General features: G+C 37.4%; 2 protein-coding genes and 1 pseudogene across 3 annotated transcripts; all 3 read right to left on the bottom strand.

The window, feature by feature from the left end:
* Positions 1–56,042: 56,042 nt before the first annotated feature.
* On the bottom strand, positions 56,043–89,373 carry LOC311176048 (tetratricopeptide repeat protein 6-like; the record flags this gene model as incomplete). Its single annotated transcript, XM_084241359.1, has 11 exons — positions 56,043–56,252; positions 56,697–56,922; positions 61,682–61,852; positions 62,655–62,807; positions 66,807–67,017; positions 72,070–72,140; positions 77,114–77,233; positions 80,141–80,254; positions 85,100–85,234; positions 88,741–88,901; positions 89,313–89,373. The coding sequence occupies 11 exons, from the start codon at positions 89,371–89,373 to the stop codon at positions 56,113–56,115; spliced, it is 1,563 nt and encodes a 520-aa protein (XP_084097485.1). The 3' UTR covers positions 56,043–56,112.
* Positions 89,374–95,045: 5,672 nt separating this feature from the next.
* LOC311175384 (uncharacterized protein) lies at positions 95,046–126,645 on the bottom strand (the record flags this gene model as incomplete). The annotated part of the gene is made up of 9 exons (XM_084240263.1): positions 95,046–95,280; positions 97,967–98,136; positions 102,713–102,849; positions 104,471–104,643; positions 105,353–105,482; positions 105,792–106,251; positions 115,118–115,497; positions 122,854–122,946; positions 126,526–126,645. The coding sequence occupies 9 exons, from the start codon at positions 126,643–126,645 to the stop codon at positions 95,117–95,119; spliced, it is 1,827 nt and encodes a 608-aa protein (XP_084096389.1). The 3' UTR covers positions 95,046–95,116.
* On the bottom strand, positions 101,960–102,406 carry LOC311176049 (calmodulin-like; annotated as a pseudogene). Its single transcript has one exon. The product of its transcript is annotated as a calmodulin-like (transcript).
* Positions 126,646–144,179: the final 17,534 nt, after the last annotated feature.

Raw genomic sequence — 144,179 nt, 5'->3', positions numbered from 1 at the left:
TTAGTTCTCACTTTGTCTCTGCCTGTAATTAGTAAGAAGACTTGTCTTCCTTCAAACCAACCAGGACACCAGGCCGCAAGCCAATGTTTCCTGGACCAGAGGAGAAAAAGTAAAAGTTAACACAGAACACCCAGATTATCTAAAGTTCTGTCTGTTAACAGCATAGTCGTCCACTCACATTTTCAAGTACTACAAAAAAGGAAAAACTCTTTCATTTTTTTCACTGCTTTTGTGACAATATGGGTGGACCTTGAGGCAATTATATTAAGTAAAATAAGTCAGAGAGTAAAAGACAGATGATCAAATGATTTCACTCATCTGTGGAATGTAAATAACAAAAAAACCTACACAGGCAAAACACAGCAGGAATAAATCTTGGACTTAGTGAAATAATTGAATGGTTACCAGAGGTAATGGGGGAGTGCGGGCCAGGGGTAGAGAAGCAGAGGGGGTGTTAGCACAGGTGTTTTAGTGGAGGGTGAGTGGAACAAGTGCCCATATGGAAGAGAAAAATGTAAAATCAAAGTTAAAATAAAAATTTTAGAATTTTAAAAAGAAAAGAAAGACAAAAATAATCTCATTTACTCATGTGATTCTAATTGGGCACACTTCATTTTAGCTTTCAGCTCAGGTTTTGTTGTTTTAGCTAACACAACTTTGAATTATAGTCCCATTTAGATACAAGTTGGTGGCTAGAATTCATTTTCCTAAATGGCATTAATTTAATGCCTTGTATCGAATATCCTTGTGTCATCACATAATTAGGTACAAGAAAAAGGCTGACGAAAAGCAAGCATACATTGCTTTCAACATCAAGGGTTAGTTTTCCCTCTATGCATCCTCAGAAAGTACACATATGCACAAATGTTTACTCAAATATCTTAACTTGACTTCTGCTAAGTTTATTTTATATAACAGTTAAAATATATTTTCAAAATTTTCATTGTCTACTCTGCCTATACTGTAACCTCCGAGAAGATATGAAAAGTCAGGATGTTCAAATATACAAGGACTATTCCAGAACATGTGGCCTGCCCACTGACTGACAATGCACAGGGACATGTTATTGTTGCATCTGGAGTGATTCCATCAGCATAATCAGGGTCTGTGGGACCCAACTGCCTTCCCCAGCCCCCGAGGAAGGGAGCTAATGTGTGTAGGTGTGGAAAAAGAATCAAAGACTGAACAAATAGAATACACTGTCACCTTGTATCCTATACCAAGGCAGTGACCTACCTAATCAGTCCAAAAAATCTACTGAATCTGGATATGGCCTTAAAATCTTTCTCAGCAGAATGGTCTAGGCAGCCTCATTATATTTAATCACAAACATAATTGGCACCACGCATTAAGCTCATCTGCCCAGCCCATGTAAATGATGTCACAGTAAGCCATGTGCCCTTTTCCTCAGGACACTGACCTTCCTACCACATCGCAATGCTATACTTTTGTTCAAATGTCAGGCTTCACATTTCTCCAGCAAAAATTGCATCTTGACTTCAGTTTTCATTAAAATATCTAATCATGTTTTTTGTCTTTTAACTTTTTTTCTTGAACAACTAATACATTTACAGGATTTATAAATCAAAGCAATATAAAGTCTTACTCAGAGAAGGCATGCTCCCAACCTCTACCCCATCCATGACTTCCCTCTGCTTTTATTAGTTTCTTATTTATCTTTCCAGGGTTTCTTTGTGCAAATACAAGCAAATCAAATATATGTTCTCGCTTTCTGCCTTGCTTATACACAAAAGGTAGTCCACCCAGTTTTTGCACTTGCCTTTTTTAAATTTGACAATACATTTTGAGAATTGATCTTCCACATTTCTCAAGGAGATATATAATGGTATTATCTGTGACATTTAGCTTATTCAAATAAGATTCCAATCTGAAAGATATGTCTTCTTGAGCCCTGTTTTTGCTCTCCCTGAGACTTGATGCCAGATTAGAAGACTCCTGTTTTTTCATGTCCTGCCCGACTGTAAGGATTGTTTGAATTTTTAATTCATGTTATTCTTATAGTACCTGACTAGTTCCTTCATGTATTTTCCCCAGAACTTCTTCAGAAAACTGATACCGTTTGGTTGATATTTACATAGTCACTTCAGCTGCTTAATTTATTGGTAATAATTTATTTTGAAGATAATTTATAAAGCTACATGTTATGTAGTTCATGTTTTGTGTGTGTTTGAAGTGAAGATCTGTGAGGATTCCCTTTGCAGGACCAGGTTGACATGGTTACACTAAAGGTGTATGTTATAAGAACTCTTCTGATGATGGCATTTTAAAGATTTTTTAAAAAGGCAACTATTTGAACAGTTGTTGGCATCTAATGGCCCTTTTTGCATAAGTTTACTCTTCTCCTCAGAACACAGGGGAAATTTTTCTACTGTCCAGTCAGTGATACAGTCGCACTTTTACTTAAAAATAAACTTTATTAGAACCACCATTCTTTAAAGAAATATTTTTAAAAGCAACACGATAAAACATCACAATGGCAGGGATAACAGTTCAGTATTTTGGAATTGCTGTAACAGGGTGGTCCCCAGGAAAGGGGGAGGTTCCCTGCCCCACCCAAGGGAGGGTGGAGCTGAGCAGGGAGAGGAGAAGCTGCAGAAGAGACTGAGGAAGGAAGCAGGATGGAGCCAGGAGACCTGGAGGAGGCGCATGGAGCCTAGAGACACGTGAAGAAACTGCGCTTGTCTTTTGGTCGTGGACTGGGTGACACAGATGTGGGTGAGACCCGTGGGGAGGTGACCATGGCAGCTTTTATCTTGATGTTGATTTTGCTCTTTTCCTTCCGGGCTTGTTTGGTTGTTTGTGATCCTTTTCTGTGGGTCCCCACTGGAAGATGCTTTAGACTCGTGGCAGGCCTTGGGGCCTTGCTCTGGGCCAATCCCATATGGATGGACTTTTACCCACAAGGGGACGGGTAACTTTGGGTGCTTCATTTAGAAACTAGACTCTTTGCCTTACCTGTATTGTTTCCTAGTTTTATTAAAGATCCTTCCCATTAAAGTCTCATATGTTTTGTGTTGATGCGGCGGATGGCAGAACCCATTTAGAATAGGCAGGTTTGAGGGGTTTGGGCTGCCCCTCTCCCTGTCCTATAACATTGCCAACTATAAACCTGGAGGCTTCAGAATTAATTTTATGAACCGAGTCTTGTTTATCAGTGGAGACACATCTGTCTGCTCCTGAAACTGCTGTCAGTTACATTGTGAAAGCCTGACTCTGCTCTGGCTCTTCGGGTCTTCATAAAACTACCCCTTTGACTCTGGGGCTGTCCCAGGATGGGCAGAGTGGATGGGACTCTAGTAGGGGGACTTCAAAGTGTTGGCCCATGTTCATCTGTCAATTGCCTTGAGGGAGTGGGCCTGATGCATCAGAGTGAAGTGTAGAATCTTTTGGTCCAGACAGCAGCCTTGCAATTTCTGAACTTTATTGCTTTCCATGTAAGTACTAATCAGCTTTGCAACGTTTAGTTTCTTTAAACTATCTTAGTAATAAGGCTTGCATCCCTGTGGGAAAATAAATACCAGGAACCTTATACAAAGAAAAAGGTAAAGAATTAAGGATACAACAGCATCATTTCCTTCACAGTACTTCTTTGGACAGGCAGTTGCACTGAACGAGGGATAAAAAATAAAACAACATAGGCACAGTGTGGATGGAACTAAAGAATAGGAAGACCTTGTAGTGTGGAATATTGATGCCAAAGAGGTGAAGATAGTCTCTATAGAGACTCTTTTTTTCTCTTTCCGACAAGTGCTCTCTGGAGAGAGACAATCCGGGAGCCTGGTGAGGAGCTCACAGCAGGCAGCATCACCCTCATAGCAACCTGCAGGGCCCCAGGACAGGGCTGGAGCCAGTCAGTCAGTCTAAATGCTAGACAAGAACATTAGCCTTAACAGCACTAATTAGTCATTTATTTCTTCCTCATGTAGCTGAGCACTTAATGATCCAAATCTTGGGAGGAAGCTGAGTAATAGTTCACTGATGGATGACCCATCTTAACTTTCAAAGTTGCTATTGTGTCTACATACCCTCAAGTAATCATTCGGTTGTGGGTAAAACCAATTTTCTTAATCATCCCCAAGCTCCCCAAACCTTTTTCCCCCGAATGGTATCAGCAGCAGCCTGTTCAAATCGGGCATCTGAGATTTAGTTGAATTAGTAACACCTCGATCGTTTATGACTGTAGCAATCAGCCTCCAATTTCATCTAATTAGAGAGCAAGATTATTTCCCTAAATCCTCACTATTATTTCTAGTTGACAAACAATGAAGTCATCCTGATAAGGAGAAAAAATGAGATTCATAAAAACATCACTTTTTCTGCTCCCTCTTCAATGATCTGACCACTGTGCACCGTGTGCAAATTTAAGTGTCAAGAACACGCTACAGAACATCTGTCACAACAGACATTAGCCAAGGAGCTGCAGACAACTGTCCCGAATCTTCAGGAGCATTTCCGCGGTAGGACCACTGACCTCCCAGAGCACTGAGGAGCCAAGGGCTGACATTTTTCAACACTCAGGGACAGAGACAAATCTTGCATGGCCCCTCATCATGAAAGCACTTAAGTATTCACTGAGGCTAATTTCTCCCAATAAATTACAGCTCACTCCCAAAGATGTTATTTCTCAAAGATGCTGTGAAGCATTTGAAAAGAAGAACCCATAGGATTTTATGGGGAACTGGCAACCTGAGCCTGCTCTGCTTTGGGAAGTGACAACTTTTTTTCCATCTGAGACAACATGTGTAGGTTTACCTACTGAGAGCATACTGAAGGGATTTAAAAAGAAATGTAAAATTGTGGACACGATGATGGCAAGTTTGCTCCAAAGGTCCCAAGATGGGGAACAATACAGGAAATGCACAGAATGGGGAAAGAGAAAGGGTAAGAACTGAATGAAAGGAAGAGGTGGAAATGAATGAAAAGAACAAGGTTAAAAAGTGAGAGAAGAGAAACCTTCCTGAGTTTGGCTTGACCAATGGTGTGTGACCACTCACAACCCACGACAGATGCAGTGGGTCAGGACTTGGGGTGAATGACTGAGTCCTGTGAATACATCTGACTTTGTCCTGAACTCTCAATGTAATGACTCTGCCGGGGTCATTCTATGCCACGACTTACTTGGCAACATTATTATGAAAGGAAAAGGGAGAAGCTGTTTGGGGGAAACAATAAGCAAAGGGGTGTTCAGTGGAATATTGGAAAGTCTGGGTTCCCTCTCCCTTAACAGAGAAGTTCAGGCAAGGTCCCTTGCCATGTGTTCTGGGCAAAATTAAATGTCACCCATTCCTGTCGTTTGCAAGGAAAGGAATACAATGGGTTGAGTTTCAAGTTGCTTTCTGGAAACAGAAAAATGTCTAGTAATTTAAAGTTAGTTACTCACTTTGAGATGTGTAAGCTTACATTCCTAGAAATCTAGGAAAACAATTCAACCCCTTGATTTTCTGAGGACCAATAGTTCAGGTTATTAAGGCAAATGTCAGCCAAGCAAAGAGGGCCTGTCTGTTATTTTCCCTTTCCCTATGCGTGCAAATAGCACCCCCGTTGGAGACTGGAGACCTGTTTATTTTTCACCTAACAAAGGCGAAGGCTATTAAGTACTGGATCAGATCTGAGCTCCATTGTCTGGACACTGTTGCTGCATCCCCTGAACGCTAAACCACACATCAGTCACTCCTTTGTATTCTGATTAATTACCAAAAGTATATTTTCCAAACTTCACAGAATATTTGAGAAGTGCCAAGACTCTAAAGAGCATGTCAAGGGATCTCACCTGCTCCTGCTGGGCTGTCCGCTGGTGGGAAGCCATCCCCAGCTTGGGGGACCAAACTGAGGACCCTTCTCCTATAACAGCTCACAGTTATTCGTGGACCCTTTTAATAGCCTACATCATTCATGAGTCAGTGGTTTGCATACTACATGCCAATCAACTCATGTATTGCTCGCAACTGCTCTGAGAAGTAGGTATCCCATTTTACTGATGAAAGAGGTTCCATGACCCAAGGCATGAGATTGTGGGAGATTCCTGAGTGTGAGCTGTGGCTCCTGAGCGTCCTTCCCTCTGGGACACCAGGGGACTGGTTCTCTGTCCCCTCTCTATTTTTTTTTTAATTTATTAATTTATGCATGCAAGAACTGGGGTACAGGCCAGAGGTGTGGGGGGTGAGAGGATTCACCAGAGACAGAGCGGGGAGAAGAACAGGCAGACTGACTGAAATACACTGCTGAGGGGAGCAGCAGGGAGAGTCAGGAGAGGCCTGCTGCGTCCTGTGGGTTGCAACCTGGCTGGCCGGGAATTGAATTCATGCTGCGGTGGCTACAGACAGCTTCATAGGTTGTGTCTTAACCCCTTGTGCCACCAGGGCGGCCCCACCCTTCTCTCCTTTTTTAAGTCCAGTGATTCTCCTCTTAAATGAAGGCCCCAAAATGCTTGGTTAAAAAGAATTTTTGCAACAAGAATAATCTCTATGAAAAATTCACTGATGAGGAAGGGAGGTGAGGAGAGAGAGAGCGAGGGCAGGGAAGGGGATTGGGTTGTGGTATTGGAGAGTTGGTGGAGGGTGAGGCATGTGCACTTATGGAGGAGTGAAGATGTACCCACAAATATTATATTAGGTAGACTAGTGGCAAATCAATAAAACTGGAGAAAAAATATTTCAATATGTTTTATCATACTTCTACTAATTTCACAGATTTTCCAAATGCAATTGTGTCTTTCCAGTATTTTATTTGCTGTCTACTTTTTTAAAATATTAAATTATATATTATATCATTTCCTCCATCCTGTCACACCCTACAAGATCAAACTTAACACCAGAGATAACCAAGATTAAGTGTCTGGGGTGACTACATGCATAGCCATGTATTTATTGCATTGTATCTATGTACTATATGTATTAATTTGAACACACACACACATCTTTTTAATATAATGAAATTCTACCCAAGGTGTGTTTTTGCAACTTGCCGTTTTCTATAAACAGTAGGTCTTAAAAATGTCACCTTATCAGAAGCTGTCCCTGACCATCTTCTATAAAATAACATCTATGAGGGCAAGACCTCTCCTTAACACACTGCTGGCACCTGCAAGGCATTCAGACTTATTTGGTTAATAAATGACAGTTTTATCAATCTTTTTTACATCCTGACAGCAGATATGTGTCCATCAACCCACACCCTTGCCAACACTAGATATTATAAAACTTTTGCATTTTTGTTGATCCAAGAGCTCTTGTTAATGTATATTTCCTGAGAATTTCTTGAGTGAAATACCCATCTGGATACTTTCCTCTGCAGTAATTGAAGTTTTATTTCTTCTCACCTATACACAGGATCTCCTTCTGCATGCTGACATTGATCCTTTGTTTCTAACATGCTAAAAACATGTCCTGTTCTGGTGCTGGTGTGCCAAGGTTTGGTCCTGCAGGTTGGGCTTGCTCCTCTGTGAGCCCCTCTCCTGGGCAGAGACTAGTAGTATTATAGACTTAACATGACCACCAACTGGCTTGTTCCATTCACCAAATCCTACCCTACATGGGAAAAATTCCCAGGATTGGACCCCTTCAAGGCCTTGCAAAAGAGCGCAGAATAGAGTTAGCTGCTATCATGCTCTCATCAAGACAGAACATTTAACCAATATTGTTGGAGGGGGCCTCCCTGGTGGCACAAGGGGTTAAGATGCAACCTATGAAGCAGTCTGCAGCTTTTGCAGCACGAGTTCGATCCCTGGCGGCTAGGGAGCAACCCACATGGAGCAGCAGACCTCTCTGCCCGCTGCTCCCATCAGCAGTGTATTTCAGTCAGTCTGCCTGTTCTGTTCCCCACTCTGTCTCTAGTGAATCCTCTCACTCCCCTCCACACCTCTGGCCTGTGCCCCAGTTCTTGTATGCATACACAAATAAATATTTAAAAAAATATATTGTTGGAGGACACACTGCCATTCCAGGCCCTTCTATACTGTATAAGCATATTTATCTGAGAGCTGCATGGTTGGCCTCTTGTAGTCATGCTCACTGACTTCACTTATCCAGCTTGCAGGTTAACAGATGTTTCCCATTCCCTCTGAAAATGCACCAAGGAAACCCGATGGCCAGCTGATCCCAGCAGTTCCCAGCTCTGAGTATTACTGTCTCCCCAGTTATTCACTTGCTTGCCAAGACTCGATTTCTTTCCCCAAAACTGTTTATACTAATTAATTTTGTTAGCATAAATTTCATAATTTTGTTAAGTATTATATAAAGTGATCAAAATACAGAAAAATATTGTTGCTGTGAAAATTTAATTGATTTGTTTGGATGCTACTCAGTAAATTAGGTGCCAAAATTTGCTTTCACACTAGATTTATATTAGAGAAGTATAAAAATGGGGGTTAAAACATTGAAATTTAGATTGCACTGAAAGATAAGACCCTGAATCTACAGCAAAATATAGTAAAATGAATGCACCTTCAGTTACAACAAAATGAACATAATATGCATCATTTGCATGTGTGTGATATCTGCATTAATAGAGTTTTACAGTAGCTGACTTTGCAACCTAACTGGTACACTGCAGAGAGCAGCAAGAACAACAGTGATAGAAATACCAGCTCACCCTAGACCCACTGACTGGGAATCTGCATTTTAACACGGTCCTCGGGTGACTGTGCACACTCACTTTAAAAAGCACCAATCTGTAGAGTATTTTCCCTCTGATTTATGAGGGACCCTAAAATAAATCTGTGCAGTTAAGTAATTTTCCACATTTTACTTAACCTATTTCAAAGGTTTCTTTTAAATTTGATGCTAGAGGGCCTCCCAGGTGGTGCAGCAAGTTGAGCACAATGCTGTAGAGCTGTCCACAGCTTCTGCAGGGCGGGTTCTATTCCCAGCCAGCCAGGGAGATTCCCACATGGCACGGCAGACCTCTCCTCTCCCGGCCCGCTGCTCCCCTCAGCAGTGTATTTCGGTCTTTCTGCCTGTTCTGTTCCCTGCTCTGTCTCTGGTGAATCCTCTCACCCACTCCTGCACCTCTGGCCTGTACCCCAGCTATTGTATAAATAAAAAATAAATATAGAGGGGGCGGAGCAACATGGCGGCGAGGAGACGCTGCGAGTAAGATCTCCCATTAAAAAAAGTTAATAGGGAGGAAAAGCGGCAGGTCCCAGTGAGAACTGGGACACGGAAGATAAACGGACGACTCCAGCAAACTGCCCGAAGAAGAAAGTTGCCATAAAAGAGGACGAGAAGGGAGGGAAGCGCAGAACCCTGCTCCCCTCCCCCGCCCACAGAGGCGGCACTCTCCGACCGGCAGAGACCAGGGAAACAACAAACCAAAACGCCCAACAAGAAAAACGGATGCAGCAAGCGGGACTGTGAGTGGAAAGGAACTATTTCAGCCACCACACCCCGTGAACGGGAGCTGAGGCGAACCCTGCAGGATCCGCCGCGGAGGTGAGCTCCACGCGCCATTAAAAAGAGAGCCCCGCCCACCAGGAGGAGACCAGCACCAGCACACAGCCCCGGCCGCCCGGTAAGCTTGCGCGAAAGCGGCGCTCGGATTGCAGCTGCCCAGGCCCCTGTGCCTGCGACCTAGGCTTGCGGGGAGACGGCGGAGGCCCTCCCTGAGTGAGCAGGAACAAGGTGCCCAGGCAGGGGAGCGGGATTCAAAAGGTGCCATTCCCGCGCCACAGATCTGGGCTACAGCCCGCGTCCTGGAACTGAGGGCTTTGGAACTGAGACCCGGGCGAGGCCCTCCCTGAGTGAGCAGGAACAAGGCGCCCAGGCAGGGGAGCGGGATTCAAAAGGTGCCATTCCCGCGCCACAGATCTGGGCTACAGCCCACGTCCTGGAACTGAGGGCTTTGGAACTGAGACCCGGGCGAGGCCCTCCCTGAGTGAGCAGGAACAAGGCGCCCAGGCAGGGGAGCGGGATTCAAAAGGCGCCATTCCCGCGCCACAGATCTGGGCTACAGCCCACGTCCTGGAACTGAGGGCTTTGGAACTGAGACCCGGGCGAGGCCCTCCCTGAGTGAGCAGGAACAAGGCGCCCAGGCAGGGGAGCGGGATTCAAAAGGCGCCATTCCCGCGCCACTGATCTGGGCTACAGCCCGCGTCCTGGAACTGAGGGCTTTGGAACTGAGACCCGGGCGAGGCCCTCCCTGAGTGAGCAGGAACAAGGCGCCCAGGCAGGGGAGCGGGATTCAAAAGGCGCCATTCCCGCGCCACTGATCTGGGCTACAGCCCGCGTCCTGGAACTGAGGGCTTTGGAACTGAGACCCGGGCGAGGCCCTCCCTGAGTGAGCAGGAACAAGGCGCCCAGGCAGGGGAGCGGGATTCAAAAGGCGCCATTCCCGCGCCACTGATCTGGGCTACAGCCCGCGTCCTGGAACTGAGGGCTTTGGAACTGAGACCCGGGGCACGAAATTAGGGGCGTGGGTTCCCCACGACGGTGGGGCACAAGGCAGACACAGCACCCCAAAGCTGTTGAGGTGTACCCTACCATCCCCGCTCTGCTCCCTGTCCCACGGGGTGGAAAATCAGCTCCCCAAGGGCTCTAGGAGAGATCTCTGGTGCCACCTAGAGACTTGACCCCAGCACAGGCTACTGAAGGAGCTAGTGGCCAGCTGGGGAGTTAGCCCACACCGGGCCCCTTCTGAACAAGTAGTCTGAGCCCACAGGGAGAGCGAGCACCCACAGCCGGGGCAGACCAGGCGCGCAGAAGAGTGTGCCTGAGACCAGAAGCGCAGGGAGTGTGTCCCACATCACCATTTTAGAACAGGGACATTTCTTCAGTAAAGACTACCTGCAGAAGGCTTCCTCAGGAGCCAGAGGTGAGCGGGGGAAGTTCGCCCACGCCAGACCCCCTCTGGCCTGCAGTCCAAGCCCAGAGGGAAGCAGGAACCCACCGCCGGGGCAGACCAGGCGCACAGGGGAGTGTGTCCCCACATCGGCATTTTAGAACAGGGACCTTTCTCCAGTAAAGGCTGCTTGAAACTGACAGATGACTCCTGGAAGAACCAGAGGGGAACAGAGAAGCCCACCCAAGATGCCGGCAAGTCCCAACACCACAGTGTCCCAACGCATACGGCAAATTAGAAAACAGACAGTAGGGAGGAGAAGAACCACACGCAACCTAGCAACTCTCCAGAGAAAAAGCACACCACAAAAAGAAAGCCAGCCCCCAGATTGCAACGACAATAACTTGGAAGAATTTCTGAGCCTTCCAGAAAGAGAATTTAAAATTGCCGTGATTAAAAAACTGACAGAAGTCATAAAGGAAAACAATGATAAGGGAAAAATAATCAACGATCAGAAGAATGCAATTGAGTCCCTAGAGAGGGAAAACAATGGTCAGAAGAAAGAAATTGAGTCCCTAAAGAGGGAAGTAAAAGAAATGCAGGAGATCAAAGAATTAATGGAAGAACTAAAGAATTCTGGGAAAAGCAATGAAAGCAGAATAGATGAAATGGAAGAACGAATAAGTAATCTTGAAGACACAGAAATAAAAAGAACCAAAACAGAGAAGGAAAGAGAAGTACGAAGGAAAAAGAACGAAGAAAGACTTCGGGAACTATCTGACTCCATGAGGAAAGGAAATATAAGAGTTATAGGAATACCAGAAGGAGAGGAGAGAGATGTAGGAACAGAGAAAATATTCAAAGAGATAATTGAAGAGAACTTCCCAAATGTGAAGAAGGAGCTGAAAATTGATATACAAGAAGCAAGAAGAACACCAAACTTCCACGACGAAAGGAAAAATACAGCAAGACACATAATAGTAAAGCTCCCAAGAATCCAGGACAAGGAAAAAATAATGAAGCTGGCAAGAGGGAAGAAACAGATAACATTCAAAGGAAAACCAATCAGGCTGACATCAGACTTCTCCGAAGAAACACTACGGGCAAGGAGAGAGTGGAGGGACATAGTCAACAGACTCCAAGAAAACAGATGCCAACCAAGAATACTCTATCCCGCAAAGCTCTCCTTCCTCTTTGAAGAAAGAATATGGACCTTCCCAGACAAACAGAAACTCCGGAATTTCATTGCAACTAAACCCCCACTCCAAAAAATACTACAAGGAGTCCTAAAGCCAGAACCTCAGAGCGACGAATAACAATGAAAGAAGGCCAAAAAAAAAAAAAAGTTATTAAAAGAATAAATAAATAAAATCAAAGGAAAGACAAACACAATGGCAAATACAGATGTTAACATATCAATATTAACTCTAAATGTAAATGGACTAAACTCTTCAATAAAAAGACACAGAGTTGCAGCCTGGATTAAGAAACAAAACCCAACCTTTTGCTGTCTCCAGGAAACACATTTAGCTACAAAAGATAAAAATAGGCTCAAAGTTAAAGGATGGAAAACAATCCTACAAGCAAATGGACCAAAAAAGAAAGCAGGAACAGCTATACTTATATCAGATAAAACAGATTTCAAACTCAAAAAGATAAAAAGAGACCCCAATGGTCACTACATTATGATCAAGGGGACAATACTTCAAGAAGAAATAACACTCATTAACATATACTCACCAAACGAAGGAGCACCAAAATATATCAGACAACTGTTGTCCTCTCTGAAAACAGACATCAGAGAAAACACATACGTAGTGGGAGACTTCAACACACCACTATCAACAATGGATAGATCAACAAGACAAAAAATAAGTAAAGAAACCAAAGCTCTAAATAAAGACCTAGAGCAATTGGGCTTAACAGACATCTATAGAACACTAAACCCCAAAAAAATGGAGTACACATTTTTCTCAAGCGCACACGGATCATTCTCCAGGATCGATCACATACTGGGGCACAAGACAAACATCAACAGATACACCAAGATTGAAATCATATCAACCATCTTTTCTGACCATGAAGGCATCAAACTAGAAATAAACCATAAAAAGAAGGCAAGGAACTTTCCTACCTCATGGAGATTAAAAACCACACTACTGGAAGACCATTGGACTAATGAGGAGATCAAAGAAGAAATTAAAAAATTTTTTGAATTGAACGACAAGGAGGACACCAATATCCTAAATGTATGGGATGCAGCAAAAGCAGTAATAAGAGGAAAATATATAGCAATAGAAGCTCACATCAAGAAACAAGAAAGAACGCAAAGAAACAACCTAATCTCGAAGCTCAAAGATCTAGAAAAAGAACAACAAGAAAACCCCAAAACCAGTAGAAGAAAAGAAATAATAAAAACCAAAGCAGAAATAAATGAAATTGAAACTAAAAAAACAATCCAAAAGATCAATGAAACCAAGAGCTGGTTCTTTGAAAAAATCAATAAAATAGACAAACCCCTAGCCAGGCTCACAAAGGAAAAAAGGGAGAAAGCACAAATAAACAGGATCATCAATGAAAGAGGAGAAATCACAACGGACACAGCAGAAATCAAAAGAATAATCAGTAACTACTATGAACAGTTATATGGAAACAAGTTTAACAATCTAGAGGAGATGGACAAATTCCTACAACTCTACAATCACCCAAAGCTAGATAAAGAAGAAATAGAACACCTAAACAGACCAATTACAATTAGCGAAATTGAAATGGTAATCAAAAACCTCCCCAAAAACAAAAGCCCAGGACCTGATGGATTTACAAATGAATTCTACCAAACATTCAGAGAGGAATTAGTGCCTATCCTTCACAAACTCTTCCAAAAAATTGAGAAGGAAGGGACAATACCAAACACGTTCTATGAAGCCAACATTACACTAATACCAAAACCGAACAAGGACAACACAAAAAAGGAAAACTACAGGCCAATCTCCCTAATGAACACTGATGCAAAAATCCTCAATAAAATTTTAGCTATCAGAATCCAACAATGTATCCATAAGATAATTCACCACGACCAAGTTGGATTCATTCCAGGGGCACAAGGATGGTTTAACATCCGAAAATCAATCAACGTTATCCAACACATCAACAAAAAGAAATATAAAAACCATATGATAATATCAATAGATGCTGAGAAAGCTTTCGACAAAGTGCAACACCCATTCATGATAAAAGCCCTTGAAATTCTTGGGATACAAGGAACATACCTCAACATCATAAAGGCCATCTATGACAAGCCAACAGCCAGTATCATTCTCAATGGTGAAAAGCTGAAAGCAATTCCATTAAGATCTGGAACAAGACAAGGATGTCCACTCTCACCATTGCTTTTCAATATAATACTGGAAGTCCTAGCCAGGGCAATAAGACAAGAGAAAGACATCCAAGGAATCCAAATAGGAAAAGAAGAAGTCAAACTATCACTATTTGCAGACGATATGATATTATACATAGAGAACCCCAAAAACTCCACAGAAAAGCTAATTCAACTCATCAATCAGTTCAGTAAAGTGGCAGGATACAAAATCAACACGCAAAAGTCAGTAGCCTTCCTATACACAAACAATAAATCTGAAGAAGAAGAAATCAAAAAGACCATCCCTTTTGTTATTGAAACAAAAAAAATCAAATATTTGGGAATAAATCTAACAAAAGAGGTAAAGGACCTATACAAAGAAAACTATAAAACACTGTTAAAAGAAATAGAAGAAGACACAAAGAAATGGAGAGACATCCCCTGCTCATGGATTGGAAGAATAAACATTATTAAAATGGCCATCCTTCCAAAAGCAATATACAGATTCAATGCTATTCCAATCAAAATTTCAATGTCATTCTTCAAAGAAATAGAACAATTATTGATGAAATTCATATGGAATCACAAAAAACCCCGAATAGCCAAAGCTCTCCTGAAAAAAAAAGAAGGGAATGGAGGCATCAGACTCCCAGACTTCAAACTATACTACAAAGCCATAATCATCAAAACCGCATGGTATTGGAACAAGAACAGACATACAGACCAATGGAATCGAATAGAAAATCCAGAAATAAACCCACAGGTTTATGGTCAACTAATCTTTGACAAAGGAGCAAAGACTATGCATTGGAGCAAAGAAAGTTTGTTCAATAAATGGTGCTGGGAAAACTGGGTCGCTACATGCAAAAGAATGAAGCTTGACCACCACCTCACACCATACACAAAAATCAACTCAAAATGGATTAAAGAACTAGACATAAGACCTGAAACCATAAAATATATAGAAGGAAATATAGGCGAAACACTACGTGATTTGCACATCAAAGACATCTTTACAGACACATCACCCAAAGCTGTGATAGTGAAGGCAAAGATAAACAGCTGGGACTATATCAAATTAAAGAGCTTTTGCACAGCAAAAGAGACAATAACAAAAACAAAGAGAAACCCCACCAACTGGGAGAACATTTTTGCACCCAACACTAATGATAAAGGACTGATCACAAAAATCTGCAAAGAGCTGATGAGACTCAACAACAACAAAGAAAATAATCCAGTCAAAAAATGGGCAGAAGAGCTTAAAAGAAACTTCTCTGAAGAGGAAATGCAAATGGCCAACAGGCATATGAAAAAATGTTCAACATCACTTGTCATCAGGGAAATGCAAATCAAAACTACCATGAGATACCATCTTACACCAGTGAGAATGGCACATATTAAAAAAACTAGCAACAACAAATGTTGGCGAGGGTGTGGAGAAAAAGGAACTCTTCTGCACTGTTGGTGGGAGTGCAAACTGGTCCAACCACTGTGGAAAGCTGTGTGGAGATTTCTGGACCTACTAAACATAGAGCTTCCATATGACCCAGCAATTCCACTCCTAGGTATTTACCCAAAGGACACAGAAACATCAATTCCAAAGAACACCTGCACCCCTATGTTTATAGCAGCACTGTTTACAATAGCTAAGCTTTGGAAACAACCCAAATGCCCAAAAATAGATGACTGGATCAAGAAGATGTGGTACATATATACCATGGAATATTACTCAGCATTCAAAAAAGATAAACACATGCAATTTGCTGCAACATGGATGGCGCTGGAAGGGATCATGCTCAGCGAAATAAGCCAAAAAGAAAAAGAAAAATACCGGATGGTCTCACTCATAGCAGGAATTTAGAAAACTTAAATAAGGGACCAGGAAAATGAATAACTATAAGAAAGTGAAAATCAAAATCAACAAAAAACTATGAACCAGAGACACTTTTAGGGGGGCGGGGGCGGGAGGGGAGGGATTGGGGTCAGAATGGGGGGCTGCAATTGTATGGGGAATATAACAATAAAATTTATAAAAAAAAAAAAAAAAAAAAAAAAAAAATAAAAAAAGGATAAGACTTTTTCTAAAAAAAAAAAAAAAAAAAAAAAAAAAAAATAAATATAAATCTAAAAAAAATTTTTGATGGTAGGAAAGCTTTGCTTTTTAGAACTGGTGTGTGTGGTTTTTTTTTTTTTCCCTCGTGCACAATAATCATTATATGTCTCACTTTCCTTTTAGCTTTGGCCACAAGGAAACTCATAAGCAGTTTTTTTTTATGCCACTATGTTATCTGTCCTTCCTATTTTAATTTATATTTCCCGTAGTGAGAGAGTTTTTATTTGTTTGTTATTTCACTTATGGAACCATTCAGGACAGGATTCTTTCTTTTTAGATTGATGTTGTTAACTGGTAATTATTAAACATCTTCTAAATCCTCCTCTTCAATTTCCCAGCCTCACCTTTTCTTTATTTCATTTGTGGTTGCCATTGACCACATTTCAGGAAGAACCAGCCTCTGAAGAATGAGGAAATTCCATAGACCCAACATATCAAATGGGTAGATGAGAAGATACGGGTGGTGGGGAAAAATTCTTTCCATTTAGTAAAATCCAGAGTAATATTTCCATAACGATGATTACTTCCTACACATGTTATTTTTTCCCTTTGGAAATTTTTACACTGACACACATTTTCCAAAACACTTATAAATGTTGTTGGCCAGGTTTAGAACAAGTTTCACCACATGGCTTCTTGAGGTCAAAAGCAGTAAAGTGTGACTCTTACAAAGGCCTCCTCTCTCCTCATGCTATTTGGCACAGGTCACAGTTTTGTACCCCTGCAGCCTCATAGGAGAAAGCCAAGATAAACTCCCCACTCACTCTCTGCAGTGCTTTATTAGCTATACTTACTACAATATCTGCATTTCAGAATTGCCCTGGGTTTTGGCAAGCTCCTATCTCTCAGGAGATCTGGAATTAGTAGAGGAAGATAGCACTTAAAACAGTGGCTTTAGGGCCTTCCTGGTGGCACAGGGGTTAAAGACAGCACTGTCCAGCTATCGCCAGCCACTGCAGCACAAGTTCAATCCCCAGCCAGCCAGAGAGCAACCCACATTGCACAGCAGACCTCTCCTGTCTCACCCGCTGCTCCCCTCAGCAGTGTATTTCAGTCAGTCTGCCTGTTCTGTTCCCCGCTCTGTCTCTGGTGAATCCTCTCACCCCCTCCCACTGCACTTCTGGCCTACACCCCAGTTCTTATATTCACAAATAAATAAATCTTAAAAAATAAAAAACAGGGCCTCCCCGGTGGCGCAGTGGTTGAGCGCTGGGTTGCGAAGCTGCGCGCGGCCTCTGCGGCGCCGGTTCGATCCCCGGCTGCTCCCCGGCCACCAGAGGAGGGTCCCACATGGCGTGCAGACCTCTCCTGCCGCCCGCTGCTCCCCTCAGCAGTGTACTTCGGCCCTTCTGCCTGCTCTGCTCCCCGCTCTGGCTCTGGTGAATTCTCTCACCCTCCCGCGCTTCTGACTGTACCCAGTGCATGTATAAACAAAACAAACAAACAAACCAGCAAACAAATAAATAAAGCATGCCTCTATTAAAAAATAAATAAATAAATAAATAAAATAAAATAAAATAAAAAACAGTGTCTTTAAACCTTTCCTTTATACCTTGACCCACAGAACAAAGTAGCTTTTACATATGACCCTGCACACACATATATAATAGACAAACCAACAATATATGTAAATTAAGAGAACCATGAAACAATGCTTTATTACTCCTGATGCACTCTGAGCCTTCCACTCTACCCCTATTTCATTTAAAAAATTAAAAAAGCAAACTTGCTGCTCTTCCCATTATTGACCACTGCCTGTTAATGAATCATACCTGTTTGAGGAACACAAGCCTAACAGGGGTGAGCACCCTTCCCAAGTGGCTACCACAACATATTTATTTGCAAGGTTTTCCATAATCTGGTCCCATATCCCTGTCCTATATGAGCTCTCATTTCTCCTAATACAGCTTTTAAAATTATATAATAGCTTCCTTTTATTGGGCCCCTATTGTGTGACAGCTTCTGTGCGATATCCTATGTGCGTGGTGTCTTTGCTACTCACAAGCTGTGATGAGAGTATCAATCTCCTTCCAATAGGCAGATGGAGAAACTGAGTCCCAGGGAAGTTAATGGAACAAGTAAGTGATGGAGCTAGAACTTGAACTAAAATAAGTATAAACTTGGAGCCTATTCTCTTTCTACTGGGACACACTGCTCTCCATATGGGTGTGTCTCTTTATTGACCCTGCACTTTCCCTTCCTGGAGTCCACCCTTGTTCAGGCTGCTTCCCGTGCTTGCTGATGGTCTTCTGCGACTCTCTTCTCTTCTGCAAATGGAGATAATAATTACCGCTACTCGGTAAGATTGCTGGCAGGATAAATGAGTAATTTAGTATTTAGTACAGAAACTGGTACATAGTAGGTGCTTAGTAAATGTGTTGTTCCACTGTACACAGTGATATTTCTTATATTCTGTCCTATGCCTTAATTATTTACTCAATATGTGTGTATCCTCTTTCTCTGGCAAGAATATAAGGTCTTCCAAGGACAGGCCTTATCACTGTACCCTGGAGGTACAGAGTATCAGGCATACCATGTGCCTTGAGCAAAGATCGGATGTGGTCATTACAAAACTGGCGAGGGCCAGATGAAGAAACTTTATTTTTAAACAAAGTGGGGACCCATCAGCCTTTACCTTTCTGAAGGCAAGCACCGGTTGCCTCTAGAGATGATTTTGTTTGGACAAGGTCTCTAGGGTGGTGTCCAAGTTCCACACATGGATCTGGGGACACTGTGGTGCAGAGGCTTCTCCATGCTCTGTGCTGAGATTGGGGTGTGCAAAATCTTACACTTTGATTTTTCCAAAACTGGTATTTTAGCTCTTACGCCTTTATTTCCTCTTAATTAAGATACACTGTCCCTTCAACTTAAAAGCCACTGGTCTAAATATGGTTCTCTCTCTCCCCACTTCCCTTCCACCTTTTTCCCAGAAAAGTCTAAGTCTCTAGACTGGGCAAGCATGGAGTAAGAAACAGGCCAATAAATTCTAGATGTTTTTCTCAGCTCAGAGTTTTATTTATTTTTTTATATTTATTTTTTTTATTTTATTTTTTTTTAAATAATAAATTTTATTTTTATATTCCCCCATACAATTGCAAACGCCCCATTCTGACCCCAATCCTTCCCCTCCCACCCCCCACCCCCCAAAAAGTGTCTCTGGTTCATAGTTTTTTGTTGATTTTGATTTTCACTTTCTTATATTCATTTTCCTGGTCCCTTATTTAAGTTTTCTAGATTCCTGCTATGAGTGAGACCATCCGGTATTTTTCTTTTTCTTTTTGGCTTATTTCGCTGCAGCTCAGAGTTTTAAATGAGTGTGTGAACACAGCTTTCAAAGGTTAGTTGGTTTTATGGGCCTCTGCGGAAAACAGGACATTTTAGACTTACTCAATACGGCCACTTTCTCTGTCCCCAGTTTACTTTTTAACCTCACCCAGTTTTATCCATTCTACAGAACTCTGACCCCCACAGTGAGTGTCTTACTGTAAAGAAGTGACTGTTTGCAGCAAACACAAGCACCTCCAGCCTAGCTGACCTGCCAGTGACTATAACAGAAACATTTTTTCCATTACACAGAACACAAAGCAGCAGACACACATTAAAGACACAAAGAGGAATCTCACAGGAATAAGCATCCAGAATATCTGAAGAAAATCACATATTAGACTGCATTTATTACCTTTTCCAAGAAGTGAAAATGTGAGTGCCCTTGGATATCTGCCTGCAGGGAAAATGTTTTCGTTCCGCTAGAAAAACCCTCATTGATTTCGATGGCACCTAAACACTGGTCTCGTGTCTAGAAGTTCACCAGTTAAACGGTGATTGTCAGAAAGTGGCTCTTGCTCCCATAGTCACTGTTCTGGTTCAAGGAAGACTGAGGGGTAAAAAAGAAATGTGAAGAGAAACGGCGCTTCCTGAAGCAGGAAAGTGATGTAAAGAGGCTTCTGCTTAGGCATAAATCATCCTCAGACCCTTCCTGCTCTACTGATGGTTCACAAGTATTCTAGAAAACCCTGGACACTCAGGGCCTCCCTGGTAGCGCAGGCGCTTGAGCGCAGCGCTGTGCAGCTGTCCGCAGCCTCTGCACTGCCGGTTCGATCCCTGCCGGCCACAGAGCAACCACATGTTACGGCAGACCTCTCCTGTCTCGCCTGCGGCTCTCCTCAGAAGCGTGTTTCAGTCATTCTGCCTGCTCAGTTCCCCGCTCTGTCTCTGGTGCATCCTCTCACCCTCCCGCACATCTGGCCTGTACCCTGGTTCTTGTATAAATAAATTTTTAAAAAAGAAAAAAAGAAAACCCTGGACACTCCCTTGGACACTCCCTGATTGCTCAGAATTTTTGGAATTACAATCTGTCACTGTGTCTTCACTCCAGACGCCCCTACTATGTCCTAGTACATGTGCTTATGTATACATAAATAAAAATGCATAAATCAAAGTACAATCAGCCAGGTCTGAGAATTTTACAGCATCCTATAATATACAGAATATATATACATTCACATCCATGCCTTGATGTACCTCTCAGAGCCTTCTTAGAGCGTTCCTTCTCCACCTTTGCGCTATAGCCTCATGCCCCTGCTCTTCTCAGGACCCTGCTCTACCTAAAACGTTCTTTTTATTTTTAAAGATTTATTTTATTTATTTATGCATATAAGAGCTGGGGTACAGGCCAGAGGTGTGGGAGGGTAAGAGAATTCACCAGAGACGGAGTGAGGAGCAGAACAGGCAGACACCTGAAAACACTGCCGAGAGTAGCAGCAGGTGAGACAGAAGAGGTCTGCTGCACCATGTGGGTAGCTCCCTGGGTGGAGATTGAACTCGTGCTGCAGTGGCTGCTGATAGCTTCATAGAGTGAGACTTGACCCCTTGACTACCAGGGAGGCCCCTCTACCTGAACTGTTCTTTCCCTCCAGCCCTCACCAACTCTAGTGTCTTTCAGTGCTATTTTTACATGGAGATCAACCCGGTCTGCCATCTTACCATAGTTTCACTTTAAGCACTTGAAATCGCTGTTATTAAATCATAATGTGTTCAATGGCTATCTGCATTAAACTGGAAGATGAGCGAAAGCTAGGGCCACATCTCCCTGAATCCCCAGCCCCACACAGTGCCTGGCTCATACTGAGCTGCAGTGACTCTCTGCTGCCTGAGCATTTGAAAATGAATGAGGCTTTGCATGTGAGCATGCAGGACACTTCAGCTGGTAACATCCTCCATCACTACCTTTCGGAAGAAAGCCCAGTCAGTGTTTCCTAGGTACCTGCTGCAGTTATATGGAGAGATTTTGTAAACTATCAACAAAATACACCTCTTAGAAGTATAATAAATAATTTTAATCTATCCTCAAAACCAAAATATATTCCATCTAATAGTGGCAGACAAAGGGGGAAATATGCAGAAGGCTCAAAAAACCATCACAAGCTAACATGCCTTTTAATTTAATGAATGAAGTTCATTATAATTCAGTGAATTTTTTAATTTTAGTATCCCGGGCATGCTACTTTCTGCTCTCTGTTGTTGTAGCCAGCAGATCTGGCAGAAATGGAGTAGAAAAAACACCTGGCCCAGAATCTGTCATTACCAGGTGACAGATCCGGAACAGGTATGAGAGTGATTAGAGACCACTGACAAGCAGATAAGATTAATCTTGAGTCTTTCCTGAAGAGTAGCTAAGTTTGCTATAGAACAGTGCTTTTCAGACTTTCATGTGCATATGAATCGCTGAGGTGTCTAGTTAAACTGCAGAATCTGCATTTCAAACAAGCTCTGGGATAATGGCTAGACTGTTGTTTCAAGGATCAGAGTTTAAGTAGCAAACAAGGGACTAAAACAGACAGGATGGGTCAACACATTAGCGCAAGGTCAGAGGGTAAAATCAAGTCCTGAAGCAACAGATTTTCTTTACTGAGAGGTAATGCCAGAAGGAACAGATTCTAGTGACTGGTGGGGCCAGGACAAGGGTGAACAGCAAATACCATGTTTGACCAGCAGAGGGCAGCAGAGGGAAGGGTAAATTGCACAGGACACACCCCAAGACTGCCAAAAAAATTCAATTCAAAATAGAATAGGTAGAACAGGACAGTTGGAGAAGCAGGACCTTGAAAGCAGCATGTAGGGAGATAGTCATATGCGCCAAAAGAAAGAAGACTTTGTAGCACTGGAAAATATACCAATTACAGGGTCAGGAGACATAAGGTCCAATCCAGACTTTGAAACGACTAAGCAGGGCCTTTGGCCAGCCACTCAAACTATAGCCACGATTCCCTCATAAGTAAAACAAGAGCAAGTGCAAAGGGTGACTTGTAATGGGTTTTTCCAACTTTCACATTCTTTCTGTTCAAACTTTGAACAGAAAGGGTGCAAGGAGAGACTGCTGCCTAGGAAAAAGCTCAGCAGGATACGTGGATGGCTGTGAGCCACTTTGGCCTGAATGTTCAGTGTCAGTTGGGGTTTCAGATTTTTTTATTATTGCTTTTGAGTTGTTAATTTTATTTGTTATCAAAGATTACATGCAAATCGGTCTAAAAGTGAGATAGAACTTTACGACATAATTTAAACAAGTTCCTGGCCCCCTCCGTATCTTCCTTTTCCTTTTCCTCAGAGGCAATGTCTTTAAACTATTTCTGTTGTTTCTTCTCCATATCTGAGTCCCTATTTCCAAAGACTGTGTACAATATAGCACTAGGATTTGATTTACTAGTCAATGACTTTTTCCTGTGGTAAATTACGATATTAATTCAATCACACCATATTTGCCCCCTTCATTATTTTCTCAACACAATTTATCTTATTTTGGGGATCATATCTATAGTCACTGTTTCCATAATTATAACTACATAAATATTAGTCAAGTTAATATACTATGGTCAAGTAATATTAAGCTGATTATATTGAACTGCTTGTATAACTTTGTTTATCCTAGAATTCATACTGGTCTTACATTTTTATTGATTAGCTTCCTTTGACTCTCTCCCTAAAGGCCCCATATTCTCTACCATGTCTGTAAAAGGTCTCTTCCAAAGACAGTTTTCCCCATAAGGGTATTTGTCTGATTATCCTGATTCATGGTTTTTTGTGTTGGAGCCCATGTTTCCCCCATCCAGACTTTCTCCTTGTTTTTTCTCATTCTAGTGGCACATACACTTATGTCAATACCTCTCTGTCATTGTGGTCGTTTAAGACGCATTTTCTAGTAGATTCCTTAGAAAGAACTCCCAGGACCAATGCTTCCTAAGTTTTGGCACAGTTGTAATATTGGTTCTGAACTCTTTATAATTGAAGGCAAATTTTGCTTGATAATAATGCCTTCCTTTCTATTTTCTCTCTTTGAGTATCTCACTTTTATTATTCCATTGTTCTTTGGTATAATACATTGCTCTTCCTTTCCCTAACACATAAATTGCTTTTTAGTTTCGATACCCCAGGATTTTTTTCCACATCTCTTTCAAATGTGTATTGGCCTTTTGGGGGTTGCTTTTCCCAAGTAGTTTCCCTTTTAATCTGAGGCTTGAGATATGTTAACTTCAGGGAAATTTTCTTGAATTATAGATATTGGTATTCATTTTATTTCATTTATTTTATGCTTTTTGATTTCTGATCGTTCTCATGTAAAGCTTCCCTTTCTTCAATTATTTCATTTGTAACTTCAAATTCTGATATCTGTTTTTCTTTCATAATTTCTATCAATTTTTAAAATCTTTTAGTTTGCTGTGAAATATCAGTTTTGACTGTCAACTACTTTATGAGTATATTTTTCTGGATTCTTTCACTGAATGGGGACATTATTCTACTTCTATTTCTCCTTTTTAAAATAACTTAGTGCTCATTTATCAGACAAAGGAGTCTTGCTGTACTTTTAGGAAGAAAGGGTGAATGGATAGGTTTTCTAGTTTCATAGCTTGAGAATTTGCGCCTCTATTGTTTTGGGTTGGGTTTTTTGTTTGTTTGTTTTATTTTGTTTGCTTTTATTATGTTAAGCATGAGTCCTGGAAGAGAAATAAAAGGAACAGGTAGAGGGGGTTAATCTGATAGTAGTGGAGTACTAGAACTTCAATGGTAGGTGTATTCCGGGAATATACATTTAAGAAATGTGAAGCTATGCTCCCAAAATACATGTAGTATTGTAAATCAATGGTAAATTATTAAAAAAAAATAAAGTTGATGCCTTAGCAACAAATTACAGCTGATCATGAGTTTAGTTTATTTTTTAAATAATTTTTATTAAGGTAATATTTTTATATCCCTGTGTATAATTCAGAAATATAAAATATAAAATATTTTTTCAGGTGCATTGTCACATCACACCCACCACCAAGACACTCATAGTCCTCCACCATAATCCACTGTGCTCCCTCTCCCCCTTTTCTACCCTCTCGCTCTCTCTCTGGTACCCTTAGTTTTACATCAGATTTCTAGGGTTTGTGTTTTGTTTGTTTGTGGTGTGTTGGTTTTCAATCCCGGAGCTTCCTGTGATTGTGCTTCCTCTGTTGCCCTCTCCCATTTTCAGTGGAACATCTCACTTCCTTGCCATTATTTCTGTTCTCAATTTGGATTCTACTCCCAGAAATTTCTTCTTGGTGCAGAACTTTGCCTCTGAAGGGAGCTTTGGGTTTTTAATTTCTAGAGTTCATAGAGCCTAGACTACTCTCCCTTTAATTGTAGCTGATCAAGTCACAGATATCACTCAGTCAGGCCTGGGACTCTCCACCACATCCCACCACAAGCAGAAGGTGGCGGATTCACACTGCTGAGGTCACATACCACTCCCGGGGTTTCCTGAATGTGTCATTTTTTAAAAGATTTGTTTATTTATGCATAGAAGAACTGGGGTGTAGGCCAGAGGTGTGTGTGTGGTGGGGGGGTGAGAGGATTCACCAGAGACAGAGTGGGGAACAGAACAGGCAGATCTACTGAAATACACTGCCGAGGGGAGCAGCGGGCGCAACAGGAGAGGTCGGCTGTGCCATGTGGGTCAGCTCCCTGGCCAGGATCTAACTCATGCTGCAGTGGCTGGTGGCAGCTTGACAGTGCTGTGTCTTTAACCCCTGTGCCACCAGGGAAGCCCTGAATGTGTCATTTTTAAGAGCCAGAGTCTGAAAGGACTCAAGGAAAGTGACAACAGTACAATTTATGCATCTCCCTTCACATAAAAATTGAAACAGAGCAACTATCAACTTGAGTTTGTAAGTTCTTGCCAGTATTATTTCAAAGATTTGTGACTCATTGGATCCATGTTTTTTGGTGTTGCTGTCTGTTCTGAGTTCAGAGTACCTGAGTGTGTGATCCTGGGCTTTCATGATCTAATATTTCACCACTGTAAATGAGATAAAAAATAATTCCCACAGAGTTATTGACAAGGTAGATAAGTTGATACATACGACATGTTGAAACATATGAAATTGCCTGTGCTTTAATCTTACATGTGAAAATTATTCGTAAACTATAAAATGATATACCATGATTAGTTATTTCAAAATAGATTCATGAAATATGCAAAAACCTATGACATTTTATGTTTAGCTGCATTGTTTTCAGCTCATATGCTGTTTTTCCCCCTGACTTTTCCCATCAGAATATAAAAGTCAAAGATTTGTGTCTGTTTCATTCAATGCCATATTTACACTGTCTACTACAGTGCCTGGCACATTGGAGGCAATGGACAAACACTTGATGACTATATTAATTACTTGTGCTAACTTTGCTGGAAAGCACCCTATGCAAAGGACAAAAAGGTCAAAAAATAAATTATTATTAGGCCATTGTTGAATCAGTCCTGGGTAACAATCTCTGCCAATCTTTTTCTTTCAGCATTTTGCTGAAGGTTTGCTTTACATTCTTGCCTAAAAATAACATTGGCTCCCTGCTGTTGAGTAGGGAATCAGGACACCCAGAACCGAGAGCCAGAAACCACTAGTGCCCACAATGTGGCAACATCACACTCCAAGTCTTCATCCTCCAGTCCAAGATATAAAACAGTGTGCAGATCAGGGCCGAGGACAAGGAACGGCACTGTCTTTCTCCCTCTGTTGTTTATACAAGTTTGGCAGTCAGTTTTTAAGTCAACAGCCTTGCTTTGATGGAGCGATCTGTCCAAATAAGCAGGGCTGTTGTGGGGGCCAGGACGGCAGGAGTGGGGGCGGTGGGCTGGCAAGGTGAGGCAAAGCTTCCCTCTCCCTCAGGAGCTGTTAATTTGAAGAGCATGACAAACCAGAGCAAGGCAGAAGCCAGCGATAATGATGCTCTAAGCAAGAAAAATGACAGCTTATGGCTTAGCACAGTCTCGTCTTAACGTTTAGGGGTTTTGTGTGTTTAAATAGCCAGCCCTTTCCATTTATCTCAAACACACAGAGAAGCAGACAAAGGCAGAACCATTACCAGGTGGCTTGTAGTTAGTGGGTTTTGTGAAAAAAGAGGTGATACAGCCAACAGATTAGCGAGCAAAAGTTTAGTCTCTACAGGTTTTTGCCCTCCTTACTAATGGAGGAGTGACCAAACCACTAATTCGCTTCATCACCACACAGTACTTGAGGAATGAGTAAGAGATTTACATGCTGAGCTGCAAGGGGAGGGGCGCGGGGTGCAGAGGACCTGAGGGTGGGGGGAGGGGGCTGGATATTTCCAAATACTCTCAGGAAGACTCCTGTTTGGACTTTACTCACAATATTCACTGCTTGTGAAATGACACAATGAAAGGGCCAGGTGTAGTTTAACCCTTTTAGTTTGTGCCAGAACCTTGAATTCTTTGGAAAGAAGAAAAGGATTTAAGGTGAACTGCAAACGCTTTAATCAAGTGGCTTTCTTCACATACCATGAAAGCATTTTGAAACATTCAAGTAAAAAAAAAAATCCTTATTTTCTGAAAATATAACCTCTTAAACATCAAGGACGCTGCCAGACCAAGTCCCATCAAGTAACAAGGCACAATGAGAAGCTTACAAAGGGTGCGGATTAAGTTACGTTTGTATAGAATAAGCTCATTTTTGTTGTTCAGGTCTCAATCCTTAAATGATCCTATCTCGTGCATGGACGGTATCTCCTCATTAAATTATACATTAATATCCTCAGTGTGGGTCCCTATGGGACCCAGAATGTCCCCAGGGCTCTCCAACCTTTGGAGTCAAACGATTACATCGACAGCAAAAATTCAAAAATTACTCACCCATTGTCCTCACCTGCAGGGTTCTCCCCTCACCCCAACCAGGTGCTTCTGTGACTCCTGAACTCCTAAGTGTGGATGAGAATTCTGCACCTGCTCGCTTCACATGAACACAGGCACTGCCCAATTTCTAGCATCTTCTGAGGGATGTCATTCCCAAATGCCAGTGTTGCTAAGGTTTAACCCCAGGCACCCAAATCTGCAAAACACACTAACTGCCAGAAGATGTGCATCCCCTTAAGGTCCCATAGGTCCTAGTTCCACTGATTCTGCCATGCAAAGATGAGAGAACTACATCTTTTATAATCCACACACTAGTATAGTCTCTTCCATATTAATCTGGACTGGATTGTTTTAAGTGCTAGAAATGATGTAGGATTTCCATTGCTGGGGGAGTCACATCACAGGATTCATGTTGCTTCCACCTGGGTTTCTTGAAACCCATTTTTACCCTATTGCCATGTCCTGAGAACTCCAAGATTCACGACTATGTCATAAATAGATGCTCTGGTTGAGAGGTCCAGCTGTGCTCCCAACCAGCAGCAAGCAACAAACACTGGGCGGACCAGTGAGCCCAGAACAGCTTTCAGATGATATCAGCCTCCATCTGAATCCAGCCTTTACAAGGAAAATCCTTGACATATTTTTATTCTCTCTATTCTAACTTAGCCATTTACCTATAAGCCCCATCAGTACAGACTTTGACTATCTTGTTGTCAGGGGCAGGAATGACACAGAGCAGGTTTTCTGATGCAGCAGACCAGGTAAAGGAGGAGTCAGAGTCCTCAGTGGCTTTTGTCTTTTATTTAGATGACCAGGTACACAGCAGGCAGGGGTGCTGGGGGGCCGGGAGGCTGGCAGGCCTCCCAGCCCCCAACAAATCCTCACTCTATCTGGGCTCTCTCTGGCGTTCTCTTTGCTTCTCTTCTTCTTCTCTCGGCTTCTGCTCATTCTTGGCTTCTGCTGGCGTCCCCGTGACGCCGCCCTTATAAACTCAGTCTCTCAGCCCAGGTGTACCCACTTCAGGTGCCCGCCATCGGGCATGCATTCAGGACTTCAGGCTTCCCTCATCTATCCTAATGGCGGGAGGGCAGAAAAGTCTGATACTTTTACCTTACCCTACACTTGTTTATCTCCTATCTCCAACAAATTTGCTTGCACATAATACTTACTCAACAAATATTTTGCGACTCAATTACTGAATGGCTGGATTATTGCTGGACTATGAAATTTCTTTTTTTTTTAAAGATTTATTTTTATTTATACAAGAACTTGGGTACAGGCCAGATGTGTGGGAGGGTGAGAGGATTCACCAGAGACAGAGTGGGGAGCAGAACAGGCAGACGGACCGAAAACATTGCTGCTGAGGGGAGCAGTGGGTGAGATAGGAGAGGTCTGCTGTGCCATGTGGGTCTCTCCCTGGTGGGGATCAAACTTGCTCTGCAGAGGCTGTGGACAACTTCACAGCACCGCGTTCAACCCGCTGCACCACTGGGGAGACCCTGAAATTTATTTCATAAAAAGAGCTACTGTATTTTGCACAATTTTTTTTAAGATTTATTTATTTATGCATACAAGGGCTGGGGTATAGGCAAGAGGTGCGGGGTGGGGATGGGGGATGGGGGTGGGGTGGTGATACGATTCACCAGAGAGAGTGGGGAACAGAACAGGTGGTTGACTGAAACACGCTGCTGAGGGAAGCAGCAGGCGAGACAGGAGAGGTCTGTTGCGCCATGTGGGTCAGCTCCCTGGCTGGGGATCGAACTCAGGCTGCAGAGTCTGCGGATTGCTTCATAGTGCTGATGCTTAACCCCCTGTGCCACCAGGGAGTCCCCCCACCCCCACAATGGTTTTCATTGCCAGCTCAACTACATTAAAGAAATCACATATTGAGTTCATTGGTGCTGGTGCTATATGTATAATCATTTTCACTCTTACAATAATCCTATGAGCCTATGGACATCCTTATCCATTTTTTTTAAAAGATTTATTTTTATTTATACAAGAACTGGGGTACAGGTTAGAGGCATGGGAGGATGAGAGAATTCACCAGAGACAGAACGAGGAGAAGAATAGGCAGATGGACCAAAGACACTGCTGAGGGGAGCGGTGGGTGAGACAGGAGAGGTCTGCCATGCCATGTGGGTTTCTCCCTGGCCAGTGGAGAATCAAACCGGCGTTGAAGAGGCTGTGGACAGCTTCACAGCGCAGTGCTCAACCCACTGCGCCACCGGGGAGGCCCATCCTTATCCATTTTTTACAAAAACAGAGTAAAACAAGGTTGAGTGACTACTCAAATTCCCTGTCCAGCATCACAATGTTTTCAAGCTTAAGAGCCAGAACTCTTAACCCAGGTTCTAAATACTTCCTATTTTATTTCATTCAGTAGTTGCTTCTTCCTTGTAAATTCTTTAGAGAGCCCATTCCTATATTTTTTTATATTTCCATGGTGATGAGCTAGCACTGATTTTTTTTTTGTTTTTGTTTTTAAAAATATGAAGTTTCAAACCAAAGGTCAAGGTAAATTGTCCTTTCGCCTACTGTCTGCCAAAATAAAAAACAGACCAGAAAATCTGGAAAGGGTGTGTACTACAATTGCTTTATCCCTCTGCTCTGCAGCCACCTAGTCACAGAATAATGTTCTTTGACCCTGCCTGTACATTAGAATCACCTGAGACCTTTTCAGATGATTTCCCACCAGACCTGTGAACCATCCCAGGGCAACTGAAAGGAGTTCTGGGGGTGGGCACAGATCTGGGTCCTTTTTAAATCCCTTCAGTGATCTAAAGTGTAGCCAGCCTTGCTCCACTGCTGCAGGAGTCGCTGGGGCCACATAGCGATGTGTCATCCATCAGAAGATCCATGTGCTCAGATGCAGCCAACAAGCATCATTTTAAGCAGTATAATCAGCTTGCATGAAAATGCACACAAGCTTTTTATGGTTGATGGTGGCTGAGAGGCTGTGGTCAGACCTCAAACCTCAGCCTCAAAGCCAGGAAGCAGTGTCTGTAAAAGAAGCCAACCTCAGAGAGATTCCAAAGTTTCTAAAGACCCTTCAAATTGTATGATGTCAACAATTTAGATGTAAAACATAATGTAATGCAGTTAAATTTATAATTTTTTGTTGTCAGTGATCCATGGTAAGAAGTGAATAGTGTTGACCATGGAAATAGCAGCGATAGTAGGAATTAAATATATAAGGCAGGAGGTGGGAAGAGTGGAAGATGCCAAAAGCATCTCTGTTCAATTTTCTTCCTTATGAACTGGAAACTCTGTATGGTAAAAATGCCATTTCTACCCACAGAGATACAGGAGCCCACTGCCATTTCCAAATAAAAATGTACATGCATTTTGAGTAAATGCACAAGTTAATTCTAAAATGGTTTCTAATGGCCCCAGCATAGGCAACATGCTGTTGAAAGTGAACAAGGTGGGAGGAGGTCTCTGCAGGCCGTATTGATGGAATGAGAATCTAGAAAGACTCTCATGCAAATTGGCACGTTGATGAGTGGCCGGGGTGACCCAGAAGAGCCATTTCAATAAATGCGATGGGTCAGATAGATGTCTCCATTGGGGGTAGCAGTCCCATTTGCCCATGGCATTCAGAATCATTCACCAGCCCACAATGCCCTTCTTTGCCTGAGAAGCTGTTGTTTGGGGGTTTCTCTATAGTCTATGGACCTTCTGCTTGCTCAAACCTGATGATCACTTTAGGTTTGATAATGTCATGCCAGAGATCCCAGATACTGTAGGTCTCCAGCACCATGTCCTTGTACAGGGTCCTCTGGGCATCATCCAGGTCCTGCCACTCCTCCCAGGTGAAGTTTCCAGTTACATCGTCAAATGAGGCCATCCCCAGAGATGTATTCATTATCTGCTGCTCTTGGAAATGCATAGAGGACTCTGGAAGAAGAGCTGGGAAAGATGGCAAATGAAATAGAGTTGTGAAAACATGGCTTGCTCATAGATGCTAGATGATCTGCCCAGAGCTCTCTCTACCGAGCCACCTCAGCCCAGCTCAGGTCTTCTCAAAGTGGAGTCAAACTTCCAATATCCCAGCTTTTGACAGCTTAGAATCACCCATAACTATCTCGTTCACTCTGCATAGGAGCATCAATAACTGCTGGCCATGCAAAACTATGGCCTCTTCCTTTCTGACTCTTCTGCTCTGCAGTGGCAAAAGGTTCAGGAGGGACTCCTTGTCCTAGGGCGGTGCTGCCCCTTCACACTTCCGAGCAGCTTCTTTCAGGGACACAGTCCCCAGTGGCGGGAGAGCGGTGGGCTCGCTGTCCGTTCTTCTGACTGGTTAGTAGTCAGATGCTGTCACATGCATCTAACTTGGTTTCTGCCTACAGATGGTAACACTTGTGCTATTCACTCTCTGCTCTTCGCTGGAGAACAGATGAGACCCTATGTGATGAAAATGGGAGTATATTTGGAGATGGAAGAAAATTAAGAAACTGGATTCAAAAGTAAATATGAAATAAATGAAATAAATAAATGAAATAAATATTTCATTTAAAATATGAAAAAAAATTATCAGAATTCCTAACCCCCATCAGCAATTGTGAAGGAATTTCCAATTTCCTCTCCTCTCCTCCACCCTGGATTTCTTCAGGTGCCCAGATCTCACGGGACAACCACTGCTCTGAAAGTCTCAAGAAGCCCGAAGGGTAAGGCTGCGCTCTCCCGCCATGCCCAGCCTCTCGGTGGAGATGCCTCCCCGTCCTGTGTGCAGAGAGAGGAGCTGGCTCAGCCCATCCTTTTGAACAGACACAAATCTCACTCCTCGTTCCGCTGTTGACAGCACGGAACGGTGTAAACTAAAGGCTCCTTCACATTTATTCATTCAGCTCAGCTCCTGCCCCATTGACATTCCTAAGCAAATGTGCAAGTGCCCAAAGACAATTAAATTATGATTCATACTCCAGGACGCCTGCTAAGGCAGGCTGCCTGGCTGTGAGTGAAAACATATTTTAGCGGTAGCTGATCTTTCCCTTTGGTTGAGGACCAAGTCAGACTAAGCATGGCTTTGAAGTTATTTCTGTCTCGGTGGATTAGAGGTATCAAAAGAAGCAGCTCCACAAACCTTTTAACAAATATTTACAATACTGCACTAAACAACTTCTACCGTACCTTAACCTTTACTGTCTTGTGAAATGCTTGCCAATCTCCCTGCCAAACGCATGCACTTGCCAGTGTAGGAAAGAGGGCAGCAGCTCAAAGGAAATGAAGTGCAGTGCGGAAAGGCAGCCACTCTCTTTGCCAGAGCGAGGCCTTTCTGTGCTCACCTAGGTCTGTGCCCACCTGCTGTTCCCACCCTCCCAGAAGGGGACTCCTCCACCGTTGAGTGATATTTCATTTTCTCAACTGGGGAGTGGGAGGGACACGTTCTATTTTCCCGCAGTGAAGTTGGGGGGCTGCCCCTAAAGGCAACATTTCGAAATATGCCGAAGGGCGGCCCTAACCGTGCAGGAAAGACACAAAGCCGGGGTACTGCAAAGGAGTAGGTTATGAGGCTGCTGGTGTTTTTGTGAGTTGGAGGAGCAACCTTTTGCGCCATGTGTAGTAAGTAAGCTTCCCTGTGGGAGGTTTTAAATAAGACTGCTTCTTACAAGATTCTGCGGTCCCGACTAAAATGCTTTAGGGATTAGTTAATTCGGTAACACCAAGGTTGTTTTTGTTTTAAAGACTCTTCACTGTGTGTGAGCAGAAAAATCTCACAGCAAAAATAGATGGAGAATAAAAGGACAAAGGAAGGAAGCATGCAGGTGGGGTGCTGTGTTGATGCAACCCTGGGTCCTCTCTATCCTGGCTCCCTGGGACCATCATGCCTTTACCCAGGGAGTCAGCCCCGGGGTGAGATGCATGAAGGAGATTCGCAGCAAGGCTCAGCATTGGCAACAGCAGCCCCAGATCAAGACGGTTCTGAAGGAAGGCAGAGATTTAGAGGGACAGATGGAGTTGCTGACATAGACACCCCTGAGGTTTGCTCACGGACCCCTAGGCCACGGCACGCTGGGGGACCCAGACCTTATTGTGAGACTCGCAGGGAACCTGTGTTGGAGGCAGGAGTCAAACAGATAGACCACATTAGCAGACCACCAGCGGTTTCCTCTGGCTGGTGCGGCCCACAAACACAAATCAGAAATAGATGACCTCCAAGATTTGGTAGCCAGGGTGTGGGTAGGCATTTCATTCATTCACGTATTCATTCCAATAAACGTTTATATTCAAGACATTGTTTTAAGAACTTCGCAAAATAAAAATAAATGAAGCACAGGTCTTGCCACCTAAAAACTTACACTAAACACTAATCTAAGTACACAAAATACCTGTTATACAGCTTACAAATGGGTCTTTCTATAGTCACAGAAAATGTTTGTGTTGATTCAGGTGGTGGGGAAATACGATGATCTCTGTATTGGGAGAACTTGGAAGGATTTTATGTAGAATTAGGGGTCAGAGTAAAATTAATGCCGGCAAAGTTAGTCTGGTAGTGATGAAATTGAGAAGGGAAAGACTGGACATGCTTAAAATTAAGGGCAGATGGCTCTACTTGACTGAGCAGTGGTGGACAGGAAAGGAAATAGTGAGAAAGACGGTGGGAAAAAAGTAGAAAATTTGGGAAATGGAAATGCCAGTTCCAGGAATCTGATTTTTGGTTTACACAGTAATGGGGAGTCATTACAGATTACTTAGCAGGAGAGTGACTTGATAAGATGGTTTCTTGGGGAAGATTGATCTCTGTTTAATAGCCAATAAAATGCTTGCATACAGTACCAGGTTCAAAGTCTGCAGTAACTCCTGTTACTATAATATTCAGGATTTTGAGTCTGAGCAAGCAAGACAATCATTGGTTTTCTGTTTTCCTAGTGCTCTGTATATTCTCTTGGACAACCAACTTTTAGGTGTGCTCAGGGAGTGAGAATTCATGTGGGAACGCCTATGCCAATCCTAACTAGGAAGGCCTGCCCAGCAGAGGGAGGAGCAAGGCAGAAAACTCTGAATGGCTAATTATTACCTATAAAATAATTCTCACTCACGCTTACCAACAAGGGACGCATGCTTCAGGAAACTTTTCTGGCTCCTCAGAGAGATGTGGGGAACCTTTCATGTATTCTTAACTCATTCAAATAACTTACAAAGTCATAAATGTACAGCCTCATTTGTGCAAATATCTATTTAGACAGGTGTAATTTGTCAATTATATAGTAATTACAGAAAAAGTATAGAGACATTGTGAGTCTTATTTTGAGGCATTAAATATATTATTTGTGTGTATTCTACTTCACACATTTTAAGAACTTGAAATGGGAACAAAGGTTATCACTACATGAAATCTAGCAATACCTGATACTGATACTCAGATGTGATAATCAGCATTATGGAGGATGACTTCTACAGAATTTCATGAATAATTGCTTTCAACTTCAGAATTGCCTCACAATTATAAAATAAAAAAAAAAAGAAATGTAAAGTCTTTAACCTTTTCAAAAATATAGAAAATACTTCTTTTTTCTAGCAAATTTAGAAAAAATATATAAAATGAAGAAAAATCTTTAATCCCTTCATCCCATTCAAAAATAATGATCATTTATATAATATCATAAGTATAGTACAATATCATATGTATAAATCTATAAATACGAGTGTGCTTGCATATCTTTCTATGGAAAAAATATTTGTTATGATAAACTGCTTTGTACTAGAGAGATAACATTTCACTGTACAAACATATTATAATTTATTTAACCTATATATACAAAAAATATATAAATGTTGTTCCCAATTTTTTTTTCATTTTAAAGGTAATACTTTTATGAACATGATATCTAAACCTTTGCTTACATTTGCAAAAGCTTCCTTAGGACAAATTTAGAGAGTTCTAATTTTTAGGACAAACTGATAAACATATTTTAAAGGGTTTTGATGAATATTGACAAAACTTGCAAAAACCTTAGACCAATTTAATTTCCCACCTGCAATGAATCAAAGTGGACTTTTTCTTGAATAGTAAACAGAATATTTTGCTTACATTTCATTAACTGCTTATTTGAATACCTTATAAAGCATAATATTGAGGTGATTTCTTCTTCCGTGAATTATGTCTTTTGCTCAATTTGTAATTTGTATACTTGGGCTTTTTCATCCATATGTTTTAACAGTTCTTTATATATATTTAAGTTATATATATATACAGTTGTATACATATAGTTCTTTATATATACACATATATGTATATATATGCATGCATACACATGCATGTACATGTATATGTGTATGTGCATCTACATTCGTATTGCAAATATATTTTCATTCTTGCAAATATATTTTAATTCTTGTTTCATTTTCTATTTTTGTACTATTTTTAATACAGTATCAACCAAATCTATCCATCTTTCTCTTTTTTTTTTTAAGATTTATTTATTTATGTATACAAGAGCTGGGATACAGGCCAGAGATGCAGGGGGTGAGAGGATTCACCAGAGACAGAGTGGGGAACAGAACAGGCAGACTGACTGAAATATACTGCTGAGGGGAGCAGCGAGGGAGACAGGAGAGGTCTGCTGCGCCATGTGGGTTTCTCTCTGGCCGGCCGGGGATCGAACTCATGCTGTAGAGGCTGTGGAGTGCTTCATAGTCTGGTGCTTAACTCCTTACGCCACTGGGGAGGCCCTATCCACCTTTCTCTTTTATAATTTTTGGATTTGTGTGAGATTTAGAAACCCTAACACATTCTACCTGATATAATATTTATCAAAATTTTTCATACTAGTCTTCAAAACTTTGGGCATGTACAATTTTTGATCCGTTTGAAATTTGTTATGTGGTGGCAAAGCAATGGTTTGTCCATATATGTTTTACAATTAACTATCCAGCTGTTCCAACACTATTTGGTAAAAATTCTCCTCCTTGAAAAAGGAACTCTCCTGCACTGTTGGTGGGAGTGCACACTGGTCCAATCACTATGGAAAGCTGTGTGGAGATTCCTCAACCTACTAAAGATGGAGCTTCCATATGATCCAGCAATTCTACTCCTAGGTATTTACCCAAAGGACACAGAAACATTAATTCAAAAGGGCACCTGTACCCCTATATTTATAGCAGCACTATTTGCAATAGCTAAGCTCTGGAAACAAACCAAATGCCCAAAAATAGATGACTGGATCAAGAAGATGTGGTACATATACACAATGGAATATTACTTAGCAATTAAAAAAAAGATAAACTCATGCAGTTTGCAGCAACATGGATGGAGCTGGAAGGGATCATGCTCAGCAAAATAAGCTAGAAAGAAAAAGAAAAATATCAGATGGTCTCACTCATAGCAGGAATTTAGAAAACCTAAATAAGGGACCAGGAAAAAGACTAATTATAATAAAGTGAAAATCAAAATCAACAAGCAACTATAAACCAGAGACACACTAGGGAGGGGGGAGGGGGGAGGGGGGAATGGGTTAGGGTCAAAAAAAGGGGGGTGGGAATTGTATGGGGCCTATAACCAAGATGAAAATGCACACATTGTGCAAAAATGAAAAATGATGTAAAAATATATATATTAAATTTAATTTAAAAAATTCCCCTCCTTTTCATAGTTTTCCTCATTAATTACACACCAATTTTTTATAGATGAATAGACCAGTGTGAGAGTTTTCTATTTTTCTTGTTAATTGTAAATTAATTGTTAATTTTTTACAATTTTTTTACAATTTACAATTTACAAAAATTAATTTTACAATTAATTAATTGTAAAACATATATGGTTTTCCATTCTTCAGTCAATACTATGCTCTGTAATTTATTTTAGCTTTATAGCACCTTGTAATATCTGGTGCGGTATGGTGAGGTCATTATGAATGGTTTGTCCCAATAGAAATTATACATCTCACCCACTTATATTTTGACGTTTTTCAATGTTATGAAATTTTTCTACCACTTGAAAAGGACTATAGAATAATCAAGTGAACACCCATGTGGCACCATGCATATTAAGGCTCTTTGAGTTTATTTATATCCTTATGTATGTCAAAAGAAACACCTGCTGAGTATTAGTGGTGTTCAATATTATGTTTGTGAAGTTTGTGCAATTGATATATGTATATAGCTTTAGTCCTGCATTTTCATCCCTTCATTAACTCATTGTATAAAGGGAATGCATCATTTAAATCATCTATCTACTGTGTTATAAATGAAATTATACAAAGTTTCTCCTGCTGTGAACATTCTTGCCTCTGTTCTGTTTTTGTTTCTATATGGGTATCAGGAACATCTTGAAGAGATAGGAGTTGCAGAGTTGTGAAGTAGGCACCTCCTCAACTTCATACTAGAGAGTGTCCTGTTGCTTCCAGAGTGGTTGTGTGCTGCCTTTGCTACCCAGTGTATAAAGTTTTCATCCCTCCACAGCCTCACCAGAGTTAGTTTTTCAAACTTTTAGACTGTTGCCAATCTGCTCAATTGTTCCTCCAGATGAACTTTGGGAATATTTTGTCAAGTTCTAAAAAGCATAACTCAATGAGATTTTTAATAGAATTTGTAATGGTATATATTTACTCGGAGAATTAATGTTTATATATATGTAGATAGCTTTAGTCCTGCATTCTCGTTGCTTCATTGAGAGTTCATATATTAGGAACTCTTCTTATTTCAGAACTTTTCTTTCCAATATTGTCTTTCACCTCTTTGTGAAGTTTTGCACTCCTTCAGTCTTAAACATCGTTTAAGTTAATTCATATGCATTGCATAGTTTGTTGCTATTGTGAATGAATTCTTTTTTTAAAAGGGTGATTTTTTAAAGCCAAAAATTTACTTTATTCTCTTATTGACTTTGACTTTAAGTAGATTAGTGCCCCCCAAAAGATGGAAAATATGTTAAGAACAAATAACTGAGCACATCCATAGCATTATCTAAAATGTCAAATAAAAGGTCAGCATTGAAATTAAATTCAGTACCATTATAAACATTGCTGGTCCCCTTCATTTGATCAGGCCTCCTCTCCAGAAGCCCTATTTTTCTTTAAAAAAGTCATTTTCAATGGTTCCTCTTAATGGACCGGTAAACTTGAGGTGAGCTAGAATTCATTATATGAAAAAGTGGACAATAACTTTGCTATCCCCTTCCCCAGGGCACTTTGCACCATCTTGCAATACCTTGGCAAGCTTCACAGTTGTAAGGACAGTGCTTAGTCCTCTAGCTTTAACCATAAGCTCAAAACTCAAGAACACAGGAGAAGGTAGACTCACCCCCCCACATAAGAATGGGGGTTCCTAACTCAATGCTCCTCCTTTTTCTACTCAACATCCACCTCTTTATCACCAGAGTCATTACCCTATTATGGAGGAAGGGCTGGGTCCAATGCTGTTAGGCTAAGGGAGAGATGAACAGAACTTAAGACAGGTCCTGTCTTCAAGAAACCAGTGGTTTTATTGACAAGAGGACCAATGTGCATGAAGAATCAGAACAATTCAGTACCTCTAAAGAGTCATAGCCAAATTATGGAGAGAGGGGAGAGAAACAGCGATAGAGACAGAGAAACATACGAACATAACTAGATAGATGAAATGGAGACAGACATTGAAAATAGTTGGGGTCCTTTAGTTTCTGTGTCACTTTGTGGACTGCAAAATGGAAAATACTCTTTTGATACCACAACTAGAGAGAGAAATTAATTTAATACAGCTATGTCTGGGCCTCCCTGGTGGCGCAAGGGGTTAAGCACAGCACTGTGAAGCTATCTGCAGCCTCTGCAGCAAGAGTTCAATCCCTGGCCGGCCAGGGAGCTACCCACATGGCACAGCAGACCTCTCCTGTCTCACCCGCTGCTCCCCTCAGCAGTGTTTTTCAGTTAGTCTGCCTGTTCTGTTCCCCACTCTGTCACTGGTGAATCCTCTCACCCCCCACACCTCTGGCCTGTATCCAGGTTCCTGTATGCATAAAATAAATCTTTTTTAAAAAATAGAGCTATGTCTCAAGAGTCTCAAAAAGACAGCCACATACAAAAATTGCCATCTTTTTCTGTGGGCTTTGAGTGTGTCCTTCCTAAAATCACCACTCATTGCACCTCCTCCCCCCTTTGTGGGTTTGTCTGGACCACAACACTTTCTCCCCCAAAAAGTATTCTAGTGAGTCCCCAGCTCTGTTTAAGCAATCTCTGATGTGAAACAGTAGACTAACTGCTTCTCAGAACTTTGAAAGGAGTAGAAAAAAAGTCCAGAACCCTGTGTACCTGGGATTAATTTTACCTCCGTTTTCAAAAAAAGAAAAAGAAAATAGTTCCTCCCTACAGTGCATTGCTTTAGAATGACACTTGGAGTAACATCTAGTGAGAGAGAGATTAGTCTGTTCATTTGTCTTGCATTATGGTGTACATCATTAAAGACCTAAATACAATAGATATATACACAGTCTTGAAGATTAAAAGTAAATTGCAAGCTATTTTGATTCTTCAGAGGGAATTAATAGTATCACATTCCTTAATCTTTTGTAGAGGATTTACAAAGTAGTTTCATAAATATGATCTCCTTTAATTCCCACCAACAACCCTGTCGGGTAGGCTAAGCGGGTAATACTATTCCCACCAAATCCATAGATCTTAAGGCTAGAAGGGACTTGAAGACCTATTCTGCATTTAAGAAAACAGGTTCAGAGCAGTAAAATGACACAATTGGTAGAGGTGGAGCTAGAAAGCCCAGTTCTGACACCTACACAGTTTGCCTTCCTACCACAGAGGATGCCTTGTCTACTTCAAGGAGGGGAGCTCAAAGTGCTCATTAGTTTGCAGATGACAACAAGGGAAGGAAAAAGGTGTTTGAGGGGTTTAATAGTAGAGTTTCTGCTTTATGAGCACATCAATTGAGCCCCTCCACCCCGATATTCTAGATTATGAGAGCATGAAGTATGAAACCCCTTAAAGCTCCTGTGTTTTGTGCAGCAGTGTTAGAGCTGACAGATCAGTGAAAAGTCTCTCCTCCAGCCTCTCTAACTCCAAGGGATCTTGGTCCCAGTCAAGGCTTCCCATCTGAATTTTGCAGGGAATGCCTAGTTTTAGAATGCTGAGAAGGTCATTTCTAGGACTGGCTGTGAAGCATTGGACCCATACATTGGACTTTATCCAAATTCTACTGGAATGGAACCTGAGTTTATAGTTTTCCCCAAGAATCAAATCCACGAAATAACTTCAGAGCAAGGATAAAGGTCCAGTCCCTGTATCCATGGACTAACCCTTGTCTGAGCCCGTAGATGTAATGACCACAGCAGCCTAGGTGAGATCCAAGCTAGGAAGAGAATGTGGGGTCATTAATTTTTTTCGGGAGACCTCTCTCTGTCTTCGTATTGAACAACTGACATGGGAACTGCAAAGGTGACGCAGGTAACCCAAGGACTGCACCACAACCTCCACCTGGTGAGGCAGGGGAATGTGTGACTGCCTAGCTAAGCTCTTTATTTGGCAAGCCACCAGGCACTTGGGACAGACAACTGGGTCACCATGCCCCTGTGACATCAACGTTGTTCAGACACCCAAGCGAGTAAGACAGGAATTTGATCCAAAGATTGGTTTTGGAGAACCACACTCAGACTGGAAGGCTGAGCCCCTGAAAAAGATCTGTCTCGCCAGCTGGCCAAAATAAATACGTGCAAAAATAAAAGAAAAGGGGAGTAAAGCAGATTATGAATAGTTTTTCCAGACATGCAATTCTAAACCTAAGTCCAGATATGCACTTTAGAAAAAAAAATGCCCTAGTCTTTTGAACTATTTCTTCTCTGGGAACAACCTTATTTTACTTTAAATTTGCTTTTATTAAAAAAAAAAAAACCTGACATTAGTGAGATCAAGGAACTTATATGCATTTATGTAGAAATTATCCTGAACATTAAAGCACATTAATACAAGACTGAAATGCATGTCAATTGATTATTATCCACATAAAACATACAGGACTACTTTTTATATCCTGGCAACAGAAATTGACTTTTTGTTGTGAATTGCTATAATTCAGGTCCCTATTTTGCATTGTTTCTTTTTGAGAGGTCAAAATTTCCTCCCAAATATTGTTTGCTTATTTCAACAAACATGTACCAAATGCCCACTGTGTACAGTGCAATCCATTACTAACTCCATTACTGACTCATTTTTATTTTGAGGAGAGGAAGAAGAGAAAGAAAATGAAATTCTCCCTGGCGAAATAAAGCTTATAAGAGATTTGGCTGTTTACAATGCTGAACTTCTTGTAATGTAGAAAAGCGAATATCGAATTTGGAGAAGTTTTAATATTCCCATCAAGAAGAGATGGGTCCTCTTCTCTCCCCCTCACCCCCCGTAGTGTATTTCTGGTTTATAGTTGCTTGTTGATTTTGATTTTTACTTCAGGATCAAAACAAGGTGGGTGGGAATGGTATGGGGACTATAACCAAGATGAAAATGCATACATTATACAAAAATGAAAAAAGGTAAAAAATGTAGAAAATAAAAAATTAATTAATTAATTAAAAAAATTGAAATTCAACAAAAAGAAGTGATGTGTCTTATTTTATCTCTGCTCATAATGAACATCTTCTAGTATTTAGAAATGATAGCATTCCTTGGTTGTTCTCAATCCCACAGTCTCAAATAAGATACTATCTATGAAACAAAATTATTATGAATAATATATTAATTATTATATCCTGGAGGCTTAATAGCAGTGATATAACTAGTAAATAGACTATGGAAAGTAAACACTTTTTTGAACAGTAAAGAAATCATTCACCTAAAAACTATAATATTATGTAATGTGGAAAAAGGATATTCCTATAATTAACTGCTATATCCCCTTGTTCTAAAACTTGCAGGCAGAGGAGAGCAGAATTTTTATAACTGGCATTGCCATCCATATCCCAAATAGCTTTTTAATGATGTTGTTCTTCTTTGGTTAAATTATGTCACAAAAAACCTCCTAGAGAAATGAAAAAGAACACAGTAATGAATAAGACATACAAAGTTCCCAACTCCTTGGTGGCCATCCTGATCTGCTCATCCATTACTGAATGTGTTTTCAAAGCAGTCATCCTCACCTTTCTAGTGAGTACTTTTGCCAATCACAACTGTCATAAAAGGAAGCAGGACTTATTAGCCCAAAAAGTTCATATCCCACATAAGCCTTACACATTAAATATTGCATAATCTAATTCACTAAGGAGCAGGAAAATCAATATCCTAAATACAATAATCCCAAAAAAGCTTAAATGAATGTTTTTAAATTTGGATGATAATGACATACTTTGAATCCTAAATTATGAGTAAGCATTTTAGTACAAAGCACACAAACACTTTCCCTTATTTTCGACAATTTTCTAAAACTGCTAATTATGCCTTTGATGTGTATGGTATATTATAAATGAAAGTCAAGGAGAAGATGCTTTTATTTAGGTACCATGTAGCATAGCTAATTTTCCATATCAAAGGATAATTATTCTTCTTTATTCAAATTGAGATTGATTGGGAATCTATGAAATCAGTCTTTAAAAAACCTTTCCAGGTACCCAATTTCTGTAGCTAAACAGATAAAACTACTTTGTTTTGAGAACTCTCAAATCAAAGAAAATGGATTAGAGGGGATGAATAATAATAAAAACTTTCAAAAACAAATCCACTCATGCTGTATTTATGTTGCATCTATATGCTTCATGTTTAATTATGTCTTAATATGTGCTAACCCACATCAATAACATCTGGTTTTGTGGTAAGGTTCAGATTTATTTCACTTCTTTCATAGTGTCTAGCACAATAGGATGCCCATTTAATAAGAACCTTTGATGACAGTTATAAACCCCCAGTAAAACTCCCAGTTACCACAAGGGTATCTGGTTTAAAAAAAAAAAAAAAAACACATCACTTAACAAACTTATAATCACAAATAGCAAAGCTTCCAGCACTGACTTGTCACTATTTTTAAGTACTCTTTTCAATGATAAGTATACTCTTCTGAGAAAGGCAGTGCCCCTTAAACTTGAAACACAGGCAAAGTGCCTACAGATCCTGGTTTTGATTCTGGGGTGGGGCCCTAAATTCTTTTTTTTTTTTTTTAGATTTATTTATTTATTTATACAAGCACTGGGTACAGTCAGAAGCACGGGAGGGTGAGAGAATTCACCAGAGCCAGAGCGGGGAGCAGAGCAGGCAGAAGGACCGAGGTACACTGCTGAAGGGAGCAGCGGGCGGCAGGAGAGGTCTGCGCGCCATGTGGGACCCTCCTCCGTGGCGGGGGAGCAGCCGGGGATCCAACTGGCGCTGCAGAGGCTGCGGGCAGCTTCGCAGCCCAGCGCTCAACCGCTGCGCCACCGGGAAGGCCTGGGGCCCCAAATTCTGTGTGGGTTTTTTTTTTTTTGAAATTGATTTTTTTTTTAATGTATTTATTTATTTATACAAGTACCGGGGTACAGGCCAGATTCGCGGGAGGGTGAGAGGACTCACCAGAGACAGAGCTGGGAACAGAACAGGAAGACTGACGAAATACACTGTTGAGGGGAGCAGCAGGCGCAGCAGGAGAGGTCTGCAGCGCCCTGTGGGACCCTAGTTCGCCAGCTGGGATCAAACCAGTGCTGCAAATGCTGCGGATAGCTTCACAGCGCAGCACTCAACCGCCTGCTGCACCATCAGGGGAGGCCCCCAAATTCTGTTTCTAACATGCTCCCAGCACCAGCCTCCTCGGCTAAATTACAGTGACCATCTTTGCTGTGAAGACAGATCCCTCCTTAGGAAGATACAAAGCATGAACAGGCTAGCTCTAATTGAAAGGGATTAAATTTATCCTTCTCCCATGGAAACTTCAGTCCTTGATCAAACATCTGTTGAGCATCAACTGAGTGTCACTGTCAGGCAAGACATAATAATAAAGGACATGGACCTTATCTTTAAGGCACTGGCACTATGATAGGAAACATGAAATCTCTTCCCCACAACACAAATCACTGTGCCCTCATGTAGAAAGCGGTCAGTGTCCTGGCACTAGTGGGAAGTTGGGGGACAGGGAGGAACTGAGGAGAGACTTGACTCAGTGTGTGAACTGAGACATCGTGAGAGGGAAGGAAGTCACCGCCAGGGTGGACTGGGTTCTGCAGGTAGAAGTAGAGTGTGACGCACATTCCATGCAGAGGTCCAGATGGAATCATCAGTGTTTTTTTGTTACCATTTTTATTTCTGCAATCAAAATGTTTAACTTTTAACTTTCTGGGGCATGTTTCCTTGTAAGGCTTTTCGGGACCTCAAAGATTAGACTCAGAGCTTCTCAAAGCTCTAGAGTTTTCAAAGAGGAGTTTCCAAACCAACAGAATGAACTCCATAGAAATGCAAGTTCTCAGTCCCCACCCTCGTCCTATTGAATCAGAAAGTCTGGACAAGGCCTAGAATGTGTCGTAACAAGCCTTGTGCAGTTAAGTTAGGAAACCACCGGACTCTGCTTTACTGTGGATAGTGATCCCTGAGGGACCTTACTGATATGCAGGGTCCTCAGCTCCACCCCCAGAGATTCTGATTTAATACAACTGAGGTAAAACCTACATATGCATTTTGAATAAGCATCCCAGACTATTCTCACCCACTTAGGAAAACACTGAGTGGAAGCATAGCCTCAGAATAGGGCATAGAAGAACAAAAGGATATGAAGCAAGCTGATAAAAACAAGTAGGAAAGGAAGAAAAACAAAATAGCTCTAAGTTTATTAGTATTCAGCCAGACAATAAGGAAAGGGTTTGATTCTGAATGCTCTGGAAAGAAAATTAGATCCAGAAAGCTGATACCTAAGTAACTCACACATTTCATAAACTTTGATGGACAGTGCTGTGAGGATTTGTCAATAGCCATGAACAATTCCTCTTTTATAACAGAGGTCTCTGAGTATGACTCCTCTTGACATTACAAGTGTAGAGAAATTGCTCCAGTTCTTTGCTACTTGATGCCCAAGAATTCGATAAGCCATTGTCATTTTTAAAAGACTGTCATTTATTGCTTGTGGGTCACAGGAGAGCTTAATGGCAGAAATTACTCTTAAGCCTCGTCCTGTTTAGAGACCTAGGTCAGCATTAGCCATTTCCTCTCAGAAGTTCCTTTCTTTTTCCTATAAACTTGCAGGGATAAATTTCAGACAGTCTAAGTATCTAGAAAATAAAGTTCTGGCACAGTAGAAGTTATAACCCTACAGCTTAGTGAGGTTAATTACTAGGTTTTAAGGTTGAATTTTATATACTCTAATCTTCCTTGTCTTAAATCAAAATTGAATTTCCCAGTTTGGGTCTAGGTTATGCCAAACAGAGGATAAAAAAGTTCCTAAGTTCTCAAGGAGCCATGTAATTTCTGGGGCTCCAAAGATAGTTTCCAGGATGCACATCTCCCCACCATCTGAAGGCTGCTCACAGGTAAATGTACAGGACAAGGTTTTGGTGTCTGTATGAAGAGCAAAGGTCCTAAAAATCAGATTGCTCCACCCCTTAATTGATGTGTGATGTTTTGCAAATCACCTAACTCTCTCTGTTTTAGTTTTCTCATCTATAAATGGGCATGTTGATCATAATAACTCCATAGGCTGGTTGTGGTGATTAAAGAGACAGTACATAGAAAGCATTTAGAAAAGGTCTTGACACTTAGTACTTAAATGTTTTTATTAGTCTACCTATTTTGTACAGCACAGAGTGGATCTAAGTAGACATGATGATGACACTTAAAATATTCAATATTTTATTGAATATTTCTCAATATTCATTGAGAAATGAATTATTCTACATCTAGTCAAGACCGTATTAGATCAGAATAAAAAAAAAAAAAACCTCAAGGGGGGATGGCAGTGTTTTTAACCTGATTTATTAGTTTTTCCATTGCAAAGTATCCTTGAAATGGCATTTCTCAATTTTCTCAGGTTGCCTGCGTTCTACTGATATGGTTCCTTTCGTATGTGCTGGACTTGATAGGTCCTCTAACTTTTGAACTCAAGTTTCCCCGTATGTAAAATGGGCTCATAAGTACCTGCTGTGGTGGTGGAGGCTGTTGCCTTCTGGGAGCCCTAGCAACTAAAGAGTGTGAATACCGAACTCTGTGGGTTCATGGCACATTCCAGAGAAGACACCCCAAAGGGAGAAATTGCTCTGTAGTCTTGCATTTTACAATTAAGATTCATATGAATGAGGGCCTTCCCGATGGCGCAGTGGGTTGAGCGCAGCGCTGTGAGGCTGTCCGCAGCCTCTGCAGTGCGGGTTGGATTCCTGGCCGGCCAGGGAGATTCCCACATGGCGCGCAGACCTCTCCTGCCGCCCGCTGCTCCCCTTAGCAGTGTACTTCGGTCCTTCTGCCTGTTCTGTTCCCGGCTCTGTCTCTGGTGAATTCTCTCACCCTCCACGCCTCTGACCTGTACCCCAGTGCTTGTATAAATAAATATTTTTAAAAAATTTTTTAAAGAAGATTCATATGAATGACTGGAATTCTAGTCCATCATATATATATAAAGAAGTGGGGAATAGTCCATAGTCGTGGAGGGTGAGAAGATTCACCAGAGAGAGTGGGGAGCAGAACAGGCAGATGTACCGAAATACACTGCTGAGGGGAGCAGCAGCCAAGGCAGGAGAGGTCCGCTGTTCCATGTGGGTTGCTTCCCATCTGGCCGGGGATTGAACTCGTGCCATAAAGGCCACGGACAGCTTCACAGTGCTGCGCTCAACCCCCAGTGCTACCAGGGAGGCTCCCATAACTATATTTTTTGTGCAAAAAATATTTTAAGTTGCTTTTCAGTTAAATTTCTTCCTCCTCAGTCCCTCTAATACTCCTAAAGTAAATTTGATACTCCTTTTATTTCCCTAGTAGTTAAATATATCCCAGTTTCAGAAACCCTACAGGAAAGTTTTCTGCAAAAGCCACATTTTCACAACCAAGCTACAATGATAAGTGTAGTATATGAAATTATTTCCTGAATTGCCAAGGATTTTCAATTCTCAAACATTCTCCCCACACCTTGTCTATTCACCATCAAAGAAAGACCCAATGCAGTCCCCATCCAGCACAGGAATTCAAAGTGGGAGATGAAATACTAGGGAGGCCAGCATTCTTTGGAGATGAGGATGCTCTGCAGAGCTATCATGCAGCTCATATATTACTCACAGCAAATTACACTCAGAAAAATTGTGCTAAGATATCACCCACATTTCAAAGACAGAGTTATACTATAGATTTTGTGGATTTTCTGACAAGATCTTCAAGACTTTTTAATAAAATAATTTTTTTCTATCATATTTAAGGAAAGAACTCATCTTTAGTTTTTGAGTAATAAAACACTTTAACACCGACACTAAGATCCTTATTTTGGTCTTCAAAATCAAAAGAGAGATTTGCTCCTAGCTAATATAGCAAATATACCTAAACGGTGCTCTTCCAGTATAGTGAATTCAGAAAGCTGTGCCCTACAACAAGTTTAAACAACAACAACTTACCACCATGTAACATCATATTGCCATAAAATATTTAGTTAAAATACCAATTCTTGGGCCTCCCCGATAGCATAGCATGTTGAGTGCCACGCTGTGAAGCTGTCCACAGCGCAGGTTCGATTCCTGGCTGGCCACAGAGATCCCCACATGGCTCAGGACCTCTCCTGTCTCGTTCGCTGCTCCCCTCAGCAGTGTCTTCGGTCTGTCTGCCTGTTCTGCTCCCTGCTCTGTCTCTGGTGAATCCTCTCACCCTCCCACACCTCTGGCCTGCACCCCCATACTTGTATAAATAAATAAATCTTTAAAAAATAAAATAAAATCCCAATTCTTTTATTTTTTTGTCTTTAAACACAAGTCAAACTGTACATAATCACAGACATAAATTAAGAAAATCATAACACTGATTTCCTCTAAAGCTGGAGTTTCCTAGGAGAAACAGTCTAAGGATTTCCTGAGTGACCAAGAAACTTTTCACTATATATCTTTTCCATCTTTTGATTGTATTTTATGAATGTGTAACATTTTTTAGAAATAAATCAATACAAAGTATATAGAATATTCATGACACACAGTTAAGTATGAGAAGCATATTAGCATCCATTTAAAACTTAAACTTCATGGTAGTTGATTATCTCCTACTAACAAAGATTCTAGAGAATTTTCTAAATAATAGTAAAATAAATACAAGTTAAGTTATTTTGATTTACAGACTTACATAGGTTTCCTATGGGAAAGCATAGAAAAAAATAAATGCTTCCTACAACAATTAGTGATCTATTCCTTGGGCCTTAGAGCTTCATGAGTTAAAATCATACATTAAATTGTCCAAAAATAACCTATATATTATAACAATAAATAATTATCTAACCTACTAAGCAGTTGAAGATTAGGAGCATTTTTATATTTGGAATGTGATACTTTTCCACTTAGTGATTTGTTTCTTTTAAGTAATGGTTATAAAATTACATGTGTCTTCAGAATAAGACGGTCTTTTAAGATTCCTTTCTCTCTTAGAATTTGTGTGATGAAATTTTATCTATATTAAGACAAAGTTTTCAGTGATAAATTTTTTTATTTTCATCAGAAGCTTTGGAGATCTTTACACTTCCAAAGAAGAGCTCTAAAGTAAAATCACCATGTGAGTACATGCAAGATAAAGTCTCCTTTTAAATGTAAGCTAAAATTGTACTCTTGGGAAGATAAAATATCACAATTGACTCACAAGTTTTGAAAACAAATTATATTTTACCTGGAAATTTAACTGACCACAATCATTTTAGAAAAATAGTTTTTTTTTTTTTTAAAGATTTATTTATTTATTTATACAAACACTGGGTACAGTCAGAAGCGCAGGAGGGTGAGAGAATTCACCAGAGCCAGAGTGGGGAGCAGAGCAGGCAGAAGGACCAAAGTACACTGCTGAGGGGAGCAGCGGGCGGCAGGAGAGGTCTGCGTGCCATGTGGGACCCTCCTCCGGTGGCCGGGGAGCAGCTGGGGATCAAACCGGCGCTGCGGAGGCTGCGGGCAGCTTCGCAACCCAGCGCTCAACCGCTGCGCCACCGGGGAGGCCCTAGAAAAATAGGTTTTTAAGGCTAAGTTTTCCAAAGAGATAGTCATGGATGATATAAACCTGTGATACTTTGTGGGCAGGATCTGCCCAAACCAGTCAGAATTCTAAAGGGCCCTGCCTGCCAGCTCATATTCAGAGTCCATTGTGGGCCCCCAAGAGAAAGGCAGTCTTTTATAGTTTGAAATGTTGCGTCAAACTATTTAATTCAGGGGATGAGGAGGTAATTTTATAGTTTTTCTATTTCAAAACCAAAATGTGCTCAATAATCAAAAATAAATCAGGAAAGTGTCATGAGTGAAAAATTAAACTGGGTTTTCTTAACCCTCCCACACACCACACACTGTCTAGCAAAACCCTTCACCAGCAATACTATCCCACAGGTGCTCACTATTAAAGGCTGGTGTATAAAAATCATTTAAGACTTTTTAAAAAAGATTTATTTATTTTTTTGTTTGTTTGTTTATTTATTTATACAAGAACTGGGATACAGGTCAGAAGCACGGGGGGGGGGGGGTGAGAGAATTCACCAGAGCCAGAGTGGGGAGCAGAACAGGCAGACGGCCCAAAGACCCTACTGAGGGGAGCAGCGGGCGAGGCAGAAGAGGTCTGCTGCGCCACATGGGTTTGTCCCTGGCCGGCGGGGAATCGAACCAGTGCTACAGAGGCTGCAGACAGCTTTTCAGCATGGCGCTCAACCTCTGCACCACCGGGGAAGCCCCCATTTAAGACTTTTTATGAAAATATGATAGGTACATTCTGAATATGTATACTTTTATTTTATATTAAAGTGAAATTATACTCTACTCTTCCACCCATTTGCATGGAAATCCAAATCATCACTAGAAGTGTTCTTGGCTAGAATAGAATCAGAAAGAGAAGCAATTGAAGTGCCTTAATGACTTAGTAGATTAAGCTAACACAATGGTGTGCTAAATTTACTCCATGGGAATTTATCAACTAATAAAAATGTTCCCTTCCACTATTTAGAGCACCTGTTTCACCAGAGCAGAAACATGTGTCTACACTTTGACTATTACCTCCCCCCATTCTAGGTTCAGTACACACATGACCCTTCAATCCTGCAACTTTACTTAAGAAAGGATAGTCATTAAAAATTTGTTGTAATCCCCTGTACAATCACATCAAAATGAATTAAATACCTAGGAGTAAACTTTACAAAGAAAATAAAGAACTTATACAGTTAAAATTATGACATTGCTAAAAAGAAAAAGAAGATACAAAGAATATAAAGACATCCTCTGCTCATGGATTAGAAGAATTAACATTGTTAAAATGGCCATCTTACCCAAAGCAGTATACATTTTCAATGTAATCCTTATCAAAGCTTCAATGACATTCTTCAAAGAAATAGAACAAACATTACTGAAATACATATGGAACCAGAAAAGAACCCACATAACCAAGGCAATTTTGACAAAAAGGAAGAAAAACGAAGATATCACTTTCTCAGACTTCAAACTGTATTGCAACACTGTAGTAATCAAAACAGTATGGCATTTGAAATAAAAAATAGACACATAGACCAATGGAATGGAATAGAATTGAGAGCCTTGAGAGCCCAGAAATAATAACCTATGACAAAGGAGTCAAGAATATACATTGGAGAAAGGACAGTCTCTTCAGCAAATGGTGTGGGAAAACTGGACAGCCACATGCAAAAGAATGGAACTATACCACCACGTATATATCAGCATATACAGAAATTAATGTGTAATATAAAGAAACCAAACAAAGGTCAGACAAAGACAAACATTAAAACCAACCTTTGTGAAAGTTGACCATAAATCTGAGGCATTGGGGGTGTGTGTGGAGTAGGGGGGGAAAGGGCTATATGGAGAGAGGGGAAGAGCACAATGGAACATGGTAGAGGGTTATTCATCCTTTTGTGGTGAGAGAGGAGAGAAATCATATATTGTCAAAATGTTAACAAGGATGTAAAGCAATGCTACTTCATTATTTAAAAATTTAATATTCTAAAAAACAAAGATTAAATCAAAATGGATTAAAGACATGGATGTAAGACCTATAGCCATAAAATTTATTGGGAAAAAAACTCAGGGAAAACACTCCAAGACACTGGATTCAGTGATGTTTTTGTGTACTAAATACCAACAGCAAGAGAAACAAAAATGAAAACAAATGAGACTACATCAAACTAAAAAACTTCTCCATAGTGAAATAAATTATAATTAAAATGAAAAGACACATTAATGAATAGGAGAAAATATTTGCACATCATACATCCGACAAGGGACTAATATCCAAGCAGCAGAACGAATACATACAACTCAACAAAAAGAAAACAAGAAACCCAATTAAAAAATGGGCAGAAGAGCTAAACAGACACTTTTCCAAAGAAGACATACAGATGGCCAATAGGCACAGAAAAAATGCTTATCATCAGGAAAATGCAAACAAAACACAATGAGATACTATCTCACATATGTGAGAATGTTTCTGGTCAAAAAGACCAGAAACAAGTGTTGGCTATGATATGGAGAAAAAAGGGACTCCCTTACACTGATGGTGAGAATGTAGACTGGTCCAAACAGTCTAGAAAATAGTATGGAGGTTTCTCAAAATATTGAATACAGATCTAACATACAGTCCAGCACTTCTACTCCTAGGAATCTACCCAAACTATGCTAAAACACATGCTTAAAATACATATACACTAGAACATAAATATAAATATACTAGAATACTACACAGCCATAAAAAGTGAACTCTTGTCTTTTGCTACAACATGAGGTGGAACTGGAGGTGATAAAGCTAAGCAAAATAAGCCAGAAGGAGAAAGACAATACCTGATGGTATCACTTACTTGTGGGGTAAAGGGAAACAAAACAAAGGGTCAAACAAAACAAAGCCAAAAAACAAACCCTAGAAATCTGAATGCAAAATTGAGGTTACCAGGTAGGAGGAGGGAGGATAGAGACCAAATGGGCTACAGTTGAGGACTGTGAGTGCCTCGGTAGTGGGTATGGTATGGTAATATATTCTGAATAGGTATGACCTTTTACCTCTGAATCATATACAGTATTGTAAACCAATGTTACCTCAATGAAAATTATAATAAGTAATAAAATAATTTGTCATAGTCTCTTATTCACTATATTTGATTGGTTTGCAACTTGATTATGTCATAGTGTCATCCAATTATACAAATTACAATGGTTAACTTGAGAGGTTGATACATCATGGTTACAGACATTTCATCCTCATCACTTTGACAAGAGATTTTTTTTTTCCAATATCTCTTTCTTGACTAATCCTTAGGATAATTTTTACAAAAGATTGATTGAGTCCATTACATCTTGATTTTTTCTAATTTCATTTCCTAAGATAATACATCATTGTGAGAGCTGTGTGGATGCTAAGGACCTCTCTACTCACAGGTAATGTTAAATAAGAGCAGCACTGAGGATCCATGCCGCCACTGCTTTGACCTTTGAAAATTCTGAGCTCACCTAGAATCTCACAGGATTCTCATTGTATCATAGAAATAAACAATAAAGCATACCTGTAATATATTAGACTAAAATGTATTATGAGTCTAGGACTGCATTTTATCTAAGTAATTCATCAAAATGTGTGAGGCAGCTTGTTAGGTGTCAGGAACTATGATAAGCATTGAAGATACAGTGGTGGATCTAAATGACCAGAGTGGATCTAAGTCTTGCCCTCGAATAGTTTCTAATCTAGCGGGAAAGACAAGCATTAAACAAGGATACACAAACATGAACAAAGGAGTAGATAGCAGTGCTGTGGAAGGGTAGAGCAAAAAGATCTGAGCTTCTCTCCAGGAGTGAGGAAAGAGTCTCTTTCTGAGAATAAATTATCCAAGAAAAGAGGAGAGGAAGAATGTTGAACACTGGCATCTCATAGTAGATGGTCATAAAGTTATTTCTTTTCAGGAATCAATGGCACAAAAACATTGACTGATAAAACATTTTATGTCATTGGGGAATCTCTGGGAATAAAATTTTATTGCAACAATATGCTAAGAATATAGCCCGAAACTCTCAAAGCACAAGACTACTGCTTTCACAAGACTTTCTGCCTACGTAGGCACCCATCAACTTCTGCTTCTTATTCATTCTTTTCTCTCACCCATCTCAACAGTCATTAAATGTCCTTCCCTCCCTCTCTCTATTGCCCTTCCAGCTGTACCAATCTAGTAATAGTACTGTCAGGTTAATGTTTCCCAAAATGTACTTTGAGTAATGCTGGCATAAAAATAGATATTTTAGGTAGAATAAGAACAAATTTTTAATAGTTATGAAATTATATTTATAAATGCCTTCTTTTTAAAATAAATTCAATTAATATTAGTCAGTAAAGAAATATGCTGAATACAAGTAAAACATACTTTGGGTAACATCATTATACTAGAGGTGCTCTAAACTGATGATTTAACCTTTCTGTGCCTCATATTTTACTTCTGCAAATGAAAATAATTAAACCTGGTTCACTGATAATGGTGAAATGAAAATATCCTTAAGCGATAGCTGAGTTTTAACAAGAGATGATTACTTTTCCCCCCCTTTCTTACTGCTTACAGGTTGAACTTTCTGCTTTAAATTTCTATCTGGTCTTTATTATTAAAAATAAAATGTAAGAGGGCCTCCCCGGTGGCGCACTGGCGGTTGAGCACTGGGTTGCGAAGGCCTCTGCGGCGCCAGTTCGATCCCCAGCTTCTCCCCGGCCACCGGACGAGGCTCCCACATGGCACGCAGACTTCTCCTGCCGCCCGCTGCTCCCCTCAGCAGTGTACTTCGGTCCTTCTGCCTGCTCTGCTCCCCGCTCTGGCTCTGGTGAATTCTCTCACCCTCCCACGCTTCTGACTGTACCCAGTGCATGTATAAACAAAAAACAAATAAATAAATAAAAACATGCCTCTATAAAAAAAACTATTAAAAAAATAAAATGTAAGATATTGCACATTGTATTTCAAATTAAAAGTTTCGGGTATTATGCATGGATGGACGGATGGATGGATAGATATGTGACGGATAGACATAGACAACGATATACACAGATACATACCAATACAAAAAGAAATGTTACAATGTTGGCAGGAATATAAGTTGGTGCAGCCACTACTAGAAAACAGTATGGGGATTTCTTTTAAAATTATTATAAATGTCATATGATCCAGCTGTTCCACTTTTGAGTATTTTTCTGAAAAACATAAAAACACTAACTCAAAAAGTTATGCACCCCTATGTTCATTGCAGCGCTGTTCACAATAGCCAAGATATGGAAACAACCTAAGTGCCTATCAACAGATGAACAGATAAGATTTGGTATATACATATACACACAATAAAATGCTTTTCAGCTATTAAAAAAACACCAAAAATGAAATCTTGCCATTTACAACAACATGAATTATACTCAAGGTTGTTATGCTAAGTGAAATAAGTCAGAGAAAACAGTTACCGTATGAATTCACTCATATATGGAATATTAAAAAAAAAAAAGAGCAAACAAAACAAAAACCAAGTCTTAGATACACAGACTGGCAGTTACCAGGAGGGGCTGGGGGTGGGGAGTGGGTGAAAGGGTGAGGGAAGTTAGCTGTAAGGTGGGAGATGGGAACTGAAATATAATGAATTATAATGCTGCATGCCACAAAGTCATATAATGTAAATGAATGTTACCTCAATGAAAATTTATTTTTTTAAACAAAACAAAGTGTCAAAGACTGGAGATCCATTTTCTGCATTGTTACTCACTAGGCAAATCCAGAGCTTTAACATTATAAAGCTTATTTGATAGACTCTCAGTTTATCTGGTTTTATTTCTAGGTGAAAAGGATCAGGAAAAGCAGAGTCTTTGAAACTTGAATGCAGGTTACCTCTCCATTCCTCCATGTACTGGCTGTGTGACCTTCATCATGTAACTCAGTCTTTCCAGACCTTGGTTCCTCATCTAGAGATACCTCCTACCTCAAGAGGTTGTTGAGAAAGCAATGTCTATGAAGCATGCAACAGCGTATCTTGCTTAAAGTAAGTGAAAAAACATGATTATTACAGTCATAACTTTCAAGTTTAATTATCTGCTACCCATAGCCACAAGGCATAGACCAAATGGGATGTGCAAAATTTTTATGGGTGCTGTCCTGGAGAGAAGGCATTGCATAAAAGAGAAACGTGTTTATATGTTGGAAGATAATAAGCACCAGGAAGAACACAGGTTTGTATATACAAGGTTTTAAAAAGACAGGAAATATACTGGACTTAAACTTCTTTATAGTCATCAACTCCATATTTATTGTGTTAAATCTGGACACTGTGCATACATTATGTATAGATATTGATGAAAAGATCAGACACTTTTCTGCAATTATTATCAGCAGCATCATTTCAAATGCTATCATTTGACTTTAAAGAAAGTTTTGTGTTAATATCTTTTAAGAAATATTCCATTAAATTCAGCATCCCATTAAGAAATGCAAATATTAGTTATTCCAAATAAGCAGAAAAGGATCTAAAAGTTTTATAACTCATATATAACTCAAATATGTTGTTAAAATGCATTAGAAGGTTATTAAAGATAAAACAATGAATACAATAATGAAGATAGTGCAAACTTTTAAACAACAATGCATTTCAATTTCTGGAAGGTGTGTAAACCACACTGGAAACTACAGTCCATGTGAGGCAAATTCTTGAAGGTCAAGTGCTTGGTTATAGTCAGTCACGGCTTCTTTAATCAGACCTATTTTACCACGAACTTCTGCTCTAAGATTATATACTAGAGCATCATTGGGTTTCAAAGACAGGGCTGTAAAAGAAAAGTATTTCAAGATATGTTTTATGCTAGCACTCGAAAACAGTCTCATTTTAAAAACAAACACCTTATATCAGAAGAACTTAAGGGTTTACTTATTTGAAAATATTTTGCTTAAAATATACCTAAGCTAAATTAAAAATAGTACATCTTTCTAAGAAAATTAACTTGAAAAAAATGCAGTAAAGTGTGTGTGTGTGTGTGTTTTTGAGAGACTTGCATTGTTTATGATTCCCTAATAATTTTCTCTATCTCAGATAACCAAAGCTTTAAGATATTACATGAGAGGAATCTATATTAATTACACTGAAGACATGATATAAAATATCAATTCTTGCGAATATTTAACTAGATAAATAGATTGGATAATTTTCTTCTTTTGCATCTATTTACATTAATAGTTGTAATCTTACTCCAAAAAAGTTACCCCAAAATTACCTTTGTTAAGGTCTTCTTCAGCCAGTGCATATTGCTTTAAGCAACAGTAGAATTGTGCTCTGTTAAAATATGCTGCAGACCAAAAGGGACAGGTTTCAACTACACGTTCAAAATCTTCTTTTGCTTCTTCATATTTCTTTAATACTGTATTTGAAATAGCTTGATTCATGGCTATGTATCCATTTTCTGGATCAAATTTTAAAGCCTTTGAGAAGTAGTTGCTGGCCTATAAAATATGAAGATAATGTTAATTTGAATATATTTTAATTGGTAGCTATACAGCAATTGAAGCACTATCAATATAAAATTAAGGTCAGGGATAGAGCAATGAAATAGTGGAAGCATTCATCCCATCTGATAAGGAGATGCATTGTCTGTAAAGAAGGTAAAAATCAATAAAACTGACCAAAAGTTAGTCTTCTTCTCATTATCACCGTGTGTCAGCAATTCTACACAACATCAGTGATAAAATATTACTGCTAAGACAAAATGCTCCATTCCCCAACCCTTACACATACATATCCCACATCCCACTACAGCACACATATCATAACCCAGTATATATGCATACATATAATATATATAAGAAGAAAAATATATAAAAATATATAAACTAGAAAGTTAAATAAAAACTGATTCACCACCACAAATAGCTTAAAATGCTGTTTAGACATTTTAATGCTCAAGGTAGGAATCTCCTTTAACTCCATGATTCATGAAAATTTCACTCCTACCTTAAACATCTTTTAAAGGGAGCCATTTTTAATAATACAGCTTGCTCTCCTCAATTTCTTACTAATCAATTTTTCCAAAACACAACACAATCTTCCTCCCATCTACCGCTTCCTGGTCCATGATTTCGACTCTTGCTAATATTGAAGATGGCCTCAATCTCACTGGATATTTCCTAGTAGTTCTTCCACAACATTTCTGTCACGTGAACACATGTAATCTCTCCTGTCAAAACTCTCTGTCCTAGCAACAGTGTGTCTCCCTCCCTACATGTAATCTCTCCTGTCAAAACTCTCTGTCCTAGCAACAGTGTGTCTCCCTACTTTTTTGTTCTATTTCTCCAATAATTTCCTCAGTGTCCTTCACTGAACTATTTTCTCTGCGTTTGCCATGCAGTTATCTTTAGTTGACTTCCACTGTGCATGAAAGGAAACCCTGACAGCATGGTGGGCAGAAACTCAACCACAGCCAGGTTTCTAGGCTCAAATCCTGGCTCTGCCACTTATTATGACCACTTCCTATGAAACTCTACTTGTAGAGTTTTATCCGTTACCTTCCTTTACAAGTGAAGAAATTGAGGCAAAGACAGCTTAGTTACTCAAAGACATAGGTTATACCCAGGTAATCTCATACAGTCCCACACATATACTAATAATAATCTGATGCTTATATGATACTAAACTAAGCATTTGTTACTATTAGTATTTTCTTATTTATTTTCTATTTCTTCCTCCAGAAAATTTAAGCTACAACCAGAACAAAATCTTTCTTTGTCTTGTTCAGCTTTCCAATCCTCAGGGTCTTACTACCCAGCACATGGCAGGTACATTATATAATATGGGGATTGAAAGAAAAAAGAGCAAAACAGAATCAGGATTACTTGCTAAACTTGTCAGCAAAATACAGGTAAGAACCATAACTTCTTAACACATTTATGTGCATCAATGATCATGTTATTAAAGAGTATGGTGACAGTATTGGATGGCAGAGAACAGAAGTTAAAAGCCCCAGAAAATGCAAGCAATAAAGACAACTTTGTAAAATGAGTATATCATCTTACACAGAAAGGGCTGAGAAAAGTTCTGAGAAACACAGAGCTTTTATGGAAATCTTCCTGGACCCGGTGAAGGTAGAGAGGACATAGTGTCTAGTCCTTTGCTATAATAGCTTCAGAGTGACCCCAACATGAAAAGTTACTATAGCCCATGCCCCACTCTCCCACAAGAATCTCTGCTATTATTCCAGAAAAATAATTTATCTCATTAAAATGTAGTAGCAGAAGAGTAATTTTTCTGCCTTCATTGTAAAACAAGGGTGAAAAAAAGCTCAATTTTTGTAAAGATAATGAAATTCATCAAAAAATTGCTGCAATACAGCTAAAATTCTAAAATAACATTTAAAAATGAACAAGGAAAAAAACTGCTATGAAAGTAACTGCATTTTAAAAAAATCAGACTAATAAAGGAATTAGAAAAGATGTGACCTGGAAATGGAATGGAACAAGGAAAAAAATTAAAAAGAAGCCTGAATTACAAGATCCACAAAATGTATATGAGAAAGCACAGTAAAATTGTAAAAGAGAAATGTGAGGAAGGCAGAGAAAATGAGAAATAAATTTAAATTTAAATATTTGAAAAAAAATTTTATTTGAAAGTCAAAAGACATCATATATAATCTATATATATGTGTGTGTGTGTGTATGTGTGTGTGTGTGTATACACACCAACTTTATGCATCTTGGTATTCCTAATGAAGAAAATCAAAACAATGAAAAAAATTTCCAATGAATTCAGCTTTTCTTAAAACTACTATTGAAAACACACACTGGGTACCTGATAAATGTGACCCCATGCCTCGGGGTAAAACTTTTTACTGCAAAAATCTTCGGTTATCCTTACAGAAAGGATTCACAGAAAAAGAATGAAAATCAGATTGGCATCAGATTTCTTGATATCAAATTATAATATCCCAAAACAGAAACAACATTTACAAGACACTCAAGAAAATAAGGGAATCAGGGATTTCAAACCCAGACATGCTGCCTTAAGAGATAAAGATAAGCAACAAGCTATGAAAGTGAAAATAATCAAGGAATATTGTTCCCAGGACTCCACTAAAGAACTAATTTCAGACAACTAAGGAAGGATTGCTTAGAAGGGAATCTTTGGCAAACTGTCTGGTAATGAGGACTGAATATACTAGAGAACTAAGACTAAAATTTGAAATAAGCATAGCAGATAGTATACAAACATTTAGTCCTCTGACAGTGTAAGATAATGAAACTCACACAAAATGGGAGAGCAGAGTAAGCAAGTGGAAAGTTAGCTGACACAATAAGCTCAAGCACATTTAAGAAATCAAACATACATTTTTTGAAGAGAAAATGCTATTAACTAAAACAGACTAGAAGATGAGAGGAGATGAAAAGATAATTTTATTGTTGTTCATAGTCGAGAAACTAATGAAATAAGGAACTAAGGATATAAAAATATTTTTATAAAAAGTAATTACTAGAGCAAAACTGTACACCTTACTAACAGAAAAACTCTGAAAAAATAAAACAGACCCAGAATAAATTACTTAGCAGTGAACTTAATGTAGTTTATACAGTTCGAATCTCCAAAATGAACAGCTGAAATTTTTATTTGTTGGAATGCATTTTATTTGTTGGAATGCATTGTTGTTTCAATAATAAATATGAATGTGGAAAGCACGTGGTAGTTTAAAAATATAAAATATTTTTTAAAAACTAGTAAAATATGACATAAAATAACAGAACTAAGACCAAACATATTGATCTTGCCAAAATTTAAGCAGGCTTTACATACATATTAAAAGGTAATTTTTTTTCAAATTGATTTATAAAGCAAAATACAATTTTATGCTATTTAAAAGAAATACATCTAAATGTTGAAAATAAAAGTAAGGGCAAAGGAATACCAGATAGAAGCAAACCAAATAAAACCAGAGCTTATAACCTATATGTCAGATAAAGCTGAATTTACTCCAAAGAGTCTTTAAAAAAATAAAATAAATAAGGGCACATGTAATGCTGACAACTACAATTGACAATGTATATTCAATATGTATAAATATATATATGAAAAAATGCAACAATAATTTTCATAAAGTAGAACTTACAAAAGATGTAAAGAAAACTACAGAGGACCACACTAATTACAGGATTGTCGAATAAACCTTTCTCAGTTCAACAGAAATTAATGAGGAAAAAAAGGGTGGCTATAGACCAAAAAACAATTATAAGGTAGATCTTATACATATATATACTGTTGTAAGATATGCATCTTTAGAAAGTCCCCTGGAATTAAGAAAAAAAATGTCATATATTGTCAGTTAAAATAAATTTCAAATTTTGAAAATATAAAAGCCTTTTCACTTGGATTTTTTAAATACCCTATTAATTTATTCTGGAGTTAAAGGGAAATAAAATTATAGGTGCAAAATTTGGAGAAACAAAAACAAAAGCATTACAGATCCAAATATATGGAATAATGCAAAATGCAATACTCGGGGAAAGACATAAAATTACTAATAACATACCTCACAATAGAAACAAAAGGATAACAATAAGTGAATTTAACTTCCAAATGAAAAAAAAAATAGACAAAGAACAAAAAAAAAAGAGTAAATAAAGATTAAGAAGTAAAATTTAAAACACTTGAATCATGTGAATGCATTCCAGTTCAAATAAAAGAAATATAGCATATAAAAAAAAGTCATCTAATAACCAAACACTTTTATTTCAGACATTATGAACTGAGATCCAAAAAGACCAAGATGTCATAAAACCAGAATTCACATCCAGATCTCCTTATTCTCAGTAAGTGACTGCAATTTTAAAAAGGTGGAAATTAATATGAATTAAATAATCACATCATGAAAGAGGGTCTTAAAGAAAGTCTGAGATTTAATTAAATGAGCCCAAAGAACAGGAGATTCCAGCCTGAAAGCTGGTGACAATGGAAAGCAGTGCAATTGCAGACACTTGGGGAAGTCAAAAAAACATTTACTGGACAAGTGTTATTACCATTTACTGGTAATAAGGAGAATAAATCCATTACAGTTGTAAATATTTAATAAATAATTATAAACATCCTTATGAATGAGAATATATTTTGAAAGAGAAGATCTAGTGAGTGATTAACCTGACATGTAAGGATTGCATTTTGAAATTATGTAGAACAAAGAAAGCATTTAGTGTCCAAAAGAAAATGTTAAGGAAAACACATTACCTGGGAAAACTGCCTGTGGTGAAAGTAGATATTTCCTGCATTAAAGTAAGCCAGTGAGTACGTGGGGTTTAAAGAAATTGCCCCTTGATAGTCTTTCATTGCATTCTGTTGTTGACCCATAAACTCATGAATCACACCACGATTTGTTAAGAATTCTGCTGTAGTATTGATCTGCAATATAATAGTATGAGTATTTAGCATCTGGGAATAGTATTTATCTCCAATTTCATGTCTGCAAAAATGAAGGTTATGAAATCTACTTGCGGGAAACTAGTAATTTTATAGTACAGGTAAAACCCCATTTGAGCAAATATTTTGAGAAAGAACTTAGTATGAAGTCGGTTCAATGTCAACACTTTGTTGATTTGGTTGCAATAAAACAAATAATCTTAGTACTTTACTTAGTTCCTTTCCAAAGAACAGACACGGGATAAAACTTGTTTAGCTATATTAAGCTGGAGGAGACATTAAATAGTTAACATGTTTATTTGTCCTGTGTACTAGCAATTATCTTTCAGCATTTCTTGAATCTCAAAGTTTATAATACCCACCAAATATTGATAGAAACAGCATTTAAAAATATAGACGTAAAGAAGATATTCTGTCACTGAATCCGAAATCTGAGATTTTTATTAATCTGGGGATTTGTATTGGTTTTTTTTTTTTAGTTCCCTCAAACCTAGATTAGGTTATTTTATGTTTTATATTCACTTTTATTACAAAACTATACTGATGTTTCCACTCAACTATAAACTATATTTAATGGGAGGCATCAACATTTGTCAGGGATTGCTTTTTGAATTTAGGTTATAAAATCGGCAAGTCATAATAATGCCTCATCCTAGGAATGACTTGGGGGGAAAAAACATACAAACATTTCCTGTGCAAGACACTTTAAAAAGACAATAGAAAACTTACTTGGCCCTATTCATTGAAGGTGTTAATTCATAATGATAATATTAGTAGTTTTTACCTTTATGGCAGCATTTATATCCTGAATTGCAGCAAAATAATCACGCATCTGGAGGCAGACCACAGCTCTTCCTTCATAGGCTAGGTAGCTCTTTGGATCAAGTTCTATGGCAATGGTAAAATGGTTCCAAGCCTTCTGGAATTTTCCTTGAGCCTAAAATGATTTTCCACTTTATGAACAAGGAGGTAGCTCATACATGACCAATGTTTATGATTCTAATCCAGTCAAATAAAATCTTTAGTACAGGTAGATTTATACTGAGCTAAATCTTTTTTTTTTAAATAATAAATTTTATTTTTATATTCCCCATATAATTGCAACCCCCTCATTCTGACCCCAATCCCTCCCCTCCCGCCACCCCCCCACAAAAGTGTCTCTGGTTCATAGTTTTTTGTTGATTTTGATTTTCACTTTCTTATAGTTATTCATTTTCCTGGTCCCTTATTTAAGTTTTCTAGATTCCTGCTATGAGTGAGACCATCCAGTATTTTTCATTTTCTTTCTGGCTTATTTCGCTGAGCATGATCCCTTCCAGCTCCATCCATGTTGCTGCAAATTGCATGTGTTTATCTTTTTTGAATGCTGAGTAATATTCCATGGTATATATGTACCACATCTTCTTGATCCAGTCATCTATTTTTGGGCATTTGGGCTGTTTCCAAAGCTTAGCTATTGTAAACAGTGCTGCTATAAACATAGGGGTGCAGGTGTTCTTTGGAATTGCTGTTTCTGTGTCCTTTGGGTAAATACCTAGGAGTGGAATTGCTGGATCATATGGAAGCTCTATGTTTAGTAGGTCCAGAAATCGCCACACAGCTCTCCATAGTGTTTGGACCAGTTTGCACTCCCACCACGGTGCAGGAGAGTTCCTTTTTCTCCACACCCTCGCCAACATTTGTTGTTGCAAGTTTTTTTAATATGTGCCATTCTCACTGGTGTAAGATGGTATCTCATGGTAGTTTTGATTTGCATTTCCCTGATTACAAGTGATGTTGAACATTTTTTCATATGCCTGTTGGCCATTTGCATTTCCTCTTCAGAGAAGTTTCTTTTTAGCTCTTCTGCCCATTTTTTAACTGGATTATTTTCTTTGTTGTTGTTGAGTCTCATCAGCTCTTTGCAGATTTTTGTGATCAGTCCTTTATCATTAGTGTTGTGTGCAAAAATGTTCTCCCAGTTGGTGGGGTTTCTCTTTGTTTTTGTTATTGTACTGAGCTAAATCTTGATACTTTAAATGAGGAAGCAGGCTGTACTGTGAATATCTTCAATTGACCAAATACCGCCAAGAAGTGAGGCTGACATATTAATTAAAAGAACTCTAATTGGGGGTCTCCCTGGTGGCATAAGAGATAAAGTCTCAGTGCTATTAAGCTATGAAGCTATCACCAGCCATGAGTTCGCGCCCTGGCCAGGTAGTTAACCCACATGGCACAGCAGACCTCTCCTGTCTCACCCGCTGCTCCCCTCAGCAGTGTTTGTCAGTAGACCCACCTGTTCTGTTCCCCGCTCTGTTTCTGGTGAATCCTCTCACACCCCGCAGCTCTAGCCTAGACTCCAGTGCTTGCATACATAAATAAATAAAGTAAATCTTAAAAAAAAAAAAACTCTACTTGTCAGAGTCATCTCTTATACCAATTTGGACAACATAAAATCATGGTCTCCAGTAAAATGCCAATGCTTCTAACAAATAATTACCAAAAATTTACACTGAGCTTGACTCACATGTGCAGGGATTGCATTTATATGCTTAGCATTGAATCTCCAGTTATATATAATATACACAAATAACTACATGTGGAATAAATAAATGAATAAATGAATAGTGTAAAACCTACTTTGATAAATTGTAACAGCACCTGGAATTTTAGGATCACAATATCTAGTCCATAGAAAATGCATGCAAATCTACCACATGCTTAGACCAACCTTGGGGTCAACTGAAAAAAAAAAAGCCAAGAGAGGGGCACCTTAATAGAGATATGTCATGGTGTTTCCTGAAAAGATTAGTTGCATCACAGGAAGGCAGTGAGTTGATAAAGTCAGCATGTCCCTGCGTCTGTTTTCCATTCTCATGGGCTCAAAAACTCAACTTTTCAGAATCTCAGAACTCACATTAACCAAGCTGAGCCCAAGACTCTTACATAAAACTAATAAATATAACTAACAAGATAACTAGATATTGTTCATTTGCCAGCAAATCATCTTCCTCCAGGTAAATCATACACAAAGCAAAATCGTCATCACAAGTTTGTTTGATAAGCAAGGAAGCGGGCAAATTGAGATTAGCATATTAGGATATGAAACTACAAAGAGACTAACAGTGGGATTGCCTGTCATTTGTTCTGAACAACTCCTGTTTTGCTCACATTTATATATCCCCAGAGCTAGGCAGGAAGTAGGAGAATCTGTAAGTTTTTGTTGAATGAATGGTCACTCATTCCTTGAGCAGTACTTGCATGGGCCTAACGTTTTTTTTTTTCAGTCCCTCCTTTCCTGATCCAATCCTTTCTCATGCTGGTGTGTTTTCTAATTCTCTTCCATGTTGGTATCGCCCCGGTGAAATCTTCACCATAAAACACAAATCTGGCATGACTGCTCTTGCTAGCACTAGTTATATTTTTACTGGCCTGCAAAGTCATCGCCTCCAGTAACTGCTCAAATCTTGCTTCTTGCCACTTCACTTTGCCTGTCCATAGCGCTCATCCACTTAGGCCCTCTGTCTCTTTCTCACAAGACTTTCTATTGAGCTCTTCCTATTCTCTACAATTCTGTGTCCTAGCCCCAATCATTATCCCTGATTAATTGCTAATCTTTCATGCCTTAATTTTTTAAAAGATTTATTTATTTATGCATACAAGAGCTGGGGCAAAGGCCAGAGATGCGGGGGTGAGAGGATCCACCAGAGACAGAGTGGGGAAAAGAACAGGCAAACTGACTGAAATACACTGCTGAGGGGAGCAGCGGGAGGGACAGGTGAGGTTTGCCTCGCCATGTGGGTTTCTCCCTGCCTGCGGATTGCTTCATAGTGCGGTGCTTACCCCCTTGCACCTCCAGGGAGGCCATGCCTTAATTTTTTTAATTGAGGTCACATTGTTGTGGATACTTTGGAAGTATAGGCTTCTGTCCCCCTCAGGAACTGACACTGCATCGTGATCCTTTACCCCTCAAACAAAGTTGGGTTCCTTTGTAAGTTGTCTTAACAGCCATTATTTTCCTTCATTGCATTTATTATGAGAATAATTAAATGTTTACATGATTGCACAATACTCATCTTTTCACTAGGTGGCAAACTCTATGAGAAGACCTAAGTATATTTTCTTCATTGCTGTATCCTGAGCCTAGAAAAGTCCCTGTTCTATATTAGGTACTCACTAAATGCCCACTGAATGCAATCATGAGCATGTTAACACATTTCATTAGATTACCATCAGCTCTAGCTCCTTTGAGAATCATCCTGTCTCCTGTTTGAGAATCATCTTGTTTACCCCAAGAGTGTCAGTACAACTTTTATTGGTGCAAATTGGTGCAATTACCATTGTGAGTATCTGACTCAGGTTGGAGAGACCCAGAAATCACTCTGAACCCTGCTTGGCAACAGTCAGGGTAGCACTCTCCCATCTTGCTGAAAGGACAAATGCCTGGTGTCTTGACTCCCCCCACCCTACCCCCCATAGTCTGTGCTATTTGGACAAAGATCTGGATTCAGAAATCCCCATAAAGTGGTTGCCTGACTGAAGTCCACAGCAGAACTCTCATATGTTGTTAATTTCCTTTAAATTTTCACAAATTCAGTAGTACAAAACTAAGACACCCCGAGGTATATGCTAACAAATGCTAAACAAATGCTAGGAAGTTCTCACATGTGAAACTCATCAGGCAAAGTTTAAAGTTAGTTTATAAGTGTGGGTCTGAAGGAGTAGGGGTGTAGGCATTAAAGAAACTTGGTTTCAGAAGATTTCTTTTGAGTGCACGCCATACCCAGAACAGCCTCCGTGGGGCTAATTTAGCCACTGTCCCACTGTTACTCTGGATACTAAATGCAAGGTAAGGGGGGAAATGTTCCTAACCAAAGAAATGACAGCAAAGGGCCGAATAATTCTATTCTTGTCCAAAAGGTGCTTCATGGCACAAAGTGTTGTTATATAATATTACCTGCAAATTATAGCCTAAACTAATTCTGGCTTTTGTGTATGTCGGATTAAAATGCAATGCTTTCAGAAAGTCCTTCTGTGCCTGCTTGGTGGCTTCGTCGTGACCATATTCCATGTAAGAATTTCCCCGTCCAACGTAAGCATCCAGAAAACATGGGTCAATTTTAAGAGCCCGGGTGAAGAAATTAACAGCATCTTCAAACTCTTTAATTCTGAAAACAAATGAAAGTATTGATACTTTCTGATGTTACAATGTGCAAGCTTTTCTGAGCCATGGTTTTCTTTTAATCTAGAAAATGTAGAAAATTATAACTAGTTTACAAGATTGTTGGAAGGAGTAAGTGAAATAGAGGTGTGAAGTTGAATTCTCCACATTACATAGTTTTGTAAATGAATGGCAGATCAATGAAAGTTAGCACTTTTTCATAAGGATTTGCAGTGATACTTATTTTCAAAAAACCTTTAATTTTATTATCCATCATTATTATTGATGAAATTCACTATTTGAATAATATTAAAATAAATTTATTTATATATATTTAGTGTTTCCTTTTATGATGAAAGGAACCAAAGTTTCATCACACCAAAGTCCTTACTTCAGATCTTTTAGAAAAGTAGTCCATTGCATTGTGGGTACCAGGAGAGGAAGGAAGAAAAGAGGTAAAATGCATTTCATTTATTAACTTGTAAGTAATGTGACTATATATGATAACTCTATCTCTTTGTCATCCCGAATTACTTTCTTAAGGTAGAGTGAGGGCTGCTGAAGGGATTAAAAATTTGTTCATGGGCAGATAAAGTTGACTTTCCAATCTACTGCATCTAATAACAGCATTTAACCTCAAAAAAAAAAAAAGGAGAGAGAAAGTCTATATTTTTTAATAGGATGAGAGCTAATATTGAGGAACTGCTTATTAGCTACTTTGCTAAATACATGTGCTACTTCTTTTTTTCATCAACTTTCATTGATCTGCCATTCATTTACAAAACTATGTAATGTGGAGAATTCAACTTCATACCTCAATTTCACTTACTCCTTCCAACAATCTTGTAAACTAGTTATAATTTTCTACATTTTCTAGATTAAAAGAAAACCATGGCTCAGAAAAGCTTGCACATTGTAAATGACATAGTAAATACCAACTAAGGAGAAAAGAGTATACATCTGAGATTCAAACTCAAGTAAGCCATACTGCAAATCCATGCTTTCTACACAGTTATCTCTCCCACACATTCTTCACCGTTAATGTGCTTGTAGTTGGCACAAGAAAGCCAGTGAGCTGGTATCTCAATAGTGTAACTAGAAGAAAAACCTGGGGTTCAGACTTAATCTTGTGCATGTACTAATTTTTCAAATTTGCTATAAGAATCAAAGGATAGCACGTGGAAAACAGCACAGAGACCCTCACCAGATAAAGATTATCATCTACTTTCCACTCTCTTCATTACTTTTGAGACTTCAAAATTTAACAAGATGCTTCACTACTATGTCAGTTTCACATGGAAATGCCTGTGGAATATGTAACTAGTTCTAGAAACTATCACCCCCCCTAAATATTTCTCAGGAATAACTCTTAATATAGTGTTTCCCAAACGTTAGTTACTCCTTTGTGGAAGCTGCCCTCTTCCACCTACTGAGTCACAATTTTTATCATAAATAAAAATTCAGTATCTCTTCCATTAACAGAAGGTAACCATGAAAATAAATATTGGAGATGGATACTGTGATCTGCAGAAAACAGAAATCTGAGGATGGCATCTGACATCACCCATTACCAAGTGTCAGAAAGATCTCAAAGAGCAGCTCCTGGATGATCCTTTCTTCCTTATGTATTCAGAAGGTTTGAAAATAAAATGTGGGTCTGTTTCTCGCAATGTGATTCATTTTTTTTTAACTCTTTGACCACACCATGAAAAATAATTCAGGTGTTCAAGATAGTTGCTCCATGTTTTCGCAAATACTACCCAAAAGTGGTGCATCAAGCCTTCTGCTGAGAGGTAACACAAGAATAACAGAAAAGCTGAGTTCTGCCGTTACAGACAGGAGAAGGTTAACATTCACATATGTGAATCAGTTGGAATCTTCTGAGTAAACTCTGTGACTTGTTCCTAAGAAAACACTGGCTCTTCCCTCCAGCAGTTTACAGAGAAATTGTGCTCCCCTTTCTTGATGCTGACATTATTTGAGAAGCAAAAGTTCACTGAATATTGGGGTCAAATACCTGTACCTTCCTTCTCACTATATATTGTAGGAAGAATTCTAAACACAGATGACAAATTATTTATCAAAAAGACAGTAATGATTTTGTACAAAATTATACAATAATTTTAATCTTGTATAAAAGTATAGGTTTTGTGTTTATATTTTTATCCGTAGGTAATTGACTCTGTTTATGATGCATACCTATGTAACTATGTAACTCTGCAAACCGAAATCTCCAAGGCAATCTAAGTTCTTCCACATACTCCCCAGAAAACATTGAATGTTCTTACTATAGGAACATCTAAATAGCATCATACACACCACCCCTATTACCTAGAGGGAGATTAAAATCCTTTGGGAGTATATATGCTGATATAAGTTTTATAAAATATAATTTCACCTTTGCTATAGACTAACCAACTTAAAAAAATGGGGCCATAAATTATTTTCCTTCCTTATCTTATTATCAACACTAATATTTAATGAACAGCTAGTTTTTTCAGATTAAATAAATAATCATTGAACCTTAAAGGTACTAACTAAGTTCTTTAGAGCAGATGGTAACTAAAAGTCAAATGCAGAATCAAAGTTAGAGAATCCCCAAGCCCCTGCACAACAGACAGGAAAGAATAAAAGAAACAGAGCAATTTTCTTTTTCTGTAGCTCTGTATATCACAAAGCATCCTGTAGATGGAAATTCTTGTTAAATAATCACAAGGAAAGATGTGGCAGGGAATTTACATTATATCAGGATACATGTTCATCAAGACATAAATTGTAAGGCACCAGGTATCACAGGTATAAAAGTATATTAAAGAAGTTTTTCTAAAATACGTCCATATAGATCTAAAATTCTGCAATTGCTGACTGAAGGTGTGTGATTCTCCTCATGGTGCCCATTAGCTCTGGGTCATGCCCTGAGCTTGCACCTGGCCACAGACGCCAAGGCCACTGCATTTCCCAATGAATCACATTCATGACCAGATGTGCGCTACTGAGTTGTCCAAATAAGTCATAAATACCTCCCAAAACTGAAGAATGAGCCTTGCCAAGTTAAAGGTTCAAAAGAAAATGATGCAAATGTAAAAAGAGCAAAATAAAAGTTCTATGCAGGGCATAGAACTGAGTAATCAGACTCTCCCTCTGCGATGTATTTTTTTCAAAATCTAAAGGTGACTTTCTCAAAGAGGTCTAAAAATTAACTCTCCCCTAACACTCTCAGGGACCAAATTGGGCAACAAGTAGGATATTCAGCCTAAGGAATGTTGTCTCCTAGCAACTACAAGAGTGAAAAGCAGGGGGGATACACAGAAGCACACTTCAAAAGTCTTCAACCCCACGAGTTCAAAGATCAAAGCCCTAAAATTTAAGATTTATTCCTTATTTAAAATTTTCCAACTGGGAGAAGTTTTATTTTCTCCACAATAAGATGCCCATCGTCAAAATTAATATCTACAAGCCACGTGGCCATTGTGTAAGTATGTTATAGCTTAGCCTGAAAAGCAAGAATATTTTTCCTGAAATAAATATAACTGGTCACTAAACATTTCTTATTTTTAAATTCAATAAAACTGTTAAAACCCCAAACACATGCAATTGGGACTGTGAGTTACCAGGGCTTTACTGTTGACATAAATTCTACTTTCATGAAAGGACAATAGAGACCCTAGTCAGGGGATGAAAGTTGGTGATTTGGAATTACAGAGCAGAATCAGCTTAAGGAGGCGCCATCTTATATACCCAGTGATTACATTGTATAAGAGATGGGGAAGTGATACATGGAGAAGTTGACTGACTAATAGTTCCTAAACATAGGAAAGAGATTGAGAGAAATTTCAGATTCTGCTTTTAGTTTTAAGAGAACTGGAATGACCTCAGACATTTTTGGTCTGTGAAAACTCCCCCACCAAAACAAACACATCAGTCATCATTATTCCATCTCTTTTTAAGAATAACAATTACTTAAAGAAATGGGTTGTACAAAAGGTTGCTGGATTAAAATAAACAGGGTGACTCGGTTTGGGTTTCTGCATAAAATTAAAGGCCAAAGACCAGGTTAGGCATTTTAAGCCAAAGACAACTTCAAAAGTTCTAGTTATTAAGTTCATAAAAATTTTTAAATCTCTATACTATCTAGGGAAAAGGTGCTATACTATCTAGGTCCTAAAATAATTCAATTTATGTTCTACTCTCTAAGCAGAATATTTACATAGCCTAGTCTACTATCTAATTTCCTCTTCCAATTAACTGCTGTTGTTTCTCTCATGAAAATAATGCTTTCAACTATTACTTAACCAAAAACATCTTATACCACATTAAGAACGTGATGTGTTGAATTTCTACGTTTTGAAAAGCAAAATGACCAGAAATTAACTTTTAGATGTCAAATGTATTTGTAGAAATATAAGCATTATAATTAACACAGTCTAATACTGTGTTATCTCAGAGTAAATTTTAAACTGATCAGCTTCTACATTTGAGTCACATGTAACTGTATTTTTCTCCCCTCCTACCACTTGTTTTTACAATCATTCCAGAAATTGATAATAATGTTTTAAGTAATAGGTTTTTTGCAATTTTATTGTATTTTGGAGACACTTACTGGCATTGTTTGAACTTGTTTTAGATTGAGCATTAAACTTTCTAAATGTATTATTTTCTTGAAAAGATGTTATTTTAAACCACCTTCTCTTCAAGGGAAAGGGAAAGTTAGTTCCATTTTAAGAACAAAATAAATTACTTGATTTTACTCTAGATAGCTTAAGTTATGCATGATTTTATCCTATGTCTCACCAAGGTCCTTTTCCAGGAAATGCATGGGCTTGAACAGCTGGCTGCTCCCGACATCCCCAGGCAGGTGTTTGCTGGCTCACTGGACTACAGCTTATTAGAACACAGAGGGTGCTCATGACACCCTCAGCAACAGGGATTCTAGTGTCTCTTCCTATTCTTCACTCTGTCTCTTGCACAGCCTTTTCTTCCATTTCTTTTATTCTCCTATTGTAATGCTAAAAGTCACAGTCTCCCTTGCTCTCACTTCCACACACGTCACACTCCATACCTGTGATGGCATATGGCGGTGGCTTGGCAAAGATTCACACACGTCTTCATCAGTGTAGCTTGTTTAAAATCCTGAAACAGTTTCATAAATTTTTGTTAATTTTACATTATCATTTGTGCTTTCTTAAGCCGTCTTAAAACTCTGATTCTTCCAAGAATATACTTAAAACTAGCATTAAAATATACATCTTCCTAAAACTTGAATTTTTTCCTCTAGTGTTACATGTAGTGAGAATCACTGGAGCAACAGAAATCCATCCCTGAAAATTCACTCATAATCTTGTGCTACTGGCTCCACTTCCAAGGCAGACACATTTCCTGTGGTTTTACCTGCTTTAAGAAATAAGCTTATCTCATTTACTCCCAGTGCAGCCCACAGACTTCTGCAGCTAGAAAAAAATGGAACTTCACCTGGAGAGAACCTCTGATGTTCCCATGTGATTATAGGACAAATGGAAATCCAGACCCAGAGAAAGGGCAGGTCTGGGCTTTCTGTGTGGATTAGCTAAAAGTGCTCTGCCTTTGGAATCCATGCTTTTAGAGGGTGTTTTGTTTTATCCCGGAATCCAGAATCCTCCTAAAAGGGAGCAATGGAAATTCTAAACCCAAGATTTTGAGTTAGGAAAGTCAGCTGAGGTGGACTGAAATGGCCCTGGGGAAAGACTGTTTAAGAGAATTACCAGTGCTTCAGCCAAAAGAGATCCTGCCTCTGTGGCCCCCAACACTCCTCTGTCAGCACCAGAGATAGGGGGTCAGATGCTCCTAAGTCTTCAGTGCCCTACAAATGTATATGAAACCTGAAACAAACTAAGAGCACTCAACTGAAATTAATAATTTAAATAAACACCTACTTATCAAAATATCATGTCAAGTGCAAGAGACGTGTATGTGTGTATAAATGATGTGAGATGTAGATGGAGTCTAATGTTTAACATAATGTGAGAAGGAGCCTAAGGTAAGGACTCAAAACTCGTCAATGAATTTAAAGGCACTGCTTTTACCCCGAGGACTGGGCAGGTTCAGTTGTGACCTCACTTGATTAAGCTACACAGTGACCTCCTGTAGCAAAAGGAAGCCCCTCTAAGCTCCGACCGCCCCGTCCTCATTTCCTCTCCTTAACATTTATGGGAGGAGAATGAGTTTCCTGCTAATACTGCGGTGGAAAAGGGCATAGTAGGGTTAAACAATGCACTCTGAGATCTTACTGGAGGAGGAGGGCACTACCCATAGGCCAATCTACATACCCAACACCCTTCTCAGCTTCCTGGAGCATCCTTCGCACTAAATTGAACTATTTGGAAGGAAACAAGAAACTTATTGTCTACCTAAATATCTAGTTTAATCAAATATGCCACCTGGTAACTCCCTTAAGATGCCTTTTTTAATTAAATGTAGGCAAACTTACAAGTGTGAGATTTCATACAAACATTTCCATTAATTTTGGGAGTTGTTAGGAGTGACCAGGACCTTAAAAGGCTAAGAATACTGTTTAATTTTGTAATCAGATAAAATAATATCCCTAATTTATAGCCTATAACAAATCTATTTTGATTCTATATTAATAATCATTATTATGCTACATGATATTTGGGCATTATCAGCAACAGAAATAAATGGTGATAATAGCATAACTGAATAAAAAGCTAACCATAGTTTTTATCTTTTTTCTCTTCTACATTTCTTCTCTGAAGAGCACATTAATCACTCATATACAAAGAAAATTCCTTTTACTCCCATCCCCTCCACTGATGAGTTTATTTGTGAGCAATTTAAAAGTTTATTTGTAAGCATACAGTCTTCTTTTTTGCATCAGAAGGTGGGCTCTTGATTTCATTCCTTTCCATCTTCTTGGAAACTTATCCATCATATTCTTGCTATCTTCCATAACTTTTTTTTAAATACACAACTTTTTTTTAAATGCGTACAACAACTGAGGTGCAGGGTCTAATAAAGCCAGAAATGTTTAGTGTGGTCCCCTGCTCCAACCCTCTCCTTAGTCCTGAGTTCCATTCCAAAGAAAACTGTTTTCACATCTTGTTGTTCTGCTATTTACCTTCAAATTTCAGTACAACATGAGTATTGTAACATGTTATCATATACCACCACGCCACATACTTCCCCTCTCCAATGAGACTGTTAGTTTGAGGTGCCTAAATGTCTCTTCTTCACTACTTTTAACCTTGTGAAATATTTTTTTATTCATTTACTCTCTTCCTGGTAGGTTTTCAAGAGGACAAAGCAATAAAAAAAAAGTCCCCCACCCAAACAGGCCAACCAATGATTTCCCAAATAATACCAATTGAAATGCTACCCTCAACTTCCCGATCAAGGTATTCCTATGAAGGTGATACAACTACCCACCATCTAATATATTTTTAGCACTCATCCTACTTGACTTCTTTGTTAATCAATCCTTCCCACTAATGAACTTTTTCTGGGTGGATTTTATGATTTTGCTCTCTCATTGTTCTTCATCTGTCCTCTAATTATCCAGTCTTATATATCCCTTCATTGCTTTTTCCTCAGTATGAATCTTTTCATTGTTAATTTAATTTTTTTTAATTATTTTACTCTGCATAGAGAAAAAATAATTTTTGTCTTTTACTTATCTATTTAAAGTGTGTTTCTTATAGTCAGAACATAGTTGGACTTCTTTTTAAAATTCCAATCTAACATTCTCCTTATTTTAATTGATGCATCTTAACTATTTCTACTTAATGTATATATTGATATGGTTAGATAGAGTTGTCATGTTATGTTTTCTACTGCTCTCCTAGTTTCCGTTCACTTATTTTCCCTTTCTTGACTTGTTTTGCATTATTTCAATTCTTTTTTATATACTATGTTAATCAATCTACTGTCTTTTGCCTGAAGAGCTCACATTTGGGCAGAAACCTGACCAGTAGGAAGGGTATTCTGTGAATAGGAAATAAGGAGGAGGGGGTTCTGGCATGTTCAAGAAATAGCAATGGTGAGAGTGGAGTGATTAGAGGAAAGAATGTTTGACAAGGAAGTCAGATTGGTGAGCGCTCAGAATATCTAGCGTCTCAGATGGCCATAGTCAAGAGTTTAGTTTTGTTTTTTTGTTTTTTTTTTAAGTGTGATAGAAAACCACTGGAGGATTTTGAGCAGAGAAGTAGCTTGGTCTGCTTAATGTTTAAGTGATCTATTTGGCAGCTATAGAAAGAACAGCATGGGGAGGTACAAGAGCAGAAGCAGAGAGACTGGTTGGGAAGCCACGAGAGTAATACAGGGAAGGATTGTTGAAGTTTAAATTAAGAGGACAATGTGCCAAAATGAGAAATGGCTGAATTCAAACTGTACTCTGGCAAAAGAGCTGACTGAACTTGTTGGTGAATTAGATATGGGATGTGAGGGCTGGAAATCTGTTTTATTTATCTTCGTATCTTCTCTGCTAATGACAGTACCTTGTCTTATCTGAAAGAACACAGGAGTTGGAACCAAGTTGAACCTGATATCAAATCTTGCCCCAATACTTCCAGGTTGAAAGATCTCATCTAACATATTTGAATATCATCTTCCTCATTGTAAGTTACAATTATAACATATATAGCATTGCTGAGGACCAGATATATAGAAACTATGTAATAGAGCTATTTTTTTAAGAACTACACAATTATTTACTCATAGGTAAATCAGACCCGGCAACAGCTCAGATTCTCCAATAACTGAGGTCCTTTTGCCTCAACCCTCATTTTCCTCTCTTTTTCTACTTGAACATTGTGGCTGGCCCAGAGTACCTCAGTTTTTTCAGCTGCTTCAAATAAAGAATTATTTACTTCCCCCTAACCAAAGGAATTCTCAATTGTATATCTCAAAGATATTTTCAGTATACTAAGACCTAAAAGAATTCAACTCTTGAAATTACAAGTCATCATCATGCCAACTGCCTATTCTCAGACACTCCCTTAATAAGAAGTAAGTAATTCTGTGGGAAAGAATCTCAAAAGATGATTCTAGAAATAGAAAAAAAATAAAAGCCATCAATGGATATAAAAAGAATAGAAGTAGGGCCTCCCCGGTGGCGCAGCGGTTGAGCGCCGGGTTGCGAAGCTGCCCGCAGCCTCTGCGGCGCCGGTTCGATCCCCGGCTGCTCCCCGGCCACCGGAGGAGGGTCCCACATGGTGCGCAGACCTCTCCTGCCGCCCGCTGCTCCCCTCAGCAGTGTACTTCGGTCCTTCTGCCTGCTCTGCTCCCCGCTCTGGCTCTGGTGAATTCTCTCACCCTCCCGCGCTTCTGACTGTACCCAGTGCATGTATAAACAAAAAACAAACAAACAAATAAATAAATAAACATGCCTCTATTAAAAAAAAAAAAAAAAGAATAGAAGCATGTGAATGTTATCTGTGGTTTCTCAAAAACAAAGTAGCAAAACTCCTATTAACACAAAATTTCAAATTGCTTTTGAATTTTTGCCTTCATCAATTTCAATCCAAAGTTAAAACATATAATAAAAATTAAGAGATGAAAATGAGAACAGTGAATTTCTTTAACTATTTTGTAAAGAATTATGTTTTAAACCACTTGTTTCTTCTACTGAAAGTCTGAGTGCCTATTCCCAGTAACCGATTCTGTGCAGCTATTTTCCAGTCCTGTGCAAAACAAACACAATTTCTATTGATATATTTTCAATGGTAAAATGAGAAAAATTGTGAATAAGAGGTAGCACTGAGCAACAGAGTAAATGATACACAGATCATTTTATTTGCCAAATACTTGAATTTTGTGTAGTCAAAATATTCCCCTAGGGAGTTGATAATTGGTAAGAGATTTCATTAAATCAGAATTTTTTAAACATACTGGCTATTAATCTGTAGTCAAAACAGATAAGCAAAGTACACAATTTTCTGCAAAGATTATATTACACAGTCAAAGCATTTCAATACAATACAATTTCAATACAAAAGTTGAATTGTTGCACATTAATATTCCCATTTGGCATCAAGAAAATATTTGTTCATTAGTTTTCACAAGTGAACATGCAAAATCAAGTGGATTAATTTTTACAATAAACAAAGGTTTACCTCTAATGCAAAACTGTACTGCTCTAGTTCTGCATAGATGAGTCCACGATTAATGAAGGTGTTTAATGTCACATTTTCTCTAGCATTAAGAAGAAGCACAATTCCATAATCTTTTAATGCCTAGAAATAAAATAATCACTTAAACACAAACCCTAGATTGGGGTCTTTAGAATCATACACATTGGCAACAGACAGGTATGTTTATCCCCAAACTAGGACCTCAAAGTCCTGTAATTTGTCTTATAATTTAAAGCTTCCTCACTGATAAATATTATGAATGTGGCTATTTCTTAAATGCCTGCATTTAACATGCTATTATTAAATCACCCTAAGCACTTTTGTTGTAAATAGGTCGGAAGGAAGGTGAAACTCCCTTGCCCCACTCAGTAGTTTCCCTAAATAAATTTTGTTATTAAAGAGAGGCACTTGTTACCTTTTGAGATTTAACTTCTTTTTATTGTTTTGTTGTTTTCCTCACTGAGGCCTAAGGTTTATGAAGGCAGAGCTTATCCATTTTGCTCACCAATGGAAACCTAGTACTAGCATTGTGACTGCACATAATGGGCATTCAATAAATTTTTGTTGCCTGAATAAATCACGAGTCAAAGAAAATGGATCTTAATAAAACTCACCAAAAAAAAAAAAACACTTATTGGAAAAAATACTTCAAAAATTAATAGGTATACTGGAAGAAGAAGTTTAAGACATTAGTTTAAGCTGAAAATTAATCCACTCAGAGGAACTTTCTCTACTTTTTTTCATTCACTGAATAAGCAAGTTTCTACTAGTCATCTATTCTGAATCAGGTCCTAGAAGTGTCTCAAATTTGGGGTGGAACTGAATCTCTTCACTCATTTCTACTTAACCTGTTGTCTAAGAGAGCCATATGATTTGATCAGAAATGTCAAAATCATTTATGTCCGCAGCATTTGCTAACTGAAAATGCAAATAAATAGTATTGTACTCTTTGCTCACTGGTCCTCGTCTAGCGTTTCATAACTGTGCTCTTAAATGTTTAAAAAAATTGTACAAGTAAAGATCGTATATGGAATTGTGGGATAATTACAAATAAACATTGCTGAGTCTGTAAAAATAATTCATTATTCTTATTTTAAAAAAAAACTAGAATGTTTCCTTTCATAGATCACAGAATGTAAACTTCATCAGATGCCTTAGAGATCCACTAAACAGCTGAGATTTCACGAAGGTCAAAGCACAGGATTTTTGCTATGCCTCTGCTACAACTACCAGTCTTGGGAAAATTACTTAGCACTAAGCCTCATTTTCCTCATCTTATTGCTATAAATGTCCAGTTAAAAATATTTTGATTGTCTGTTGGTAAAGCATTTAGCTCAGTGCCTATCATACCACAAGCCCTAAGTAGGTGGTAACTGTTAAGGTTTTTATTAATATAGGGTAGTAGGAATCAGAATTCATTTTTGCTTAGCTTTCACGGAACCATTTCTTGGGAGCATGCTAAAGAGGACTTTCCATGGAAAAAGACTTGGGTTTCCTCTGTCTAGCCATTGCAGGAATGCTGTGAAACAGGTGGAGGTGGACAAAAAGGGAGGCGGTGGCGCTGTTAAATGACATCCGGTTCACATGCTGGACTTCAGACCTTTGACAAAGCCACCTGAAGACTGTTAACCGGATGCAAACAAACCTATGACACCAATACAGCTCTCTACTCCCCATGTAACTTGGATGCATTTCTAACCTCTCCTACTTCCATTTCCTCATCTGTAAAATGAGCCAATTGGAGGAAATGTGTTGGCTACGTGGCCACACTAAAATAGTCAATATGTTATTATCAACTGGATCTCTGTTTAGGTAATTGCTCATTTTTCTTATTATTAGAGCACACTGGCTCTGTCACACATCAGAGCTAACAAAAATGGGAGTTCCCTGCCCCCACCCAGGTCATTGTTTTCAGTTTTAGTGTTGCCCAGAAAAGGCAGGAGTGGGGGTTGGAGAGGGAGTCATCCAAGACACCTGCTGTGCAGGTTAGTCTGATAAATGATCCTTTAATTAGCTCCCAGAATCTTAACAACACCTTTGTTAAAAATTAGTTATTCATTTGTCAATAGATCAGGAAGAAAAGCACGATGTGGTTACCAGGAAGCTGTTAGGTGGAAACAATGTTTCTTGACTTCTTCCCTTCATAGCAGATAAATTTAAACACTTTTAAATGTTTTAAGCAGATTTAACTGTCCAAATTACAAGGAGATGGGGGAGTGTATCTGCTTGGAAAAGCAGGAATATGATGTCTTTCAAAGGGATGCTTCATTGACTGTGAAAGTGGGGAGAATAAATGGGAGGGAAAACATGGGTAAGAAGCAAGAGAACACTGAGCTCTCTGCTCCCCAATAAGGCATCTTGAATGGAAAAGGACCAAATGGACAAAAGGAAGGACATAGGGGTAAGATTAGACAAAAAGGGAGAAAAATTAGGGATGATATTAGAAAATATGAACGCAGACTTCTCCAAACAGAAGCTGAAAGAGGACAAATCTAGAAGAAGGTGCTGCAACTTTCAAAATGTGGAGGCAATCCTCCACCTTGCTGGCCCCAGGAGTTGGGAACCAGCACTCAAAACTGTCTACTGCACCTGTGGTCTGAACTGAACCAAAAAACTCCATGTTCTAGCTCATAGTGGTAACTTTTTGAAGCAATAATATTGTCAGTGATCACTGCTTGAAAATTTTGTACTGCTGCTTATCAATAAAAACATTTGCTCAAATGAGAATTACATAACGTATTTTAACTTATATGTGTTGAAATGCTTATGTAAGTCTTGCAAAATTAATTTTTCATTTGATATCGTGGAGATAATGTAAGAAAACTTAGTGAACACTAACAAAGACATTAAATATTCTTTGAAATGGTATGTTGGTTTCTCCTGCTTTGTAGGTATATTTCCATGGGAAATATTTTTCAAAGTGATAACAGGAATAATAAGGAAATATGCATGCATTTAATGTGTTTATAAGTACTTGAATGTGTTATTTACTAAAAATGGTCATCTTACCATTTGAATTTCATTTATCTTGGTGTAACATAATGCTCTGTTATAATATGCTATGTAACTGGTCTTGTCCATGTTGACAGCTGTAGTTAGATCTATAATTGCTAGCTTATAAGTCTACAAAGAAAAAAATAATTAAGTGAGAAGGGTTAATCATAATGGATGGAAATTTAATTGTAAACTAAATTCTTGGTTCAAGCAGTTTTTGGAACACTCATTTAACCACTCTGTGTATCATCCATGAAATTAAGACAATCAAGCTAATCTACAGAGTTAATTAAGATCCCTGGGTAGGAAATATTATTACAGTTTTTCTCACCTGCAAATAAAATCCAGTATATAAATAACACTAATGTAGACAATTATCTTAATGCCAATGTTGCTCTACACCAAGGAGAAAATTATACTACTTATTGGTAAAAGAGAAAGAAGCCACATTCATCAAACATTCACCAGAGTGTGCCTGCTTCTGTCACACACTGTCATAGCACATAGTCGTCATATTTTTTATCCACGTTTTCTTTTGCTCCCTCTTTGATGTTTCTCTGATACCTGTATCATCCATTTCCGTAGATAGTAATTTTCATGGAATTAACACATAATACAAGACCTTACCTTGCTTTAAAGTCTTATTTGCAAAATATTTCATATGAAACAACTACAAAGAAAGGTCAGAAAAGTAGGGAGATAAGAAGTAGAGAAACCAATTGTTCCATGAAGTATCAGACGTCCAGAATGCTCACACTCCTAGACCCAGTCATTTCCATTAAGGAACCAATCACCAACAGGAACAGTGATCTTGTTCTCAGTGAGTCTACTGTAGTATTTCAAATAGAAAAAAAAATTGTGTAACCCAAATGTCTAACAATAAAGTGATTCAAAATAAACATAGGTAAAGTATTACATAGTCATCAAAAATGGTACCTTCATGTCCTTTGGGTAAATACCTAGGAGTGGAATTGCTGGATCATATGGAAGCTCTATGTTTAGTAGGTCCAGAAATCTCCACACAGCTCTCCATAGTGGTTGGACCAGTTTGCACTCCCACCAACAGTGCAGAAGAGTTCCTTTTTCTCCACACCCTCGCCAACATTTGTTGTTGCTAGTTTTTTGAAATATCAATTCCAAAGAGCACCTGCACCCCTATGTTTATAGCAGCACTATTTACAATAGCTAAGCTTTGGAAACAACCCAAATGCCCAAAAATAGATGACTGGATCAAGAAGATGTGGTACATATATACCATGGAATATTACTCAGCATTCAAAAAAGATAAACACATGCAATTTGCAGCAACATGGATGGCGCTGGAAGGGATCATGCTCAGCGAAATAAGCCAGAAAGAAAAAGAAAAATATAGGATGGTCTCACTCATAGCAGGAATCTAGAAAACTTAAGTAAGGGACCAGGAAAATGAATAACTATAAGAAAATGAAAATCAAAATCAACAAAAAACTATGAACCAGAGACACTCTATGGGGGTTAGGGGGCGGGAGGGGAGGGATTGGGGTCAAAATAAGGGGGTTACAATTGTATGGGGAATACAAAAATAAAATTTATTATAAAAAAATGGTACCTTCAAAGATTTAATATAAGCAGCAGGGCATAACACAATTAATGTAAGTAGCATCATCCCAATTCTAGAAAATGTATACATCAGAAATTATTCAGAAAAAAAACTAAATGTGAATATAATAGAATGTTCAGGACTTATTTGATGATGAGATAATGGGTGATTTTTATCTCCTTATTTTCCTTCTTTAATAAAAATAAGAGGGGGCTATTTAAATGTCAAAAAACACCCCACTACTTTGTAAAAAATTATGAATTAATATCCCATTGATGTGTTGTCAAAATATAAGTGTTCTATGTCTTTCTGTCCTTCAAACCATGGAAAGTCTGAGAGGAAATAAGGAAATGAACCCCAGCTTGGCACGTAAGCAGCCACCTACTCTAAAGTTGCAGTAAAAATGGCAGGAAATCGCCCTACCTTGTTGTAGTACTTCAGAACTCCTCTGTAGATAAAAGCACGCACACTCCGGGGATAAATTTTGATGGCCTCATTACAATTCAAGATTGCTTTGGAGTATCTGCCTTGCAAACCATAGAAGGCCACTCGACTTAAATATGCCTTTTCAGAAAAAGAGGAGGGATACAGAAATGAATGTTTTAGTAAAAGTATTAATTCTACCACTATGTATTGTATTTGAATAAATCCGTGCAACCAAAGATGGTATAGTTTTTTTCCTAGTCTCTTTTGTTAGAAAACATTTCAAACATATAGCACAATTGAAAGAATAGTACAGTAAACATTGATTTACCTACCATTTCTGGATTCAATATTTGTCAATATTTATTAACATTTCACAATATTTGTTATATGTTTTTCTCAACTATTTGAAAATAATTTGCAGACATCATAGTACTTGACCCCAAGTCTTCCAGTATTCATCTCCTCTGAAAGACATTCTCCAGCATAACTTCACTCTCATTATATACTTAAGAAAATTAAGAGTACTTATTTAAAATCATCAATATTTAGCTTATATTCAGATTTCATATGCTTTTTATTTTTTTTTTATAGAGGCATGCTTTATTTATTTAGTTTGTTTGTTTGTTTGTTTTATACATGCACTGGGTACAGTCAGAAGCGCGGGAGGGTGAGAGAATTCACCAGAGCCAGAGCGGGGAGCAGAGCAGGCAGAAGGACTGAAGTACACTGCTGAGGGGAGCAGCGGGCGGCAGGAGAGGTCTGCGCACCATGTGGGACCCTCCTCCGGTGGCCGGGGAGCAGCCGGGGATCGAACCGGCGCCGCAGAGGCCGCGGGCAGCTTCGCAACCCAGCGCTCAACCACTGCGCCACCGGGGAGGCCCTTCATATGCTTTTTAAATCAGGATACAATCAAGTCTCACTTATTGAATCTTGTGTTGTCTCTATATTCTCTTAAAAGGCAGAAATCAGGGCCTCCCCTGGTGATGCAGTGGTTGAGCGCTGGGCTGTGAAGCTGCCTGCAGCCTCTGCAGCGCCAGTTCGATCCCCGGCCACCGGCGAGGGTCCCACATGGCGTGCAGACCTCTCCTGCTGTGCCTGCTGCTACCCTCAGCAGTGTATTTCGTCAGTTTTCCTGTTCTGTTCCCAGCTCTGGCTCTGGTTAATTCACTCACCCTCCCGCACTTCTGACTGTACCCAGTGCTTGTATAAAAATAAATATTTTTTTTTAAAAAAAGGCAGAAATCAATGTGATAACAAAATGAGAAGTAAATAATAAAATTAATAATGATATAGTATATGAAATTATAATTATTAGTTTAATAATTAATAATTATTAAACTATTAGCAATATTTATCTATAAGAATTCAAAAAGCGTATGTGTGAATATATATAATTTCCCTGTTAGAAATAATATTTTTGATTCACGGGAATATACAGACATATGGATTATAAAATCCAAATAAAAAGTAAGTATAAGTAACCAATTGCTAATATAATAGACATGTTCAGGATTCAATAGTTTTAACAAATTAACACACTCTTCAAATCACAAATTGTGTATTTAAATACTTGGTAATGTTGGTCTGCTCTAGCAATGAGTATAGTTTCATTCTAAGGCTTAATGTGTGCTCAAGATATGAGAGCTGGGTCTAAAATTATGATTCTTAAAATGTGGGTAGTGGCATCACTGGGGAACTTACTGAAATACAACTCTTCATGCCCTTCCAAGACCAACTCAATCAAAAACCTTATTTTAAAAAAAATACCTGGTAATGGTTTGGATCGATGGCAAGTGCATGATTAAAATCCAGGATTGAGCCATCCTTTTGGAGTTTTACTTTACAAATCCCACGTTGATAAAATCCTTCAGCAAATCCAGGATTTGCTTTCACAGCTTGTGTAAATGAATCAAAAGCCTGGAAGAGCATATTAATATAAAGCAAATTGTTTAGTGAGTAGAATACATTAATTTTAAATGTTAATAAATCACAGTATGTAATTGTTGTTGAATGGTTTTTCACCCTACTTTTTTGCTATGTTAAATACATTTCTGCCAGTGACTATATTAAAATGTGTAGCAAACAAAAGTAACATTTCTGAGAAAATCAGAGTATTATAATTTACAAGTCCCCTTAGGCCCATAAAGAAATTTCAGTATGATGGAACTCCAAACTTGTCAACTTTGCAAAACAAAGCTGAGTTTGCTGTTTGTTGAAAAGGGCTGAAAATGAAAAAAAATTATAATTAAACATATACTTATTGGAATTTCTTAATAGAACAACTAATCAAGTGCAACTCTTATTTAAAATTGATACAAATTTTGGACACCATCCTCCTCTAGAATGACGTGTGTGTGTGTGTGTGTGTGTGTGTGTGTAAAGATGAAGTTGTAGAGCAGCCCATATTAGTCATTGGAAATTATCAATTATTTTACATATTCCTCATATCATTAATAGTTTTGAATGAAGAATTAAAGAAAATAGTGAAAGACTGTATAGACAATAATTGAATCAACAGACTTTCAATTAATCTGGCCATCTTAATAGTCAGTTTCAATCTGATTGAATTTTTCACTTGCCAATAAGCAAAGCGAGAATGTCCTTATCATTTCCCATTTAATCTATCTTATACTGACATACACAATTTAAATATTTGCAATTCAGCAAATAAATTCATAGTAATGCAATGAAATTATGTTCCAATAATAAGTTCTTGCAGCTGAAAATTTACAGTTTTGATGGGAAATACAAATTAAGCTTTAGTCTTTGTTGACAAGCATCACATGAAATGTGCTGATCAAACAAAGCCATGTGGACGTATCGCAGGTGCAGACTGAATGTGATAAGCTAAGCTTTATGAGATGTTTTGGGTTAGTCCTTCACTGGGGAGGTTGCTTTCAGAAATAGAATAGAATGTAAGCAATCAGTTTCTAAAATACAGATAACCTACGTCCAACTACATAAAATACCAGTTGTGTGTTGCCATCCTCCAGGTAACAAAGACCCAGGTAATACAGACAGTCTGCTGAAGCTGCTACAGCACTTGGCCCTTTATCGGAATGAGAAAACACTTCCAAAGCCTTTTTAAATGTTTTCACAGCTTCCTATAATGATAAAAATATAAATGTATAAGGGGCAGTGAATGTTCCTTTCTAATATTGATTTAATACAACAGCCTTAAACACTAAAAAGACTTCACCAGGCTCAGAAAAGTCACAGATCTTGCTGGTGTAATTTAAGAACAGGGGCTTCTAGAACTATAATTTCTAAACATCTAAAGGTTATTTTCCGTCTGGCTTATTTTGGTAAGTGTAGACAGAGAAGGACAACACATGTGATTTTAATCATGTGTAATATAGAAAAAAACAAACAGGTGAACTAATTAAAACACAAATAAACTTTGGACTGTAAACCAATTAGTGGTGACCAAAAGGGAAGGGAGAAGAAGTGTGCGTAAATTGGAATAAAAGGAAAGCGAGGTATGGCATGGTATGGCATGGTATGGTATGGTATGGTATGGTATGGTATGGTATGGTATGGTATGGTATGGTATGGTATGGTATGGTATGGTATGGCATGGTATGGTATGGTGTGGTATGGTGAAGAATAATTTAGAAATTTTATCATGAGCTTAACAGCATATACAATGCTGATTCGCAACAATGAATACCTGAAAGGTATATGTTATAAGGCAATGTTATTTCAATAAAAATAAAAATTATGCTCTTATACTCTTGAATCAGACTTAAACTTATGGACAAGTTTATGGCCAATTTCTTAGCAATTTTCCTGAAGGGAATATTGGGCAGCTGTTAGGGTATAAAAGATCTATAGTAATAATATCCAATGAGGTTTTAACTGTCCTGCTGTGAGCTAGAGGGGGTTCCACTGGCACCAGAAAAGAAAACTAACATGAAAATAACCCATTTAAATTATCTAGTCAAGATAGCTGAAACTCACTAATGAGAAAAAAATCTATTTTCCAATGGAAATACCTCTTCATAATTAACTAATCAATGTAACATATATACATATGTACACCTACATAAATGTACATTGTACATTTATATATGTGTATGTATATATCTGTATAGCTTATACAAATAATTGTGACTCTTTAGCCATTTTCTAAATTATATTAAATTGCTGAAGAAAAAATGAGATTTAACTTGAGTATGCTAAGTGTGTACCCACCCTTAGCTATTCTCCACATGTTTATAGCTCACTCAATATCTAACCTTCCCTCCTCAGTCTCAGCACATGAACTCCATTTCCCTCCTGTTTACTTTTCAATGTATCTACATCTTTGTATTTTCCCTTCCAGTGTTTGAGTGGTTTCTTTTCTTCTGCAAGTTGTGTTCTCAATTCTATCTCCTTCTGTCCCACCTGCACTATTTCCTTCCTCTTTTGGATCTATGACCCACCAATGTCTTCTTGAACCGATAAAGAGTCTTCCATCCCACTTAAGTTAAAATAAATGCATCTTCACTTCCTCCTCTCGCTGATGTCCTAAACTGTCACTCCTTTGCTACTCTGAAAAATCTCCTTAGGAAGCTCAGGAGGGATTTGCAGGTAAGGCATTTTCACATTCTGAAAACAGTACTGTGGCTGCTTGGTGGATAAAGGCTTGGGAAAATGCAACACTCTTGCTATAATTCAAACAAAATAAAAATGTTTTCTGGACTAGGATAGTGACTGTGGAAATAGAGAAAGGGAGAAGAGTTGAGAGAGATGTAGGAAGCAGAACCAAAAGATCACCACAAATTGGGTGGAAGAGGAAAATCAAAAGTAACCCCCAGGTTTCTAGCAGAACAAATATGGCAGAGGAGAGTCAATTTAAATATGAAAGTTCCCAAAAAGAATTCAGTATCATAAAAGTATCAATTCTGCCTAAAATAACCTAGGGATTCAATACATTTCAAGTAAAATTCCAACAGGATTTTCAGTGGAACTTGATCAATTGTATATGGAAGAGTCCTGGAGAAGAATGTAGTAGGGACATGTTCTACTAGACAACAAGGATTACTACAGCTATGTATAAAGACACTGTACTATTGGGCCAGGGAGAGAAAACACTGACCAGCAGAGAATAGAAAACCAAATATCAAATCTACATGTACATGAAAACACATATGATAAATGTAACACTTCAGATCATTGGGTTAAAGAAAACATTTTAATAGATGATGCTAGAGCCTTTGGATATTCATTGTTTTATCTTATTGCAAATCCCCAGAGAATCAAATTAAGATAGAGTAAGGCCATAAATGGGGGGAAAAATCTTTTAAACTTTGAGAGGAATATATGGGAGAATATTTTTATGACCTTGTCTTACAGAAGGACTTTTTTTTAATAAAATTTTTTATCAATCGAGAAGGTGTTGTATATATACACAATGGGATACTAATCAGCGATCACAAAAGATAAACACACCATTTGAATCAACATTGATGGAGCTGGAAGGGATAATACTCAGTGAAATAAGTCAGAAAGAAAAATATAAACACCTGGATGGCATCACTTAGATGTGGAATATAGAGAAGCAAAATCAAGGTTTAGACAAAGACAAACATTAAAACCATCCTTTGAAAGCAGAATAGGGAATGAATTCTTAAATAAGAATTTTTATGTAATCTATAACAAAAAAAATATTTTCAACTTCAGTAAAACTAAGAACCTCTGTTCATTAAAAGATAATAAAGTAAATTCCAAGACCAGCTACAAATAACAAGAAGATAGGTGGAGATTAATATATGAAATTTGTTTTTTAATTTTCTGAAATTGATGAGTAAGACAAGCAAACAAAAAATGTGTACAGGAGATTGATAGAACAGGAAGCATGAGTGGCTAAACAAAAATATACAGAGGGCCTCCCTCTGTAAATATGGCTCAGGGGTTAAATACAGCACTATCAAGCTATCAGCAGCCATTGCAGCATGAGTTAGATCCCCAGCCATCCTGGGAGCAAACCACATGGCATAGCAGACCTCTCCTGTCTACCCAGATGGTCCCCTCAGCGGTATAATTCAGTAGCTCCGCCTGTCCTGCTCCCACTCTGTCTCTGTCTCCCACTGTGTCTCCCACTCTCTCACCCCTCACACCTTTGTACCCCAGTTCTTGTTAAGCATAAATAAATAAATCTTTAAAAAAAAATATATATATATGTACAGAAATGCGTAACCTGTGCTCAAACTAGAAACATGAATTAAGAACATAATGGGACATCAGCTTTTATCCAACAATGACAAAACAGAAAAAGCAGGTCAACAGGATCACACATATACTGCAGGAGGGAGAAAAAATTGGCATAACTTAATGTGTCATTTTCTTGGAAGCTAAACATTCACATGCCACCAATTCTGCTCCTAGGAATATATCCTGGAAATCTCCTCCCCATATCTACAGGAGTCATTAAAAAGACTACTTATAAAAACCCTATTTTAAAGAGGAAATAAAAATAAAAAGAAACCACCCAAATGTTAATTAACAGAAGAATCAACAAATAAATGATATGACTAAGTTATGTAAAAAGAATATATAAGCTGCCATTCTAAGCACAATATGAAAATTCCATTAATAGATTTAGCAAACATTACTCAAGACTTTTCACCTTGTTTTTCTTGGCCTTCATTTGGGCTTTTGCTAAAAGAGTGTACATGGTTATCTCCGGCTTTTGTAAAATCACCCCTTCCAAGATCTGAATGGCTTTGTCATGTTTTTCACAAAATGAATAAATGAGTGATTCCTGTATAGGACTCAACCCAATGGAATCTAAAGGAAAAGGAAAGTTTATCAGTATCTTTGTCAAATATCCAGGAACTAGAATGTGCCTATTCCCAGGAAGTCAAACAATTCAATAACCTATTTAATATGAGTTAAAACATTGTGACACTAGAGTCTATTTACTATTAATAATCAAAAAGACATTCTAATTACAAGCAGAAAATGAATAAATAAAAGTATAAGCTTGATATTTTCTATAATAATCTCTCACAAAATTCATTGTTAATAAGTATGCTACTAATTGATTATGTACGTGTGAAAATGAAGTGTTACCAAATCAAACTGACTTTCAAGTGAACACTCATGCTCTCTATACATAGCTATTACAAATAGCATACAAATTCTAAAGAGATTTCTTTTAAATGAAGACTATTATAATTTCTCATTAAATACATTTACCTTTGTTCATTGCTGCTACTTGATAAATAGTGAACTTTGCAAGATCGTACCTTTTCATCATAAGAAGATATTGTCCTCTAGAAGAAATAATATCTTATTGAGTCTAAGCAGTTAAAAATGAAGTTTCTTATATCCAATTACTTAAAACTTTACAATTATACTATATTCACATGTACTTACATATGTATAATAAATTAATGTGAAAATTAATCATGAAAAATTAATGTGAAAATTAATTCTGATAAATTATGAAAAATTAATTAATGTGAAAATTAATTATGACAAATTAATGAGAAAATTATACACATTTTATGTAATTTTAATAGAGAAATTAGTATGGATGTGTAATGCAATATGTGATTTACAAAATGTAAACCTGAAAGTACTGAAATTTTTTTGCAGTTACCTTCAATTGAAATCCTGTACTCTGTTACTAAGAAATTATTCAAAAATAGAGCTCAGGGACATAACAGGGGAAAATATTTACATAAATTACTGACATGTGGTTCAAGAGTCAAAAGATAAAGCCTTTATCACAAGCATTGTTCCAGTCCAGTTTTCTATGTCTTTATAGTTCATTACCCATATTAGAGATTATAACATTTTTGGTAGTGATAACTCGTAACTTACAATAGGTCACTTAATTGTGAACTCTACTAAATTTGAAATACAGTTTCCAAAAATATGTATCTTTTTTGCTGAATTATTGAGACTTATGTTTGGTAACTCTACGGACACAAACAGCTGTTCAAATGTGTTATCTTACTTTTATAAGATATGTGATAACTATAAACCTTGTAACTTAGAGAGGCTTCAAAGAATGCAAATACTAAACAGTTGTGCTTTGACGCAAGGTTACAGTAAAGGGAAAGATCTGGCTATCCTACGTTAAAAATCACCTTAAAGTTTAACAAAAATTGATGACTTACTGGTTGAAGAGTAAGTCCATTGTTGGGAAATTAAACATAAAAAATGGAGGCTGGAATGAGCAAGAGTACACTAAAGATCCCAACAACTAGCTCAGATGCCAAGTTAGCCCAAGAAGAATTCTATTTCTAGGCTCTTACCTTAATATGTATAATTGGATTCCATCTGGTTGAAGGTGGATGGCCCGAGATAACTCCCTTACTGCCTGTTTTAGCCTATGTAACTGTTGAGTAATAGACAGATATTTAATTCATAAGAATCCTAATTGATTTATTTCTGATGTTTATCCCCTCCCATCCTTCAACACTGAAGTTATGCAGTAACATCTCCTAATATACATGTTATTTCCTAAGAATAATCAATGCAACTGGGATATATAAAGGAGATTTTTTGAAAGTCTATGATTCCAATTCTTTGTGGTTTTTAAAACCATTTATCTTCAATTTTACCCACAAATATATACTCTCATTTGTTTTCCTTTTTTGTTAACTCAACTCTGACATCTTTTTCACCAGACTTCACCTATATTAATAAACTAGCTTGTAAAGAAGGGTAAAGTAAAAAGTAAAAGTCAATTTCACTTTAAAATAAGGAAAGAAAAGTGAGCTTGCACTTAAATTGATAGGCAAATGAACTAATGAAACAAAATTCAAGAATGATGAAAAAGGGCCTCCCTGGTGGCGTAAGGGGTTAAGCACCGTACTATGAAGCAATCCACAGCTTCTGCAGTATGAGTTCGATCGCGGGCCGGACAGGGAGCAACCCATATGGTGAAGCAGATCTCTCCTGTCTCGCCTGCTGCTCCCCTAAGCAGTGTGTTTCAGTCAGTCTATCTGTTCTGTTCTCCACTGTCTCTGATGAATCCTCTCACCCCCCATTGCTGGCCAGTACCCCAGCTCTTGTATGCATAAAAAATAAATATTTAAAAAAAGTTGCTTTTAAGAATGATGAAAAATATCTGTTTAACATTTGCATACACTAAAAATCAAACATTTAATCTTTCCTTAACAATGGTCACAGAAGCATAGTCTGGATTTGCACAAATAGGGGAACAAAAACTTATTATTAAAAACTTACTATTATTGGGACTAGTACAAAAGGAGGACTATACATAGAGACCCCAGCAAAATGAACCTGGGACAATCAACCACGCCTATTACCATGATAGCATGATGATGTAATGAAATGTACAAAATTTGCCCATGCAAGTGGGCAGTGTACGTGAACATGGTCCAAACTGGGAGACATCGTGAATAACATCAAAACAGGAGTTCTGGTAGAAGAGGATTGAAGCATGTGCACATATGTTGGTGGGAATATGTACCCTCAAAATTATGGTTATGTAAGTGACTGCCAAGTAATAAAATTTGAGGTAGAAAAAGAAGGAACCAAAAGGAAAGAATTTAAGGAGTGCTTAAATAAAGTTGAGTATTTCTATAGAACTTCCAGCCTCTGCTTCTCAAGCCTGCTGCTTCTCAGGTTGGTGTCATTAATAAGCTCTCAAGTTCTATGTCTGCCCTGCTCCACCTGTTCCAACAATCAATGCATCGAGGAAACCCTGGTCAGATCTTCACAGGCAGCCCTGGGGGTAGACTTCTCCAGGCACTCTTGTACTGGAGTCACCCTGGAGCCTGATTCCACACAGAAGCATATGTGTTCTTCTACATACATACACACATAGGTATGTACATACATAGTGTTTGATTTGTAATTGTTTTATTTACATGGGATCATATTGTACACATTTCATGCTCTTCTGAAACTTGCCTTTCTTACTCAACAATTATACCAGTCATCTGGTATAATTATTCTATATAACTATTCTATGTAATATTCCGTGGTGTGAATATAACACAATTTATTCAACCATTACTGTGTAGAGATTTTTAGAATCTCTAGAATGATAAGCCTTTGAATATATGTTCTTATACTCTGATATTACATTGGTGCTTTGCCTTCTAAGTATACTCAGAGGACATTGCCACTTCCCTCAGAAGGCCTCAGCTCCATCAACAGAGAAATAAACAAAACCTCCACATACCACAAGTATGTCCATACCTTCACCAACAGAGGTCAGAGAAAACATTCCCTGGGAACAATCATAAACCTGCCTGAGTCTTTGACCTCATCATCAGGAAGGTAAGGACCTTGAATGGGACTGTAGTCACACTGGGTCCTGAGATGCAGACGATGAAGAACAGAATTTCTAGCCAACCCTCAATGGACACGCAGTGTGGGCAAGAAATAAGCCTTTTAATATTGTGATTTGAGAGGTTTGTTCATTGTTTTCCACAGTCTAACCAATCTTATCCTTATTGAAACCTTTGTGATTAGAGGATTTACAGGAGATGAAGGCAGAAAATTAATGAGGAACTGATTCATATAGGCTCCTGTAGGCCTTTGGCTTTTGCAAGATTTAGTTTTTATTCTTGTGGTAAACGGAAGGTATTGAAGGACTTGTGGCAAAGAAGTAATATAATCTGACTTATGTTTTGACAGAATTACTAAGACTGTTGTGTTGAAAATCCAACATAAAGGGGTAAAGGACAAAAAAGCAAGAAGACCAGGAGGCTACTGAAAAATCATGGTGAGACATGATAGTGTCTCAGACAGGCCAGTCAGCAGTGGATTAGTGGAAAGAGCTATCTCTTTGAAAGACAGAGACAAGTTAATAGTGTTTATCTTTGCAAAGTTAGCTGTGGTTTGGAAAGTAACATATGCTAAGACTCAGGGACTACTTTTTTTTTTTTTGTTTGTTTGTTTTTATAAATTTTATTGTTATATTCCCCATACAATTGCAGCCCCCCATTCTGACCCCAATCCCTCCCCTCCCGCCCCCGCCCCCCTAAAAGTGTCTCTGGTTCATAGTTTTTTGTTGATTTTGATTTTCACTTTCTTATAGTTATTCATTTTCCTGGTCCCTTATTTAAGTTTTCTAGATTCCTGCTATGAGTGAGACCATCCGGTATTTTTCTTTTTCTTTTTGGCTTATTTCGCTGAGCATGATCCCTTCCAGCGCCATCCATGTTGCAGCAAATTGCATGTGTTTATCTTTTTTGAATGCTGAGTAATATTCCATGGTATATATGTACCACATCTTCTTGATCCAGTCATCTATTTTTGGGCATTTGGGTTGTTTCCAAAGCTTAGCTATTGTAATCAGGGACTACTTTTACTGTTAGTGCATTGCTGGAATTTGTTACACTAAGGATATACTATATATTTTAATTTAAATAATTTTTGTAAAATTTAAGGAATAATATGAATTAATGAATTAGTAGACTCCCATTCTATGCATAGAAATTATTCTGCAAACCTACTGACTCATTGACAAACACACACACACACAACCAAAAGACTCTAAATGTTAAAGTAGTTATCTCTAGAAAATGAAATTGTGGATGATTTTAAACTTATTCTCACATACATATAACATGCAACAACTATATATGTCCTATTGTAATAAGGACAGAACAGATACTATTTTAAAGAAAGAAAATTAAAAGCAAAAATTCATACTTCATCAAAAGAGATTTAGTAAGTGGATATCTACAGTTAGCTAAAGATACTTTAGTATTAAATGTTTATGAATACACTAGCCTCTATAACAAGCTTTACAAGAATATGTTAATAAATTTTAAATTATAATTAGCAAATATCTAAAAATTAATTTTTTAAAAAATCAAAGTTATCAAACCTTTATACCTTATAATAAGATTCTGCTCGACAAATATAGCTCTGCATATATAAAGGATCAAGTCTAATAGCTGTGGAAAACTGAAAAATGGCTTCAACATAGTTATCCAGGTATAACATATTTATGAGACCAATATTGATATATGCCAAAATAATTGTTCTAAAAATATGAGAAAGTAAAGCCTTGTTAGAATTTTAATTATTACAAATGTTCACCAATTATGAATCTAATGAAATACATAGATCAATATATACTAAGCTTTTTTTTTAATGTATCGCCAAAGCAAAATAAATGTCTTTCTCTGAGAATCAATTTTTAATACAGGATTTACCTTAGAAATTACCTTGGTCAATGCCTCTATTTCAAAATAAACTACAGATCCTACAGCCTTGCTTCATAGAACCACTTATCCTTTGCCAAAAAGAAATGAAAATTCCTACTGCCCATTTTTTGCCTATTTATACCAACTGAAACTCTTCTCTTTTCCTTCCTGGCTCAAAATTTTCCCAAAGTAAACCACTGCAACCACATTGGAGTGATGCTCTAGTACGTTCCTAAGGCAAGGTTTACCTTGGATAAGCTAAGCAAACAGCCTGCTATTTGGTGCGGAATTGACACAATTTGTCATTCTTTCTGACACCATCCATTTTAATGAATACTTCATTGGAAAAAAGGAGAACTGTGTAATTAAATTCTTTTTCCAGCTAGGATTTCTGAATAATGTATGTAATTTTAACTTGTGCTTTTTCTTGGACATATGTTCCAAATGGCATTGGCTTTATTCTTTTGCCTTTCTAAATAGTTTTAGAAAGTTTCCTCCTGTTGAGTTATATGTTATATATCAAAATGATATATAAAGCAGAATATTTAGCATCATTTTAATACGATGACAGTTTTTCATAAAGTTAACCCCATAAAGATCTAACCCTGGCATCCCTCGGCAGCTCCTAAAAACTTGGGGATTTTGCTAACCATGGATTTAACTCTTCTTAAAACATGCCAACCTCTAAAATTTACAAAGTATCTGAAGCTTATCGATGTTGACAACAGGTCTTATTTTAGAAGTTATCTTATTTGTAGAAGTAGTATTCTAATCTTGAATGAGGTTACAACTGTTTGATTTTCTACAAGGTAATTAATAATGGGGGAAAGAATTTTCTTTCATTTTGATTTTCTTAATTCATATAAAAGTGAAATCAATAAGTTTGAAAAGGTAAACATACCTTTCTAGAGAAATAACAGTTTCAAAGTCGCAAATTGCCAGCATCCAAAGTTTTAGATCTGTATATAATATGCCCCGATGTAGAAAAGAAGAAACATTCTCATAACCATCATTTAAGAGAACTTAAAAAGAAAAAAAAATACATGAGATATCTTATGTAGGTTCTTATGTCTAAGTTTTATGTTAGTATATATACATAACTTCTCATTGTTTTTTTTAAACATTATACAAATTAAAACATATCTTGAGGGGGAAAACTAAATTACTTTTGAAAATTAACAATGATGCAAGGGAAAAATTATCTAGAAAAAAACTTTAAAAAAGCTGAATTTGACTAATCCATGTGGGCTGGGTCCACTGAAAAATTTATTGCTATTTTAGAAGGCTGACTAAGAAATAGAGCTGGATCTCCAGAAGCATCCTCAGAACTCAGTTATAGAAAAATGTTTAATATGATATTCTTCCATTGCCATAGTTACACATAGGTGTAAAAATATACACACACATATCCTAAAAGAGAATGTTAGAAATACCTTAGCTAATGAAAGCAATTCCATTAAGATCTGGAACAAGACAAGGATGTCCACTCTCACCATTGCTTTTCAATATAATACTGGAAGTCCTAGCCAGGGCAATAAGACAAGAGAAAGACATCCAAGGAATCCAAATAGGAAAAGAAGAAGTCAAACTATCACTATTTGCAGACGATATGATATTATATATAGAGAACCCCAAAAACTCCACAGAAAAGCTAATTCAACTCATCAATCAGTTCAGTAAAGTGGCAGGATACAAAATCAACACGCAAAAGTCAGTAGCCTTCCTATACACAAACAATAAATCTGAAGAAGAAGAAATCAAAAAGACCATCCCTTTTGTTATTGAAACAAAAAAAATCAAATATTTGGGAATAAATCTAACAAAAGAGGTAAAGGACCTATACAAAGAAAACTATAAAACACTGTTAAAAGAAATAGAAGAAGACACAAAGAAATGGAGAGACATCCCCTGCTCATGGATTGGAAGAATAAACATTATTAAAATGGCCATCCTTCCAAAAGCAATATACAGATTCAATGCTATTCCAATCAAAATTTCAATGTCATTCTTCAAAGAAATAGAACAATTATTGATGAAATTCATATGGAATCACAAAAAACCCCGAATAGCCAAAGCTCTCCTGAAAAAAAAAGAAGGGAATGGAGGCATCAGACTCCCAGACTTCAAACTATACTACAAAGCCATAATCATCAAAACTGCATGGTATTGGAACAAGAACAGACATACAGACCAATGGAATCGAATAGAAAATCCAGAAATAAACCCACAGATTTATGGTCAACTAATCTTTGACAAAGGAGCAAAGAATATGCATTGGAGCAAAGAAAGTTTGTTCAATAAATGGTGCTGGGAAAACTGGGTCGCTACATGCAAAAGAATGAAGCTTGACCACCACCTCACACCATACACAAGAATCAACTCAAAATGGATTAAAGAACTAGACATAAGACCTGAAACCATAAAATATATAGAAGGAAATATAGGCGAAACACTACGTGATTTGCACATCAAAGACATCTTTACAGACACATCACCCAAAGCAGTGATAGTGAAGGCAAAGATAAACAGCTGGGACTACATCAAATTAAAGAGCTTTTGCACAGCAAAAGAGACAATAACAAAAACAAAGAGAAACCCCACCAACTGGGAGAACATTTTTGCACCCAACACTAATGATAAAGGACTGATCACAAAAATCTGCAAAGAGCTGATGAGACTCAACAACAACAAAGAAAATAATCCAGTCAAAAAATGGGCAGAAGAGCTTAAAAGAAACTTCTCTGAAGAGGAAATGCAAATGGCCAACAGGCATATGAAAAAATGTTCAACATCACTTGTCATCAGGGAAATGCAAATCAAAACTACCATGAGATACCATCTTACACCAGTGAGAATGGCACATATTAAAAAAACTAGCAACAACAAATGTTGGCGAGGGTGTGGAGAAAAAGGAACTCTTCTGCACTGTTGGTGGGAGTGCAAACTGGTCCAACCACTGTGGAAAGCTGTGTGGAGATTTCTGGACCTACTAAACATAGAGCTTCCATATGATCCAGCAATTCCACTCCTAGGTATTTACCCAAAGGACACAGAAACATCAATTCCAAAGAACACCTGCACCCCGATGTTTATAGCAGCACTGTTTACAATAGCTAAGCTTTGGAAACAACCCAAATGCCCAAAAATAGATGACTGGATCAAGAAGATGTGGTACATATATACCATGGAATATTACTCAGCATTCAAAAAAGATAAACACATGCAATTTGCAGCAACATGGATGGCGCTGGAAGGGATCATGCTCAGCGAAATAAGCCAAAAAGAAAAAGAAAAATACCGGATGGTCTCACTCATAGCAGGAATCTAGAAAACTTAAATAAGGGACCAGGAAAATGAATAACTATAAGATAGTGAAAATCAAAATCAACAAAAAACTATGAACCAGAGACACTTTTAGGGGGGCGGGAGGGGAGGGATTGGGGTCAGAATGGGGGGGCTGCAATTGTATGGGGAATATAACAATAAAATTTATTTAAAAAAAAAAAAAAAAAAAAAAAAAAAGAAATACCTTAGCTAAACCATTGTTGCTTATAAGCATATATGAGCATATATACTAAAGATATTGATATAATTGTCATATGATATATACATTACAATATTTATCCCACATTAGTGTTCCACTCCATGAAAGTAAGTTGGTCAAGAAACTCATCAAATTCCCCATATGTGCAGTTGAAGGAAAAGTACCTGAAACACTATAATCCTGTAGTGCTCTAAAAGGGTTACTCTTTCTAAATAAGCAGGCCCTATAATACAATGCTAACCAGTTATTAGGATCGAAGTGAATTGCAAACGAAAAATCTTGAGCTGCTAGTTTATAAAAATGCCGTTTACAATATGCTCTACCCCGGTATGTCCTAGAAAAAGAGAAAAAAATAATTTTAACATGTATTGCAAAGCATATATTTTTTCCTCTTCAGCAAACCTATACAACAAACTCTATATCTGAATAATAATTTGTGATTATTCCTGCTTATTTCCCAGGTGATTTAGTCATGGTATTAATAGCAAAGAGGATATGAGCATTTCATAAATAAATCAAATGTACTTTATAAAGTATATAAAATTAAATGCTTATTAGTTATATATTTTCTAATTTTACTGCATTTCTTATACTTATTAGAGAGGTGTATCACTAATACAAATGAGTTTTATTTTTATTATTTATCAAATATCCAAAATGTTAAGCTCTATCATAGTTCTAAAAATCAAGATTGTTTCCTAAATAAACAAAATAACCCACTTTGAAGGAGAGGCACCCCAGTGAGTAGAGTTATTGGGGTTTTCTCTGGCACTGAAGATACAATAAAAAAAAATGGGAAACTGCTCTAGTGTGCTTGAAAAGTATTGTGTCAGTCGTATGAATCAGGTTTTATCTCCATTAACTTCTGACTTCAGATTTTAAATTATCATTGACTTATCAATTCCAGAAAATCTCCTTATTCGTTGATAGTATAAAGCAAATCAGCTTTTAGAAACAAAGAAGACAATTAAGGAAACACAGGCTGAAGAAGGTAGTAGGCTGCCTGCTCTAAAGAAGTTAAAATAAATCCAGGGAGGATAAATAAGTGTTCAAGAAACTTGTGATTCAAGCACTGGAAATTTGGGGGGTGGGGAGGAAATGCAGTCAGTGTGTTTGCAGACTGGTAACAACTCTCAAAAGTACTAAGCATCCTAAAACCCACCATATTGTATTTTGGAGCCTAAAGCCCACCATATAGTATTTATCCCATATTGAAGATATGTCACTTATTTTCTGATGAATACAAGGATATTTTAATAATTTATGATAAAGAATCTTACTATTTTTCAGCATATATATTATTCCGAACTTAACTCTTTACCAAATAAATGTTTAGTAGTATTTTTTGTAATATGGCATAAGTCATGTCAGTTCTTCAAAAGCACTAACTTTTTGTATCTGTTTCTTCTTTCACTTCCACTGCCTCAATACTTCAAACCCTCATCATCTCACACCTTGCTACTATTTTACACCATTCCTTTATTATCAAATAAAGATTTCCCTTTCCAAAAACTTTCAACAGCTCACCACTGACAATGGGATAAGGTTAAATTCCTTAAAATGACGTAGAAGGCCCACCACAAGATAACACCATCTTGTAATATTGAATTAGCCATCTTGTCCTTCTCCAATTATTTTGATGCCATCCTGCAAGTAATAGTCCTCTAACTAAAGAAGATGTAGACAATTTAGACCAATAACTAGGGGAAAACTTAACAATGTTATGGATAGGATGTCTCCTTTGGGGAAATAAAATACCCTAAACCTAGATAAATAAAATGCATTTGACAAAATCCAAGAACCATTCATTTGGATGAATTTTATCTAAAAAAAGAATTTTGAAATTTCAGAGACAAAATTAAATGACTTAAATATAATGGGCTTGTCCACATAGAAAATCTACTAGTATCAGCCAAGAAATATTTCAATACCAAATACTGGAATTGTTTATGGTGGTCAACGGTATTTAACTCAACATTCAAAAAAAAAACTTGCTCTCCTAATTTCTAAGAATAAGTCCTTTTAAAATGTCATGAAAAAAATTCATTCATAAAAGAAAAAAAACTTTTAAAAACTAGAACTATTCCTAAAACGTACAGGACCTAAGTGAAAATACTACTGAAGTTTATTGCAGATTTATAAATATTTCTCTGAAATACTCTAAACATTTTAAAATCTTTTTAAAAAGTGATTGCAAAATTTATCCCAGAAGGGATAAAAGGCAAGCAAGAAAAGGAAATATAGACAAAAAGAGCAATGAAAGAACATACCCTAAATAATCCTTAAAATGATATATAAGTAAAGGAAAACAAATAAATGAAAAAGAAAAATATGTCATCATAATGTATGCAGCTAATGAGAAATTAGCACGTAAAATCATTGGTGAAATGGTTATACAACAAATAATACAGGATAACAATATCCCAATGACATTCTTCACGAAATAGAACAAAAATAATTTTGAAACTTAAAAAGAATACCAAAATACCCAAAACAATCCTGAGAAAAAGAAGAAAAAGTTATCATACTTTCTGACTTCAAACTATATTACATAGTGCTATAATCAAAAAGCATAGTATTAGAATAAAAGCCTATACAGAGTAAGCAAACTTAGATGGAGTAGATCAAATGAGGAAACACCTGGTGAAAAGCATAGTGTAGTATATACTGATGTTGATTTACATTGTTATAAACCTGAAAGCTATGTAATATTATAAACTAATGCTTTTTCAATAAAATTTAAATAATAAGCTTTGACTGTGAAATTTCAAGCACGTTTCAGGATGCATGCTTTATTTTATTATAAAATTTTTAATATTAAAAATTGGGAGTGAAAGATAAGCAGGTATAACTATATACACTTTTTAAACCTCTTCAAAACAAAACTTAGACTAAGAGAAAAGCAATAAAATGAGAACTGCATTATGCACAAGAAGGTTGGAAGAACAAAGTTTAATATCCAAGTTACAATAAGATATTACAAAAATATACATGAACAATCTTTGTATTCAATGAATACAAAGAATATAAAAGAGAAATTAAAATATGTAGGCCAGTACTTTAGGAGATAAATTGTAATTTTTTATTGGAAAAGAAATATACAACTTGGAATGGATTTGAAGCAAATTGTGCCATAAGGAGATTTTCTTTAAGTGGCTAAAACAAAGTTTTAAAAGTAACAATAAAAGAAAATGTTTCCGGGCCTCCCTGGTGGCGTAGTGGGTTGAATGCTGTGCTTTGAAGCTGTCCACAGCCTCTACAGTGAGGGTTCGATTCCCAGCCAGCCAGGGAGAAACCCACATGGCACAGCAGACCTCTCCTGCCTCACCACTGCTCCCCTCAGCAGTGTCTTTGGTCCATCTGACTGTTCTCCTCCCCACTCTGTTTCTGGTGAATTCTCTCACCCTCCTGCACCTCTGATTGTACCTCAGTTCTTGTATAAATAAATAAATCTTAAAAAAAAAGAAAAAAGAAAATGTTTCAGGTACCTGATCAGCACTACGAGTGTACCAGTATATGAATAATATACCCATTCTGCATTAGGGCAACCTTGAAGAACATATTGTTGGCTCTTCATAGTCCACACAGTTACAATTCCACACTTCAGCAACAAAATATTGAGAGTTGCTAAAGAAAACGCCTTTTAAAGAAGGCTTACGCCAGGTGTTTCCTTATTTGATCTACTCCATCTAAGTTTATATACACAGAAGGGATTAGATAAATCCAAAGGATGGAAGCCAGAATTTTGGTGACAAGCATAGTGTAGTATATACCAATGTTGATTTACAGTGTTATAAACCTGAAAGCTAAGTAATGATATAAAGGGATTCGATAAGCCACATGCAACAAGTTACTTGATCAATTTTCTAGAATAAGATTTCAGGACAGTGATAGTAACATAAAGGAAGAAATGCAGCTCTCCTCCCTGCCTGCCTGTGACTATGCAGGTATTTCTTTTTTCCTTTCTCCCTTCCTAATAAACCTATCCTTTTAAAATGTGAAAAAAAAGATAAGGGAAGAAAACAGAGCAATGAAGTGCTAATTGCTATACATGTGTATGTATGAATAGGCAAGGGGAGCCTTTTACAAATAAGTTACAAAGAAAGTGCCAATGAACCATTTTGTACAAGAAATTTAACCTATTCTGTACCATGTTTTTACTTTGCTGTCATCATTTGTACACTCCGCATAATTTACTTGACCATCACCATCATTATCAGCTTCCCTGATCATTTTATCAACTTCTTCATCTGTTAACTTCTCCCCAACTTTTGTCATCACATGGCGAAGTTCTGCTGCACTAATATAGGCATTGCCATCCTTATCAAACACACAGAACACTTCTCTAATTTCTTCTTCACTGTCTGTATCTTTCATTTTTCTTGTTATCATTGGCAGAAATTCCAGGAAGTCAGTTGTGACATTCCATCAGCACTACTTCATTAATCATGTCCCTGTAACTTTGTTTCTGTGAGATTCTGCTCAAGAGACTAGCTCATTACAGTTCCCAATTCCTCTGCTGTTACAGTTCCATCACCACTCAGAAATGGTGAAAAAGCTTCTTTGAACTCTGCAATACACTCTTCAGCCAGTTGGTCTGCCATGCTGAGACACTGCTGTCATCCCACATGCAACCACACAAGCAATCAGCTCGCTCACTCCATAGGGATTTTGGACCAATAATATTGAAAGTGATAATACAGCAAGTATATAGGAAATGCAAATGAAACCACCCTAAATTGTCCCTTTATGGACATCCACTACTGCTGAAGTATAGGTAAAGATTTTCATTCACTAGTAGCACTGAAAATTAATTCACTAACTTTAAAGGGCTATTTGATATATTTCAAGCAATGTCTTTTACTGAGAATGTATTTTAAAAAATAATTTACATCTAAAATAATTCTCACCTTGCTTGAGAATTTTGTGGATTTATCCTTAACAATGCTGTAAAGTCTTGTATGGCTGGAATCCAGTTTTCATTTTCATAGTAAAATATCCCACGTTTCAATAATGCATCTGTTCTTTGGGGATCATAAAAAATACACTAAAAGGAAGGTGAGTGGAGGAGAGGCACACAAATATATCACATAATGAGACAAGGAAGAAAGAAAAATAATCACATTGCAAATTAAATGGACTTCAACCACATTTTTTACTTCAGATTATATAAAACTAAGATGCCAAAACTTTCATTATTTAAAGATCATGTCTTTAGGAAATCCACAGAGAGGGAAGGAAAAAACAGCATATACATGAAGCCCAGGACTTTGCACACTAAAATTTTCACTGGTAGAACTTCAGAAGTAAACTATTCAAATAGAGTGGGGCTTTATTGGATCTATCCAACAGCATATAGCATTTTATCACAATTCAAGATGATACATATATCACCATATCAAGGATGATTCAATCGTAATAAATAAGGATTAACCCAGTCCGTAAAATGGTGAAAAAGTAATGAGTTGGTGTAGTCACAGTTCATTTATTCAACATCAACATACAAGGCAACAGTGTGAACAGACAATCATTGCATCCTAAATTGTAAATCTCCTCATCTTTTGATAGTGGGGGAAAAATTGAAACAGATTAGCAAGTATTTTTAAAACCATGGGGAAAAACCAAGATTTTGAAGCCTTTTTAAATTGGTGCCAGATGGAAGAAATGAACAGAATACACAATCTAATAATAATTTCAATGTCTTCAAAAGAGACATTTGGTCACCTCAAAATCATAAGTTTCCAAAACTTAAAATAGTCTTCTAAGACAAAAGAATGTCAAATGTGTAGCTAGCCATCATGGATTAAGAAACTGGGCAGTTGGAAACATGGATGACTAATTATTTGAGTAACTTCTAAAAGTATTATGAATAAGAGTTCATAGTCAGGAGATCCAGGTTATAATTCTGCTGCAATCAGGGGACTACTTTACCTGAGTCTTGCCTCCAAGTACAGATCATGAAAAAGTTCATTTTCTTCAGGGAAGTTGCTGATATCCCCTAGTCAAATATGAATTAGCCCCACCCTCCTTATTTCCATCATAGCACTTAAATATGATTTGTAACTATAATTTATGTTTGTATTTATTTCTTTGATATCTGTTCTTTAGCCGATAGACTCTGTACAAGCCAGATATATATCTGTTTTTTTGTATTTTTTTCACCAGATTCAGACACTATATTGCACTATTGCCTTATAGTGCACTATAGTCAATAAATATTTATGAGTGAATGAATGAATGAGCCAGTGGGCACTGCTTCTTTGAGAGCAAGAAAGTTTGCTGCAGATGATAGCTGATTGTGTCTCTAGAGTTAAGAAATGGAAAGTGATTTTCTCTATTGTTCAAAAGGAAAAAGCAATTTTCAAAGGTTTTTAACAACTATTTCACAATTTAAGAGGAAAGAACTGGAAAAGTTAAGCACCTTCAGAGTTGTCTCAACACTCCCACATCCAACTCTTTGATGTAAATCCATTCATTCGCTAATAATGTAAAGGAACTTTGATGTAGTATTAATATCAATTCCAGTATGAATGTTTTAGGTCCTAATCTATAATAAATTCATTTTTATTATGTACCACATATAAAAGAAATTCAACAATATACTATATTTAGATAAGACTATCATTATCTAAAATATATAAATGGCAGCTAGATGTGATACAGCTTACCTTAGAAAAGTCATCAATGGCCAGTACCTTGTTTTCTATTTCATACATTTCACCCCTCCTGAAATATATGTCAGCATCGCTTGGCTTACACTTAATTGCCTGGGTGTAGTTGAGAATTGCCAAGGTATTCTCATTTTTCCTCCTGAAAATTTCTGCCTTTGACAAATATGCCTCTAAAGAACATTAAAACAGTAAAAGTTAGTGTTACAATCCTTTTACTATTGAACTTTCTTAAACATTTAAAGAATTATTTTTAATAATGCAAATTTTGTTTTCAAAGATTAGATAGTATCATTTCCAATTTCAGTTTGAAGTTATAAACTTTTTGTATTTCTGAAATGTTTCATAATCTTAAGGTTCATAGTAAAAAGTTAGATGTACACTGCACAGAATTTTACAGACTTTTAGCAAAGATCAGAAATTTTTAAGCTCATCTTATATTCTAGGGATATGCTGTAGGTGCTGGGAATACTAAAGTGAGTATAGCATTATAGAACTATGTCCAGTCATTCAAGTTGGTTAGGAGGTAGCACATAAGGGCAAACAGAGATTTCTTCCAACCAAGAAGTCTTCAGAACATTACAACTTTAATTCAAAAATATGTGGTCAAGAAAAGATTTGTGAATCACTTCCGCAAATAAAATTTTGTGGGATGAGCAGTAAGGAACCAGTTTATTGTAATGTATACCAAAGGCATTAACATTGTAAATCATGATGAGTATTTTGAAAACAATATAGGAGCTTGTGAGACCTAAACTTTCCACATCAAGAGTAAATTTAACTTAGGAAAGTCACAACCAGTTTAGGATATATATCTGTTGATTCGTGTATATTTATAATACCACTAAGTAACCAAAACTTAGGTTTATACAGACAACCCACCTGCATTATTTTTATTACATTTATTTATATAATTGAGGTCATCCAATGCTTCATTAATTTTGTCTTGGAAAAGATAAATGAAATGTCGGTGCCAATAGGCATTGAGAAACAATGGTTCCAAGTGTATAGCCTGGAAAAGATATGCATAAACTTGGTGAAATCTGCTTTATTAAAAGGCAGTATACCACCAAAGAAACTTTCAAACACTATTGATCCACATGACTTTCAATGTCACAGTAGAAAACAGTACTTTTCAATCTGACAGACAAAATCTAGTGTTTTTAATATTAATTATTTGAAAATTTCAATAATTATGATTCATATCACATTCATACTATAAATTCTTATTGTTTGAAATTCTCATGAAAATTATTTTTACATTATTACTACTCTAAGCAAATGCAAATTTATAACACTATTTTGATTAAATAAGACTTACTTCTTGTAGATCATTCATGGCACTCTTTAACATTCCCAGTTTCCTATAAATAGCTCCACGCCTACAATATGAAAATGCAGGATATACTTCCTTATTATTTATTTCTTGAGTCAAGATCTCCACTTCGGATATATAATGTTGAAGGACCTCTGGAGGAAGTTCAGACTGCAAAGAATCACTCAGTTTCAGGTTTGCTGGTTTTTTCACTTCTTCAGATTGGCCTCCAGAAACAGCTATCTTAACAACTTTATTTTTGGTGGATTTCTGATGTTTATATTTAGTAAATAAACCAAGAGCCCATGTCCTAAGGTCAGTATCTTCTTTATTTCCTCCCATGCTTTCAACAAATTTGTCAAAATCTAATTTCTTAGGTAGGCTGGGGCATCGATACAGACGTTCATATAATGGAAGTTTAAGCAAATATTTCTTCTGTTCAGGGAGGATTCCATGAGACATTGATCTAGTTTTTGAAAGAGTGATTTTTAAATGAAAGAAATATGATTTTATAGTCAATAAAACAACTGAGCAATTAGCACAATTTCTCTACTATCAAAATAACATTGCTGGGCCTCCCTGGTGGCATAAGGGCTTAAGACACAACCTATAAAGGTGTCCACAGCCACTGAAGCATGAGTTCCATCCCCTGGCTGAACAGGGAGCAACCTACATGGCACAGCAGACCTCTCCTGGCTCACCCGCTGCTCCCCTCAGCAGTGTATTTCAGTCAACCTGCATGTTCTGTTCCCCACTCTGTCTCTGGTGAATCCTCTCACCCCTCCCCACACACCCTCTGGTCTGTACCCTAGCCCTTGTGTGCATAAATAAATAAATCTTAAAAAACTAACATTGCATGTTAGTTTTATGCAAAGTCAGTCCTCAAGTTTATTCATTAGAATTGTAAAACCACACAGGCTCCTGAAGGAGCTAGTGGCCAGCTGGGGAGTTAGCCCACACCGGGCCCCTTCCGAACAAGTAGTCTGAGCCCACAGGGAGAGCGAGCACCCACAGCCGGGGCAGACCAGGCACGCAGAAGAGTGTGCCTGAGACCGGACGCGCAGGGAGTGTGTCCCACATCACCATTTTAGAACAGGGACATTTCTTCAGTAAAGACTACCTGCAGAAGGCTTCTTCAGGAGCCAGAGGTGAGCGGGGGAAGTTCGCCCACGCCAGACCCCCTCTGGCCTGCAGTCCAAGCCCAGAGGGGGAGCAGGAACCCACCGCTGGGGCAGACCAGGTGCACAGGGGAGTGTGTGCCCACATCGGCATTTTAGAACAGGGACCTTTCTCCAGTAAAGACTGCTTGAAACTGACAGATGACTCCTGGAGGAACCAGAGGGGAGCAGAGAAGCTCACCCAAGATGCCGGCCAGTCCCAACAACACAGTGTCCCAAAGCATACGGCAAATTAGAAAACAGACAGTAGGGAGTAGAAGAACCACACGCAACCTAGCAACTCTCCAGAGAAAAAGCACACCACAAAAAGAAAACCAGCCCCCAGATTGCAACGACAGTAACTTGGAAGAACTTCTGAGCCTTCCAGAAAGAGAATTGAAAATTGCCGTGATTAAAAAACTGACAGAAGTCATAAAGGAAAACAATGATAAGGGAAAAATAATCAACGATCAGAAGAATGAAATTGAGTCCCTAAAGAGGGAAGTAAAAGAAATGCAGGAGATCAAAGAATTAATGGAAGAACTAAAGAATTCTGGGAAAAGCAATGAAAGCAGAATTGATGAAATGGAAGAACGAATAAGTACTCTTGAAGACACAGAAATAAAAAGAACCAAAACAGAAAAGGAAAGAGAAGTACGAAGGAAAAAGAATGAAGAAAGACTTCGGGAACTATCTGACTCCATGAGGAAAGGAAATATAAGAGTTATAGGAATACCAGAAGGAGAGGAGAGAGATGTAGGAACAGAGGAAATATTCAAAGAGATAATTGAAGAGAACTTCCCAAATGTGAAGAAGGAGCTGAAAATTGATATACAAGAAGCAAGAAGAACACCAAACTTCCACGACGAAAGGAAAAATACAGCAAGACACATAATAGTAAAGCTCCCAAGAATCCAGGACAAGGAAAAAATAATGAAGCTGGCAAGAGGGAAGAAACAGATAACATTCAAAGGAAAGCCAATCAGGCTGACATCAGACTTCTCCGAAGAAACACTACGGGCAAGGAGAGAGTGGAGGGACATAGTCAACAGACTCCAAGAAAACAGATGCCAACCAAGAATACTCTATCCTGCAAAGCTCTCCTTCCTCTTTGAAGAAAGAATATGGACCTTCCCAGACAAACAGAAACTCCGGAATTTCATTGCAACTAAACCCCCACTCCAAAAAATACTACAAGGAGTCCTAAAGCCAGAACCTCAGAGGGATGAATAACAATGAAAGAAGGCCAAAAAAAAAAGTTATTAAAAGGATAAATAAATAAATTCAAAGGAAAGACAAACACAATGGCAAATACAGATGTTAACATATCAATATTAACTCTAAATGTAAATGGACTAAACTCTTCAATAAAAAGACACAGAGTTGCAGCCTGGATTAAGAAACAAAACCCAACCTTTTGCTGCCTCCAGGAAACACATTTAGCTACAAAAGATAAAAATAGGCTCAAAGTTAAAGGATGGAAAACAATCCTACAAGCAAATGGACCAAAAAAGAAAGCAGGAACAGCTATACTTATATCAGATAAAACAGATTTCAAACTCAAAAAGATAAAAAGAGACCCCGATGGTCACTACATTATGATCAAGGGGACAATACTTCAAGAAGAAATAACACTCATTAACATATACTCACCAAACGAAGGAGCACCAAAATATATCAGACAACTGTTGTCCTCTCTGAAAACAGACATCAGAGAAAACACATATGTAGTGGGAGACTTCAACACACCACTATCAACAATGGATAGATCAACAAGACAAAAAATAAGTAAAGAAACTAAAGCTCTAAATAAGGACCTAGAGCAATTGGGCTTAACAGACATCTATAGAACACTAAACCCCCAAAAAACAGAGTACACATTTTTCTCAAGCGCACACGGATCATTCTCCAGGATCGATCACATACTGGGGCACAAGACAAACATCAACAGATACACCAAGATTGAAATCATATCAACCATTTTTTCTGACCATGAAGGCATCAAACTAGAAATAAACCATAAAAAGAAGGCAAGGAACTTTCCTACCTCATGGAGATTAAAAACCACACTACTGGAAGACCACTGGACTAATGAGGACATCAAAGAAGAAATTAAAAAATTTTTTGAATTGAACGACAAGGAGGACACCAATATCCTAAATGTAGGGGATGCAGCAAAAGCAGTAATAAGAGGAAAATATATAGCAATAGAAGCTCACATCAAGAAACAAGAAAGAACTCAAAGAAACAACCTAATCTCGAAGCTCAAAGATCTAGAAAAAGAACAACAAAAAAACCCCAAAACCAGTAGAAGAAAAGAAATAATAAAAACCAAAGCAGAAATAAATGAAATTGAAACTAAAAAAACAATCCAAAAGATCAATGAAACCAAGAGCTGGTTCTTTGAAAAAATCAATAAAATAGACAAACCCCTAGCCAGGCTCACAAAGGAAAAAAGGGAGAAAGCACAAATAAACAGGATCATCAATGAAAGAGGAGAAATCACAACGGACACAGCAGAAATCAAAAGAATAATCAGTAACTACTATGAACAGTTATATGGAAACAAGTTTAACAATCTAGAGGAGATGGACAAATTCCTACAACTCTACAATCACCCAAAGCTAGATAAAGAAGAAATAGAACACCTAAACAGACCAATTACAATTAGCGAAATTGAAATGGTAATCAAAAACATCCCCAAAAACAAAAGCCCAGGACCTGATGGATTTACAAATGAATTCTACCAAACATTCACAGACGAATTAGTGCCTATCCTTCACAAACTCTTCCAAAAAATTGAGAAGGAAGGGACAATACCAAACACGTTCTATGAAGCCAACATTACACTAATACCAAAACCGAACAAGGACAACACAAAAAAAGAAAACTATAGGCCAATCTCCCTAATGAACAGTGATGCAAAAATCCTCAATAAAATTTTAGCCATCAGAATCCAACAATGTATCCATAAGATAATTCACCACGACCAAGTAGGATTCATTCCAGGGACACAAGGATGGTTTAACATCCGAAAATCAATCAACGTTATCCAACACATCAACAAAAAGAAATATAAAAACCATATGATAATATCAATAGATGCTGAGAAAGCTTTTGACAAAGTGCAACACCCATTCATGATAAAAGCCCTTGAAATTCTTGGGATACAAGGAACATACCTCAACATCATAAAGGCCATCTATGACAAGCCAACAGCCAGTATCATTCTCAATGGTGAAAAGCTGAAAGCAATTCCATTAAGATCTGGAACAAGACAAGGATGTCAACTCTCACCACTGCTTTTCAATATAATACTGGAAGTCCTAGCCAGGGCAATAAGACAAGAGAAAGACATCCAAGGAATCCAAATAGGAAAAGAAGAAGTCAAACTATCACTATTTGCAGACGATATGATATTATACATAGAGAACCCCAAAAACTCCACAGAAAAGCTAATTCAACTCATCAATCAGTTCAGTAAAGTGGCAGGATACAAAATCAACACGCAAAAGTCAGTAGCCTTCCTATACACAAACAATAAATCTGAAGAAGAAGAAATCAAAAAAAACATCCCTTTTATTATTGAAACAAAAAAAATCAAATATTTGGGAATAAATCTAACAAAAGAGGTAAAGGACCTATACAAAGAAAACTATAAAACACTGTTAAAAGAAATAGAAGAAGACACAAAGAAATGGAGAGACATCCCCTGCTCATGGATTGGAAGAATAAACATTATTAAAATGGCCATCCTTCCAAAAGCAATATACAGATTCAATGCTATTCCAATCAAAATTTCAATGTCATTCTTCAAAGAAATAGAACAATTATTGATGAAATTCATATGGACTCACCAAAAACCCCGAATAGCCAAAGCTCTCCTGAAAAAAAAAGAAGGGAATGGAGGCATCACACTCCCAGACTTCAAACTATACTACAAAGCCATAATCATCAAAACTGCATGGTATTGGAACAAGAACAGACATACAGACCAATGGAATCGAATAGAAAATCCAGAAATAAACCCACAGATTTATGGTCAACTAATCTTTGACAAAGGAGCAAAGACTATGCATTGGAGCAAAGAAAGTTTGTTCAATAAATGGTGCTGGGAAAATTGGGTCGCTACATGCAAAAGAATGAAGCTTGACCACTACCTCACACCATACACAAAAATCAACTCAAAATGGATTAAAGAACTAGACATAAGACCTGAAACCATAAAATATATAGAAGGAAATATAGGCGAAACACTACGTGATTTGCACATCAAAGACATCTTTACAGACACATCACCCAACGCAGTGATAGTGAAGGCAAAGATAAACAGCTGGGACTACATTAAATTAAAGAGCTTCTGCACAGCAAAAGAGACAATAACAAAAACAAAGAGAAACCCCACCAACTGGGAGAACATTTTTGCACACAACACTAATGATAAAGGACTGATCACAAAAATCTGCAAAGAGCTGATGAGACTCAACAACAGCAAAGAAAATAATCCAGTCAAAAAATGGGCAGAAGAGCTAAAAAGAAACTTCTCTGAAGAGGAAATGCAAATGGCCAACAGGCATATGAAAAAATGTTCAACATCACTTGTCATCAGGGAAATGCAAATCAAAACTACCATGAGATACCATCTTACACCAGTGAGAATGGTACATATTAAAAAAACTAGCAACAACAAATGTTGGCAAGGGTGTGGAGAAAAAGGAACTCTTCTGCACTGTTGGTGGGAGTGCAAACTGGTCCAACCACTGTGGAAAGCTGTGTGGAGATTTCTGGACCTACTAAACATAGAGCTTCCATATGATCCAGCAATTCCACTCCTAGGTATTTACCCAAAGGACACAGAAACATCCATTCCAAAGAACACCTGCACCCCTATGTTTATAGCAGCACTGTTTACAATAGCTAAGCTTTGGAAACAACCCAAATGCCCAAAAATAGATGACTGGATCAAGAAGATGTGGTACATATATACCATGGAATATTACTCAGCATTCAAAAAAGATAAACACATGCAATTTGCAGCAACATGGATGGCGCTGGAAGGGATCATGCTCAGCGAAATAAGCCAAAAAGAAAAAGAAAAATACTGGATGGTCTCACTCATAGCAGGAATCTAGAAAACTTAAATAAGGGACCAGGAAAATGAATAACTATAAGAAAGTGAAAATCAAAATCAACAAAAAACTATGAACCAGAGACACTTTTAGGGGGGCGGGGGCGGGAGGGGAGGGATTAGGGTCAGAATGGGGGGGCTGCAATTGTATGGGGAATATAACAATAAAATTTATTAAAAAAAATAAATAAAACTGTAAGGGATTTAATTATAAAAAAAAATCAATGGCATTCTTCAAAGAACTGGGGTAAACACTACTGAAATTCATAGCAATTCTGACAAAAAAGAAAGGGAATAGAGGTATCACACATCTGGACTTCAAATTATATTACAAACCTGGAACAAAAACACACACACACAGAAAAATGCAATAGAATTTGTGAACCCAGAAATAAACCCACACTTATATAGATGGTAAATCTATGGCAACAGGACCAAGAACATACACTGCCACAGGATACATACACTTCCACAAAGCCTCTTTAATAAATGGTGGAGGGAAAACACAAAATATCCATTCAAAAATTGATAAAATACCTGATTGTAACACCTGACACCATAAAATACATAGAAGAAAACTTAGGCAAAACACTGACATAAACAAAAAATTCTTTGAGGACTCATCTCTAGCAGCAAAAAACCAAAGGAGAAAATAAACAACTGGGACTATGTCAAACCAAGAAGCTTCTGCACAGAGAAAGAAACCATAATTAAAATGAAAAGAAACACTACTGAATAGGAGAAAATATGTGCACACACATATATGTGCACACACACCATACATCTGACAGAGGACTGATAGCAAAAATGCAAAATGAACTCATAAAACTCTACAAACACAAATAACCCAATCAAAAAACGAGCAGAAAAACTAAAGAGACACTTTTCCAAAGAAGATATTCAAACTTGCAAACAGCACATGAAAAAATGTTCACCATTACTTATTAGAGAGAAATGCAAATCAAGACCACAGTGAAATATCATCTCACAACTGTGAAATGGTCCACATTGAAAGGACCAGAAACAAATGCTGGAGAGCATGTAGAGAAAAGGGAGACCCCCTACACTGCTGGTGGGAATGCAAACTGATTCTTATGGAAAGCAGTACGGAGGTGAATTGTTAAAATTCACCTCAAAATATTAAAAATGGATCTACCATTTGACCCAGGAATTCTATTCCTAGGAAACTACCCCCAAAATTCAAAACCACTAGTTCAAAAGAAATTTGCACTCCATGTTTATCATAGTATTATTTACTATAGCAAAATTATGGAAACAATGTAGTGCCCCAAAACGGATGAGTAGATCAAGAAGATGTGGTATATATAAACAATGGAATATCACTCAGCAATCAAAAAAAGATAAGCTCATGCCAACATGAGTTTGCAGCAATATGAATAAAACTGGAAGGGGCAATGCTAAGTGAAATAAGGAGAAAGAAAAATACAGGATAGTGTCACTAATATGTGGAATATAAAGTAACTAGGATCCAGATAAAGACAGATAATAAAAACTGAATACAGAATTGAACCTCCAAGGCAAGAGTGATGGGGTAAGGGTCAGAACAAGAGGAAATGTAGCACAATGGTCTATGGTGGAGGACTGTGGGTTATTTCGCTGTGGCCACACTATGGTGGCAATACTTGAGGTGGGGGATACCATACTTCCAAAATACTAACAATAATGTAAGCCAGTGTACCTCAATTAAAAAATAATTATTTTTTAAATTATTTTAAATGAAAATAATACTTTGTAATCTGCAAATGTATCAAGATATACAAGCAAACTTCTGGTTCTGATCTGAAATATTTTTCAAATGAAAAAGAAAATTTCTACCTAAAATCACCTAAAAGCTAGCTAACAAAAAGTTTCTACATGTTATATTTGTTGTAAGAGAAACTTAAGCATAAGTAGTGAGCAGAGATGTCAGGACTTAAATGTCATTCAAGAGTTGGTCTCTGGGGGCCTCCCTGGTGGCGCAGGGGTTACAGATAGAGCTATCAAGCTATTGCCAGCCACTACAGCATGAATTCAGTTCCCCAGCCCACCAGGGAGGTGACCCACATGGCACAGCAGACCTCTCCTGTCTCATCAGCTGCTCCCCTCGGCAGGGTATTTCAGTAGATCTGCCTATTCTGCTCCCCACTCTCTCTGATGAATCCTCTAACCCCCTGCACCTCTGATCTACACCCCAGTTCTTGCGTGCATAAATAAATAAATCTTTAAAAAAAAAAACGGTTGGTCTCTGTTCCACTCTCACTCATACCCATATAGGGTTATTCCCCAGTCTTCTAAAGGACAGTAAGCCACCACGCCAAAATATAACTAACCCTTAATCAGAATCAGCAAGTCTTTGTAACAATAAAGTGAACAAAGTGTTTATGACTCATCACCAGTAAAATCCTTACTATTCAAAAGAGTGTAAGTGTAATGAATTCTGTCATCTCGGGATAAAGAGAAAGCCCAGAGGCTTTTTAGAAACTATTCTGCACAACACTTGGATTATAAGAAAGCTATATTCTGAACACTTTATATGAAGAGAGCTGAAATGTCAGTTGTTGTTATTTTAGTTCCCTTCATAATTTTAAACATGCTAAATACGATTACTTCCAAGTAAGGAGAAAATTTAATTATTTCTGTGTGTTGATCCCTGTGTAAGTGTTCACAGCATACAGAAACAATTTTTCTATCTAGATTTATTACTTGATTCAATTGCTTAAAATTTGAAAAAAGTCAAATACCAACAATCTATTTCAATTTTTGAATAAGTGGTATTTGTTTAGAGCAGAGGTTGGTTTTGGTGTTAAATCACTCCAGGGAAATAACTTGGTAGATTCCATGTCTTTCCTCTAAAAGATTTCATTTAGCCATCAAATTGATGGGCCATGGTGGTAGAATATGGGTGAGTTGGTGGTAAGTATCCTCATAGGGGCACCCCACTGTTAACCCAGTTTAAAATACTTTTTAATAGAAGCAATCAGAAAATTAATTAAGGTCAAAACCACAATAATTTTCTTAAACTATAACAATGATTAATTAAGCAAGACCTTTCAATAATTTTTGGAGGCTTGGCTAATTCTTCATACACCATTGTAAGTTTCTGAAATTTCATTCTTTTTCTCCACTTCATCTTCCTTTTCTTGGGATAAACAATGTAAGTAATGCCAGCTTGTTTGGATGCTTCAATGAGAGAGAGAGAGAGATTTCTAAAACTGTGTCTGTGCTGCATATTATCTAAGATGGTATCGATACTCTCTCGCACAGAGCTGGATTCCTCAGTTTCCTTTTGCTCAGTAATGCTCTGCCACTCCAACGCCTTTGATTTCTGAAACAACACCTCTTCCATGTTGGTGTTCACATCATTCTTGATCTCAAACTTTGTTGTGGGAGCCTCCTCCCTCCACAACTCAACTGTAGATTTTACTCTCTAATAAGGAAATTAAAATGCAGGAAAAGAATTGATTTAATTGCTACACATTTAAAATTAATTCAGCTTCAATCATTACTAATGCAGTTGGACACTACTGAAAAATTTTAAATCATGTATTCATGAGATTCTTCAAAAGTGAGCTTCTAAAGTTAACAGTGGGTTAGTTAAAGCAAGGTATGACATTTTTAGTTACATAAAAGTAACACTACAAAGTATATATGAATTAACTGATTTTATACATTTTTAATTAACAGAAATGTTCTTTACATATTCAAATATAACACATGCTCTATTTTTAATGCAAAAATTGATATAATGGATAAAAATGATTAAAATGTCATAAAAATCAATGTGTGAGTCCATTTTCAAAAGCACTTTAACAGCATTAAATTTCTAAACAATAGTATTCAGATGTTCTCTATGAGATTTTCAATTCAATATTTGCAAGCTAAAGTAACAGGATGTCAGCCTAATATTTATTTAATCTAATCATTAGAGAAGCCACTTAATTTTTAATGATTCAATATTGTGACACATTAATAATCCTAAACAATTTTAAAGATTATTCATCAGCACTTGAAACTAATATTTATTACTAATAAGAGAGAAATTATTTCTAATCCTTTGATATAGTATTTCCTGCCTTTTGAGTTTTTAACAGTAAATTACTACATTTATTTAATTTTGTTAAATAATTAATTGTTATAGATAACTTTAAAGTAAATTTAGATCCAAATTTCAAGCACAACAATTTCACACAAGCTCATTATATACAATAGTTGTACTAAAACAACAGCAATATTGACCCTTCATGACTTTCTATACTTCCCCTTATGTTATATTTCTAGTTAAGAAACTATAATTCAATTTGTAATTAAAAAGGAGACTAGAGAAATATGTAGACTACAGAGTATATATGTACATAATATACATAAATATATACATGTGTATATATTTTATACATAGAGAGAGAATATACTGGAGCCTGAAAACATGTGCCTGAAAAAAAGGGTAGAACATTAGATACCCTCACTCCCCACTTACCCAGTAGATATGAATCACACAAGGAAGTAATATGCAGTCTGAAAAACACTGGGTAGGCAATTACTGATAGAATCTATAACTATAGATGAAAGGTACCAGAATGAGGATTTTGTTTTATTTTATAGCCTTGTAAAATTGTTTGTGCATAACATATATAAAATTAAGGTATGTAATGTGATGACTTGATACAATATATATTATGAAATGATTACCATTTAATAAGGTTAGTTAACACATCCATTAGCTCATGTAGTTACCATTTTTGTGTGTTTGGCACTTACATTTAATATCTACTTTCTTAACCACTTTCAATATGAATACAGTATAATTATAGACCCTGTACTGTACATTAGATCCCCAAAATTTACTTAAAACTGGCAGTTCACACCAAAATATACTTATTCCTCCCCCATTCCCAGTCCCTGGCAACTAGCACTCTATTCCACATTTCTGCAAATTCAGTTTTTATAGATTCTTCATGTAGGAGAAGAGGCCATTTTTATCTTCCTCTGTTACTTAGCACAATGCCCTCAAGATTCATCCATGTTGTTAAAAAAGATAGGCTTTTCTTCTTTTATATGACTAACTTCCTATTTTATATGGTTAGTATGTATATAAAGCTATAAGAAAACCAAACCCATATCTTTGATAAAAATAGATGCAAAAATTCTCAAGAAAATACCAGCAAGCTGAATTCAACTGTACATTGAAAGGATCATACAACATGATCATGTGGGATTTATCTCTTACAAACAAAGATGGTTCAACCTACCCAAATCAATAAATATGTTACATCACATTAGTATAATGAACAATGAAGATTATATGATCATCTAAATAAATGCCAAAGATGGATTTCACAAAAATCAACATCCTTTCATGATTTAAAAAAAACCTTTTCAACAGATTTGGTATAGAAGGTACATACCCCAACATAATAAAGGCCACAGCTAGCATCATACTCAACAGTGAAAGACTGAAAGCTTTCCAAAAAGATGAAGAAAACAAGTGTCCACTCTTGCCACTTTAACACAACATAGTGATGGAAGTCCTAGCCAGAACAAGTAGGCAAGAAAAAGAAAAAAATGCATTCGAATCACAACTAAAGAGAAATTGTCTATATTTGCAGATGATATGACCTTATATAATAGAGAAAACTCTAAAGACTCAAAGGAAAAAAAAAAAAAAACCAACACAGGGCCTCCCTGGTGGCGCAAGGGGTTAAGATGCAACCTATGAAGCATTCGCAGCCACCACAGCATGAGTTCGATCCCCGGCCAGGGAGCTACCCACATGGCACAGCAGACCTCTCCTGACTAGCCTGCTGCTCCCCTCGGCAGTGTATTTCAGTCAACCTGCCTGTTCTGTTCCCCACTCTGTCTCTGGTGAATCCTCTCACCCTCCACACCTCTGGCCTGCACCCGAGTTCTTGTATGCCTAAATAAATAAATCTTTAAAAAAAAATGAATTCAGTAAAGCTATAGGATAAACATAGAAAGAAAGAAAGAAAGAAAGAAAGAAAGAAAGAAAGAAAGAAAGAAAGAAAGAAAGAAAGAAAGAAAGAAAGAAAGAAAGAAAGAAAGAAAGAAAGAAAGAAAGAAAGAAAGAAAGAAAGAAAGAAAGAAAGAAAGAAAGAAAGAAAGAAAGAAAGAAAGAAAGAATACCTTAAGGAGATAGCAAAGTAGTGTTCATTGCAACATTACTTACAATAGCAAAGGCATGAAAATAAATTAAATGCCTATCAATGGATGAATGGATAAGCAAGTTGTGATATAGAGATATAGATCGTATAGATAGTCAGTGCAATATTGTGCAGCCATTAAAAAGAAGAAACTCCTGCCATTTGCAACAACTCAGACTAATCTTGAAGTCTGAGTTGACAAGTGAAATAAGTCAGACAAAGATATATACTATTTGATGTCACTTATATGTGTGTGAAATGTAAAAAAAAAAAAAACATACTCATACATACTCATAGATACAAAGAACAGATTAGTGGTTACCTAAGCCTGGGAGGGAAGGAAGAGAATGGGCAAAGGGAGTCAGAGATATAGACTTCCGACTATAAAATAAGTCCTAGGGAGATAATATACAGCAGAGGTACTATAGTTAATAAAAGTGTATTGTATATTTCAAAGCTACTAAGAGAATAGATCTTAAAAGTACTCATCATAAGAAAAAAATCACAACTATGTGAGATAACAGATGTTAACTAAACTTATTGTGGTGATCATTTCACAATATAGACAGATACCACAAATCATTACGTTGGGCACCTGAAACTGATGTTATATTTCAATTACATCTCAGTTAAAAATAATCTTAAGGATAGTGATCATATAAAAGGGAGACAAAGCAGAAGAATCAAGTCAATTAAGAAGGAAGAATGTCAGAAATAAAATAGGAAGCATGCTAAAGTTGAGTAAGTTAACAAGTTAAAAGCAAGTGACATGAAGAAACAAGGAAGCTGACTGAATGATTTATTTCAGAGAGAAAAAGAAAAGTTGGGGCTAAGCTGTCAATGCACCAAAGGTAAGAACCAGCCCATCCAAAAGATCTGTGCATTTTTGGTGCAGAGGAAAGTGACTGCATTTTTAACTGGACAAAGAGTATGTTAAATAATCAAAGTAAGGGTTCAAACCTGGGAAACAGTGTGACATATTCTACTTTACAAGAACTGGAAATAAGCACCAGCTAGTTTGTATTGCTTGTAGCACCATGAACCACAATCTTAGAGGGTATACCAATATACATTTGATTCCCAACCTTCATTTAACTCTGGATGAATCAATGTTAAAAAGTTTAAGTTTAAGTGATGTCTATTACTATTCTTTGAATAACATCTGAACAATTATCATACCTTTAACCACGGAGGCTGTGTATTGAAATGTTGGATATTTTCAAATGATGCAGCTTTTCTTAGGAAGAAAGCCTATGAAACAAGCAAATGATAAATATGCATTGACTGTAGAGAGTATTTGTGAAACTAAAATACATTACAGCTGGCTAATGATAACTGTGTAAGTAAATTAATAAAAATGCAGAAATACTCTTGTGCAAGCAAGCACAGGGCAGGTTCTCTATCAATTCTGGCATAAGGATAAAAGAGAGTTCCTGAGCCCCAAGTGGAATTTTTCAGGCTCTAATGCTCTCATGGAACCAGGTACACAGGCACACCAGGCAGGGAGGCTGGACTGCAAGGAGGCAGGCAAAGGCCCGGCATTGGGGTAGGGGGGCTGGGATGCAGCCAGGCAACCCAGCCTCCCAGCTTCCCATGTATCTTTACTCTCTCTGGGCTCTGTGGTATTCTTGCGTGGTCTCGCCTCTTCTGTAGTCAGGCCACTGGGCTTCTCCTAGCCATCCTCTGTCTCTGAGTGACGCCGCCCTTATATCCCTGACCTCTAAGCTCAGGTGCACACACTTGCACATGTACACACCCCCATGCTCAGGTGTCCACAGTCAGGCACACTTGCTCCGCACTGACGATCCCTAGTGCCTTCTGTGTTAGTATGATCAAAACTGCAGGTGATAGCCACAGGGGCTAATGGTAGAAGAAGCCTGATTGATTCATTTATCCTACAAATACTAATGAAAATGTAGGTCCTTACTAGTTCAAGGACACTGATTTCACAAGGAAGAACAGAACTTAGAATCCATCAATTAAATTTAAAAAGTATATAACCATGGAAACTTTTGTTTTTAAAAATTCAACTTGACAAGCACACACTTATCAAGTGTGCAAGGTGCTATGCTGCAGCTTTCCAGTTTGTATAAGTGGCACAAGTGTGAGTGTATGTGCTATCAATATGCTGGGGGACTAATCCCCAGGAGGGACTAAAACCCAGGACAAAGGGTCCTGGGGTGGCACTAGTGGCACCTAGAGTAGCTACTGTCACTTGAAAAATCACTTCTAATCATGAACCACCTCCAACTTTTTACTCCACAGAATCACACAAATATCACCTAATATGACAGTTATTATAAGAGTTGAGAAACACTACCCCCTAGAAAATACCCCCCAAAATGACATTTTCCATACCCTAAACCAGTATAATGGATTAAACAGGCATAAAAAGAAGTAAGCATAATTGAAAGTGACTGGCAGTGTCTATAAAGCTGGCATAAAGCTGGAGTGAAGAGAAAACAGTTGAGGAAGAGGGTAATTCTGAAAGACAAGACACCTGATAAACCAAGATAAAGAGGTAGCATCAGAGGAGGCTTTTTTTTTTCATTTTATTTTAACATTTATCATTTTTTACATTTTTTAGACCATATTTTCTTCCCCCACCCCCTCAGATTGAGTCCCCATAGAATCTCCTTCCCCAAGGCTCCCGTGCACCCTCACCACTGTCCCTGTGCTCCTCTCTCCATCCCTCTCACTCCTCTCCCTCAGAGGAGGCTTTTAAAGGTAACAAACTTTCCATAGACAGAAAAGGGTTGAGAACATGGAACAGCCACTGGAATAGACTAAACAAGCTGTGGTGTTCAGGGATTTCAGTCCCAAGGACTTTTTGGTACAGACAGAACACAGGACACATGGAGGTTACAAGGAAGCAAATGTGTAATGGGGATTAAGTTAGAAAATATAGTTGAGGCCAGCTAATAAGGCTTTATTAAACAAACACTCCTGTTTATTTAGTAGGAGGCATCATTCAATATAACGCCACCTACTAAATATTACTTGGTTGAGACGTGACAGACATAATCATATCTGTGTTTAAGAATGTAGTAGGGGGGCCTCCCCAGTGGCGCAGCGGTTGAGCACTGGATTGCGAAGCTGCCCATCAGCCTCTGCTGCACCAGTTCGATCCCCGGCTGCTCCCCGGCCACCAGAGGAGGGTCCCACATGGCGCGCAGACCTCTCCTGCCGCCCGCTGCTCCCCTCAGCAGTGTACTCTGGTCCTTCTGCCTGCTCTGCTCCCTGCTCTGGCCCTGATGAATTCTCTCACCCTCCTGTGCTTCTGACTATACCCAGTGCTTGTATAAATAAATAAATCTTAAAAAAAAAAAAAAGAATGTAGTAGGGGCCAGTAGGGAGGATGGATTGACAGGAACAGTTATAAAAAAGAGAATATCTGGCAGCCAGTGTAACTAATGCCACTCCAATAGTTCAGAAATTACAAATGGCTTTTCAAACAAGAAAGTGCCATTTGTTGGTTCGATTATTTTTTATGTGCTCTAGAGCTGTGGATAAAACAGTGAACGAGAATGACATGGCCCTAGGCTGATGAGGAGTAAAAAGACCATAAGGACAAATATTTAAGAAGTGCTATAAGGAAAAGAACAGAACGGTGATCCATATTAAATAGAAACATTATCTTCTCCCCCCGTCAAAAAAATTACCTTACCATGTGGGGGACAATGGACATAGACACATCTAGGTAACCGACAAGAAGGGGATTTTCACTGGGATTCAAAATATTAAATGTTTGTGAAAAATGAAGTGGTTTCTTGTCTGTCCCCCATAAAGTTCAAGACATTTATTAAACCCGTTATTGAAATTTCCCACAAACACTCTCTTTTCTCACCGGTTGTGTTTATTATTTAATTAGCTTTCTTGGATGCACTGTAGAGTGGTAAAAAATTTTATCATCACTTAAGGACTGTATTTACTGTGCTTTGTGGCTATAAATAGTTCCTCCCTTAGGTCAAAAGATTCAGAAACATGTTTGATGATTAAGACCTGGGCAACAAGTGATGAATAAGTGACAAACCGATTAGTAACTAATAACTTCTCAGAATGATAAAGACAATCTATGCAAGAAAGAAAAAAGCTATCTCAGCAGAGTGAGTTTTTTTTTTTTTTTTTTTGGCTGCGGGTAGCTTCATAGTGTTATGTCTTAATCCCTTGCACCACCAGGGAGGCCCGGTTCCTTCCATTCTTTTTTTTTTTAAGATTAATTTATTGTTTTTTGTTTTTTTCTCATCGATTTTTTTATTTAAATTTCATTTTTATATTCCCCATACAATTACAACCCCCTTATTTTGACCCCAAGCCCGCCTTTCCCCGCCCCCCACCCCCCATAGAGTGTCTCTGGTTCATAGTTGTTTGTTGATTTTGATATTTTCTTTCTTATAGTTATTCTTTTTCCTGGTCCCTTATTTAAGTTTTCTAGATTCCTGCTATGAGTGAGACCATCCGGTATTTTTCTTTTTCTTTCTGGCTTATTTCTCAGCAGAGTGAGTTCTGAGGCATTTTCCAGAACGAGGAAACACAAACAAATAATGTCTTAAATTACTAAAAATAGCATATGAACTGTAGGCAGATACACCAACCAACCCACAACTCAGAATAAAAATTATACATACCCTAGAACTTATCCTACGCTGACTTAAAGTAATGACACTTTCCTCGCTTTCACATGATAATCTGTCAATTAAAATTCTGCTTGATTGAACACTCTGTGATAAAAAGATAAGTTTTGAATTATGTAATAGAATACTTTTTAAAAACTTAGGATCACTATTACATTACTACCAAAAGAGAAACGTATAGGAAAAGTAGAATGCTAGAAAACACTTACCAGAGATAATTCAAATCCAGCAACAGTCTTAGTATTTGGCTGACACACACAATTTAACATTTATGAATATGCTTACATTATTTCCTTTATCCCTAACCTAATCTGAGGAACCATGGATGAGCCTGTGACCTCATAGGTTAGCACTGAATCTAGCATATCAACATCAGGATTATGAACAGGACCTATCATTTGGATTTATTGTTCAAAAGTGACCATTTTTTTATATTTATTTTTATTTGTATCTTTTACATCAGCAAAAACAATAATAATAATAATAAAACTAGCAGGCAACCATGGATAAGAAACATTATTTGATGGAAGGGAAGGAAAAGGTATTAAGGGAGAGAATAGCACAAGGGACTATGGTGAAAGTGACCATTCCTAAATGTTAATAGAAATAAAAATATCCTTAATGCTTTATAGTTCAAACTATCCATTAATGAAGTCACATATGCAATTTATTATTATAATGATAAACTTCTGAGGTAATTATGATTATTATTAAATGTGCTACTTCTCTGTTCGTAATCAGTGCTTTGTATATGCACAAACAGCTAGATCTAAATTTGACAGGCTAGTGGATTCATGATGAGTTAAATCATCTTCCTGCTTTGTTTGTTCAAATTATGAGCCTAACTTATAGGACAGATAAGAAGAAACTGCCCACAAAAAGATAATATTAGTAAGGCCAAGTTAACCATTTAAAATTGAAGAGAGAATTGATAGATACTATTGGAATGTCTAGTATACCACAAAGCAAGTGTCAATAAATTCCAATAAACTTTTATTCTAAAGAATATATTTTCCTTAGTCAATAAGGATTAAGAATAAAATTTAAGCAAAATAAATCTGTCAAAAAAGTTTAAAAACAATTTACTGACATAAGCAATGTATCAAAAAAGATAACCAAACTTCAATGAAAATTATTCAGGATATAAAAGTGCGCACTATAAATAAAAATTTATATAAACAATACAAAAGTCTTAGAAGAAAATTTATGAAGTACTTATATTATTTAAAAAGAAGATAAATTAATTTCATTGCCAACATAAGTGTTTAACAAAACAACCAAACACAAGTGTCAATCTAAGGAAAACAGAGAGTCAATAACCAAAAAATTTTCAAAGAGAAAATTAAAAAGCATTCAGAGATGCAAAAGTTGAATTAATAAATTTAAAAATTTTTGGTCAAAGATGGTAAGTTGAACTCATTTGTTTTTCTGGCTAACTGGCCACGATATGTAACAGCTAAGGGATGACATCACAAACCTTACTAAAAAATTAAAGGGATTTTTTTCAAGATATTATACACTTTTGTTACTGAGAACCTAATTATGATTTTATTTATTTATTTATGACTGAGTAATATTGGGGTACCCCATCAGATACTGCCATAGTGAACCCACCACCAACTCACAAAGGGGATGGTTTTATACTGATGTGAGTATAGTAGCTTCACAAGTAGAGACTAAAACATTTGTAATTGAAAAATGAGAAAAGAGAAAAAAAAAACTTATTTTAAAATCATCTACTCAAAAGAAGAAAGAACTTAAATATGTCATTAGATTATTTCCATGGCTTGGCTATTGTGAGCAGTGCTGCAATGAACATGGGAGTGCAAGCTTCCCTTTGGAGTAGTGATTTTTTTTTTTTTCAATAAGTGTTTTTGCAAGTTAAAGTAGATAACTGGGAGTACCTGCTCCTGGGTCGTATGGCAGATCCATTTTTAATCTTTTTAAAAAACCTCCATATTGTTTTCCATGGGGGCCAGACCAGTCTACATTCCCACTAGCAGTGTAAGAGGGTTCCTTTTTCACAACATTCTCACCAGTACTTATTGGATTTGCTTTTCTTGATATGGGCCAATCTCACAGGTGTGAGGTGGTGTTGTGTTAGCAACACCTTAGGGTAGAACCCTATACTTGTCATAGACAAACAATGGTGTAAATCAAAGTTACCACAATAAAAAGCTTTTAAATTTCATTATGGGAAAGAAAATGATGCAACATTAAAAATGGAGATTAAAACTAGAGAATATATACAAATTCTGTTTATAAATTATAAATTTCAATCAGATAGGTGCCTTTCATAAGAATATAGATTAGCAATTGACTTGAGAAAAATAATAAACATGAAAAATAAACATAATAAACAAAACCCTGAAAAGACAAAAATTTTTCATTGTCAAACAATTACCTTTTTTAATTGTCAAACAATCATGTTACCTCATAATTTGGATATACAGTTTCCTTCATGATAGATACTGGAACAGAGAATTTGGGTGGAGTTATATTCCAAAACAACTTTGTACATCCTGGATAAGAAGACACCTTTGAAAATAACCCCCCAAAAAAACCCCAATAAAAGGTCATTAGGAAGAAAATTTAAGCTCCTGTAAAAAAAAAAAAAAATCAGGGCCTCCCCGGTGGCACAGTGGGTTGAGCTCAGGGCTGTGAAGCTGTCCGTAGCCTCTGCAGCACGGGTTCAATTCCCAACCGGCCAGGGAGATTCCCACATGGCACGGCAGACCTCTCCTGTCACACCCACTGCTCCCCTCAGCAGTGTCTTCGGTCTGTCTGCCTGTTCTGCTCCCCACTCTGTCTCTGGTGAATTCTTTCACCCTCCCGTGCCTCTGGCCTGTGCCCCAGCTATTGTACAAATAAAAAATAAATATTTAAAAAAATATTCATTCTAGTTCCAGAGTCTGTGAAAGCCGGGGAAAGACTACTTTACACACCCATCAGGTTAGGGAAAATGCAAAGTTGGTGATTCCAAGTGCTGCCAAGGAGATCAGCAAATTAGTAAAACCATACTGGAAGCACATTGGCCAATTCTAGTAAAACAGAAAATGTACATGACCACTGATCCAGCAATTTCATTCCCAGACATATGTGTGTGTGTATGTGTGTGTGTGTGTATATATATATATATATATATATACACACACATAGTATGTTACATATATAATATATATTCTAAGGAAATTCTAATAAGCGTGTACGAAAAGATATGTACAAGGATGCTCATGAAATAGCAAATAAAGCCCTGACCAGCAGAAGCCCCACTTACAGTAGCAGGGCTCAAAAGCAAGTAATAGGGAGAAAAAATAACCCAACAAATTGCCCCATGAGTCCTCAGCGAAATAGTACAACACAGAGAGAGGACTAATCTCCAGAACCCAACTTCAGAGGCATGGAAGATATCGTCTTCAGATACAGAGTTTAAAATTGCCATGATAAAGAAATTTGAAGAAATGGAAGAAGATACCGAGAAAACTCAGAAAAAAAATATTTAGCATTTTCTCCATTTCAATGTCCAGTATTATACATGCCAATAGATATGAGTCACATCAATACTTATCGTGGTTCTCATTAACTTTAAAGAGTGTTGAAAGGGTCCTAAACCAAAAAGTTTGATAACTAGGAGATAGAGAAACAAATATTAAAGGAAATTCTTACTTCCTCTCCCAAGATTTGTAGGTTTGGTTTGCAAGTGTGCTGTCTAGTTCTTTCTGCCATTTCAGGCGGCAGCAATGGTGTTGCTGGAAAGAAGGCAACATTCTGTTGATCGTCACGCATAACAGGAATTCCTTGCAGTATTCTGCAGTGTGATAGAGATAATACATTTATTTGAGTCATAGAATTAAGCCAAAGATTGCCCTCATTTCACGTTCTGCCAACATAAACACACTGATGTTTAACATCCACATTAAACAGATATTCTGTAGAAGTCAGACCCAAAATGGGAAATAATTCAAAAATAATTTGTTTGGTTCTGAATATATTTTAGTGGTGAACTTCATGGTGATATTGGAATAAATTTATTCTATGAAATCCCAATAACAAAAGAGGTTAAAAATAAGATCTCTATTTTCAGATTGCTGTTCCTCACTACAGGCTCACAAATAAGTTTCATTTCATTTTTTTAAAGATTTATTTATGCATACAAGAGCTGGAGTACAAGCCAGAGGTGCAGGGGGGTAGTGAGAGGATTCACCAAAGAGAGTAGGGACAGAACAGGTGGATCAACAGAAATACACTGCTGAGGGGAGCAGGAGGCAAGTCAGGAGAGGTCTGCTGTGCCATGTGGGTAGCTCCCTGGCTGGGGTTCGAACTAGTGCTGCAGTGGCTGTGGATTGCTTCATGGTGCTGCATCTTAACCTCCTGCACCACCAGGGAGGCCCCAAGTTTCATTTCTTAGACTCTGGCAAAGCATAAGCAGAACTGCCTTCTCATAGTAAAGTTTCCTCTTCTTTGATTCATATCTTGCAGGAATAAACAGAAAATTCTTTGGGCATCAGATTTTGTTCTAGGTTACAAATTCCATATGCACAAGAATATGTAAGTGGAAGGTTCAAAACTTACCAGTAAAAGCCTTAATTAAACCAAGGATATGAAGTAAATTAGAATGTGAAGACAAAATGTGTTATTCATGACTGACTTACAGACTACTTGAAAAATACATTCATTTTTGTATTGTAGCACTTCATATAAAAGAAATACAAAATGAGTTAAAGGAGGCTTGCACAGACTATATCAATTTCCCACGGAAGCATTTAGAGTCAGTCTTGCAACTATGCAATCATGTGAACAGACAATCATTTTATAAGCCACCAAATGTGAAGATTAAACAAAACCAAACCCAACTGCCTGCAGTTATTAATAATATGTTAAGCCCCTCCAATGCCATCATATCAGATTCTTTAAAAATGGCCCACCCAAAGCTAAAAGAGCATTGGGGGAAAGCTTCCTGCATCATCTAGTGAAATATATGAGTGTAAAAAGAAGATAAAGTTTAACTTTCTCTTTATATTCTATATATATTTATATTCTATATATATTCTCTCTCTTTATATTCTATATATATTCTCTCTCTCTCTCTCTCTCTCTATATATATATATATATACATATTTATAAGTGTTCCAGTACTTCTTTTGCCAGATGCCCTTTTATTTTTGCTAGTGAGCATAGCAAACAGGCGCCATGTGTGGTTCCAGAGTCAAAAGCTTTGAGAGGAGAGACCAGCTGATCCATGAATCTCAGCTAAGATGATATTTGGCCAATGTTGGCTTCCAGATTTTCCATTTTCCTGAATTACACCAGAAGGAGCACAGTCCTGCTCGGTGAGTCCTTCAGAGTGCTTGGTGAGTCCTTCAGAGTGCTCGGTGAGTCATATCTGGAAGCTCTCCCTTGCTAGAACTCATGATTCCAAAATTTTCATTGATTTTCTAAGTGTCAAAAATCCTATTAGCAAGTTTCTTTTTGCTTATAATAGCTACATGTATTACTATTTTCTGAATCTTGATTGATATATTGAAGAAAAACAATAACAAGGAAGCAGAGTGAGGTCTCAGGTCTAGAAGGATGAAGCAAGAGTACACTCCTCAAAAGCAATAAAGTGTTCCTAATATCAGGGAGGAGAGGGGTTACTTAAGAAGCTACTCTGCTGTATTTTCATCTGGCCTCCAATCAAAAACAAGCAGATAGAGTCATTCACACTTACCACCTTTTCACATTCCCAAAGTGCACTAAAGATAAATGATGTGGTTGGTTAGAAGAAAAGTTAAAAGAAAACAGCATTCATCAGCTGTTTCCACATGTCTGGTAGACGTGTGGACAGGCTATTCAAGCTTACCAACTGTGTTAGTTTGTTTTTTTTGTTAAAATGCAAAGTGTTTTCATAGTGACGGTGTTTCTAGAAACAGAGTCATGGGTTCACCTTCTCACATCAGTTGCCTGGAAACACCTAAGTATCACTGTTCACCTAGTGTGGTGACAACTCCCTAAATTATAGTCTTGGTACTTAAGAGAACAACTGTGCTGTTTGATAAAAATGAATCACTTACTTTGAAATGTTTCTCCAAATTCTCCCCCATTGTCTTATTTTTAGAGAGAAGAATCAATTCTTTCTAGAGTTCTCCCCTTTGGTAAACACCACTGTCTCAGTAGTTCAGACTGAACATCCCTTCTCTACAACCTTCTGCTTCCCCCCTAAAAGTAATTGTTATTCCTGCTTCTTTTCCTGCCAGTGTCTCTGGTGTCCATTGCATTTTCTCTCACCTAAGTGCTGTGATATCTTAGCCGGCCCCTCACCTCCAGCCTAACCCTCCTCCAACCATGCAATTGGCTCCTTCCACAGTTATAGTCAGACACACTCCTTCCAGATATAGTGCTGACTATGAGCTCCAGAGTCCAGCTTTCAGGGTCCTCTGTATGTGGCCCCTATCTACCTTACCAAGGCTACTTCTCTCCCCTAACACCTGGCCCAACCTACCTTCATTATGCAAAAGACGCCCTAGTTGCCAAAATTACTACAGGAGCAACAAGGGAGACAAGAAACCAAATTATAGTCCCATGTGGTTTTGAAAATAATGAAAACAAGAATTTCAGATCTTAACTCCTACATGAAACCTTGAAAAACCCCCTTCCTCCCAATCAACATTAAGCTTTGCATTACTAGTTTTCCTCTTTAATTTGATTCCTCTTTCATTATAAAAATATACATTTTTATTCTGTATCTTTTTCGCACCTGATCATAGGCTGGTTCAGGGTGGAAAGTGATTCTTATTCATGTTCGCTAATGTAGTTGATACTGATGAAGTATTATTGAATTTGACTGATCTTGAAAATTCCCACAGTCAAAATCAGCCCAGAGACTGGCCTTGGGGACTGAGACGCATGAGTTAGTATGAAGTACTGCAGAGTTCTCAGTGTTCCCTAACCAGCATCCTGAGCATCACATAGGGACTAGCTAGAAATGCCAATTCTTGAACCCCTTCACACGCAATGAATCAGAACCTCTGAGTGTGCAGCCATCTGTGTTTTCACCAACCCTGCAATGCTGATGTGTGCTGAAGGTCAAGGACTGCTGATATACTGTAATGTTCCCTAAAACAGCCTGACCGCAAGACTATGTGGGATGTTTGTGAAATCGACAACTTTGTAGATCGCGCCTCTGGAGATCCTAATTCAGTATGTTTGAGATAGAGCCTGTGAATTGATACACTTATTAATCACTAAAGTCTAATCTTAAGGGAAAACTAAAAATACACTGATACAGTGGGAAGAACTAGCCTTCGGAATGACGTTGAAATCCAGGATTTTAGGGTCTCCCCTAAACAACTGTGCTGTTTGATAAAAATGAATCACTTACTTTGAAATTTTTCTCCAAATTCTCCCCCATTGGAAAACATTTGCTCGTTAAAAGTCTCTGTACATGTCTTAAATGAGTTACATGAAAGTGACTGTGAGCTGCATTCTGTGAATGGTGCAGAAAGCCTCTCCCTCCAACCACCCTTTCTCCTCCATGATGTGATCCCAACAGAGAAGTTCCCCCATCATATCTTTGTTACCCCTTCTTTAGCACATTTATCTTGGGCCTTCGGATACAAAACACGGGAGAGACCTCACAGTCACTTTTAGTTAACTCAAAAATGTATGCAGGGATATTTTAAGAATGTTCACATACAAAAGATTTACTATAGTAATATTATTTCAGACATTTTTTTTTAAGTGCTCATAGCATTTTATAACCTACTTATTGGATCACAATCCACCATTTGGAAAATAGTAACTTACAAAGAATGCTATTTAAAATGCAAACTCTTAGATTAAAAAAAAAGAGTTCTTGAAGATGCTAATATTGAAGATGTTAATCTACAAATAATTGTCTTTAACCAATGTTGTCTTTAAATTGTCTTTAAAATCTACATCACAGGTAATAAGTACTTTAAATACTTTTTTAAATGCATGGAATGTAGTCTTAAAATAATAAATCTAAAGAATAGGAGTATAACTATATAGAATTTATTTTTACAAAATACAATTAGGGTGGGGGAATTTTATTTTTAATCATTGTAACCTCATTGCTACATGCAAACAGTGACATCTGGTGGAATGACATCGTTTTTGCCTTAAAAAACATTACAGCTTTTACATACTGGCTGTCATGATATCAGACAAATTTCTAAATAATTCCCTTTTTGGTATTTCATATAAAAACAAAAATACATTAATCTCTTATAAAACATTGATAGAGTATACAGAAATGACTGTCATCCCAATCTGTATTTTTTTTAAGTATGTTTAAGGCTCACTTGGGCTCAGGGACTATTTGTTGAAAATAAATATAATAGAAATCTAATTAAAGTTACTACTGATTTAGTTCTCACTCTACCACCAACTCTAATTTGGAGTGCAAAATTTTACCTCAGCATCCTCATTTATGAGAGGATAAGGCTAGGAAAAGGCTAAAATCTCTTATGGCTCTAATATGTGTGCTCCTGTGACATATCACCGGCTAGACCTCAACCAGGGATTAAATCTTTTGCTCTTTGGCATAATATCTTGGGCCATTGTTTGGATTCTGCAGCAGGGAACAAAGCCAAGTAAGGGGTGGAGGTGGGGCCAGGATTAAACCTGACTATTGAGAAATGGCAGACAATGGAGGAAAGGAGGCTAATGGGAGAAAGACTGTTCCATATAGCCACAGTGGATGAAAATGCAGAGCAGAAGACAAAACACAATGTTCTAATGCAGAAAGACCACAGTGGTGAAGTGCTAGAAGTTTCAGCAGAAAGGTCAAGCATTGGAAGGTGGCACTTTCTAGTAGGGAGCAAGCAGTGATAGCGTATATAAAACCAGGCAGTAGTCAGTGCAAGTTTTCAGTAATTAAGTAAGTAGCTGCCCTACCTGGCATAGGACTCTCAGAAAAGGATCCCAGTTCCTATGAGGGAACAGGCATTATTAAAGAGAACACCCACCTCTTATGAGCAGAACCACTATTTCAACTATTGGGTCAAATCCAAATCACCAACAGGGAGTAATATATGGTTCACCTCAAATTATTCAACTAGAGCTCCTTAGACTCTTCCAAGTTTATACATCAGCATTACTTTTAAAACAAGATGAGAATGAATATCCACAATGAAGCATAAAGAGATAAAAATCAGAGGGGCTTTCATAAGTTCACAAAACAGTGGGCTATAATGGAAACCACATTTCATATCAGAGAGGCCAGGGTCTGAAACTAGTTTTACCAGTTCCATAAATATGTCACTTGATCATCTCTGAACTGCATATTCTATATTTGGGAAGTAGAATGGTGATTTTTTTTTAATGTGGAGTTGTTATAAATATGTACCTTGTGTAATGAATGCCCCCAATGCATTTTTATTAATTATCTGTTTTCCTACTTAAATATCACTATACTGTTTTCAAGGTTTAGATAAAATCTTCATAATGAAAGTATGCCCAAATATAGTTGACTTGTAAACTATAAATGTTAGTTAATAAATCAAAATTAGTTCACTAACTTTAAAACTTTCAGTTTTAAAACAAAAATGCTCAAAGGAATATCAGTTGTCAAAGGAATATGTTTCATGCCATTTTTGTAAAATTATATATATGCAATATATGCACACTCACAGAAAATAAAAAGCCTAGAATAATCTTGATCAGATAGAAAATGCATAGGTATAGGTCAGCCTCTAATACAATAGTTTTAACTATCACAGAGGAAAAACTGTAGAGACAAAATTTTTAAATCCTGTCCTATCCCACAACACCTTTCAGGATTCTGAATGACTGAGCTAGTAATATAAACCTGCACTTCTGGTTATCCTATTTAAGATCTAAAAGTAGTTTTCTGATGCCTCAATGATGAACAGTCAGAAATTGCAAGTCATATCTGCAAAGTGTAAGAAAGATATATAATATTCAAGAAATTACAGAAGAACATCTTTCTGAAAGAGACTTACTATTGAAATCAAAAAATATTTCAGAAAGGGTCTGCTTTGAGCTGTCAAGGAAAACTATAAATGCTTTCTTCTTTAATTTATTCTTATTTTCATATGTCATTGTTCCTTTTTGTACAATATCTGATTTTCCCCTCAGGTCCAGTCCCTGTACTTCTCCCACCACCATATCACCCATGAACCATTACAGAAGTCCCTGTGCCTTTCCCTTACCCATCTTAATCCCTCTTCCTCCCCTTCCCCTGCTATATGCCACAAGTCTATGGTCAGCTTGCTAGTATTGTCCTTTTCCGACCCTTTGTTCCGTTTCCCTATATTCCACCTATAAATGAAGCCATCCAATATTTCTTTTTCCTTCTGACTTATTTCACTTAGCATAATCCTTTCCAGCCCCATCCAAGTTACTGCAAATGGCATGAGTTTATCTTTTGTAATCGCTAAACAATGTTCCATTGGGTATATACACCATATCTTCTTAATCCAGTCAACTGTCTGGGGGCATTTGGTTGTTTCCATATCTAGCTATTGTAGGTGGGTGCTGCAATGAACACAGGAGTTCAGGTATCCTTTCAAATTCATGTTTTTGTGTCCTTTGGGTAGATTCCTAACTGTGGAATCACTGGATCATATAGCAGATCCATTTTTAGTGTTTTGAGGAATTTCCACATAGCTTTCAATAGTGGCTGGACCAGCTTACATTTCCACCAACAGTCAAAGAGGGTTCTTTTTTTTCCACATCGTCAGCATTTATTGTATCCAGTTTTTTAAATATGAGCCATTCTCAGCAGTATGAGGTGGTATCTCATTGTGGTTTTGATTTGCATTTCCCTGATAATAAGTGAAGTTGTCAATGCTTTCTTGAAACAGACAACAAAAGTTTAAATGAGACAAAAGACTGAGAGTTTTCTTGAGACTGATAGAATTTTAAAAATAACAAAAAATATCATAGTGGCATTAAAATGGTAATTAGAAAGAAATTTTAAAATGTATACATCAGAAAATTAAAACATTGATATAAAACAGAGATTTGAGAGGTGAATGGGGGCAAAAAATGATAAATGTAGAGGATAAAAGAAGATCCAACAAATGGCTAGTTACTGCTCATGAAGAAATGCACCAGTAAGTAGAATGGAAACACTAAATAATAAAACAGAAAAAATGATAACATAAAAGATAATTATACAAATAAAAAAGAGAAACATTGACAAATGATGGATAGTAACAAACAGTGAATTAGTGAAAAAAATAAAAAGAGAATACAAATAAGATAGTAAGAATACTAGATTAACCTAATATGACAACGGATGATCCTTCCTATTATGAAGATAGCAATTAAAAAATATACTTGAAAAAAAAATATACTTGTCTATGAAATCTGCGAGTGACACAACTAAGAAAGATTAAAAATAAAAGAATGGGCAAACATATACCATATAAATAAAGCAACAAAAAAAATAGGCAGATTTTCATTATTTGTGAATTTAATGTACAATCTACAATGAAAACGGAACAAATTTCTTAAATTTCTTTCTACACAAAAACTGTGTTTGTATATAATCATATATCTGTGATCATATACAAATATATGATTATATATCATATACTTATCCTATATCTGATATATATCTGATAATCACAGATATATGATTATATACAAACACAAAGAGCTCTACCTCATTATCTCAATTGTAGCACATCCCATCACAAGATGATGAGTTAAGAAAGCAACAAAACCATATAACCATAAGTAATGTTATTCTTTGTTGTTAACTGTTTATTTGCACAGAAAAACCAAAACACCATCAAATGAAAGGGTATTCATTTCATGTTTGCAATTACCTTTCTTGAGAACACTTAGTAGTGAAGAAAAAGTTATGCATTTCTCCAAACTTGGAGGCTCAGCAGAAAGATATATTCTGAAAAGCTTAAACTATGTTTAGCAAGATAATCCTCAAGAAATGGATGCCAGACTCTAGTCAGAAGGTCCTTCAAACAGTGTACTTGTTAATTAGCAAAAGCTACTATCTACTGAGTCTCACTCAAAAATAAGTACATATAAACCAACCATAGTACTATTATTCTTCTTCATTTTCTAAGCTTAAGAGCACTATTCTTCATTTTCTAAGATTAATTAATTAATTCATTTTCTAAGATTAATCTTGGAATTGAAGCTTCTACTTTGGGGTCCCCAAATTCTTTATGATTCTTATAAGAATACATTCATTTTTAACAGAAAAAAAAAGAAGTGGATGCCAAAGAATTAAATATTCAGTCCTTAAAGTAATTTCTTACTTGATACTTTGGAACAAATTGCCAAGAATTAGCATCAGCAAATAGAACATTTATTGACTCTCTTAGAAAAACAAAGCGAGATTTACTTGAAGAAAAAAATAGGGATAATTGAAAGAAACAGTTTTTAACACTTGGTATAAACAATAGAGGATGTAAATATTCAGAACAATATTTACTTGCTTGGCTTGCAGAGTGCTAAGAGAAATGACTCAAAATCACAGTTTTGTGACTACTAGATTATGTTTATGTCTATATTCCACTCCGAGCTTTAGGCTCTTTAAAGACTTCCAAAGAATGTCATATGGAAGGATATTTTCTACCAGAGTTACAAGGGCAGTTTTGAAATTTCCAAGATTCTTCACACATACTTTTTTCTAAAATTCCACAAACATTGACTTGATAAATCATAGCTAGAAGAGTTAGATGTATAAAATTATGAATAACACATAAGTCTTAAAAGGAAATCCTTCTACCTAAATAGAAAATAGAACTGAGAATAATTATCTTCTAGGGATTCAAATAGAATCACATTGTAGAAAGAAAAAGAAAAAAAAAAAAAAGAAAAGAAAAATACCGGATGGTCTCACTCATAGCAGGAATCTAGAAAACTTAAATAAGGGACCAGGAAAATGATTAACTATAAGAAAGTGAAAATCAAAATCAACAAAAAACTATGAACCAGAGACACTTTTAGGGGGGCGGGGGCGGGAGGGGAGGGATTGGGGTCAGAATGGGGGGGCTGCAATTGTATGGGGAATATAAAAATAAAATTTATTATTTATAAAAAAAAATAGAATCACATTGTGAGTACTAAACACAAGGAAACCAGATGATTTTAAACCATGAAAGAATGTAGTAAGTGTTACTATTTTTACTAAACATCAAGTTTGAAAAAAAAAGGGCTCAGACTATACCATGAAGAGTGGGTAAGGTACTGATTAATTTTGTGATAATATAATTAAAAATGATCTTTTAAAATATTGTCCTCATGTATCTAGAGCAGTTATAATACTGAAAACATTTCTACTTAATGTAACATTTATGTTTTAAATATCCCTGAAGCATGTAATGGATGATTTTGCAAGATTCCTACTTAGCAATTCTGAAAAGCAAGAGACTTTCGAGGATGCATTCTCAATGGGTGGATGACATCGCCCCCAAGTGTGGGTGAATTCTGATGTCTTCTTTATGCATAAAGCACAGGTATATACATACAGTACCATAACCACATGTACAGGACAGCTGGGGTATTGAAATGTAATGAGAGGAAAACAACAACAACAAAAAATTTAATGAGAAAGGTAATTAGAAGGAGGATGCCTTAAATCTGGATTCTAATCTCTATCCAGAGGTAAGAACTTGGGCAAGTAACCTTAACCATAATATGAAGTCTAAGTTTCCTCATGAATACAATGTAAATTAGGACTTCTCCCTTATAGCTAGAGACTTAAATAGGAAAGAAACATACATAGCATGCAGCACCAGGCAAGGAATATAGTTTCTGCTAAATGAATATTAGCCCCCTCCTTCCCTTTTCTCCTCTCCTTTGCAGACACTGAAAATTATATACTCTCCACACACACAAACACACAAAAAAGAAATACTCAGCTCTCAATGGTAAATGAGACAGGAGGAGAAACGGAAGAGACTTCAAAGGCAGTGACTTATGTTCATGATTCTTTCCCAATGATGGAGAAATCGAAAAGACTTGACTTCAACTCCCCAGTCTGTGATTTTTCTTAGTTGTATAAGCCTGGCAAAGTTGCTTGAGTTTTATACGTCTCAATTTCTCTATCTGTATCCACAGAGTTTTTATAAAGAACAAATGTGATCATGTGTGTGACACTCTTTGGGAACTACATGCCACTACACTAAAGCTACCTTGTGATAGTTGTAACTCATGTTAATATTGCCTGAAAATGAAGATGCTGACTTATAGTGTGCATGTTATTGGGAAGGAATGAAAAGAACAAAAGCTGTTGCTCTTTTGTGCCCTAGGACAGCATCAAGTCTTCAAAATCCAAACCCCAAAGGCAGAATTTGACAGTTTAAATCTACTTTTAAAAAAAATTGTCAGTGGATTTCTTACTTATTTTTTTGTTCTTCATCTGTATAGAGATCATTTAAAAAAGAGGTTCCAAATGCTTCCACTACTGTTTTGTGGCCTTTCTTGTTGACTGTATGGTATATTCGAGAAGCCAGGCACAAGTCAATGGGCAGCTTCTTGGCTGGGACGGTGGTGCACAGGTGATGAAGGTTGCAGATGGAGTAGTCTTGCGGAATTCTACAGCATAGAAAAGGAAGTGGGTTTCCATTATCTTTTTGTAGTCTTTATCTATAAGCACATTTACATTAATAGCTTACTTCAAGTTCTAAAAAGGATGACCAAGTGCGGGAGATCAGATTTAAATCTACATTAATGGTTTATAACCAATTTAATCTCACAATCTCAGATGACTGACCAGTACTTCAGAATCATATATCCAGCTGCCTATTGAAGACCTCAACCTACCAGTCTTCCAGGCACCTCAGGATCAACAAATCAAAAAAACAAACTCATTATCTGCCTACCCCCAACCTATTCTCTCCTGAATTCTGTAGCTCACTCGGTGATACTACATCCACTCATCATGAATTACTCCTTTGCTAATTTTCTCAAATGCTAACATACCTGACGACATAGGTCAGTGTGGTACACTGTGTGTACGGTAACTAGCATCGGTGTGACCCTGGGTCTCTTTAAGTCAATTTGGCTTTCCTCTCCCTTCTCCACTAAGATGGAACTTGCCTCTTTCCAGCCTTTCCAAAGTAGAGGAAGACATGAAAATCTGCTTCCTTAAATTTCAGTGCCACTTGCCACCAATCAACAAATGCTTGCTGTATACCTACTATGTGACAAATTCTGTGCTATGTGCTTTACGCACATTTTCTCTAACTCCCACAGTGAGCTTATATGAGTGGTATTATTATCCTTATTTTAAAGTACCTTATTTTGCATAAGTGGCAAAACTAGTAAGTGGCTTCTATGATTTAAACACAATACTGCAGATTAAAAGCCAAATTTATTGCCTATTAATGCTTATTAATGATCCCCAAGGAGGATGAGGCCCTTATCCAGTACTAGTCCATCCCCACCTCCCTATTAAAGCTTACGCTTACATTACCTAAAATACATAAAGGTTACTCTTACATTAACCAAAGAGGACATTTTCATCAAATCAAATAAACTTTATATCTTTAGGTTGTGTTAGCTATAACATCCAATATATTGACAATATTGATAAGTTCCTGATGTTGTTCTTCTTCCAAAAGCTTTTTTAAGCTGCCACTATACCAGATATCCACCTGCCTCTCAAATTCACTGGTTTTCCTTCCCCATCTTCCAAACTGAGTATGACTTCTAAGGTTGAACTTCTCTTAAAAAAAAGTCAACTGTTTTCTGTGTGCTGAGAGCTCCCAAAGCTCATCTTTTGCATCAGTATCTCACCTAGATTCCTCATCTTCAAGGTACAAAGCATCACCACCATGTTTGACTCCTCTCTCCTTCACTTGCAAAGCCAATGAAAAACTGAGTGTCTGCCCTGCACAGGGCTACTCAGGTGCACTCCTTCTGCCTCCTCACTTCCAAAACACTCTAGCCAGGGTCCTCATCACCTCAGCCTGAGTGCAATAACAAGGGTCTGCTCGTGGCTGAGCACCGCATCTCTGTCTCTTCCCTCCTTCAACACGCCCTGGAAAACCCTACCACACTGTTCTTGAAACACTCCTCCTGCCCAGCACAATGACTTATTTTTTGCATCTGTCTGACATCCTCTCTGCTAAGTCTCAAGCCTCTGGTCCTACTTCTAGGTTAGTGGTTAGAGAGTGGAATCTGGTGTTAGACTGTCTATAGCAATCACAGTGTTAGTGCATCCTGGATAAGTTTAAAGAAAGAAAGGTGCAGATGCATTCAGAACGGTGTCTCTCACACCGCAGATTTAGCTATTATTACCAGTTTCCAGGACAAATCACCGGCACAGCAAGAGGTGTCATTTTCTTTAGTTAAGGATAGAATGCTCCCTATCCTTTTGTCAGCAGCTAAATGTTCTTCAGAAAAATGGCAAGGACAAACCTCTTTGAAATTTTACTGTTTCTTTTTTCTTGTTACACAGTATTTCTTTTCATACATCACCCTCCTTTTGTGCCACCCAATTTGAGGCTATCTACCGACTGCTCCATGTGCCTGGGCTTGTCTCAGGTAATAGTATAGATTACAGATTTGGGAGCTGGTTGGACCTGGAAGAATCTCAGTTCTAACATTTGCAAACTATATTACAAGTCTCTGTAGGTCTTCTGTAAAATGAGAATAAAATTCCTTAATTCTTGTCTTCGTAAGAAATGATAATACTAGTAGTTCCTAGTCTGTAATACTCTCAAGAAGTGCTTGTTTCATTTTTATTGCTGTTGTTATTAACTTGCACTGCACAGCACCCAATTCATTGCTAGACATGAGATGTGTATTATGATTCACTAATAGTTTATATCATTTCTGAAACAGCACAGGGTCCAAAAAGAATAGGACATGATATTTATACATGTTCAAGTAGAGAGAAAAAGAGAAGTAGATCTAAAGTGTTTGGAAATGACTGACACAGAAAGACCTTGGGAAAGAAAATTGGTCTCTGGGAAGTCAGAGGTCCTGAAGGGCTGTTTTGTAAGAAAAGATCAGGGGTAAAAAGAGGGAAGAAAAAAGTGAGTTCTGATGTCAAGCTCACCTATATCATCATTCTGTCTGGAACAGGTCCTGGCTAGTGGAATGTACTTGAGATTACATTACAGATTGTTTTTTCTTAAAAAAAAGCATCACAACCAATCTGAATTCCTCTGTTCCCATTATACTCTAAAAACATAGATCTGCGAGTGAATCGCCCTTGGTTACTGAGCTAAATAACGTCATGTTTTTCAAGAGGTGGCTGAACTTCCAAGAAAACAATTGATGTTAGCACCTAGTCACCGGTGACAAAAGTTAGTTTAAAAAAATGATTAAGGAAAAAGGAGCAGTGAATAAAAAATTTTCAAAAGCCCCTTTCCAAAATTCTCTTTTACATAATTTTTGTTCAATATCAAATTTTTATTTCTCTGCACCTCATTTTTCTTTCTCATGGAAATTTCTAATTTCAATTTAATGAATTAACATAGTATTATATATGTCAAAAGATCTACAAATATTTTTGGCATGCTCAAGGAAGGCTGTGTGTTTTCATAGTACACTCTCCTTAAACAGGACTATTTGTCATTCTTTGAAACACTAAGACATAAAAAAGAAAAGACTCTGACTCTGTGTGTGGCCATGCTACTTTGCTTAATGCACTAAATGCAAGGTTTTTTAGAAAAAAAAATCAAGAAGTTTCTGCTTCATTGATAATCTGACAGTAACTATTTATTGAAGGTAAAATACTTGTTGTCTGCTGTCACTATTTGTTTTAATACATAATCTTGCTAACTAAATGAGCTGAAAGCAATGCAGATAAGCAATGGCATGTAGAGGGTCACTTAAATGCCAATTTGACTCTTTCATAAACTCTGGAATTCTTTTCCCATGAGTCTGTTCTCAGCTACTAAATTGTGAGTAATATCCATTTACAAAGTTTAGGTTGGCCATAAAAGGTTGTCTTCTATGTCCAGCACACCTTTCAGTGCCCTAAGCAATGACAAAAGCTAATAATTAATGCTTCTTTAAGCCCCCATAAAGAGTTAAATGAAGAAGAATCTAGAATAAACCAACCCATAAAAACCTAGTGGTGAAATAAGCAGAAAATCAGTTTCAACAAGGAGTGGCAAAGAAAAACCATAAATTTTTTTAAATTACAGTTCCACATTATTATTCAAAATTGTGATTGCATCCCTGAATAAGGAGAAACTCCATTAAAAATATGGGGAGGGAGGCAGGAATTGAAACACAAAATGGTAGTAGAGAAAAATAAGATCATCTAAATTACCAAATCAATTGGCCTCTGGACATTTCATGTTGGGTTAGCATTTATTTTATCGTAAAATTAACCAATATAATAGTTAATACAAATTAGTCATTGTAATAAACAAAATTATAAAATCTAACATTTTAACATTGAATTTTCTTTTATCTCACAAAGGACTTATTCACTCTGGCTATTGTGACAATATTAAACTAAGGACATTGGTCAAAAACAAAATAGAAAGAAGTGTATATGTCCTAACTGTGCTATCTACTACCAACCCTTCTTATGAAAAGGTTTAATTAAATTGGACCTCATACATAAATTTCTAAAGCATTGAATTTTCCTTCTAAGAATGCATTGTCAGGTATAAATGTTACTGAGTAACTTCTCTTCAGACAGCAAAATTTGTAAAGTTAAGGAGTTTACTTTTTTGTAGGTTGTTTTTGATCCTGCAGTGGTTTTGAAGACTTTGTTCGACCTTGTGGAACTTTTAATTTATTTGTTAGCATGTGCTTAATTTCTTTTCCTCTGATTTGGATATTTTCAGATGATTCTCCCTTTAAAAAATATAAAGTGTGTTATTAAGGAAAGTTTTACAAAGAAAGTTAGATCTTTTACTCATATTTAATGGTCAATCTTAAATTTAAACTCCAGATAGATAGATAGATAGATAGATAGATAGATAGATAGATAGATATCTGATAACAACATAAATTGTAAAGGTAAGTTGTTATTTTCCTCTAAATCCATTGCTAAATTTTTACATATATACCTTCACAGCAATAAAAATGTTAGTACCAGATTTATTTGTATTATTTTATTACCTTAAAATTATTAAAGAAGAAATATAACATTTTTTCCCCAGGTAAATCTCTTCTGAATTGATATTTTTAATAGAAATGACTAAACTTAGTCTCTTAAATCTGGCATTACTGGGGCTGCAAGCACAAGCCAAAATGAACTTTAATGCTTTATATTACTTCCTACAGTTTGACTGTTTTCTATTTCTACTTGCTTGGGGGGAAATCAAGTGCATTTTTTTTTTCTTGATTAATTGCCTTCAATCCTTATAGGTATTTGAGAGTATTGTTTTCCTAGATGTCCTAGAAAATCTGCAGAATCCATGTTAATAGTCCATCTAAGGATATTTTTTTTTTCTGTGGATTCCTCTGTATTTTAGAGACTAGATCCTAGGGAAAAAGCAGGCGGCTTTCCTTGGGGAAAGCAGAAAGCTATGATTGAATAAGTGAAGGAGGCCAGATTAAGAAGGGGGCTTAAAAATTAGGTAGAGGGGTTGAAACAGTAGTAAGGAGAGAGTTATTGCAATTTCTTGGGTAAGGAATTGATGACAAGTGAGGAAAGCTCAGAGAACAGAGAGCAATCCATCTCACATCCAGCTAACATTTGAATTTCCTCTAGAGTATCTACACTAGCTGGTGATCTTATCCTGGCTTAAACATGGTCAGGAACAGAGGACTTGGCTACAACCAAAGATACCCATTTTCTTTGTGAAACTTTTCCATTTATTAGAATTTTTGTTTCTTCGCTTATTTATTATTGAGCTTAACAACTTTCATCCATTAGTCTGAATTCAATCCTTGAGATCATACAGTAACAATCTAACTCTCTTCCTCTTGACAATCAAATATTTTAACACAGTTGACTCCCCTGTACCTTCTTTTGCCCAGGTCCACATCCCAGCCCCTTTAACTCTAACTTACATGACATTTATGTTTTGAAGTATTATGCTTTGAAGAATGCTTGTAGAATATTATTTCAAACAATCTCCAATTTGTCAGTGTCCCCCCTGGGGCTAGACACCCAGTTCTCAACATATCATTTAAAGTGTGATGGTGATTAGATAAACCAGGAGAAAGATGATTCTCTTTGATGGCATTTGTCAATCAACACGAACTATGATTGCATTTGTCTTCCTATCACAAAACTAAGTTATAATAAAAAAAAAAATCTGAAGTCTTTTTCACTTTTGCTTTAAGTCATGACTTCCCTATCTGTGCACTTACTTCAGACCCATGGCTAAACCATACACACATTTATCTCAATTAGATGTCATCTCAGCTCTGGCCAATCCAATCGCATCAATCACATTTTGTTTTCTGCAACTCCAATCAGTAAATCTTCCATATTTCCAACCAAATTATTTGGAAATATGGTAAACTGAAAAAGCCTGTAGCAGTCCACTATGGATTTCATAATGAATTGTGTGTCCTTTGCATAATTGATTAAAATCCAGGGTCTCCCTGGTGGCACAGGGGTTAAGCACAGCACTGTGAAGCTATCCACAGCCTCTGCAGCACGAGTTCAATCCCCGGCCAGCCAGGGAGCTACCCAGCAGCAGACCTCTCCTGTTTTGCCCGCTGCTCCCCTCAGCAGTGTATTTCAATCAGTCTGCCTGTTCTGCTCCCCACTCTGTCTCTGGTGAATCCTCTCATACCCGCACCTCTGGCTTGTACCCCACTTCTTGTATGCATAAATAAATAAATCTTCAAAAAAATAAAATAAAATAAAATAAAATCCATCTAGCAGTTCACTTAACTGCAATCTCACCTACAAAACAAGACCACAGACTTGCTCACTGTCACTGGAAAGCTTTCCTAAATAGTTGCTGAAATCCAAAGGACAATAACAACAATTAATGGTTATTTAGTTTTCTTTTATGCCGGGCTTTTCACCATGACACTCTTGTGTTGAACTCCAGTTCTAACTTTTTTCTGATGTTTAGCCTAACAATTCTAGAACAAGAAATAAGGGTTACCTCCCAGAGCTTGTTTTTAGGAAACCCATGCTAGCTCCAAGTGATTGCTACTTCCTCTTATGAGGGTTCAAATGCAATTCATTTAATCATCCTACAGCTGAACTTTGCCCAAGATAAATCCAAATATCACAGGAACATAAAGTCTTATTCTAAAACAAAAGAAATAAAACCCAGATTTCCAGTTGCCAGTGTCCAGGCGACTAGCATCTCCCCCACCACAGCAGAGCCTCAAAGCTACTGTGACAGACACACAACAGGCTTAAACCTACCTGCCTGAGCCTACAGGCTCACATATCTAAGTTGCCTCTTAAAATCTTTTACCAACCTTGGGT

Source organism: Talpa europaea (genome assembly GCF_964194135.1).
Source record: "Talpa europaea genome assembly, chromosome: 8".
In the NCBI taxonomy this organism is placed as follows: domain Eukaryota; kingdom Metazoa; phylum Chordata; class Mammalia; order Eulipotyphla; family Talpidae; genus Talpa; species Talpa europaea.
The sequence above is the reverse complement of the archived record's forward strand: the minus strand, read 5'-3'. Positions and strand labels throughout refer to the sequence as shown.